The sequence below is a fragment of the Mytilus trossulus genome, unplaced genomic scaffold, assembly GCF_036588685.1.
Source record: "Mytilus trossulus isolate FHL-02 unplaced genomic scaffold, PNRI_Mtr1.1.1.hap1 h1tg000085l___fragment_1__unscaffolded, whole genome shotgun sequence".
In the NCBI taxonomy this organism is placed as follows: Eukaryota; Metazoa; Mollusca; class Bivalvia; order Mytilida; family Mytilidae; genus Mytilus; species Mytilus trossulus.
The window spans coordinates 805084-949262 of record NW_026963295.1 but is presented as its reverse complement, the minus strand read 5'-3'; the positions used below and the strand labels follow the sequence as shown (position 1 = coordinate 949262).

At 32.1% G+C, this 144179-nt stretch overlaps 7 protein-coding genes and 3 long non-coding RNA genes across 10 annotated transcripts; 7 read left to right on the top strand and 3 right to left on the bottom strand.

The window, feature by feature from the left end:
* Positions 1-11880: 11880 nt before the first annotated feature.
* LOC134699829 (uncharacterized) lies at positions 11881-31414 on the top strand. The gene is made up of 8 exons (XM_063561239.1): positions 11881-12071; positions 13419-13573; positions 14347-14495; positions 16120-16308; positions 28347-28398; positions 28944-29131; positions 30127-30291; positions 31301-31414. The coding sequence occupies exons 1-8, from the start codon at positions 11881-11883 to the stop codon at positions 31376-31378; spliced, it is 1167 nt and encodes a 388-aa protein (XP_063417309.1). The 3' UTR covers positions 31379-31414.
* Positions 31415-32092: 678 nt separating this feature from the next.
* LOC134699783 (prolyl 4-hydroxylase subunit alpha-1-like) lies at positions 32093-36215 on the top strand. The gene is made up of 5 exons (XM_063561198.1): positions 32093-32162; positions 33388-33462; positions 34100-34168; positions 34941-35037; positions 35947-36215. Exons 1-5 carry the CDS (start codon positions 32136-32138, stop codon positions 36039-36041), a joined length of 363 nt encoding a protein of 120 aa, XP_063417268.1. The 5' UTR covers positions 32093-32135; the 3' UTR covers positions 36042-36215.
* Positions 36216-50358: 14143 nt separating this feature from the next.
* Positions 50359-57946, top strand: LOC134699826 (fibrinogen C domain-containing protein 1-like). The gene is made up of 4 exons (XM_063561238.1): positions 50359-50502; positions 52253-52349; positions 53988-54152; positions 57684-57946. Exons 1-4 carry the CDS (start codon positions 50359-50361, stop codon positions 57944-57946), a joined length of 669 nt encoding a protein of 222 aa, XP_063417308.1.
* Positions 57947-60358: 2412 nt separating this feature from the next.
* LOC134699776 (uncharacterized) lies at positions 60359-63347 on the bottom strand. The gene is made up of 2 exons (XR_010103668.1): positions 63250-63347; positions 60359-60574 (listed from the first exon to the last, which is right to left on the bottom strand). It is a non-coding gene; the product is annotated as an uncharacterized LOC134699776 (long non-coding RNA).
* Positions 63348-72001: 8654 nt separating this feature from the next.
* On the top strand, positions 72002-80128 carry LOC134699825 (fibrinogen-like protein 1). The gene is made up of 5 exons (XM_063561237.1): positions 72002-72126; positions 73987-74017; positions 75823-75919; positions 77834-77986; positions 79860-80128. The coding sequence occupies exons 1-5, from the start codon at positions 72002-72004 to the stop codon at positions 80126-80128; spliced, it is 675 nt and encodes a 224-aa protein (XP_063417307.1).
* A 2024-nt stretch (positions 80129-82152) lies between these two features.
* LOC134699824 (prolyl 4-hydroxylase subunit alpha-1-like) lies at positions 82153-101558 on the bottom strand. The gene is made up of 14 exons (XM_063561236.1): positions 101289-101558; positions 99124-99275; positions 98304-98452; positions 97379-97567; positions 95978-96029; positions 95251-95405; positions 92864-93028; positions 91536-91600; positions 90508-90625; positions 89177-89227; positions 87939-88010; positions 86592-86693; positions 83969-84065; positions 82153-82368 (listed from the first exon to the last, which is right to left on the bottom strand). The coding sequence occupies exons 1-14, from the start codon at positions 101477-101479 to the stop codon at positions 82283-82285; spliced, it is 1644 nt and encodes a 547-aa protein (XP_063417306.1). The 5' UTR covers positions 101480-101558; the 3' UTR covers positions 82153-82282.
* Positions 101559-105081: 3523 nt separating this feature from the next.
* Positions 105082-111582, top strand: LOC134699734 (cytochrome b-c1 complex subunit 7-like). Its single transcript, XM_063561163.1, has 4 exons — positions 105082-105243; positions 107571-107633; positions 109337-109503; positions 111299-111582. The coding sequence occupies exons 1-4, from the start codon at positions 105147-105149 to the stop codon at positions 111449-111451; spliced, it is 480 nt and encodes a 159-aa protein (XP_063417233.1). The 5' UTR covers positions 105082-105146; the 3' UTR covers positions 111452-111582.
* Positions 111583-116687: 5105 nt separating this feature from the next.
* LOC134699803 (uncharacterized) lies at positions 116688-118014 on the top strand. Its single transcript, XR_010103677.1, has 2 exons — positions 116688-116922; positions 117740-118014. It is a non-coding gene; the product is annotated as an uncharacterized LOC134699803 (long non-coding RNA).
* A 2742-nt stretch (positions 118015-120756) lies between these two features.
* Positions 120757-122501, top strand: LOC134699885 (uncharacterized). Its single transcript, XM_063561286.1, has 2 exons — positions 120757-121008; positions 122155-122501. The coding sequence occupies exons 1-2, from the start codon at positions 120865-120867 to the stop codon at positions 122299-122301; spliced, it is 291 nt and encodes a 96-aa protein (XP_063417356.1). The 5' UTR covers positions 120757-120864; the 3' UTR covers positions 122302-122501.
* Positions 122502-132141: 9640 nt separating this feature from the next.
* LOC134699769 (uncharacterized) lies at positions 132142-134988 on the bottom strand. Its single transcript, XR_010103663.1, has 2 exons — positions 134175-134988; positions 132142-132443 (listed from the first exon to the last, which is right to left on the bottom strand). It is a non-coding gene; the product is annotated as an uncharacterized LOC134699769 (long non-coding RNA).
* Between the last annotated feature and the right edge of the window lie 9191 nt (positions 134989-144179).

Genomic DNA, 144179 nt, shown 5'->3' with positions numbered 1-144179 from the left:
TGAAAATGAAGCATCTTAATTGGATGTTCGCTATTCTGTTTCGAAATAACAAGCTCTTCAAAAGACTGTTATTAATTGACATTATACAAATAGAGGAAATAAAATGGCAGAAAACAAGAATGTATCCATAGTAGACATATCGCACTAACATGCATTTCCTATGTTCAGTGGACCGTGAAATTAGAAAGATCATATCATAGGGAACAGTCTCTTTGATTTTTGTTTTTTCCGTACGTAATAACTAAAGGTTTAAAAGTTCTCAAACATGCAGTCGGTGTTGATTAGTTTTGAAAATAATAACATCTCTCAGTAACTGCTATGACTATATAGTACTGTCATCTTGAAATTTTGTAAATTGTACTTTTTTTAATAGGATTATTTTAAGTTGTTATAAAAGAGGGACGAAAGATATCAGAGGGACAGCCAAACTCATAAATCGAAAATAAACTGACAACGCCTTGCTAAAAATGAAAGAATACATACAGACAAACAATAGAACACATGACACCAGATAGAAAACTAAAGAATAAGCAACACGAACCCCACTAAAAACTAGGGGTGATCTTAGGTGCTCCGAAAGGGTTAGCAGATCTTGCGCCACATGAAGCACCCGTCGTGTTGCTTATGTTATAAAAAATCCGCTAAATAGTCTAATTCGGTAGGTCATATTCATGAAAGGGAAGGGGATTGTAGTTACGACGTAACTAAGAAACATATATCCGATATCATTTGTGTAACAGTTATTCCATAACGGTCAACCAACTCGTGATGGCGTCCGTAAAATTTACGAAAAGATGATTTCAACTTCACCATTTGGAACTCTTGATTTAATACCTTCCTTGTGAGCAACCCTCTATCAAGAAAATCATGATAGGAAATACAAGCATGGGAATATCGTATAAATTGGGAGATATAGATATATCTATATCATTAACGGCTTCCTTGTGAGCAGCAACATATTATATACTTGTATCCACTCATATTGTATATTCAGACAATAAAATATGTTTAAACTTAATTTATATTCTTGGCACTAAACACATATTTGTGATAAACACAGATTTTTGTTAGTCATTTCATTCCTGTTCAGAATTTATTACAACCTGTTAATCGATCTTAATCTGTGATCCTATTGTATAAAAAAACTAATATAATTATTCGTACCTTCCCAATCAATGTACATGTAAATAGTTAACATCAAATCTTTTGAAAAAAGTGTCAATATTAACACATCTACCGATAAGTTGTCACAAATCAAACAAGTCTCAGGTTGAAGCTAGGGTTAATTTACGGCCAATTAAGAAGTCAGAAGCAAGCTGTGATTTATTCCCCTAAAAACAGTTATTCATTTTTTCAACACTATCAATTCATGCAATTGACGGTTGGTGATACATTTTTTTTTGTAATTAGCTAGACGATCCATTTAGCTTAAATGTGTTGTCATTTGAATCGATGGATATGATTGGACGAAATTATTTAGCATGGTCGATTACGCATTGTGATTGGGTACCTATGCATTGTAATGGAAAACAGGGCGAAAATGCATATAATTATCGAATTCCCCGTCAATCTGTTCTATCCAATAATGTGGTTCCCGCGCTCATTTAAAAAAAATTAGATTATCGACCATTAATTCATTTATCATAGATAATATTAGATTGTTGACGATAATTTCGCAATTTACAACTGCTAATTATAATTTACGGCGTACATCTATAATGGTCGTCCGATAATCTATCATTATCCCCGATAAACTGTGATTATCATTTATGTGGTGTCCGCGTGCCATAACAACCAGTCAATGTTGTTTTCAAAGTAACATTTTTGTCCTGGGTTTGTAATGGAATATATTTTTTTTTCATATATCAAAATACAACCGCTGAATTACAGGCTCATGACTTGAGACAGGCACATACATACAGAATGTGGCGGGGTTAAACATGCTAGCAGGGTTCCCAACCATCCCCATAACCTGGGACAGTGATATAACAGTACAGCATCAGAACGAACTATACAAAAATCAGTTAAAAAGGCCTACAATGTAACTCAGATGGACAAAAATACAAGTGTGCGTGACCGGGTTTTTCTACATCCTCAACAACAACAAAAAAGACACAAGGAACAGATCTGAGAGTATTCGTAGTTAACTGACAGCTAGTTCAAAGCCACTAACAACTAATTAAAAAAAACATGCATCTAACTAAAGACTAAATTATCAATTCGTATACACATCAAACATCCAAAGGATTTAGTGTAAAGACGTTATTTTATATAAGTATCATTTACCAACACCTTAAGAAGCACAACCATCCTTTTAGATATTTAGCAGTTCAACCTTTAGAAGTAGTAAATAAGCAGCCTGGTGAATCGCATTCAAAGTTTGTACGATCACGGAAAATAATTGAATTAAATTGGATTAAAAAATTACAGACAGTTTATCCTCTCGGTCTAAATGATAATATCATGGGAATTGGTAATATATCTAGAACCAATTCCGTTATCATTTTGGACATAGTTTCTAAAACTGTTCGTAAAAACCGTTCTCACGGTCGTAGAACAAATCGCAATCAAAGAAAATTTCGGACCAATCATACCAATATTTCGTACCTAATTTCTATTTCAAAAAACAACGGCAGACATTATCTGTTAACAAAACTCTGTTCGTTACCGGTTAATAAGTTAAATAAAATTTTGGAGGATTGCAACACAATTTCATATAGCAGTTCTTAGTATGAAATTGTTCAAATTATTATGGCATATTGTTATTCTAAATTATTTCCCAAAACTGATCGCCCTGAAGATCATAAAAAACATTTTATTAAAATTAAGTATGTCAATAAATGCTTTGATTTTGTAAATATTGCCGGTATATTTAACGACCATTCTGTTAAAGAACAAATTCCTGGATATATTGACAATACTGAACTACCTCTAATTTGTTATATTTACAAGAAATCTACCCGGAAATTTGTGTTTAATTATTATAGTCAATTGTGTAAAGATGTTAATATCAGTGAAAAAACACCTACTTCATGTAATTGCAGTAATTCCGAATATATTTATGGATCATTTCCCATGTTGTAACAGGAGATCTTAACATCGTTCAAGACCGAGAGTTAAAATCATTCCTCAGTAAAGGACCTAAATATCGTCCCCCGTCAATTATTAATTGGAATGAGTGTCGTAATATCATCCACGACTCACTCCATACTTACTGTATGAAATGGATAAAACGGGAAAAAGACTAAAAATCTTTGGACTCTTTTTTTAATTCAGTAATGAAGATAGTTGATATACGTATTCAACATTTTAAAGAACATTTTACTATTAACAATAACCACAATAAACCTATTTCTCGTATCAAACATAAACTAAAAGAACTAGCCAAATAATTTGTTTTTGTCCCGGCCGATAAAGCTGCTAATAATATTATTATTGTTTGACGTAAATTTTACATTGAGGTTCTGAAAAAGGAAATCACCAATTCACCAACATTCCAACTGACTCCATTTTCAGAGAACGAAATCTGTAACAAACATAAACTTTTAGCAACCGCTTTACAAGCAGAGCCAAATACAATGAAAGTCCCAACTATGTATTGGCTTCCGAAGCTACACAAAAACCCTTACAAATATAGATTTATTTCGTCTTCAAGCCATTGTTCAACTACTAAATTGTCTGTTCTTCTTACCAGCACACTTGGTACAATAAAAAACCTTATAATAAATTGTTCAAATAAGGCTTTCGAAAATAGTGGAATAAATTACTTTTGGAGTGTCAAGAACTCGTTGGAAGTACTTGATAAATTGCATGCTTATATTGGTGATTTTGAATCTGTTCAAAGTTTTGATTTTTCTACCCTGTATACCACATTGCCTCACATTCCCATTAAGAAAAAATTCACACACCTCATTAAATGGGCATTCAAAAAGTCAGAATGTGAATATATATGTTCAAACTCTTTTAGGTCATTTTTTAGTAGCAATAAACAAAAAAACTATGTTAATTGGACATGCTTTGATACTATATGTGCCCTTGAATTTTAACTAGATAACATTTTTGTTCGCTTTGGGGATTCCGTATATCGTCAGATTATCGGAATTCCAATGGGGACTAACTGTGCACCACTTATTGTGGACCTCTTTTTGTATTGTTATGAGTTTCAATTTATGACAAAAATAAGCAAAGACCCATCAAAACAACATCTGATAAACAAATTTAATAATACTTTTAGATATTTGGATGATATTTTGGCTCTCAATAATGACGACTTCAGTATGTATATTAATGAAATTTATCCTGCTTAACTTACTTTAAATAAAGCAAATACTAACAATGACCACTGCCCTTTCCTCGATCTTGATATCTATATCACTAACGGAAAGCTGAATACTAAAATTTATGATAACAGGGATGATTTTTTATTTCCTATCGTTAATTACCCGTTGTTAGATGGTGACGTTCCCTTGTCACCATCTTACGGTGTTTATATATCTCAACTTGTACGATTCGCTCGTGTATGTAACAATGTTTTAGATTTTAACGAGAGAAATCTATCATAATGTATTACTGAAAAATTATTACACCAGGGTTTTCGATATCACAAACTAGTCAAAACATTTACTAAATTTTATCATCGGTATAAAGACATCATTCGTAAATATAGCTCAACATGCAGACTTCTTATACGTTCAGGTATTTCACATCCATTTTTTTATGGAAATATTCTTTATAAAGCACAAAGGTGTAAGTATTCACCTCAGAAACTTACAAAACCCTTGAATAGACTTATTAAGAAGGGATATAATTACGATACTGTTGTCAAGTAATTAAAGATTGCATATTTTGGCGTTAATATTGAGTCACTGATAAGGTCTTTGCGTCGGAACTAAACACATTTATTCTAAAAACAGTTGTTGGCATGACACGGGTTATGTTCTTCTCATATATTTTATGATGGTACGATACTAAACCCCTAACGGGAAGGATTGTGCCTGATGTCATATGATGAAATCATAATCTTTCAGTCAGTTTAATTGAAGTCTGGAGCTGGCATGTCAGTTAACTGTTAGTAGTCTGTTGTTATTTATGTATTATTGTCATTTTGTTTATTTTTTTTAGATACATCTTCTGACATTAGACTCGGACTTCTCTTGAACTGAATTTTAATGTGCGTATTGTTATTCGTTTACTTTTCTACATCGGTTAGAGGTATAGGGGAAGGGTTGAGATCTCACAAACATGTTTAACCCCGCCGCATTTTTAGCGCCTGTCCCAAGTCAGGAGCCTCTGGCCTTTGTTATTCTTGTATTAATTTTATTTAAGTTTCTTGTGTACAATTTGGAAATTAGTCTGGCGTTCATTATCACTGAACTAGTATATATATTTGTTTAGGGGCCAGCTGAAGGACGCCTCCGGGTGCGGGAATTTCTCGCTACATTGAAGACCTGTTGGTGACCTTTTGCTGTTGTTTTTTTATTTGGTCGGGTTGTTGTCTCTTTGACACATTCCCCATTTCCATTCTCAATTTTATATACCTCTCGACACGTTTATAAGGTATCTAAAAGTACATGTACAATATATGCGTTCTTTGGTTTCGACATTTTTAGTATGAGCACCAGGATCGGGTTTACAGAATTGAAAATTATGAGCCAAATGTATTGACTAAGGGAGCTACCATTTGATTTTTAGGGGGGGGGCTAGGATGAAAAATGTTGTCCTGCATTTTTTTTAGCTGTAATCTCTGTCCTGCCTTTTTATTTTTCACTCTGTTCGGTCCTGTTTTTTTATTTTTTAGTTTATCTTGCTGTGTTGATGACTAATTGGTTTCCTTTTGATGTTTTCTGCTCTTTGGTCGAGTTGTTGTTTCTTTTACACATTCCCTGTTTCCATTCTCATTCTATTAGAAAAATAAACAAAACTTGAAAATAGAATAATACTTAAAACAGCCCTTTTCAAATTCGGACCACATATTGACATTCAAGGTTGTTATTGAAAAAATTGTTAAAACTGCAGAATTATTCTGTAAACAAAATTGTAGTATATTAATTTGTAATTCGCGTCCAATAGTACTTAACTTATTCTTTTTTGCAAAATAATTTTACAACACATTAGATCGCATGACATATTTCTTTGAACATATCTCGAAGCAAACTAATTTTATCTCATTTTCGTCATCAGTGCATTGTCAACAAAATGTCGTTAGTGCTCAAGCTTTACAATAAAGTCTTCCTACATGCAGTGAAACATATTAAGCAATCAACGCTAGACAGTTATTAGTATTAATGTCAGTATCAATTTTCTTCAGTTTGTCTTCAATAAAACTACTTTGAGTAGATCAATTTAAAAAGATATCTTTAATATGAATGCACTTGTTACAATTAAAAATGATTTCCCGGTAGAATTTCAAAAACGAAAAAAATATTGAGGTTTATTGCATTTGCATATATGCAAGATTCACAAAAAAAATATGCGCATTACATTTTTCTTAATCGCAAACGACTGCGTCATTGAATTTCTATTTTCTATATATAAGATGACTTAATGTCCAGAAATATAAAAGTTATGAGAGTCGTGATGGGGTTCCAAAAAGAGGAGAAAATCGGCAAAAAGGTGCAGAATAAAATTAATGAAGAAAAAAGAAAAGAAAATACACAAAACAATGAAAGAATAAAAGGGTGCTGAAATTCTAAGATTAGAAAACATAATGGACAAAAACAATAGGAATACAGAAAATTACAAAAAAAACATTGATGATTACAGAAATGAGGGGGGGGGGGGGGCGCCGCCAAATCAAGAGTGACATTGCCACTTGTACCAGTACAGTACAAGTTCTTGCATATTTGTTTCATAGTAAAAGTATATCAACAAAAACATCAAATTATCTTTAATCAGAATCTAAAATATATAGATGCATAGTTTACTATTAAAAACATAGTTTATCCATCAGAGACCAATTTTATGTCATAGAATATAGCAACTGAAGGTCGCCTTCACCAATGAGCAAAACTCATACAACATTAAATAGTTATCATAAGTACCAGGATTATAATTTTATACGCCAGACGCGCGTTTGTCTACATAAGACTCATCAGTGACGCTCAGATCAAAATAGTTAAAAAGCCAAACAAATACTAAAACGCCTCCCTTATGACAAAAGTAAAACAAATCAAACGATAAATATAACGGCCTGAAAGAAACCAAAAGCAAATATGATACATTGTACACAGCAACAAACAACAACCACAGAATTAAAGGCTCTTGACTCAGGTATTGGTTTTAGTTATCGAACATACGTAAATGGCATAACATTAGAACTAGATCAATCCTGCCATAAGTTGTATGAAAACAAGAACTATCTTTAAACTATCTTTTACTATGTCTGTTTACATGTTTATATTAAAGCAATAATATACAATAATATTGTGATGACACCAAAAACTTTTATTTGTAAAAAAAAATCCAGTACAAATAACAAGAAGCAAATATATATTTACTACTGTTTACATTAAACTTAATTCATAGCTTACAAAGCTAGAAATTATTGGTAGTATAAGTACAATGTAGTATCTTTCTGTTTACGTTCACCAAAACCCCGGGGAAATCGCACATGTGTAGGTGCGTTCTAAAAGTCATGCACGTTCGTGCAACAAATTTTACATTAAAAATTATATGATTTTCCCGAATAAACAGCTGTCATTGATACAAAGACCTATTGGAGAAACAATTATTTAATAAAATATAAATCTTGTGTAACATCTAGTTCAAATATTAACAGTTTTTACTTGCTTTCCATCACGATATAATTTTCGAGACGTTTTTTCAAACACAACCAAATCACCCACCTTGACAGCTTTTTGTCCAATCACAGAAAGGATTTTTTAGCATGCGTATTCTGTTGCCATAGTTAAGCGTCCTTACGTTCAAAGTGCACAAACCGAAACTATACCGACTACGTCGGAAAAAGTAAAATCACGGAACATGTCTTAAAGTTATCAAAATTAATTGCAAAATCAAAGGCTTAAAGACATCAAGCAAATGGACAACAACTGTCATATCCCTACATTGGTACATGTATTTTCGTATGTAGACAATGGTGGATCAAACCTGGTTTTAAAGCTAGCTAATTTAAAACCTCTCATTTTATTACAGTCGAATCGAATTCCATTATATTGACTGCTCTATTTAGACCCTTCCAATGTTATGACATTGACCTTTTTTTAAACTATCCTGCTTTTCAAACAAATTGGCAATAGCGTTTATTAGTATCTGATAAAAGTATTCCAAAATTACGTTTTCTTTGAAAGGAAATCGTATCATGTTCTACCTTAAGTAAAGTCAAGGTTTGTTGTTTTATGCAAAACAATATCATACGTATGAGAAATTTCATAACTCCCATCCACACCCATGTAATTTAATTTTGGATGTAACGCGTCTTCTGATTGGCTGACGTTGTTTTGTTACCAGCATTATCCAGTGTGCACTACATTTTTTATGTTATTTCTTCAAAGACAGAAAAAATATTACAGTCATTCCTTAAATAATAACGAGCAAAGATTTCTTATTGTATGTAGTCGTCTCCTCAAAGTAAAACATATATCTATGTAGTTATGTGTAATTATACAGAATAGTGTATTGAAAAAAAAGTGTTGCATGACAGCAGATTGTTAGGGACAATCGTTTTCAACTTTGCAAATTCAGATCAAATAATTAGAGTGTCGGAATTACCCAATGAATGCCGATTCTAATAATAAGACGGAGACTTGACATCTGATTAATGATACTGTCCATCTCTTTTTGTGTTTATTGTTGACAAAAATAAATGCTCTGTCCGTGTTTGTCATTGTCTTTATTCTAAAACAATACGGCTAGTTGTTTGTTGTTCAGATCTTAGTATTACCTTCGTACTTTAATTAAGCTTTATGTTAAACTGGTCTTTTTGATATAAATCCCAGTTTCACTATTGTTGAGAAAAAGTGGTTCTCAGTCTGGTTACCAATTAGGATACAATTTATTATCTTTCGTTTTAAATTAACTCGAAGATGAATGATATAAATTATAACCGCGGAGTACACGTTGGCTCTTAAAATTGCGGTAGAATTTGTTTTATTATCGCATCGTGGCTGTCTGATATATAAAAAGATAGATATAGTTCTCTATAAAATATTGACTAATTGACGTCAGGTAAACAATTATTTGTCTTTGAATGGCGTTTTACATGATATATTTTCTTAATTCATATATCTATTTTTCTTTTTAATACAGTATTAAATCATTAATGTGTCTTTTGAAACGCATTTTTACAAGATAAATGTTCTTCTATATCTATTTTTTTCTTTTTAATTCAATCTATAAATCAGAATTTTTTTTGTCAATTAGTCGATGAATTGTTATGTAATATTAATTATCTTTCCCAAGGTAACACGTGGCGCAATAAAGAATTAGAGATCATTGAAAGATACCAAACCTGTCATGTAAAAGGATTGAGCGAAAATATTGATTTTCTCCCTTTGAAATTTTAATAATTTTTATAGCATCTTTGTAAGACATCAAAATTATATTACGAACAATTGCAGATAGGTGTAATGATTGACAATGAGACAACTCTCCACTAGAGACTAAATAACGAACAGGCGGGATCCAGACATTTAAAAAGGAGGTCCCGATTTAAATGCATTGATCGGCAAAAAAGGAAAGTTCAAAAACCTAGACCCCAACAACATTTCCTATGTATCCTCACTGTGGTGTAAAAGTTTACAACTATATGTCACCGTACGGCCTTTGACAATATTAATGAGCATAACTCATTCCGAACAGTCAGCTATAAAAGGTCTCACAATGACAAATGTCAAATAATTAGAACGAGAAAACTTACGGGCTTATTTATGCACAAACTTAAAGAAGAAAGGAAAATAAAATATGATATACAGCAACAAATGACAACCACTGAATAAAAACGTGGGACAGCAACACAAAAATAGTGTTGCGAGGTAATTTATAAAAATTTCTTTTTTTTTTCGCCCATTTGCCAATTAGAAGGATTTTTTGCGCTTCTCTCAAATCTGGAACATTTGGCATTTGTCTTGTGTGTATGTTTTTTTTTATATTTTGGCTCATTTGTTTGCTTCAAAGTTTATTGTGTTGTCCATATCGTTGAACTCGTATACATGTATATGATTATTTAAGGGCGAGCAATAGCCCGTCTCTGGGGCTGGAAAATGTTCGTGGGGTTCAAGACCCATTGATGACCATCTTCTGGCTGCTTTCTGCTCTTTTGGTCGGGTTGTCGGGATTTTGCCAAATTCCTTCCCCGTTTCCCATATTCTCTACTCACAATGCTACATGTATATACAAATATATATACCGAATGTTTGTGGCACAACATCCTGTCCACAAGTTAACAATTTTTTTTCTTTCTCTGACGTATTAAATTTATAATAAGATCCATTTTGTTACAACCTGTGATCAATTTTATTTGGCAATCGCCAATGGCAGTCAGCAGGGTTAAATAACATCAGTTGTTCGACCTGTTAGTCAAATGCGTTTTGTTTAAATATACTTTTTCACTCTTTTGCACAGGCACTTGTTTCTGTCAATGTGGGGTTTACTATCCATACCAGTACAAAAAAAACACAAGGTAGCTAACGGAAATTTTCAATCTGTTCACTTCAACCAATATTTTTTTAATTTCCCTTGACTTGTTCACGAATAAAAGTACACCAGTCGTTCGGTAATTGACTTATCTTTACAATGAAACAACTTTCACGTACCTTGAGAATACCCCTCAAACAGAATAACACACTTGAGATGAGAATTATTGACCTTTTTCCAGACCATTGAATTTGTAAGGACTAAACTTCCGGTTAACTTAGGAAATGAATATAACTGTGCAATCTCATTGGTTTAATTCATCTGGTTACCTGTTTATTTATACTAGTTACCAGCAACCAGAAAAATGTGACCAATGGGATTGCACAGTTATATTCACTTCCTAAGTTAACCGGAAGTTTAGTTCTTACAATTTCAATGGTCTGGAAAAAGGTCAATATTTCTCATCTCAAATGTGTTATTCTGTTTGAGGGGTATTCTCAAGGTACGTGAAAGTTGTTTCATTGTAAAGATAAGTCAATTACCGAACGACTGGTGTACTTTTATTCGTGAACAAGTCAAGGGAAATTAAAAAAATATTGGTTGAAGTGAACAGATTGAAAATTTCCGTTAGCTACCTTGTGTTTTTTTTGTACTGGTATGGATAGTAAACCCCACATTGACAGAAACAAGTGCCTGTGCTCTTTTGGTCTTTTGGAAAATGTTGTTTGTGCTGTTTTTAGACCCTTCTACAACGAAATTTGTTTGACATGCACACGTATAAAAATTGCGGTTTTTATCCAACGCAGTCATAGGTTTGAACGTAGTTTTCAATTTAGACTCGCAAATATATATATATATATATATTATTTGATATACTAGTACTACTATATTGATTTGAATTGCCAGTTTTATTTGATGACCCCCAGATTGATAAGTTATGTTTTCTGATGTCATCCTCTTTAAATAAAGATTATTTATTTAGTTATTTGTCAAACTAATTGATATAACAGAGGTAATATACTGTAGATTATTTTTATAACTCTGGTCACATATGTTGCATATGAACACAGGCATCATAAATATAATATTGAATAGACGTACACACAAGTACGATCAATTTTTGACAATTATGATTATATTTTCAGTTTCGATTTGAACTGCACAGTAGTACGTTTACAATATCACAGCTGATTTTACATTTCTAGTATATGCATATAGTAGTGTACTAACAATATCATATCTCGTTTTTACTTTCTAGTATTTTTAATTAATCTTTAAATACAGTTTACGATGCGTATTGACGCAATTTTATTCGTCATAGTGTTTACCATAAAATTACAATTTGTGTTGACGGACTTTTATTCCTCTATATTTACATTGACGAAACTTTCTGAAAACGAATCAAGACTTGTTACAGCCCTTCGGAGATTTATAGCAGCACAGGAGACTGAGGGCCAAAGTGTAGACGGATTTCTTATAGAGTGAGGCACATATACTTCGTTTATTGTGGTGGTTCAGGGATCATAAATTTGTAGTAATCGTCACTGTAGATAATCAACAAGTTGGCGCACTGTAACAGTTAAGTTGTCAGTAAAAACATTTTCTAGCTTCTTGCAAATAAAAATACTTTAGCGTAAAAATATATATAAAAATTTATTGCAAGATTATAAATGTAAAAATATATGCATGTAATTATACCTTTATACCTTTATACCTGGTTGATCCTTTATTTTGTTTTTCCTTTCTTAAGTTAAGTTCTGTATGAAAAATAACGCTAACTATTGTTTCAAAAATCAAATTATTGTAGTTTATACAGCAATTGTAAGGCTTCGAACACAAAACATTATAAAACACTTTCAAACTTCCTTAACTTCTCAGCCTGGATAGAATCATGGTCTACATGTATGAGCTGTTAATAATAAGCTTTTGAATTATTAATGGAAGTTAAAATATAATGCAAAGTTTTTGGTTGGAACCTAACAGAAGACGAACTTATAAAGATGTACTACATGTACAAGTCTATCATGGCAACTTGTCCAAACTTCCTTTTCGTGTACAATGAGCCTGAATCTCAGACTAAATAAAACAAGACAAACAGATTGGACTAATCAAACGAATCAAATTAAACAAGTTTTAAAACGAATCAAATTAAATCCAGAATACTATCCTCCTATAAATATTCACACAGCTATTGTTTTTAAAGAAACAGAAGATATAAGACAATAGAAAGAGAAGCAAATTCCAATGGTGAAATGTTGATTTCCGTCTTATAAAAATACAAATGTGTATTGTGCTTCCAATTTAATCAATTTAATTTTTCTCATTGTTGAAGGACTTACGGTTGTCTTCATTTGAACTTTTGTGGATAGTTTTCTCACTGGCAATCTACGTATTTTTGTATTGCGAATGAGACAAATTTAGGGAAATACCATTTGATTTTTTTTTGGGGGGGGGGGGGGGGGGGGGGGGGGGGGGCTAGGATGAAAAATGTTGTTCTGCTTTTTTTTTAGTTGTAATCTCTAACCTGCCTTTTTATTTTTTACTCTATTCGGTCCTGCCTTTTTTTTTTACTAGTTTATCCTGACTTTTTTTTACACAAATTGTCATCCTGCCTTTTTTTAACCAAGTTGCTCATCCTGACTTTTTTTAACTCAAAACTCCTGTCCTGTCTATTTTTTTCAAATTTCATCCTAGCCCCCCCCCCCCCCTAAAAATTAAATGGTAGCTCCCTTAGACAGTGGTCGAACAAATGGCGTAAAAGTTATAACTTAATGATAATTAATCTTCAGCAATGATAATTAAAATGTGCCATATTTGTATTTTTAAAGGTTTCTAAAAACAACGGAAAAGACTGTTGAAGATGCTAAACCCATACATAGCCCGATAGATGCCTTCCATTTACTGAAAAGATGGGTTGACGACTGGGAGAAATGTTTCGACATTGCATTGTGTTCAGAATGCGAAATTGATGAACCAGAAATAGGTTAGGAGATTTAGTACTCCTTTAGGTTAGGAGAATTTAGTACTCCTTTAGGTTAGGAGAATTTAGTACTCCTTTAGGTTAGGAGAAATTAGTACTCCTTTAGGTTAGGAGAATTTAGTACTCCTTTTCATCCTGTGTTAAATCAACTTCAAATGTTCATCCATATTTTTGCCATGGCGGTGTCATTTAACCTTCGACTAAATTGAATATATTGTGTAAACTTATAATGTATCATAATTTAGATAAACTATTGTTGTCTGCTGCTCTCAGAATGTTGACAGCTTCAAATGTTGCTATGTTTTAGCCAAATTGACTGCTGTTATGTATTTGAAAGGTCTATTTCCCTGTGATAAACAAAAACAAAAACGTTTCTTGGAGTTATAAGTTATAAAACAGATGTATATGGATTACATACACATCTATTAAAAAGTATGGTGATCCTCTGGAGTTTCAAATTACATTTGGCACAAAAAACTATTTAAATCTATGCATAAATTGAAGAAAAATTATGATTACCTTCTTATGAGTGGACAAATATACTATCATGACAGTATGATTTTTATAATACTACAGAACTGGCTGAATTTGTACTAGTCCAACTAATATACTTAGTTTACCCTCTTTGCCTTCTAATTTTTATTTATATTACTAATGTTTAAAATCAATAAATTTAAGGGCAAATATTGTGGAACCCACTCCATTATAAATAGTTAACATCAAGGTTTTACACAATATTTGTAAAAGGCACATTGATAACTACAATTATTTTCTAGAATTTAATACAAGTCGGAGTATGGTTGAGAGTCGTCTTGGCGGATGGCCACAGCAGAGTGATTTGGATGCTACGGTTGACGCCATATTCCGTCTTTGGGATGTGTATGAATTCGATTTGCGTGATTTTTTACGCGGGAAGATATTCAAGGTAGTCTATTTCATTTTTGCATGCAGTCGGTTTATTATATTTTAGACAAAGAGAGTGTTAAAATATTTATAAAATAAATATTTAATTGTTCAACTGTTCAAAAACACAAATACATGTAAGAATTAATAGCATAATATGACAGGGAAATTTCTATATCTATCAATATAATTTTTTTTTAAACTTGAAAAAAGGAAAACCACTTTATTAATGCCCGTATATAAAAATAAACTGAATGTCAATGCATAAAAATTATACTATTTTTTAGTATATCTATTTTAATATTTATTTTTTTTAAAGTTTTCTTGTATAGTCTTCTTGACGCTTCTTGTCGCGTCTTGTCTCTAATTAGTGAGACCAATTTCATTAGATATAAGCCACGTTGTTGTTCATAGCCAACCGATTATGTGTATTTTTATCAACAAAACGATCACTAAAAAATCCCATCTGTTGTTTATTGACTGCATTGAAATCATTTGTAATGTTCAATAAACTAGTTTTATTAGTAAATTAATATTTCTAAAGAAAAGATGATTATCACAACAAATGTATATCAAATAGTAATGTTTCCATTTATCGATTTTCCTTCCATTTCCATTTCAAATGATCTACTTATTAATAACTTCGTAAAACCCATTTCAAGAAATTAAAATGTTATATTTACGTCGTAAGATCTTTTACTAATACATGTTAAAAAAAAAGGATATGATTTTGCCTGGCATTTAATTCAATTCGATTCAAAGCTTCATTTATAGTCGGCATGTCACATAACAAAACAATAAGCTCTTTGAGCTGTTATAACCGACAAATACATACATTTACATAATAATCATTCACATTAAAACATGAAAGACATGAACACAAATTTCATGCACATCTAGGCTGAACTTATTTAAATACTTTATATTTTAAACATGCATGCACTAATATGGAGAAATCAGCCGGGCCTAAACGTCATAAAACTTACGAGTCAGTTTCATATTATACTCATACTTCAAAATCAACCAATCAAAAGGCTGGATTTCACGTTTCGAGCTCGATTTTTGACTGAGCCAAGTTTTATGACTTCAAACCCTGGTTTGTGACAGTTTGTGCTATAGATTGGACAAAATACTAAGAAGAAAACGTAAAGCTGGTGATGATACAGCTCAAAGTCCTTCCAAAATTATCCGTTCTGTGTTGCATTACATGGATGAAGCATACCTAAATCTGAAGACATTAATATCGTTTCAAATGATATTGATTTAAAGAGGAAACGCACGAAGATGAATATTAAGACAAATAGATTTGAAATTTTAAACAGTTTAATGATGAACATACAAACGGAGGAGGTACACCTTCATCATTCGTAAGTTTCTTTCGATCAAAAGTCATACACTTATTTTTATTTTCACTCAAATGTCCTACACTTGGCGCTCAAACCTCCTTTTGATCGCTCAAATGTTCTGCAATTTCGCTTAAATGTCTAATGCAGCGCGGAAAAACAGTGTCACACGCCTCTTTTAAGTGGAAGCATATGGCATGTCAATAAAATACCCGATATGTTTTACACAGCGCCCAATACTGGTGAAATTAACGCTATCACCTTCGTAATATTATCTTTCAAAACGGGTTTTCTTCTTTACAGTATCAAACTGAACCGTTGACCCCGTTGGAGGTCATTTCCATTGCTAACAAAGCAGAAGATGCAAAGAACAGTTATAATTCAATAAAATTCCTAGAAGCTTTGTTGCATGACATTGAAGACGGAGCCTTGCCTGATAGCCCCGTGGGTACAACACAATTGGCTAGAATGATCGCCTCTGCCTATAACAGGGTAAATTATTCAGAACAAAATTATGTATATCTGGTCAATTACGCTTAGGTTTGACATATTCATTAAAGATTTTATTTGGTCTTGTTATCTCACGTTTTTGAAGATATTACATGTGTTATACTAGAAGTTTAACCGTCAAATTGGATATTCTATTGTACACACCGAAAATCTCATAACAATGGTATGCCAAACGTTAATATGTAGTCATTTGAACATATTCAGCTAATGTATCATAGATATAGGAAGATGTGGTGTGAGTGTTAACGAGACAACTCTCCATCCAAATAACAATTTAAAAAAGTAAACCATTATAGGTCAATGTACGGCCTTCAACACGGGGCCTTCAAGTTGGCTCACACCGAACAACATGTGTTTTTTTGCAAAGGTATAATGTTTAGCGTTAAGGTTTATTTTTTTCACTTTAAGAAAACCATGGTACTTAATCAAAAACTGTCCATTTTTTTTTTTTTTTTTTTTATTTAAAAGAGAAGCAAAAGCTACCAACGAGACATTCGAACTCACAAGTCGAAAACAAACCGAAAGGCCATGTCAAAAAAAAGAAAAGACAAAACAGACAAACAACAGAACGCACAAAAATAACATAGACAATTATAGACAGAGCAACATGAACCCAATCCAAATCTGGGTTTTATCTCAGGTGCTTTGGAAGGGTAAGCATATCCTCCTGCTCAACATATGTTACACGTCATGTACATCTTATGAAATATGTCTTATGAAAGATGTTGATAAGGTACATCAAGTGATAAGGCATTACTCTATAAAAAAAAATATGTGGTATGATTGCCAATGAAACAACTCTCCACAAGAGACGAAAATGGCATAGAAGTTAACGCTTCTTAATTATTAATTTCTATGTCATTTTGGTCTCTTGTGGAGAGTTGTCGCATTGGTAATCATACCACATCTTCTTTTATACAGTCAGCAGGGTTAAAGAACATCAGTTGTTCGACCTGTTAGTCAAATGCGTTTTGTTTAAATATACTTTTTGACTTTGTTGGTCTTTTGGAAAATGTTGTTTGTGCTGTTTTTAGACCCTTCTACAACGAAATTTGTTTGACATGCACACGTATAAAAATTGCGGTTTTTATCCAACGCAATCATAGGTATGAACGTAGTTTTTAATTTAGACTCGTTTATATATATTTTTTGGTTGGGCATGTATCATATTTTCCCTCCGGTTTATATGATCCGTTCATCCTATATTGACTCTTAAATTCAAGAGTCAATCTTAAATTGAGAGTAAATTATATGGCCTTCCAAATACCGTTTCGATCTCTAACATCACTGAAAAGACATATATTGTCGAAATCTAGATCTGGTGTACTAAAGAAATATTGACACCGAATGTTTGTGGCGCAACATCGTGGCCACAATTTAACATTTTTTTTTTCTGTGACGTATTAAATTTATATTAAGATCCAGTTTGTTACAACTTGTGATCAATTTTATTTGGCAGTCGCCAATGGCAGTCAGCAGGGTTAAAGAACATCAGTTGTTCGACCTGTTAGTCAAATGCGTTTTGTTTAAATATACTTTTTCACTTTGTTGGTCTTTTGGAAAATGTTGTTTGTGCTGTTTTTAGACCCTTCTACAACGAAATTTGCTTGACATGCACACGTATAAAAATTGCGGTTTTTATCCAACGCAATCATAGGTATGAACGTAGTTTTCAATTAAGACTCGTTTATATATATATGTATAGAGCCCAGGTGGTCGTGTGGTCTAGCGGGCCGGCTGCAGTGAAGGCGATTTGGTGTCACGATATCACAGTAGCATGGGTTCGAATCCCGGCGAGGGAAGAACCAAAAATTTGCGAAAGCAAATTTACAGATCTAACATTGTTGGGTTGATGTTTAGACGAATTGTTTATATATATACGAGTCTAAATTGAAAACTACGTTCAAACCTATGACTGCGTTGGATAAAAACCGCAATTTTTATACGTGTGCATGTCAAACAAATTTCGTTGTAGAAGGGTCTAAAAACAGCACAAACAACATTTTCCAAAAGACCAAAAGAGTGAAAAAGTATATTTAAACAAAACGCATTTGACTAACAGGTCGAACAACTGATGTTCTTTAACCCTGCTGACTGCCATTGGCGATTGGCAAATAAAAGTTATCACAAGATGTAACAAAATGGATCTTAATATAAATTTAATACGTCACAGAAAAAAAAAAATTGTTAACTTGTGGACAGGATGTTATGCCACAAACATTCGGTGTCAATATTTCTTTAGTACACCATATCCGGATTTCGACAGTAAATGTCTCTTCAGTGATGTTAGGGATCAAAACGGTATTTGGAAGGCCATATAAAAAGTACCCTCATTTTTAGAGAAAGTACCCTCATTTTTAGATTAACTCTTGAATTTTAAGAGTCAATATATAGGATGAACGGATCATATAAACCGGAGGGAAAATATGATACATGCCCAAACAAAAAAATATAAACGAGTCTAAATTGAAAACTACGTTCAAACCTATGACTGCGTTGGATAAAAACCGCAATTTTTATACGTGTGCATGTCAAACAAATTTCGTTGCAGAAGGGTCTAAAAACAGCACAAACAACATTTTCCAAAAGACCAAAAGAGTGAAAAAGTATATTTAAACAAAACGCATTTGACTAACAGGTCGAACAACTGATGTTTATATATATATATTCATAAAATAAAATAGTAAAATAAGTTAAAAAGTTAACAGTTCCATTCAATCGATTTCATCCTTCCATTGGGACTCTTCAGGATAACTCATATGGCGTCGTTATGGGCGACGTCGTTAAGGAGGTTTGTGACGTTCCGTCATTGTTCGTTATTAAAAGTTTTCGGGATTTAATTTTGATCGGAACGTTGTGATGAAATAACGTTCCATATCCTTTCGATAGGCTTCATCCCGTCTACATTTAAAAATGGGTATTATTTGGAAACGTTTTTTACCACAAGTGTCAAGATGGGCACTTATTGGCGAGTTTCTGTATTGTGGGTGTTTTGTTTGTTCTTTATGAACTCGCACCCGTTTACAGAGGCTATTCCCGGTCTGTTCAATATAATTTTCATGACAACCAGGACATGTGACGCAGTAAATAAGATTTGTTGTCTTACACATCATATAAGCGTTCACATGAAATTTTCTGCCATCTTTAAATGTTTTCATTTTTCCCGTTTCCAAATATTTTATATCTTGACCGCAAACACCGCATCTTGAATCTCCGCAAGATTTTATTTCAAACTCACTAACCTTCGGTTCGAATCGAGCTCTGGTTAAGTGTTTCTTTAAATTTTTAGGTTGTCTGCGGCTGTAGATCAAGTTTCCTTCCGGTATCAATTTTTTTTTAATTTCATGTAGAATCGGAAGGTTTGATTTTATTGTATTAAACACGTTCGAAAGATACGGGTCATGTGTACTGACGAACGGTATTTTCTTTAAGTTTTCATCTGTGTCTTTTACTTTCGGAGTTCGTAATTCTTGAAGTGTGAGAAATTTTAATTTTTGTATTCCACTTTCAATTAGTCCCTCTGGGTACAACTGTTGTGTTAAATACCATTTTAATTCCTTCAAACGTACTTTTCGAATATTTTTGTCCGATACTATTGCACAAATTCGCCTGGCCATACAGTAAGGTATATTTCGCTTTGTATGGGACGGATGACACGAATGAAAATTTAAGTATTGATGGGTGTCTGTGGATTTATAATAAATGTCCGTTGTTATTTGTATGCCTGATTTTAAAATGAGGATATCCAAAAATGGTAGTTGTGTACCACTGGTTTCCATGGTGAATTTAATTGACGGTTGATCAGATCTTTAAATTTGTATAAATCTTCTTCTGATCTACTCCAAAATATTATGCAGTCATCTAAATATCTTTTCCAAAATTGAATGATATAATTACTAAACTTTTGATGGAGTTTGACTGATATTTGTTGATACATTTGTTGCTCCAAATATCCCATCACTAAATTGGCGTAGGTGGGGGCAACTTTAGCTCCCATGGTTGTACCTTATATTTGTCTCTATTTGTTCCCATCGAAATAAAATTTATTTTCTTCTAGCACTATTTTGATAGCCTCTAGTATGAAGTTTGTTTCAAATCTACTGTCAATTTCATCCCGTTTTTCTTCGATCCAGTATTTTACGGCTGTAAGACCTAGATCATGGGTAATATTTGTGTAAAGACTTGTAACATCAAAATTTGTTAATAGTGTTTCTTCCGGGACTATGGCAGGCATGTGATTTAATAATTCCATATCATCTTTGATATAACTCGGAATTAACGGACATATATGTTTGATGATAAGATCGATAAAATGACTAAATCTTTGAGTTAATGATTCCGGTCCGGCTATAATTGGTCTTAATTTCAGATCGGCAGGACGGAATGTTACAACGTAAACATTGTTTTGGTCGCGAACAGTATTTTGTATTTTTGCACTTTTATGTACTTTTGGAAGTCCATAAAAAATACTTTCTTTCGGATCAAAGTCACACAAGTACGCTATTTCCTTCTCAGTTAGACATTTATCGTAGTCTTTTATCAGTTTCTTTAATCTCTTTTTCGTTGCTTTATCAGGGTTATTTGTTATTTGTTTGTAGTATTCCTCATCATTAAGCTGTTCCATTACTTTTTCTTTATAAAAGTCGATATCCATAATAATGATGGCTCCTCCTTTATCTGCTTCTTTAATGATTATGGAGTCGTCATCTTTTAGACTTTTTAACGCATCCTGTTCATTTCGGGTTAAATTCTGTTTACATTTTTGTGTACGGACGGGAAATTTTGTTATTGTCTCAATGTAAGTATCTAAATAATCATATCTGCCCGGCCTTGGGGTGTAAGTTGATTTGTTTCTTACAAGAGATTTATCATCGTCCTTTTTATTCCCGAATTCTTCTTTTTAAACGGAGGCGTCTAGAAAAATTGTTGATATCAGCTTTTAATTCCGGAACATTTGAATATGGAGCGGGAGCAAATTTAAAACCTTTTGATAACAAATAAATTTCATTTTGGTTTAATGTTATTTGTGAGAGGTTTATAATTTTGGGGTCTATTTCCGGTTCTGACCGTGGGTTGTAGTTGGAATCGGGTCGGGTGGTTGTAAGTTTTGGCCTCTCTCTGTCGTGCACCTCTTCCTCGACCTCTGTTGTTTCCACCATGTTTGGTGATGCTCCCACCTCTACCACCGCGATCAGAGTTATCTATTCTTCCACGACCTCTTCCACGTCTTCCTCTGTGTCCTCTGCCTCTATTATTTACAACTTTTCATTCATCATTACTTTGTTGTAAATGTTCTGGGGATGGATTGCGGCTTTGAGTGGTCGGTCTATTTGATGATTTATTCCTTAATGAGGTGTTGTCTATTTTCTTAAGAGTTGATTTAGAAGCAACAGCGGCATAAGTTCCAGTATTTGTATTCTAAAGCAACGAAAAAGAGATTAAAGAAACTGATAAAAGACTACGATAAATGTCTAACTGAGAAGGAAATAGCGTACTTGTGTGACTTTGCTCCGAAAGAAAGTAATTTTTATGGACTTCCAAAAGTACATAAAAGTGCACACTGTCAAATACAAAATACTGTTCGCGACCAAAACAATGTTTACGTTGAAACATTCCGTCCTGCCGATCTGAAATTAAGACCAATTATAGCAGGACCGGAATCATTAACTTAAAGACTTGGTCATTTTATCGATCTTATCATCAAACGTATATGTCCGTTAATTCCGAGTTATATCAAAGATGATATGGAATTTTTAAATCACATTCCTGCCATAGTCCCGGAAGAAACACTATTAACAAGTTTTGATGCTACAAGTCTTTACACAAATATTCCCCATGATCTAGGTCTCACAACCGTAAAATACTGGATCGAAGAAAAACGGGATGAAATTGACAGTAGATTTGAAACAAACATCATACTAGAGGCTATCAAAATAGTGCTAGAAGAAAATACATTTTATTTCGATGGGAACAAATACAGACAAATTAAAGGTACAGCCATGGGAACTAAAGTTGCCCCCACCTACGCCAATTTAGTGATGGGATATTTAGAGCAACAAATGGGACAAGACCCCTAATGCGCCTTGAAATGAGGAACACAAAAGTCACGTGTAAACAAAAAATCTCTGTGTAGTGATATTTAACACATTTCTATGATAAACAAATAACTGAGCTGAACCATTAGTGTTAATTTAGAAAATAAGGGAACACAGAATAAATGTGTAAAAACCATGGAGCTATGAAATGTGTTCAAAGTATTAAAATTTCAAAGAACTTATTGTGTTAAAATTGGATTTTTTTACCATGAGGAGCGACATCGCAAAAGGATACTCGGGGTTTGCTAAATTACGGAAAAATGAATCACACTTCGTACCCCGAAAATTTAACCACATATGTAAAAATGTCTCAGCTTCGAAACAAGCCATCATACATATACAAGTTTACGATATGGGCTGAGCAACAGAAGAAAACGTTACCATTACGGCCAATGGAATAACAATTGCGCATATTGCCCCATCTTGTGAGAAAGGATCCAGAGATGTCTTAAGCTTATTTCACCTTGTACACCACAGAAAATTGTTAAAATGATGGTTAGTAGTTTTTTATTTATACCTAGTTATCATAAATGATTTCAGATAAATATTATTGATAAAGAACAGCAAAAATTCAATAAAATTTTCACTTTTAAATGCATTACTGGCACGGGGCTGAACACTTTTTTTAGGCACAGTCATAACTTTGTTTACCCCCGAGAGATCCGAAATGAATTGTTTATTCAATTGAAAAAGGCAAGAAAAAACTTACATGTAATATAAATAAATTGTAAGTACACATGACACAATATAGTCTTTGTTATGCAATTATCACTGTGGTCTACAGGAATAGCTTATAATCAAGGGAGATAACACACTTCACACGAGTAAAGTGAGATACATCATACATGTGCTTTTATCCAATGATTTGACCCTGGTCAGTAGATATCATATACAAATAAACAGAAAAAAAACATGTACATGTATTAAGAAAATCAGGAATTACTTTTGTTAATGCACACGAGCAAAACACAAGATATTGTCATTTCTCAGTGAAAAAGGGGGATGGCCAAACCTTCTTGAACACAATATTGCTATTCAACTACATGTATTAAGCTAGTTAGCTACTACTCATTGCTTCTAATATAAACAGTTTAAATGAAGGTGGCTCAGCCACAAGGGAGAAGCATTTTGCTTTCTTTGTGATAAAATTTTCAAGAATTAGATTGTTCTCTCTCAATAATCATGATAAAACTTATGTATTTAAATTAAATGATAACACAGTTTGAGTTAATTTTTTTTGTCTTATTTCAGTTCCAGACATATCATTACTTTTAAATATGAGATGACAAACTAAAGGTTTTAAAAAGTCCTGAACAACTGGTAAGCATTTTGATTTATCAGGTAAGCTCTAAATTATTTATTTATGGTATTAGTGCAAATGAAATTACAGTCGGTATTTTAAAAATATGCTTATATGAAAACTGTTGCTATGGTCTTGCTATTAAATGAAAAGGCTTGGTTACTGGTCTTTTCGACTCAACATTTCGAGTTAAATCTTGCGTCAACTGATTCTCATGTAACACTGCAAACTCTATTTAGCACTATTTTGATCTGTCATTATTTAATGACGCCATAATACGTGTGATGTCACAATGTTTCCTTTAATACCTCATGTGGATTTCTCACTGATAAAGGGTTTTCACTGAAATACATGTAACAAGCCTTTTTTTCTCAAATAGAATTATGTGAATGGACAAGTTTTGAAAATTTGCACTTCATTGCACTCTAATTACATGATAAGAATGACTTTCCCAGTAGTTTTGAGGGGTTTCCACAGTATTATATACCTGATGTCCACTAGTAAGAATATTTATTTTGCTGGTTTTTTTTTTATGAAATCTACATTTTTGCATAATTTCTCTGTCAAAATGCACTTTAAGACACAAGAAAATGTTATAGAATGCTTTAATAGGGTCTGTGTATTGTTATTTAAGGTTATCATCAGAAGTTTTGTCCTTGTTTTGACTAGTAAAGGTATACTGGAAGAAATTAATTATACATGCACGTTGTATTAAAAATAAATGAATATAGCGATAAAAGTGTCATTGCCATAAAGTCCTGAAATGACTTTATTTTTTTTCAGAAATGGACAAAAATACACAGATTTATTCAGAATGTCATACCGATGAAGATCACCTAAAAATATTTCGAAAAATCAGAACTATGGATTTCAATATGGGACAATACCCCTAATGCGCCTTGAAATGAGGAACACAAAAGTCACGTGTAAACAAAAAAACTCTGTGTAGTGATATTTAACACATTTCTATGATAAACAAATAACTGAGCTGAACCATTAGTGTTAATTTAGAAAATAAGGGAACACAGAATAAATGTGTAAAAACCATGGAGCTATGAAATGTGTTCAAAGTATTAAAATTTCAAAGAATTTATTGTATTAAAATTGGGATTTTTTACCATGAGGAGCGACATCGCAAAAGGATACTAGGGGTTTGCTAAATTACGGAAAAATGAATCACACTTCGTACCCCGAAAATTTAACCACATATGTAAAAATGTCTCAGCTTCGAAACAAGCCATCATACATATACAAGTTTACGATATGGGCTGAGCAACAGAAGAAAACGTTACCATTACGGCCTATGGAATAACAATTGCGCATATTGCCCCAAATGTATCAACAAATATCAGTCCAATTCGATCAAAATTTTAGTGATGATATCATTCAAATTTGGAAAAGATATTTAGATGACTGCATAATATTTTGGAGCAGATCAGAAGAAGATTTATACAAATTTAAAGATCTGATCAACTCCTTACATCCGCTAATTAAATTCACCATGGAAACCAGTGGTACACAACTACCATTTTTGGATATCCTCATTTTAAAATCAGGCATACAAATAACAACGGACATTTATTATAAATCCACAGACACCCATCAATACTTAAATTTTCATTCGTGTCATCCGTCCCATACAAAGCGAAATATACCTTACTGTATGGCCAGGCGAATTTGTGCAATAGTATCGGACAAAAATATTCGAGAAGTACGTTTGAAGGAATTAAAAGGTTATTTAACACAACAGTTGTACCCAGAGGGACTAATTGAAAGTGGAATACAAAAATCAAAACTTCTCGCACTTCAAGAATTACGAACTCCGAAAGTAAAAGACACAGATGAAAACTTAAAGAAAATACCGTTCGTCAGTACACATGGCCCGTATCTTCCGAACGTGTTTAATACAATAAAATCAAACCTTCCGATTCTACATGAAAGTAAAACTATGAAAAAATTGATACCGGAAGGAAACTTGATCTACAGCCGCAGACAACCTAAAAATGTAAAGAAACACTTAACCAGAGCTCGATTCGAACCGAAGGTTAGTGAGTTTGAAATAAAATCTTGCGGAGATTCAAGATGCGGTGTTTGCGGTCAAGATATAAAATATTTGGAAACGGGGAAAATGAAAATATTTAAAGATAGCACAAAATTTCATGTGAACGCTAAGATGACGTGTAAGACAACAAACCTTATTTACTGCGTCACATGTCCTGGTTGTCATGAAAATTATATTGGACAGACCGGGAATAGCCTTTGTGAACGGGTGCGAGTTCATAAAGAACAAATAAAACACCCACAATACAGAAACTCGCCAATTAGTGCCCATCTTGACACTTGTGGTAAAGAACGTTTCCAAATAATACCCATTTTTAAATGTAGACGGGATGAAGCCTATCGAAAGGAGATGGAACGTTATTTCATCACAACGTTCCGATCAAAATTAAATCCCGAAAACTTTTAATAACGAACAATGACGGAACGTCACAAACCTCCATAACGACGTCGCCCATAACGACGCCATATCAGTTATCATGAAGAGTCCCAATGGAAGGATGAAATCGATTGAATGGAACTGTTAACTTTTTAACTTATTTTACTATTTTATTTTATGAATATATACATCTGCACATGTGAAATTTATTTTTTACGCCTATATATATATATAAGTACGTCCGAGTCAGTGACAACCCTACCACAGATGTATCCATCGGATCGCCATCATTGATGGTGATACATGGCTGTGTACATAATGTATATACAACTCGTCTAAACATCAACCCAACAATGTTAGATCTGTAAATTTGCTTTCGCAAATTTTTGGTTCTTCCCTCGCCGGGATTCGAACCCATGCTACTGTGATATCGTGACACCAAATCGCCTGCACTTGCAGCCCTCCCGCTAGACCACACGAACACCTGGGCTCTCAAAAAAAGAGCTTTCGGTGGGCATGTGTTACCTTTCCACGTCAGTTTAAATCTAGCGGCGTACTACAGTTCATGATATATAAGGCATGAAGATGTTATTGTTACAGATCAGCTAAATTATCTATAGTAAAGGATCCTACAAATTAATGTAAGATACAGTCACAGAAAATAATTATATTCATAAGTACGTCTGAGTCAGTGACAACCCTACCACAGATGTATCCATCGGATCGCCATCAATGTATCTTAAATTAATTTGTAGGATCTTTTACTATAGATAATTTAGCTGATCTGTACCTTTAACATCTTCATGCCTTATATATCATGTACTGTAGTACGCCGCTAGATTAAAACTGACGTGGAAAGGTAACACATGGCCAGCGAAAGTTCTTTTTTTGGGAGCCCAGGTGGTCTTGTGGTCTAGCGGGACGGCTGCAGTGCAGGCGATTTGGTGTCACGATATCACAGTAGCATGGGATCGAATCCCGGCGAGGGAAGAACCAAAAATTTGCGAAAGCAAATTCACAGATCTAACATTGTTGGGTTGATGTTTAGACGAGTTGTATATACATTATGTACACAGCCATGTATCACCATCATTGATGGCGATTCGATGGATACATCTGTTGTAGGGTTGTCACTGACTCAGACGTACTTATGAATATAATTATTTTCTGTGACTGTATCTTACATTAATTTGTAGGATCCTTTACTATAGATAATTTAGCTGATCTGTAACTTTAACATCTTTATGCCTTATATATCATGTACTGTAGTACGCCGCTAGATTAAAACTGACGTGGAAAGGTAACACATGGCCAGCGAAAGTTCTTTTTTTGAGAGCCCAGGTGGTCGTGTGGTCTAGCGGGACGGCTGCAGTGCAGGCGATTTGGTGTCACGATATCACAGTAGCATGGGTTCGAATCCCGGCGAGGGAAGAACCAAAAATTTGCGAAAGCAAATTTACAGATCTAACATTGTTGGGTTGATGTTTAGACGAGTTGTATATGTATATATATATAGCGATCCGATGGATACATCTGTTGTAGGGTTGTCACTGACTCAGACGTACTTATGAATATAATTATTTTCTGTGACTGTATCTTACATTAATTTGTAGGATCCTTTACTATAGATAATTTAGCTGATCTGTAACAATAACATCTTCATGCCTTATATATCATGTACTGTAGTACGCCGCTAGATTAAAACTGACGTGGAAAGGTAACATATGGCCACCGAAAGCTCTTTTTTTGAGAGCCCAGGTGGTCGTGTGGTCTAGCGGGACGGCTGCAGTGCAGGCGATTTGGTGTCACGATATCACAGTAGCATGGGTTCGAATCCCGGCGAGGGAAGAACCAAAAATTTGCGAAAGCAAATTTACAGATCTAACATTGTTGGGTTGATGTTTAGACGAGTTGTATATATATATATATATATATAGGTCACCGTTCGGCCTTCACTAGTGGGTTGGTAATAGACTCTGAACTAACCCCGAGACATTACCAAATTCAAAACTACCGGTCATTTAAAATTGTCTTATCTTGAATCTTGTCCGAGTGTGAAATTGTGAAGTTGAGATGTTTTTCAATACAAGGGAACCAATGAGAATAAAGTAGTGTTATCTCTTTTTGCATGTATATTCATACCTTTCGTATAAAACCTTAATTACCGGAAAAAAAATCTATTTTTCAGAACAACATGCCATGGAAGTCGGTAGATCTTTTGAAGGAACGTGCAAAAGAAGGTATCAGATCTTTGTAAATTTTTATGCTATTAATTGTATTTTCTAAGCTTTGAACATTGAAATTCGGTTGATAATATGGAGGTTTGTATTCAGTGGCGGATCCAGAATTTTCATAAGTGGGGGACCACTGACTGCCTTCAGAGGACCAACTCCAGTCATGATTCAGTGATTCCCCAATTTTTGTTTTGTTATACATTTACATTAAAATAATTAGGCGAACGATACATACATGACAGGTGCCACGTATGGAACAGGGTCTGCCTACGTTTCCGGAGCACCTGAGATCACCCCCAGTTTTTCGTGGGCTCGTGTTGCGTAGTCTTTTGTTATCTATGGTGTGTCTTCTGTACTAGTAGTGTATGTTTGTCTGTCTATTTTTAGCCATGACGTTGTCAGTTTGTTTTCTATCTATGAGTTTGACTGTCCCTCTGGTATCTTTCGCCCCTCTTTGAGAAAACTGTATGTATAAAGCTTCCTTTGGGGACTATTGATTATTTAATTATGTTTTACATTATATGTATTGTCATATGTATCCTTTTTTTCAGAACCAGAAAATAAAAGACTCCAGAATGATTTTAAGTACTTTGAATCTCGAGCAAATAGCATAGTCGAAAATGTGACGGTGTTAGAAAAACCCAATACAAATATTATTTTGCTGATGGCATTCACGAGGATCTTTTACGAGGAGGAAATGATTAGGAAATATAAAGCTTTATGTAGAAAGAATTTGAAGGTAATGCTGTACAGTAACATCTGGCTAGACCGAATCCTGAATAAACTGAAAATCCGTATAAACCAAACATGTTTGTATGTGGCCGATGTTCTATTTTATCAGGTTCACAACGCATACAATTTGATATGCTGGTGCGGACGAACATGTTTTGTTTATACACTTTTAAGTCCCGTTCGGTTTAAACAGTTTTCACTGTATCTGTTTACTGATTATTGGTACATGTACCAATGATCCATTATAACGCCAATTTCATTAATTCGTCTGGATTTTAAAGGTAATTCTCCTCAACTTCGTACTTTATTTGGTTATTTAACTTTTCTGGATTAGAGCGTCACTGATGGGTCTTTTGTAGACGAAACGCGCGTCTGGCGTACATACTAAATTTAGTTCTGGTATCTATGATGAGTTTATATGATTTCAAGTTTTTGTCATGATGTTGCCTTGCAATCAAAATAGAATGTCTTTTTAATCATTGTAAATATATATACAAATTTTTCTTTTGTGTATTTTTGGTGCCACATTATTACAGCTATATCCAAAGGTAATGATACAATCATGAGTTAGAGTTACATCTGAGACGTCCTACTTCGAATTGAAAATCTTTTTCCTGATATTTAAAGGTCCATCAATTAGGGAGCTACCATTTGATTTTTATGGGGTGGTTAGGATGAACAATTTTGTCCTGCATTTTGTTTTAGCTGTAATCTCTGTCCTGCCTTTTTTTTTCACTCTGTTCGGTCCTGCCTTTTTTTTTTAATTTATCCTGACTTTTTATTTTTGCGAGTGTCTCATCTTGCCTTTTTTTTACTCATAACTCCTGTCCTGCCTATTTTTTTTTTAAATTTCATCCTAGCCCCACCCCCCCCCCCCACCCCCCCCCCCCCCCCCCACTCCCCCCACTCCCCCCATAAAAATCAAATGGTAGCTCCCTTAGAAAAAGTTAAGTTATATTTCATAACCAAACTCTAAAATTTGATAATATTTTTTGTTTTCAGAGTCAAAAAGCTTTATCCAAGCTGTTTTGCTTCTACAAGACGACTGCTATTCCAATATTCCTCGTAAAAGCTGAGTTGGCGAATATAAAACCAAATATATATTTATTTCATGACGTAATATCTGACAACGAAATCACCTTTTTACAGAATACTAGCAGCGAAATGGTAAGTATAAGTCAATAATCGTGCTTATATTTTGTGACTTTTATATTAGTCAATACACAATACACAACTTCTTTAAATATATATTTTAGATTAATTTGTATTCGTGTAGATAGGAACACAGACTTGAAAAATAGCTAGATTCTAACGGGAAAACTTACACTAAAATTTATGAAAAAAATGAGGATTTTTCGTTCCCTATTGCTAATTTTCCTTTTTTGGATTATGATGTTCTGCTAACACCATTTTACGTTGTTCAAAATTTTCAACCGCTATGCCCGTATCTGTCGTGACGTTTTTTAAAGTAATATATGCATTACTGGTGAATTTATCAAGCCAGGAGTGTTGTTACCACAAATAACGTTAAACCTTTATCAATTCATACATAGGTATAAATATTTGGTTTCTAACCTTGGTTGTTCCTGGAGAAAACATTATTTCAAACGACAGAGCACATCCTCATTTTAACAGAGTTGTTGCAAACCGTGCCAGAAATTTGGAAATTATCTTTGTAAACTAAGCTATAATTACTGTTCTATTTAAATGATGTTTTCCCTTATTTAAAAACAAATCAAAATATGTCCCTATTCAACATGTCTGCTCTAACCTTGAAAAGGCCTAGATAGACAGCGATATATTAATAGATATTAGAAGATATGATATGAGTGCAAATGGGACAAAAGAGGGACGAAAGATACCAAAGGGACAGTCAAACTCATATATCAAACTGACAACGCCATGACAACTCTCCAACCAAGTCACAATTTATAAAAGTAAACCATTATAGGTCAAAGTACGGTCTTCAACACGGAGCCTTGGCTCACATCGAACAGCAAGTTACAAAGGGCCACACAAATAACTAGTGTAAAAACTATTCAAGTTAAACAGGAAAACCAACAAGCTAATCTATATAGAAACGAGGAACCCTTACGAACCACATCAACATACGACGACTACTGAACAGCGATCAATTAACTGCACCAGATTATTGTGTTTTTCCTCTTTCATTTAGTTGACAAGGTCTACAGTTCTTCAAGACAACCATAAAGGAACCATGACCGAAGCTGAAAACAGAATAAGTAGGACGTGAGTTTAGCTGCTAACATATAAAGCTTTGAATGAATATAAAACAACTCAGGAAAATTATCTCAAATATTTTTCAAATTCAAAAAACACCTTATTTATTATCATTTAAGCCGAATGATACTACTGCATCACTAGCCTGTCAACACCAAGGTTGCGAATTCGAAATCCGCATTAGTTTTTGATCCAATCTGTGAATGGATTGTCAGTTTACCTACCGATGACCGTTGCTTCTATCCGGCCAGTCCGGCTTCTTTCACCTACAAAAAATGACAACCACGAAATAATTTTGGTCTTTTGTGGATAGTTGTCTCATTGGCAATAATACCACATCCAAAAGTGTAGAGAAATCCCTTTCCCGCAAATTTTCAATGTCTTATATCTGAAACACAAGAACACGGACCCTTTTTTCCCCATTTTTAGTTCCTTTATTTATATACCATTATTTGTAACAGAGTTTAAAAGCTCTTTTTTAAAACGGCGTAGCGAACATCATTTAATAAAAAGCTAACGTGTATGTTCTGTGATTGTAAGCAGCTCCTGCTTAACCGATATTCTGTAACGTGGAGTAACACTCACGTAATGTTGTCACAATTGGCGTAACATAGAGAAAAAGAATTACTTCAATTTCCCAATAAATCATTCGCGCACACTAATTGCTATGTTTTTTTTATCAAGTATGACCGGTTTATCTTTCAAACCCAATATATTATTAATTGGTGTAATTATATGATTAAAAGGTACTCAACTATGGAGTTGGTGGAATGTACAGACCCCACCTTGATGCAATGGTAGGGAATGTGTTGTATTTATAGGGAATCAACCAACTTCAAGGGGGGATATTTTTTTGTCTGAGCCAGAATATCTTTTTTAGTTTTCTTAATTTTCTTCGCTGTCAATCAAATTCTATTCTTCAATATTTAACACTGTAAGGTATGGGGAAGATCTAGATTCAAATTGTTTTTAATGTTGTCCGCTTGAGCACATTCTACTTTCTGCTGTCATACAATAATCATCATTAGATTAACATTTACTTAATATTTTCCACTTATAGTTGACGTGTTTCTTTCAGTCTTCTCGCCGCGATATATAGATATAGGAATATGTGGTGTGAGTTCCAATGAGACAACTCTCCATCAAAATATAGCCTTTTTGTGCTAATGCGGCGTAAAGCAACCAACAATCAATCTTTCAGTCTTGGTTTGTGACCCGGACTTGTTTCAGTTAAACTCATTTATGACTATTGAACAGCAGTATACTACTTTTGCCTATATTAACCTACTGTATACTTGATTAACGTCTTTGATGTTATTGATATACAGCTGAACTTTGTAGTTTTAAAACTTTACTTGGAAATGTTATGATTTGTGTTAACCTTCAGGAATGACAGGGCTAAGGTGGTACAGGGAGATTACTATTAAAATAGCTAAACGTTTTAATCACGTTCTATTGAATAGGAATATTAAGCTTCTCAATGATCAAAATTAGTGTTTGTCAAACTGCCATATATCCAATATTTTTTTTCTCCGTTAAAGTGATTGGTTCATTTTTTTGAAATTTTTATAAGCTTACTGTACAATATTAGACTTACTAAATGCAGAATCCGGTATATGGTCACGTATTGTCCTTTGGTATTTATAAGTTATAATTTTCCCATTGACAATCATATCATATTACGTCTCATTATTGTAACATTTATTTATTACAATATTTAATCATCATAAAAAAAAACTGTTTATCATCCTGGTAAACTATTGACCGAGTGTCTATAAGGTTATATCTAAGGTTTCATCAAGATTCCCATTGTTCACTGCTGTGTTCTCTATGGAATGGTTTTAGGTCATTATTTGTCCTTCCATCAAGTTTCTGTTGGGCACAGTGCGGACATTTTCCCTTGGTTTCTTATTTATAATTTGTTTGCATTTTGTTAGAATTATCATTTGCCATGTATGTAGTATTCTTACCTTATTTGTGAGTTTTTCATCACTGTACATTAAATACTTTATTCTTATTCAGTATGAAGCTGCTGGCAAATCATCAGGACCTGATACAATTGAATCTGGGGACAGAATAGCAACGGTTATGTTTTATGTGAGTATGGAAGTATTAAAACTAGCCTTATGTTTCAGGCTACAATTTTGAAACGCTATCAGTGGAATTCGAACTGTTTGAAGGTCAAATCAGAACAATATAAAAACTTTTGTACTTTATATACACAAAGTAAACGTTTGGACCAATAATCAATCAACGCCACAAAATCATTTACCTACTTGTCATATATTGAATATTATATTTCCTTTCTAAAATATCAATTTGAAAACAATACTTAAGTAATGTCTGTAATTCTTTTTCTGTCTATGAAGAAATAACTTTAAAAATGTGGTGCACACTGAATAACGCGCGTTGCGGTTTATTTAACATTGTGCACCACATTTTTTATGTTATTTCGAATAGACAGAAAAAATATTACAGTCAATTCTTATAATTTAATTCTAAATTCCATTTTAAAGCGTAGAAAACCATGAAAAAACGTTGACGACGTCACGGTCACATGCCTAAATGATGTCTTTAAGCTCATAACAAAATAACTTCAGCCAATCAGAATACGCGTTACGTCCAGAAATAAATTATATCAATATAGCAGCCAACAGAAAACTATTTCACACAACATAACATTTTGATCTAAATGGCACAACTACAATAGACTGTTTTATTTTGTTCTCCATAGCTTTCTGATGTAATGTATGGCGGGGCAACTGCGTTTCCTAAAGTTAATGCCAGGGTAGAGGTTAAAAAGGTAATATTGATTTGATTAAAACTCAGACCTTTTGTCCTTATCTTTTGTCCTTATAACTTACAGGGTTTCACAACGTTTTGGGCTTCTTTTTTTATTAAAAGTTTTCGAGATCCCTTGGTCTTGTCGATATGACACACCTTCAAAAATCTGCAAGCAGGATTTACAATGCCCAATGAAATAATTTCAGAACATAAAGTTAGATAAATAGTTGTTATATCCTTGTAAAAGAAGAATATACAAATAAAAAAGCATCCGTTTAAATTTGAAATTATAAAAACGTTACTGTAACAGTATATTGTCAATGCACAATGCTTATTTTTTTGTTTTTTTTAAATTTGTGTCTTGATTTTCTTATTCCTTTTTTCATATAATCATGAACTCGTCATTCACCTTTGTTAGTAAAACGTTTGTATATAATGAACAATCCTTTTGATGATAAGTACCACTAAATTGGCATAGCGGAATATGATACTTTTTTAATTGTAAACAGTTGACTTTCCGCAACCAAAAGAAGAGTCAACATTACACTGTAGGGATCCCACTGCTCAAATATCTTCTCGACAAACATTTTTTTTTATGATTATCATTACTAGTATTTTAATCCTCTCAAATACTGTTTGTTTCGTTATTTGGACTACAAGAATAGGAATATCGAACTAGCGATCGATTGGATAGTTCATATATGATAACGAATAACAACCAAGTCACGAATTTAACGTTTATATATTTTCTTCAGCTTTAGTCTACTGTTGAACAATTATGATTCTTTCAGGGATCCGCTGCTTTTTGGTATAATATGCACCCTAATGGTGATGTAGACAATAGAATGTGGCATGCAGGATGTCCTGTACTTGTCGGATCAAAATGGGGTTAGTTTCTTATTTCAGAAATGACTGTAATACTTTTTCTGTCTATGAAAAAATAGCATAAGAAATGTGGTGCATACTGAATATCCCCGGTAGAGGATTATTTTAAAGTGTGCACCCCAATTTTAATGTTATTTCGAAAAGACAGAAAACATATTATAATTATTTCTTATAATTTAATTCTAAATTCCATTTTTTAAGCGGAGTAAACCAGGGAAAATCGATGACGTCACGGTCAAATGACAAAACTATGTCTATGAGCTGATAAACAAAACAACGTCAGCCAATCAGAAGACACGTTAATTCAAAATTAAATTATAACAACAGAAAAAATCAGAATATTCCATATCGTGGGAAATACAATTAGAAAACATTGACATTAATACTGATGATATTTCAAGTATGAAGATATAGTAATAATTGCATTCGGATTCAATAAAAGGCTCTACATTTTTGACAAAGACCAGATTTTAACACGCGTACATTGAAAGTTAAGGATTTGTAAATAAAGGCAATAGAATAATACCGCTATTCAAAAGTCATTAATCAATCGAGAGAAAACAGAACAGGTAACAAACTAGTACCGAGGGAAACACATTAACTATAAGAGGAAACAACGAAGAACAGAAACACCGAAGGGCAACACACACAAATACAAGTATCATAGAAACGAACTATTCGATATCAACTGCCATATGTATTATTTGTGATGTTGATACAGAAAATTTATCAACAAGGTCTTGGTGTTTCCCGATGATTTGTTTTCTACTATTAAACAGGGTCTAATAACAAAAGTCAAATTCAAAATCATTTTGTCTTACAAATCAGTATCTGTAATACTTTGTATGTATGTTTGTTGGTTTTGATATATGAATGAACATTGAACAGTATTTATTCTATTTTTTCCTACAGTGAGCAATAAGTGGATTCGAGAAAATGGACAACTCTTTAAAAAACCTTGTGAACTAATCCAGCATTTTCAACATGAACAAAATACACAGTTATAGCATAATCTTTACAAATCTTATAATATGTAGCTGATAATCAAAACATGAATACACAGATACTTTGAAAATGTTGGTTTTAAAAGCATATGCTAAATTTATGTTTTTATGTGTGCATTATTAATTCAACGTCTGTTCCTTCACTTGTTAAATCGTTTAATATAGATATAAAAAGTTTTTTTTTTGGTTTGGTCATGTTTTATTGTGTATACTCTTAACCTATTGAGATCTCATAAAAATACATATATCAGAACGAGGTGATGGTGCATGGTTTTCCTTGCAACATAGCTGATAAGCAAGACAGTAAGGGAACATAGAACTAAACGGCCATTGTATCCGTTAAATCCATATTACTGCATCTAATAATCCAGAATAAAAAGAATTCGTCAGAGCCTTGGAACGAATGAAGTGTTCAATGGGTTATACGTACAAAACATGTACTTTAATAAGAAGTTATTTTAATTGCTATTTTTCAGTTTAGCACTTTTTGGTTTGTCCGAGCAACGTATTGCCATTCATCCCTTAAATTATCTGTATGTTTAAATTGTTTTCATGAAGTTACCGTCTCAATAACGTATATCTCATACGTAATATCCTGATTAATGAATTATTGTATAATAACTGCAAATACCACTCTATTAAAACTGTTTGATTACATGGCGGTAAGTTTCTTTTTACTGTTAGAGGAGGCCTGAGTAGCCAAAAAGAGCCACCAACAGTAATAAAACTGACAATTCTATTAAACTAAAATTGCAGTTCGATGCACCTCAGACGTGCCTAATTTTAAATCATTACCTCATGTTGACAGGACAACAAATGGAAGTTTTTAACGACCTTGACTGGCTATACAGCCCTTGCACGGTCGGCCATGTTGACAGGATAGTGACAAAGAGGTTTAGATACTCAGATCACTCAGCCAAAGCCACTCTTGAATCAAAAAGGCTAATTTAAAGTCGTAATATAATTTGTTTATTTCTTTGTCGATGAAATAGGTATTTTAATTGCAGGTCAATAGTTAAACCAATGATTTGTATAGTAATAATTATACATACTAGTATACCAGAGGAGTAGGTCCGGTAAGGGTACATTTCGGCCTCAAATTTCAGGTCATTATCAACCTTTATATATATTAGGTATTATCATCAAATACAACTTACATTTCAATACTAAGAATGAACACAAATGCGGTAACTTTTATTTAGACAGATGCGTCAATGCGTCAATTCCATGCCTCATAGTAAACTATAAAGGTACCGAAATGACAAATGTAAAACAATTTAAACGAGAACGACCTGTTTTATCTACAAAAAAGGAACATAACACAAATATATAACACATCATCCAACGACAACCACTTATTTCATGTTTCAACTTGTGACAGGCACATACATACAGAATGTGGCTTTGTTAAACATGCATTCGGACCCCCCCTAAACTGGGATGGTGATGTAACAGTAGATTATAAGAACGAACTTTTAAAAAATCAGTTGAAAAAGGCTCATCATACCTCATATACATTAAAACTAGGGATGTCAAAATATCTGAAATTTACTACTCGGATACTCGGTACTTGAGTACTCGCAAGTACTCGGATGATTCTTAAACGTCTAATAAAAGATTAGATTTAAGGTGGGATGCAGTGTTTTTGTTATTACCTTTCATAAACATAAGTCAAACGATTTACAATATAGCTTGCTGTTCTGTTTTTTGTTTGTGTCAATTTATCAATGAATTACCGACCGCCGTTTCTACAAATATAATATCTATCATAATACCAATCTTTGTTTGTGTGCGTGTTTATGAACGAAATTTCAATAAAATAAAAAAAAAAATAATATAAAGTTCGACACAGTAGACAATATATGTACAATATGTTCCTGGGAAGTTGGTATTTTTTATGATACGACTTGTCCATTGATTTGTCATCGATAATATTGGTCTTCAAATTACTTGTGCTTTTTCGCGCCTCTCAGTCTCACTTGTTGTGTGTTGTTTTGGTTTTATTTGGCACCATTCGTTTGTCTGATTTTCTTTTTTTTAGCCACAACGTTGTCAGCAGTTTTTCGAATTTTTAGTTTGAATTTTACTTAGTAAAATAAACAATTATAGTTAAATTTCAAATACTGTGTAATCTAAATAATTTAAATGTAAATCCCATACCAATCACGTTTACATAGAAGTCTTGATTAAAAAACAAAGATAAGTTTTACGGCTTGTGTGATGAGTTAATTAGTAATCCATCAAAATATTGATCTGTGTACAATCACCGTTAAAATGTCTCCAATCAGTGACGTATGGTTAACCGTAGGTCACTCTGATTTTGTTCTTGCTTACTTAATAATATGATATGGTCAACAATTTCAGACGAAAGACTGGTTGGCTTTCCATTTTTTGTTTGTTAAAAGTAGTGCACACGAAAACATTCCCTTGGAAGAAAAGAACTTCGCTGGTACTACTATAACAAAAAGAAGCCCTCATGATAAACATGTGTATGCTCTTAATTGTTTTATTTAGTTTTACGAATGTGATATTTCAACGGAACTAATGGAAGTGGAAATGTGAAGAGAACATAACATCTCAAGATGTATAACAAGCAAACGAGTATCCGAGTACTAAAACTGTACTCGAGCACTCGTTGCCATCCCTAATTAAAACCCAAAATTATAGTCTGCTTCAAGAGTATTCAAATTAATCAGGTTATGGTTGCCTATTTATAAGGACATGAGTGATTGACAAGTGTTAATTTATGTCACCTTAAAATATTGTTATGACGTCATTCTAAATTGTTACACCCGTTCTTTATTTCAGTGATTGGACTATCATTTACCTGTAAGAAACCAATATGCTATCTTTAACTGTCCAATAATTTTAAAAATAGCCTACCTCTTTCTAAAACATATAAGACACCTAGAAGTAGCATAACTGATGAATCTTACAGGTAAATGCCAGTTCAATCACTAAAATAAACAAAAACCTATTAACTACATTTTTGTACCCCACCTGTTTCATCATGTGAAAAACCATACAACCAAAGAACAAATGACAATTAAAAAAATAGTTTCACTTAAATAAAAAGTAGTCTTCTTATTCAACAATTTTGTTCCTCATCATACGGTTTCTTGAGAAAGAAATCACTATCAATTTGATTTTAACACTACCAATACTTATATCACAGCCATTGTTCCCATGTTCTTGGGATGTCTCTTTTAGCAGAAATTAAATTGGTTGATATTTATTGTTACTGTTGCTTTTCTGAATTCTTTTTTTCAAAAGATCTAGATGCATCCTCGTCCGTCTTTGGTTATCAAAATTGACTTCTGGTGTTGCTATTATTCTTCCTAAAAAAAATTTCATCTACAATGAAAAAAAAGCAATAAAATAATGAGTTACGTTTGATAGATAATGCCGCAATGCAAGGGCCATAAACAATCTAAATCTTACCCTGTGTACAAAGTGAAAATATAGAACTTCCTTCATGAATTAGGGGACTATAATAGTTTTTTTTTTTATAATTTTCAAGTTTTGGCATTGATTTACAAGTAGTTTTTTTTAGACTGATATTGTTGCTTAAATATGAATATAATGCATTACTTCTCTTATGAACGACAATGAAAATAAGAAGCAAAATAAAGGAAGACATTACCGCATTTTATCTGCCAAACAAACCAAATATGTTTATGTGTCCGATTCGCACTTTGTTCGCAGTGATCGTTTATTAAAAGGTTTATTTCGAAAGAAACTCGATACAAAATTGCGTATCGGTAACATTTAAAAAACGCAAGAGACTCAATACAAAAACAAACGAAAAAAGAGCGACAAGACCTTGCAGAAAGAAAAAAAGGCAGAAAAGTGAAAAAGATGGGTGATATTCAAGTGGTATCTTTTGGGTAAACAATAACAATCCATTGAAAATTGCAACAAAAGAATGTAACTGATTGCATGCTGTTGTCTTTTTGTGTTGTTCATATTAATTATATATTTGAAATAAGAACCTGTCTTCATATGCTATTTTTTTTCTCATACACCTAGTAAAAAATAGAACCCGAGAAGAAACAAGAAACTAATAGGAGAGGATTAAATTGAAAAAATTATATGTATAAAACTTACCATTATTAGCTGCTTTGACTATATCCTCTTTGTAATCCACACTGAAATAATATATCTGAATAGATTCCAAGTACACATTTGATTTTAATCCAAAGTTTTAAACAACACAATCACTACAATCTTATTACGACATCTCTTTCTTCGTTTATGCATTTAAGTGTTTTTTTCATCACTTTATACTTTTTTAAACACAAAAAGCATGTAAAAGTATTCACGGAAACTATGTGCGTAATGATGAGAAGTCCCTTCGTACGCAACAATTATTATACTCATACCCTGTGTCTTATTCTTCATGTAGCAATACATGTTTGTTACCTTCAACTGTACTTTCTTTTTGTCTATTTATCTAAGTAGAACTACTGTTTAAAGGGACCAACATTTAGGATACGTTTAAATGTAAAGATTTTTTTTCACAAACACAATTTTCCTACTTAATGAAAATGCATCTTTGCTTGCTTTTTCTTTTGTTTCACCTTTTTCGACGTGTTAACAATGTTTTAAGTAAGATATTAGCCTCTAACAGTCTATTTTGTAAAATATTGAACAGATAATGTCCAATATCTTACAGAATGGACTGTTATCGGCTTATTTCCCCTTTGGAAAAGGATGTACCTATATGTTTCAATAACGTATTTTGATAAAATTGGATGAATTTAAATGATACGTGTCTTATATGTATAAAACAGTGGCTTGTAACACATTTTAGCATCGTTTGTTGTGCACAACATTTTTTATGTTATTTATTCATTATTATTCATTTATTAAAATGAGAACTCGATATCCACAACCGCATATTTATATTATGTTGCGAAAACAGATTTAATTATTCAGTTCTTAGACAAATAAATTTTCAGTTTATAACGCTTCATTGGATATTGTATTGTGTGTCATTGATTTATATTAAAGATGCAATCAATTATCTATGTTCAAAACATTACCTTTTTAATTGGGAATATCGTAAAAAAACGGAAGGGTAAGTTAATTTTATATGGGGTTCATGACGTCACATCTATTGTTAATAGTGACGTTATCTATACATGCTTTTGTGTTTCGTTGTTAATTTTTATACAGAACGCAAGATAAAAAGTCCAGCATCAGAAGACTACGGCCTTACCCCTTTCGGATTTTATTAACCCTCTATTGATCCGTAGGGGGTCAGTAGCGCCCCATATTACTTATAACATTATTTCTGTTCGAGAAATGTTGGATGAGTATGTTTCAATTATTATTATGCGACTAATCATTAAAGATTTGTATATTTCTATTTAAACACAAAATTTAAAGGGACAACTTTAACTAATTAAGGCAATTCCTAAACTAATGGATTCGTAGTTCAAGAAAGAAACAGAAATTGTACTCCCCTAAAAACTCATCTACTTGACCAAAAGTACTTCTCCCAAATTCCCAATATATACTCCTGGTCAAGTGGCGCAACCAGTTACTTATATTTGATTTTGCTACTGAAAAAGTGAACTAATATATATTTTGCATATTAAATCAAATCCATGAAATATTGTCCTTTGGATTATGTATAATCAATTGGTTGTGCATGACGATAAACAAACATTAAATGGTGTAGATAAATAACACACCTTTCTAAGCATGCATTTGTAAATTTGATATGTTAATGACTATTCATACTAAAATTTCAAATGGCAAAGAAATTGGTTATTAAGCTCTTAAAAGTAAAAAAAAAATCGGTTAAAAGACCTATTGCTTTTGTTCTGATTATTACGTCTTCCTTATTAAATTTTGTTCTTCCGCCAATTTTTTTTCCTTCGCTTTTTTTGTTTTTGTTTCCCAAGTAGTCGCTCAGATAAATGAAATATGATATCGAACAGTTTATGCCCTTTTGAAAAGAGGGACGAAAGATACCAAAGGGACAGTCAAACTCATAAATCTAAAACAAACTGACAACGCCATGGCTAAAAATGAAAAAGACAACATAAAAACAATAGTACACATGACACAACATAGAAAACTAAAGAATAAACAACACGAACCCCGTCAAAAACTAGGGGTGATCTCAGGTGCACCGGAAGGGTAAGCAGATCCTGCTCTACATGTGGCACCCGTCATGCTGCTTATGTGATTACAAATCCGGCAAATAGTCTAATTCGGTTGGTCACATTCATGAAAGGGAAGGGGATTGTAGTTAGGACGTAAGGAACATGTCCGATATCATTTGTGAAACGGTTAGTCCATAACGGTCAACCAACTCGTGATGGCGTCCGTAAAATTTACGAAGGGATGATTTTAACTTTACCATTTGGAACTTTTGGTTTAATAGATTCCTTGTGAGCAGCAACTCTCTATCAAGAAAATCATGATAGGAAATGCAAGCACGGGAATATCGTATCAATTGGGATATATATAACCCGTATGCAGGTGCTGCTGGAATGTTGCTACTTAGAAATGGAAAGTTCACAATTGGACAGCTGAAATCATCTCTTTTGTCGTAAAGTTTTGTTTTCAACCGACCCTCATTGTCAATTTCTAGATATGAAGCCGACTTAACTCTATTTGTAGTATCCTTTATCTCTAGTCCCATGGATAGATGCGTTCCACATAGTCACCAAATTTTGAATTGTTTAGTGAAAGAACATCATCTATATAGCGGAAAGTAGAGTTAAATGATATTGCTAACTTCTTATCTTTCTTCCTGAGAAGTTCCTGCATGAAGTCAGCCTCATAATAATAAAAAAACAAGTCGGCAAGTAAAGGGGCACAGTTTGGAATGCCAACAGTTTGTTGAAAAACACGTCCTCCGAGCGTAAAAAATATGTTGTCAATCAAGAAATCAAGCATCTTGATAATATCAGTTTCAGAGAACTTTTTGTTTGAATCAGAGTGATTCTTTACAAAGTAGGATTTATCCCGCCCTAAGACGAGATACTTGTATCTACGTTGGCCATTCTTTTTTATGAAACAAAGTAATACCAACTCTTAGTTTGGAATGTGGAATACTTGTGGAAAGAGCAGAAATGTCAAATGTTTTAATACTGTTACAAGTTGAAAAAGATTTAGATTGTATGTACTCTAAAAGATCTTTGGAATTTTTAAGTATCCACATCTGATTCACGCCACCTCTAGAATATGCAGTTTCACAAAAACTTTGAAGCCCAACTTTGATTGCTGATAAAATCGATGTTTATAGTTTAGAAAGAGGTTTCGTGGAGCACTTGGAAAACCCAGCAATATACTGTTGTTTGTAAGGACACTTATGTAGTGAATATATAGATATGTATCCAGTACAGTGATAGAAGATCCAGTTCTTCATCTTTGGTTGAAATTTCAAAGGAACAAAGAACAGACCTATGATTATCCAGGATTTCCTCTTTTGTAAATGTCGTTAGTGTATATGTTGAGTTTCCAAGTGAATTGTCAATACCTAATTCGTTTATCAAGCAGTTAATGTAATGACTTTTACATATAAAAACGATGTTATTTGGGGCTTTGTCTGCGGGGACAAAAACATATTTATCATGGAGGTCGGATAGGTGTTTAGCAAGATTTGGGTCTTTAAAGATTGACGTAGCATGGGCATTGATGGACCCATTCAGTTTCTTGATTCTGATTTGTATCAACGACCTCACTGCCGAAATCCATTCGGAAAGAGTGTCAACGTCTTCCTTCTCGCGCTTAGTCCATTGCCTGGCATAATCCTCGACTGAATCTATCACAATTTTAAAGTTGATTTTCCAATTGATTGATTTAGGCTCACGATATTTCGGACCTTCCGATAACACATTTCGTAGAGAAGTGTTATTAACAATCTTGAGGTCACTGGTAATAACGTGGCCAGCAGGATTATATGTGAATTGGGAACTAACACAAGTGCAATCAGGAGGTTTAGACTTGAAGTCGTCAATATCGGGATCCTGCAAAACGCGTTTGTAATTGAAAATTTTAGTTTTTAGGTTTGGTATAGGTATAAGAAATTATTGGTACAGACTGGTCTTTGAAATAAGGAGGTATTTTCGATTGAACTAATTTATCATGAAGGATATTGCCTAGGTTGACGCCATTGAGACCTTTGTTGGCAAAGGAAAGATTTAGAAAAGATGAAAGTGACACTGCAAAACCGAAAACTTTCCCAGACAAGAGTTATCTGCCCGAACACTGTTTTTCTTGTTATCGCTTAATCTTCAAAACCTTATAAGAAACCGACAAATTTATTTTTCCAAATTGCTCGTTATATCCTCAGGATGTTCTGTTTTATCTTGACGAAAGCCGTGTAGAGATTACACATGAGAATTTTTTTCCCTTTTGTATTTGAAATTTTGAAATGTATTTCAAACCGGAAAACCATAAGTGATAGAGAAATAGGGTCTTTTGATTTGAGATCCTTGGTCCAAAAAAATTAAAATTAGGTCAAGGTCGTATTTTAGATTTTTATTTGTCTATAATTTCCCTATAACGTTGGAATGTTACAGATACAGAAAATTAACATATTGAAAAATGCTTGGTACTTCAAGGGGCAACTTTGTTACATTCTGACTGTATTGCTCTTACCATTGTGTAAGGGACATTATCCCCATTGATGGTTTATATAAATCCATTATTAGGCAAATCTCTTAAACAAAATTTCCTTGACCCATACGGTCTTTTGCAATGACATTGTGGAGCATTGACCATGACAATGGTGACAAGGTCAAAGGACAACGTCATGTACAAAGGGACACATCGGCTCTACTTGAAGAGTTTTATGAGAGTTTGAATGTCAACCAACCAACCAATCAATCAATTAATCAATCAATTAGTGCATGCATGTTTCCGTCTCATGTGTTTGATAAAGGGTCCAAGATCTTCTTTGTTTCTTTTTCGTTGTTTAAATTGATCCTATCCAACATATTTAACCAACCAACCAACTTATCAATCAATCAATCCACCAACCAACCAATCAATCATTCAATTAATCAATCAATCAACCAATCATTAAATCAATCAACCAACCAACTAATCAATCATGTTGCCGTCTCGTGTGTTTAAGACGGGGTCCAAGGTCTTATTTGTTTTTTTCGATTGTTCCAAGAGACCCTATCCTAAGTGTTTTATCAACCAATCATCCAACAAATGAACCAACCAATCAATCAATCAATCAATATGTGTGACAGTTTATTTAAAACAATATGGACGGAATAAATTCTCAATTATTCAGGAGGAATTAAATTTTAATATTTTTTAACATCTCTTCTGCAAAAAAATTCACATGCTTGTTATCAGATATACTCTGAAACTACGATCGACCTAAAAATTTGCAGTCAAGAGGGTATACATGTACTTAAAGTTCATAAAAGAACGTGGTTGAGATATCTCTTAAAAAATTTCTAACAGAAAAGAAATGACAAAATGCCGTAAAAATCGCTTGCCAGGTACGTAAATCTCAGTGAAATCCTACAATAAAATGTCCGCTCCTAGGTTGAAATATTTATATGTGTTACAAATTGGTGCTGAACAATGACATTATAAGAAAAAAATATCCTTAAACGTGTTTTAAAATTACACCGGGTCAATTAAATCCACATCATGCACTGCTGGTGAACTGTGATCAAAATGTCAATGTCCTGCAATGACAAAGGAATTACATTCTGTGCATTCCGTCTCTATACATGTTGTCTGTTCAACGTCCTCACCTAAAAAGAAATAAAACGTTTTCGTTATTATAAACCTGCGTCATGTGATGTCTCCTGTCTTATACCCCTAAAAACTCCTCTCTTTGACTAAAAGTACTTCCTCCCAATTCCCATTATATACTCCTGGTCATGTGGTGCAATCAGTTACTTATATTTAATTGTGCTTTAGAAAAAATGAACATATTACATTAAATGCATGAAATATTGTCATTTCAATTATTTATAATCAAGTGGTTGTGTATGACGATAAACAAACTTTAAATGGTATAGATAATTAGCAAATGTTTCAAAGTATGTTATTAACTATTCATACTAAAGTTTACTTAACATCAGAAAAAAACATTTCTTGGCTAAACATGCATGGGATGGAAGGTTTGATGAAAGGCTTAGCTTTCATAATTTTCGTAACTTTGTACCATCAATATAGATGTTTATTAGAAGAATTTTGCGAACAAGATGACATTGGATGCCTCTATCCCAACAAAATAGATGGTATTAGCCATCTAACGCATGATAGAAGTCAGCTCTCTAATATTCTCCGTCGATTACAACAGCTTAGTTTGATAGAGTGTATTCAGGAATGTTTTTTGACATCTTGGTGCGACGCTGTAAATTATAGGAAGAATTGGAAAATATGTGATATACTTGGTCAGCCTACTGCTGGGGAAACTCTACAGATCGAGGCAGGGAGTATCTATACTCAACGATTATCATGGTCTAAGGTGAGGTTTCATATTCTTTACAACTGACCATGCTTTGATATTGTATATCCTTTTTGATTCAGTTATGCTAAGATAAAACAATTACGAATTTATTTGAATGATAATTCGTTGTCATCTCTATAAAATTAGCAAACTATGTATGTTAGCTTTATCGATTACTTAATTCAAGACTCAATACAATCAAAATTGCTTGTATAATACATATATCCTAAACAAAACAAAAAGTCCTAGGGTCCAGTTTCAGGAAGTTATCCTAAGACCCGTCATACATTGTAATAGTTATATATCTTAGGAAATGTCTTGTTATCCATGTTATCTTCGCATGACTATCCTAGAACACCTCGACTCAAAGCTGCCTTATGATGATCTTAGTTAAGGTGTCCTAAAACTGTCGCAATTTTTAAAATTTTCAAATATTTACAATTGATTTATGGCAAACAAATCATGTAAATGTAGCAGGTATGGTCCATAGTTTTCTAAACGCATTGGTTAATATTCTATAATTAGATAATATAGAAAAAAAATATTAGTGTAATTTGTATGAATAATTTATCAATATCATATCAGTATACACATTTAAAAAATTTTAAAAAAAATTTGAGAAAAAAAAAAAATTATCTAATGATTTTTTTTTTTGTACAAGTGAGTTGACATCAGGTTGGCACTGTATCGGTTAAAATAAGGTTGAAGAGTACAATCAAGCATTCTTAATATAGAATAAATACATCGAATGTTCATTGTTGATAATTCGTCAACCTATAAAGATTTAGTTATGGAAAGGAAAAGGAGATTAGATTTTTAAATAATAATTACATAACTTGCAAAATGATTAGAAAAATAAGTGTAATTTATATAAATACACGTATTACTAGCCTAAGACCTTCATACAATCTTCAGACAAAAAATCAAATGTACTATGTTAAATATAACTCTTTTTATAATTATTGTATTTGTACATTTATTTATTTTTGTACAGTCTCTAGCCGGATCCTGTGCAGACCATACTTGTTTTGCCGGAGAAAAATGTTCAAAACTAACATCTGGTGGAAATAATTGTACACCTGCTTGTAAGTGCAAATAGCAACAACATATTAGTACACGTCTATTGTTTATACGAATTTTGATCTCCATTTTCCTTGAAAGTTTTAGTTCGAATATTGATCTAAAGGAGGGGCGAATGAAACCAGAAGGACAGTCAAACTCATACATCGGAAATAAACTGACAACGTCATGGTTAAAAATGAAAAAGACAAACAGACAAATAGTAAATTAGACACAGCAAATAAAGAAAAATACTAAACAACACAAAAATAAGCAAACAATGGGGTGATCTTATGTGTTCCGGAAGTGTGAGCTGATCCTGCTTTAAAAGAGAGGATGTTCATGTTGCATAACACTGCTCTATAGGGAAAACGGTACTATTCATTCTGCCATTGGCGACAATACTTACATTTTCAAAATTTACCAATTTTTATAATAAAATCCTGGATAAAACAGTTATATGTGGTGTTAGTACTTTATTATACTATTTTAAAAACTTAAGCCAAATAGTATGATGACCAATTTCCAACGGAGCTGGTTTATGTTATCCATGCCCACCGTCATTTTACACCAAATTTATGAAATTTTGGAAGCCTTTTCGAATAATTCGCTAGAAAATATTTCAATAGGTTTTAAAATTCATATTGTAAATATACACACTGTAGTTATTAATAGATAAATAAAAAAATATATTGTACCCTTACATCCAATCACAGCGCTCTTAAGTTGACTCCCTACGTCCTGTCATGGGTACACAAAAGGCCAACCTAATGCTAGGAAAATGTAATACTACCGTTTTTCCTATACAGCTGATCTAAAAAAAAATGTATGCTCGTTGATTCGAAAGAAATATGGGGATACTGCTGACTAAATGTTAAATAGATGTACCGTATAGCGAGTTATTCATGCTGGGTGTTTACTTTTGCTTATTTTGTCGGGTCAGGGTAACTCGCTATTATAAACACCGCAAAAATGTATGTACACGTTCAATACTTTTTCTAGCTAAAGCGTTTGATAAACTATCTATTTTATGTTTGCTCCACGAATAAATAATGGTTTACGATAATTTACACATTATTCACTGTCAAGTGTTAATTAGTTTATTGGTTACATTATAAAATAAATAATAATATAAGAGTGTCAGATACAGTCTGTCAGTTATTTTGTTCATATGAATAAGTGTCAAATTATAAGTCATTTATAATAAGTTTATAATAATTTTATAATCTAATAAGTACATCCAAGGCCCGGTAAATTTCATAACTAATAAACCATAACATTTACATGAAGTTTTTTTTACCTTAGACAAATAACTACGTATACCGGTATTCTATTGATTAACTGTATCAACATATAATCAATTAATAAGATGGCATGTAAATGCAACCACTTCAGTATCCTCCAAAAAAAACGCCAAAATATTTTGTATACTTTGTTGCCCCTATATGGCACAATCTTACACCCGCGAAAATAATCTGCTATACGGTATTTGAATATTATAAAAATACTCCAACTTTTTCATGTCTATTTTTAGATTGTAAAGATCCTGTCCCGATAACAGATAACTCTGTTTGTATTGAAAAGTTTGGCTTATATAGAAACCTGAAAGCTGGAAATCAATTTAAATGTAATGCAGGATATTACATGAAAGGACGTCCCTTTATAGTATGCAATGAGAAGGGGAAATGGAATAAGATGTTCACATGTTCTGATAACGGTAGGTTCTCTATATGCCTTTGTATGTCTCTTCTTATCATAATCGCCTCTGTGCTTATATCACCCGGCATTGTGTTATTTTACTATGACAAATGTATGCCATATTGTGTTTCTTTGTTACATATTTGAGTTTATTTCAGATATTTTAAAAGATCATATAACAATGTTGATTGCTGTATATGTGACATTTTTACCTTTTATGTCTGTTTGTTTAGTTCACACATCGTTTTTAATTTAATGATACGACTGTCATACTTGTAAGTGAGAGGTTAAGCTGGCTATAATTCACCATTTTCTACATGAGAAAATGCCTGTACCAGGTCAGGAGTATGAACGTTTTTATCTATTCGTTTGATGTGTATTATTATTTAATTTTTATATGAGATTAGAGAATTTCCGTTTTGATTTTCCTCGGAGTTCAGTATTTTTGTGGTTTTACTTTTTTCCACCACTTTTTTCTAATTTGTTAAAAACTTTGCAAAAATCAGATAAACAAATTTCTCTAATTCTATGGAAATTTATCCATTTTCGAACCCATTGTATATAAAAATTTAATCAACGTGTGGTTGCTGGTAATCTCAAAAGATTATTGGATGATTTTTAGGGTCATGACCTTTTCAGCTAACTGGATGAATCAAAATATGATAACAGATGTTAAGGAAATTGACAACTTCGTGCAATGTGAAAGGCACTCGAAGGGGATTTTCGGTAAACAAAAAAAGAAAATTTCTTTTTAATCATTAGAGAAACAGATTCTTACATAGTTATTCGTTGATTATCGGCTTAATCCAATCTCGATAGTTAAATTATAAATTTTAAAGTCCGAGCCGCCTCGGCGAGGACTTTAAAATTGATAATTTAACTATCTCGATTGGATAAATCCGATAATCCACTGGTATCAATGTAAGAATCTCTATGTCTCGCACATGTTGTAACTAGTAGTTACAAAATGCTTGTCATTTTTTTTTTCAAAAACCAGATTTATAACGTTATCTATTAAAATGCTATGACAAAAAGCAACGCAGCAGTTTATCATAAATTTCTTGTTTTTCAAAATAAAAATATAGCATTTCTGAAATCAACAAAAGATACACAGAAATGAATATATGTTTTACAGAATTTGTACCACGTGATTGTAACGACTTTCCAGAAGGAAGTTTATCAGGGGTTTACACAATTTATCCAAAAGATACGAAATTCGATGTTTACTGCGACATGGAAACAGCAGGATTTGGATGGTCGGTAAGTAAAGTAAAGGTGTAACAATATAATATACTAGTCCAGTCAATCTAGCATAAATTTAACCCTAACCCAATAGTTATTGCAACAGAAGATTTTTAAGTTTTAATTTTTAGCATCATACCCCAAATATACATAGAAAAAAAGTCCCATAAAATCTAACTTGAGGAAGACTTAAAAAATCACCATTTAAAATTCCTATTGAGATTTACATTGAAAACGTAGAATTTTTTTGCAAAAAAGGCAGAAATATCAATAAAAATTGATACAAAATTATAACTTTACCGCTTCTATTCATCAGAATATTTTGATTCTTGATTTTTTTAGCGGTCTTTACAGTATAACAAACAACTGTAAAGGTGTTTTTATATATTTTATCAAGCTATAATCTAGATTTCGTAATTTACTAATTGACCATTTATTGAATTTTTCCACATGTCAATGCAAGGTAAAGAATCTCAAATGTAATACAAATTATAAAGCATGTATTATTCTTTTTGTGATTTAAAGTTTCTTTTGATAAAAAAAGTTGCTAAAAAATAATAAACATATATAACCAATACCAAATTTTCACATATTTTTTTCACAATGGTTACAAATCTTCTAGCTTGCAATTTCATTAAATAAAAAATGCACGCAATAAAACTACTCATAACACTTCGGGTTTGAACATTTCATGAGCAGGAGATTATATCATTTAGTCAATTACAAACTTATTATCCCATCAAAGTATCATACTTTACATACATTTCAAGAAAAACAACCACAATCTGACCAAAAAAGACTAATTTTTGCAAGAGTTATCTCCCCTTCCAATGTTAATTTCCATAAGAAATTAAAAATGCTGATTTTGAGTTTGTCTCAAGTAAAATGTTATCGAGCTTTTTTCTGTGTATATAAAGGGCATAATGCTTTAGTTAAGAACTAAAACATTTTATGTTGCAATAAGTTTGAGGTTAAATCTTATTTTGACTGGACTATACTATCATTATTATCATTATCGCCATTATTTTCATTATTATCATCATTATTATTATCATTATCAATATTATTATTATTATTATTATTATTATTATTATTATTATTATATGATTATTATGATTATTAATATTAATATTATTTTAATTTAAAACAATCACTTTTGTTTCGACATATATTTTAAACGTCGGTCTCAGTGAATATGTTTTTCATAACGCAGCGTAGTGTCTGAAATCGAGAGTACACTTGAAATATATTCTTATATACACTTATTGATATATATTCTTCTACAATATTTTTTCAATAACAGTAGTACAATTGAAATGACAATATATTTCGCTTTCCCCAGAGGATCAATATTTCTGATTATAACTCAAAAATGTTATCACACACCTTAATATCATTTACAACACAAGAAGTTTGCATAATGCATTATTTATTCATTCCAAAATATTATAGAATCATCATATAGTGTCTTGTAATTATCAATTCTATAACAAAAGTTTCTTTTGTTTTAAGTTATCCACCTTTTACTACCACTTCCTTGTGCATCTAAAGTTTCACTCGGATTATTTCCGCTAATCCTCGAGTTATCTTTCTGCGATCATCCGAAAGTCCGAAAGTCCGATCATTCATCTACTTTCGAGTTATCTGTTTTGATTTGTTAAAAATTCAGTTTCAAATTAAATTCACATTACTCAATATACGGATTGAAGATTTGAAAAAAGTCATTGATTCATGTAATTGATTGGGTTTGTTTTATTTCTGCTTATAGGTTTTCCAAAGGAGAATAAACGGCACTGTCGATTTTTTCAGAGGATGGTCCGATTACGAGGATGGATTCGGAAATTTGAAATCAGAATTTTGGCTAGGTATTACTTTTTTTTTCTTTTTCCATATTTTCCACAAAAAAATCGAATAAAGGACAAATATGGAACGTCATTGTCCGTCTGCCTTTCATCTGTAGATAAATTTGTCATTCATACTTCGTTGAAATACTCAAATTTGCTGATGGATTTTTACCACAACATAGAAATTGATAGAGAAAGCTTCATTTCGTTTTTAAATTTTGTCTTTGTTAAATTAAGATTTTCTTTTACCAATGGGCTAATATGCTTGAATTAAATATACACACATCCTGTTATAGTTTTTTTTTCGTTTTTTAAGGTAAAAATGTGACAATTTTAGCTGTTTGAAACGTTGGAAGAAAATCAATTGACGGCAAACTCTGAATGGCTTATATCTCGAAAACAAATACTTAAGGATGTTCACCTGTCATATTTTGGACATTTTTTGTCTGATTTTCGAAAATCTCATATTTTATCCACTTGAAGATTCAGATTCAATATTTTATCAGAGTCTCAACACTTTCAATAATCTAATATAATCATCATAATATATACATTGAATAAAACAATAATTTTATGAATTAAAACACAAGTGCCAATCTATAAAGAATTAACGCCTGAAAACTTTTTGCCCATAGGCCCTAATTTTTCTTTTTATAAATTGTTTACATGTTTAATTATAAATCATCTTTTTAAAGTCTAATAAAATCCTAGTTGTTTTTTTAAGAACTTAAACTCGGCAATGTGTTGCCATGAAAAATCAAGAGAGAACATTCTCCCGCTAAATTTTCAATGGCTAATATCTCAAAAACTAGCACATTGACTTATCTTTTGCTCTTCTATATCCTTTATTTATTCCCTGTATATATACTAGTGTTTGAAAAACCTGTTATTTTGAAGCTGAAAAGTGATCTTTCTTAAACAGTTATTGTTTTCTGCTATTAAGTTCCTTAATCTATATACATTCTTTTGATACATGTAACTGAGACAGTTGTATAAAAAGCTTGTTCATTTGAAACCGAGTAGCAAAATCCTTATCAATAAGCTTCACTGCTAGTGGATATATTTGTGTTCTGTTAAATTGTTCCTTTTAACATTGTTATACGATGATTACTGATGTACCCATATTTTGACTATTTTATTTATTGTGGTTGTTCATTTAACGCATCAATGTAAATATAACGAAATTTGATGAGACTGTCATTAAAGTGAGAGGGTTAGCGCTATAGAACCAGGTTTTATCCCCCATTTTTTATATTTTGTAAATGCCTGTACCAAGTCAGGTATATGACAGTTCTTGTCCATTCGTTTTTACTGCGTTTTGTAATTTTATTTTGCCATGTGCTTATGGATTTTCAGAATTGATTTTTCTCTAAGTTCAGTATTTTTGTGATTTTACTTTTTCCTAACTTGAACAAAAATCTTTTGGTTTCATAAGCTAGGTTTGGAATATACCTTGTATGTCATGAAATAAATAAAATTGCATAGCAAAATAATGATTAAGCCGACAAAACATCTCAGCTACATTTTATCTCGATGCTATTCCGCTATGGTGACAAAATAGCCGGGAATCTTTATATTGTGCAGTCTTGCATTCTCATAGCATTATTTTCAATCTATATCTTTTAGGATTGGAATAATTGAGTTTTTCATTTTGAACAGGAAATAAGTTTATCCACCTCCTTACATCTACTGCAAGATACAAGCTTCACGTTCACCTTGAAGATTTTGATGGAAATTCGCGATATGCAGAGTACAGCAAATTTAGTATCGGAGATGCTGCCAGCAATTACATTTTGAATATTGAAGGTTATAGTGGAGATGCAGGTGGGAATTTTAACCTAATCTTTTTCTGGAATGATACAAATACGCATTATTGACGGTAGTTAGTATAAATAATAATATGCAATTTTCCATATTAGCCCTGGTATCCTCCCCGAGGCTTAAGCATGCCCAATATGGAAAAGGCATGTTAAAATCTTTTTATCACATATTTAAGTTCTTTAGAAAAGAGAAGCAAAGTTCAATTATAACAATTAAAATGAAACATAACAGGTAAAATCTTAAACATTTCATCTCTAAAGTGTTATCAATTGTCGTAAAGGACGCAATGACGTCATGTGACGTTATTTGGAATCGAGGTATGATAACCAATATACTCTTTTATGTCCCGGGCTATTTTGAGGATATTTCATATGCAGAGATGCTGTCAATAATTATATTTTTTATGTCGAAGGATATAGCGGAAATGCAGGTAAAAATTACCACCTAATCTTTTCTGGAATGATACTAATCCGCATTAATGAGAGTAGTTATGCCCTTTATCATCAGTCGTCAAACTGTCATTTTCAGTTGCCGTTGTAGTTTTACCGTAATTCGTCAAAATATCCATGTCGGTATTCTTCAGATGTCTCAAATAATTATCGTTACCGTAATTTTTGGGAACAAAATAACATAATTCGTCAAAATCAATCGAAGTTAACGTTAACGTTAACTTGCAAGGTTATTCCCCTATTACAGACCTCCTTTATGCTATGTTATCATTGCAACTAGCGGTGGGACAATTATTAAACAAATAAGAATGTGTCCATCATGTCCATAATACACCAGAGTTGGGGTAATTGTAATTGTAATCGTTAATCAGCTGTAATTGATTACAATTCTTCAAGTAATCATTAATCAGCCAAAAATCTGATTACATGTAATTTAATTTAATCAATTACTTTTCAAAATACCCTGTAATCCTAATTACTTTATGATTACATTCTGATTACAATGAAAACAAATCTTAAAACTGTGTTTATGGTCAATAAAGGAAAGTTTTTGTTATTCTTATTCAATTTATATTGAACATGTTAAGATAGTTTGGTTTACTTTATTTTTTATAAAACATGACAATTGGTTTGTATACTTCAGTAAAAAATAAACTGTTACAGTATTGAAAAGTCATCAATAGCCTAAGAAGAGACATATAATACAATTATATGTTTCTGGCCTAAGTAAAAGATATTGTACATATTTTCACAATTTAAAGATGTACATATATATATTTGATAATAACTGTTATATTCAAGTAATACTTTTCATTAACCCTTAATTATAATCTTTTGTTAATGTTGTGATTTTTGTCATCTTTGAATTGACAGGTAGGAAACCAATTAAGGTTTGTTTTTATTACAATTACCAACTGAGTATAGATGTAGGACAATATATATGGTAAAAGATAAATCAGACATGTGATCATTTATCCAATTAGCACAAAATTAATTAAAAGTTGGACAAATATCTTTTTTTAAAATATGCAAATCTTTGTATGTATTTGGACTGGACATGCAATGATTTTTAGCACTTTTATTTTGTTTACAATTTGATTAAACTGGTACAATTTCATCTATATTTAAACTCCCATCAACTGTACCTGGAAACAAATATAAATTAAAGTTTAGAATATGTCAGAAGACAAACAGTAAATGCTTTTTATAAAGCTATATTCAATTGAAGTCAAAATAATTCAGAGATTAATGATGATAAAGTGCAATGGGTCGTAACCAGTGACACAATGTTTATGTATGTATATAGTGAACTTTTGAGGTTTATTAAATAGACGAAGTTTGAAGTTATCATTTTATAATATAGCAAACACAATACTTTCTAAAAAAAGCTATAGTTAATATATATTAAACGTTTATTCATTCACATCATGCAAAATATTTTTTTTTCATTCATTGTAATCAGATGTAATCATGATTACTTTGCCAATGTAATCATTAATTTAATCAGACACTTGCAGAAATGATGTAATCATTAATTTAATTTAATCGTACAAATGACAAAGTAATTGTAATTTAATCAATTACATTGAAAGTAATCGGACACATCTCTGTAATACACAGATGCCCTATTCGCACTATCATTTTATATGTTCAGTGGACCGTAAAATTATGGTTAAAAGCTTTTGATTTAGTCTTTTAGTGCGGACTTCCGTTTTGATTGGTAGTATTCTTTTGTTATATAACTTTAATTTAGCAAGTCATATATTTTGAGCTAACTTTAGGTAACTTCAAACAATTATTTTAGTGTTTGGTATTAATTCATTGTTTCAAAGTATAACTGACCATAAATAAACTCATCAATCGTAACTTAAAATTAACACTACATCGCTTCATTGGTTTTGACGTTGTCAGCCAATCGACGATTTTTGAAAATATTTCTCATAACGCATTTCATTAAAAACGGAAAATTCGTTTTGTATACTTGAACTTCCGTTTAATAATCACATTGATAAATGAAAGTGATGCACTTTTGAGAAGTCACGAATTTGTACATGTATATAAACGAAAAAGACTTTCGGAGGGATAAAGTTGAAAAAAACGAATTCCAAGGTAAATAAACAATGATTTCAACTTCTTACTAGCACCTTTATATAAAACTCATTTAGAATAATAATCTTTAAAAAATAAGGATATTTTAGAATTCATATTACTTTTCTTTGATTAGCATTTTTTTTAAATTGTTCAGCAAAAGGGATAGAACACGTCAAGGGTTACAATCTTTCAAAAAATGTTTAAACCTGCTGCTTTTTTTTGGCGACTGTTTCAGGTAAGGAACTTCTTGCCTTTGTTATTTATGTATTATTTCTTTTTTATCAAACTTTACTTCATTTATATATTTTGGAGTTTAATTTGACGTCCATTTTTACTAAACTAGAGCAAAATCCGAAACAGCAGTTACGTCCTCTTTACTACGCTACGTTGACTTTAACTGATAGTTTAGCGAAGCAACGTCACCATTGTTTCAGAGTTTGAAACTAGTATCTAGGGAGTAGCGGAGGACCAGCACCATAAAAGATATGTTCTTGCTGCGTTGAAGACCAATTGGAGGCATTTAGATGTTTTGTGCACATTGAACGTCTTGTTGTCTCCATGTGACATGTTCCCAATCTTTATTCTTATTTTTATTCAGAAAATATAACTTGTACCAGGAGGAACTGAAATCTCGTAATGATCGTTATAGTCTTATCAACTTTTGGAATTTCAAAAGCGAATGACTGCACCAATGTCGTAATATTCTCCATGTTTCTCCTACACCAAACGACTGGTGCCACATGTGGAGCAGGATCTGCTTACCCTTCCGGAGAACTTGAGATCTCCCCTAGTTTTTGATGGGGTTCGTGTTGCTTAATCTATATTTTTCCATGTTGTGTCTTCTGAACTATTATTTGTTTGTTTGTCTTTTTATTTTTAGCAGTGGCGTTGTCACTTTGTTTTCGATCTATGAGTTTGACTGTCCCTCTGATATATTTCGTCCTTCTTTTTAGCATTTCACATGTTAATTTTAGTAATCGTTTCGTCTTTATAGGAGATAGCCTGATGGACCCTAGCAACCAAAACCATAGCGGCATGATGTTTACCACCACAGACAGAGATAACGACAGATATATAGACAACTGTGCATCTATGTATAAGGGAGCGTGGTGGTACAACGCATGTCATAGGGCTAATTTGAATGGAGAATATTTAAGAGGACAGCACTCCACTACAGCCAATGGGATCGTATGGTGGACATGGAAAGGATATAGATATTCGCTGAAGTCAACTAAACTTATGATTAAACGAAATTAAGAGATGTTAAGAGATGTTTTATGAGTTAAAATTTATATATTCGACAAAAAAGTACGCTTTCTTAAAGTGGGCAATGCCCATATTTTAAGAATGATACGGAAACCGTTAAACAAATTTATTAAGTGGCTCGAGGGTATAAATCCATTTTTTTTAAATATAGAATTTTGCTATTTTTTATTTCTATAAAGGATCTTAATCATATACTTCATAGAAATTTTTTTTAAAAAATGGGTCATTGTACATTTAAACGCACAATCTCCTTTCGAAAGAATAATGCATTTTCGTGTATGTACTTTTTTCTTTTGAACTAATAGGAGAAAAAGAGGTAATAACAATTAAACAAAAAGAACTACAGTAGTTGTCGTTTGTTTATGTAATATATACGTGTTTCTCGTTTCTCGTTTTGTTTATATAGATTAGACCGTTGGTTTTCCCGTTTGAATGGTTTTACACTAGTTATTTTGGGGGCCTTTATAGCTTGTTGTTCGGTGTGAGCCAAGGCTCCGTGTTGAAGGCCGTACTTTAACCTATAATGGTTTAATTTTTGAATTGTTGTTTGGATGGAGAGTTGTCTCATTGGCACTCACACCACATCTTCCTATATCTATAAACTACAGCAATCGCTTAAATTTTATAAATGATTAGTTAAATTAGTTTTTTTAAGAAAAAAAATGTAGGTCGCTGGTGAGTTGGAAAAGAAATATATTTCAATTTAAATGCAAAAAATAACATTTTTGCACCAAAGGGAAATAATTTGAAGCTTTTTTAATGATATAAACATTATAAAAGTCATCTGGGTCCAACACAAGCCGATGTTTTATTTGTACCATATCATAAAGTAACTAAATAATAGTGTAATAAATAAAATTTGTAATGAAAAAAACGTGTAAAGTCTTGCTGAAAATAATGTACCCTCGAGTCTCTTTAAGACGATTTCACATTTTAAAATAATACGCCTAAGATTAGTCATAAGCAGGGTTTCCGCTGGCGGCCATTTTCGCAATTTGCGAAAAAAATAATATTTGTGGCGATAAAAATTCGTCATTTGCGAAAGAATTTGGCGAAAGAAATATATAGAACGATTTATTTTCCTCAATCTCGTTTATTTACTTTTTTCGAGTTTTTCGGACTTTACCCGATCAAACAATACTCGCAATTCACCTTGACCTCATTAAGGTTTGGACAGAAAATCAATAATCAGCTGATTGTATTGTATAGCTATCGACAACAAAGGACTATATTAATAAAGGTATTGATTGAATTGTTTGACAAAATGATATGGTTAAATGGCTTCTGCTAAATGTCACATACAGAATTTATTTACCACTTTGCGACGCACGAGTTTGAAGCAAACTTGTGACGAAAAATGTCCAAAAGCAAGAAAAATCTCGGATTAAAAACTTTAATTATCCTTTGACTTAAATATCGGTAACTGATTAGGAAGACGTTCTTAAAGTCGTTTGAGTGACACACGTGTTTCAAGCCTAGTTTTACGTCTCAACTTTTTCATTTACGATGGTCAAGAAAAAAAACCTGTCGTTATGAAGAAATCTATCCAAAAGGTTGGCTCGAATGAGAGTAGCCCTTCAATGTTATGACTACAAATGAAACGAGGGATCAATTGCATGTGATAAAAGCTTCTGTTTTGTTGTAAAAAAAACCTTCTTAGTACAAAAGGGAACATCAGTATTTTTCTTTTAAAGAAACTTTCCCTACGAACTATACTGGTATTATATAATCAAAGCATGTCCATTAATTTTGTTATATTCCAGGATGTATATCTTCTTTATTATTAAAAGTATAGTGGCCCAATCAATTAGAAAAGTTGTTTAAAATACAATGAATAGTTTTCCCTTTTAAATTAAAAAAAATCTGTTCTTTTAAAGTAAATGTTTAGTGTTTATTCATTAACATGTAAACTCTAAAATAAGTTTGAGAGCATAATCATAGACAAAATCATCTTATTTAAGGGAAAGGGGAGGGGAGGGGGGTGGAAAAAAATGTAAATTTTAAACGAAAAATATAGTTATGTTATTTGGCGAAAAAAATAATAAAGTGTCGAAAAATAAATTGTTTTGGCGAAAGAGGTGGCGAACAAAATAATTCACCCAGGGGAAACCCTGGTCATAAGTCAATAAAATTCACAGTATTTACGATCAATTGTTTTATGAGTTTTGAACATATTTCATAAATTAAATCAATATTTCATGAATAAAGGAATTCAAAAGAGATATGAGCAGTTTCATTATGATTCGACAGATGAAGATTTTTTAATCTTATGGTTTGTGCAAAATAAGGTGTCTCCAACACAAATAGACCCAACTAGAAATGTTTATGGTCTACACGTTCTAGTTACTCGCATACAAATATCATCATAGTAACTGTTATAGACATCTATAACATAATACATAATCAATGTTATATTTGTTTAATGATAATTTTACATATTTCAGTAGCAAATAGGTGTGAATAATGAAAACTGATACTTTTTTTTTAATAAATCATATAAAGCATAAACAAGTAGACTCTTTTAATACAAATTCCATAGTCTTCTTTCTTTTGATTTCTTTTTCAATCCGCATGGTCTTTTAAACATCTGTCCACGTTCTCTAATCCACTTGTTACTCACTAAACTGTATAGAAAAAAGTAAAAACACGAAAATACTGAACTCCGAGGAAAAATCAAAAAGGAAAGTCCAAATTCAAAAGGCAAAAATCAAAATCCCAAACACATCAAACGAATGGATAACAACTGTCACATTCCTGACTTGGTACAGGCATTTCTAATGTAGAAAATGGTGGATTGAACCTGGTTTTAAAGCTAGCTGAACCTTTCAATTGTATGACAGTAGCATCAAATGCCATTACATTGTCAACGGTGCATGAACAAAAGAAACATACTCAAAGAGTCAAAAAATAGGGGTACAGCAGTCAATATTGTGTTATCATCTTTATCACTGTAAAAACAACAAATGTAACGAAGAATGTAGATTTGTAATAAGAAATTAAATCACAGTTTAAACCTCACTGAATGGCATTGACAAAAAAAATATCAAAAATTTGTTTGCATTATCAAAATTACATTACTGGGTCAACTGTTAATGGTAGACTTTAGAAGTAGTTGATGGTGGGCAATAGTTGATGGTGGATAATAGTTGATGGTAGATAATTGTTGATGGTTGACAATAGTTAATGGTTGACAATTCTTGATGGTGGATAATAGTTGATGGTAGATAATTGTTGATGGTTGACAATAGTTAATGGTTGACAATTTTTGATGGTCGATAATAGTTGATGGTAGACAATAGTTGATGGTGGACAATAGTTAATTGTTGACAATGGTTGATGATGGATATAAGTTGATGGTAAACAATAGTTGATGGTGGACAATTGTTGATGGTGGACAATTGTTGATGGTGGACAATAGTTAATAGTGGATAATTGTTGATGGTGGACAATATTTGATGGTGGACAATTGTTGATGTTTGATAATTGTTGATGGTGGATAATAGTTGATAGTGGACAATATTTGATGGTGGACAATAGTTGATAGTTGACAATTGTTGATGGTGGACAATTGTTGATGGTGAACAATTGTTGATGGTGGACAATAGTTGATGGTGGACAATAGTTGATAGTGGACAATTGTTGATGGTGGATAATTGTTGATGGTGGACAATTGTTTAGGATGGACAATAGTTGATGGTTAACAATAGTTGATGGTGGACAATTGTTGATGGTTGACAATAGTTGATGGTGGACAATAGTTGATGGTGGACAATAGTTGATGGTAAACAATAGTCTATGAAGGACAATAGTTGATGGTGGACAATAGTTGATGGTGGACAATTGTTGATAGTGAACAATAGTTGATGGTAGACAATTGTTGATGGTGGACAATTGTTGATAGTGAACAATAGTTGATGGTAGACAATTGTTGATTGTGGACAATTGTTGATAGTGAACAATTGTTGATGATAGACAACTGTTGAGGATGGACAATTGTTTATGGTGGACAATAGTTGATGGTGAACAATAGTTGATGGTGAACAATAGTTGATGGTTGACAAAATTCGATTAAGGACAATAGTTGATGGTGGATAATTATTGATAGTGGACAAAAGTTGATGGTTGATAAAAGTTGATGGTGGACAACAGTTGATTGTGGGTGATAGTTGATGGCGGACAATAGTTGATGGTTGGCATTTCGTTCCGTACACATATTGGGTATCGTCACTCAGTGACATTGCTTATGACACAAAGATGAATACTACAGTATATTTCAATTTATCTTTTGTTTTCAAAATACTGTGAGGGTTAAATTAACAAGAAATTATTAAATAAAGCGTTCTAACTCCTGCAGGCAAAAATTACATTAGATGAATTTGGTTGCAGTTGGTCACCTAGAACGTACTGTTGTTATCACATCAATTTCAGTGAATATATAGCACTAATATGAATACTATCGTATAAAAATATTTCTATTTCTTAATTTTGCGCTGTTGACTTAGGGTGGAGTAGAAAATTTAGGTCCAACAACCTCAGGCAAATAATACCTTAGATGCATTTATCTATGCTATCAAGTTGCAGTAAGTCATATAGTTCTTCACGTTTTCATTAGCTCAGTGTCAGTGCTTATAAAACTGTCATGAATACTCGAGTATATAACATATTTCGTTTTGTTAAATTAAGAAACGTTGATGATATTTAGGTCAAGCTTCCGCATGTAATCTTTACCTCATATGGACTGGCTATACTATTTATGTGCAGCTGGTCATTAAGTACTAGTACTTCACGTTTTCATTTATAAAACATTTGTTTAAAATGTATAAGTTTATGTTTTCGTGATTGTTTTTTTTTCCGAAATTAGTTTCTGAAAAAAATACTTTAAAAAGACATTTCCATTTTGTATCTCTTTCCTGGTCTGATTTAATTTTGATGTTGATTTATTATACAAGTGAATACCATTAATCATGTCTGAGAGAAACGCTTGCGGGCATACGATTCAGGGGAGTAATAACATTGACATATTGCGCTCAAGATGCACTTTTCGACTGAATTTTACAAGTAGCTAGAAAAAAAATAAACGTAACCTTCTTTTCGAAATTGCTATTTGCTTGCAATTGATTATGTGGGCAAATTATTTGAACCTTTCTTTATAATAAAAAAAATTGAAAAATCCACATGATATTTTCAAATTAGACTTATATCTAACCAAAAAATGCTAGTTTTTTTTAATCATGACAATTTTACAAATAAAAAACTATTTTAAACAATCATCCCATAATATTTTACATACTTACCCCATTTATAACCAACAAGAACAGGACATCCAGCATGCAACATGCGTTGGTCTATATCCCATTTAATTCCAAGTTATACCAAAAAGCTGCACTACCCTGAGGAGATTAAAATTATTTCATTAGATAAAATAGAGATACCGAGGACACATTCAAACTCATAAATTTAAGAAAAAGAACAAAGCCATATAAAAATCGGAAAACGACGAAAATCAAGACTGAGCAATACCAAATTCTTTAATAGCGCTGGCAATCATATGTGCTTTAAAAAGGGATAAAAGAACTTGTTTTACATGTTTTATATGCCGTGTCCTTCTATTTTATAAGGCATATTAAGTCAGTATTTCTTACTAAATAGCGATTGGTACTGGACTCTTATCTTAGGACATGACCAAATACGCATACAACTAGAAAATATGTCATGTAATTGTTCCAATTCAGTAACATAACTGAATATGAACAGAAACTTTTAGAGGGACAACTCTAACTATTTAAGGTGGTATGGGTGTCTTTCGCCATCTTGGATTGTAAAAAACAGAGAATCTAAGGTCCATATTTTCTATCAAATTAGCAAAACTTGATGCAAGAATGCAGATATTTCATGTGTTTTTACATTTAAAAGATCCAATTTATAACATCCTGACCTCCATGATGAATATGTTTTTGTCCCCGCAGACAAAGCCCAAAATAACATCGTTTTTATCTGTAAAAGTCATTACATTAATTGCTTGATAAACGAATTAGGTATAGACAATTCACTTGGAAACCCAACATATACCCTCACGACACTTACCAAAGAGGAAATCCTGGATAATCATAGGTCTGTTCTTTGTTCCTTTGGTATTTCAACCAAAGATGAAGAACTGGATCTTCCATCACTGTATTGGATACCTAAACTACATAAGTGTCCTTACAAACAACGGTATATTGCTGGGTCTTCCAAGTGCTCCACGAAACCCCTTTCTAAATTATTAACATCCATTTTATCAGCAATCAAAGACGGGCTTTAAAGTTATTGTGAAACTGCCTATTCTAGAGGTGGCGTGAATCAGATGTGGATACTTAAAAATTCCAAAGATCTTTTAGAGTATATACAATCTAACTCTCTTTCATCTTGTAACAGTATTAAAACATTTGACTTTTCTACTCTTTACACTAGTATTCCACATTCCAAACTAAAAGACAAATTAAAAGAGTTGGTATTACTTTGCTTCATAAAAAAGAATGACCAACGTAGATACAAGTATCTTGTCTTAGGGAGGGATAAATCATACTTTGTAAAGAACCATTCTGATTCAAACAAAAAATTCTCTGAAACCGATATTATCAAGATGCTTGATTTCTTGATTGACAACATATTTGTTACGTTCGGAGGACGTGTTTTTCAACAGACTGTCGGCATCCCAATGGGAACAAACTGTGCCCCTCTACTTGCTGACTTATTTCTTTATAATTATGAGGCTGACTTCATGCAGGAACTTCTTAGGAAGAAAGATAAGAAGTCAGCAATATCCTTTAACTCTACTTTCCGCTATATAGATGACTTTCTTTCACTAAACAATTCAAAATTTGGTGACTATGTGGATCGCATCTATCCCATCGAATTGGAGATAAAGGATACTACAGATACAGTTAAGTCGGCTTCATATCTTGACTTACATCTAGAAATTGACAATGAGGGTCGGTTGAAGACAAAACTTTACGACAAAAGAGATGATTTCAGCTTTCCAATTGTGAACTTTCCATTTCTAAGTAGCAACATTCCAGCAGCACCTGCATACGGAGTATATATCTCCCAATTGATACGATATTCCCGTGCTTGCATTTCCTATCATGATTTTCTTGATAGAGGGTTACTGCTCACAAGGAAGCTATTAAACCAAGAGTTCCAAATGGTGAAGTTGAAATCATCCCTTCGTAAATTTTACGGACGCCATCACGAGTTGGTTGACCGTTATGGAATTACCGTTTCACAAATGATATCGGATATGTTCCTTACGTCGTAACTACAATCCCCTTCCCTTTCATGAATTTGACCTACCGAATTAGACTATTTACCGGATTTGTAATCACATAAACAACACGACGGGTGTCGCATGTGGAGCAGGATCTGCTTACCCTTCCGGAGCACCTGAGATCACCCCTAGTTTTTGGTGGGGTTCGTGTTGTTTATTCTTTAGTTTTCTATGTTGTGTCATGTGTACTATTGTTTTTCTGTTTGTCTTTTTCATTTTTAGCCATGGCGTTGTCAGTTTGTTTTAGATTTATGAGTTTGACTGTCCCTTTGGTGTCTTTCCTCCCTCCTTTATAAGAATATAACTTATAAATATAAATATATGTACAAGTGTAGATTACTTTTGGTTGTTTTTAGATATTTTGAAATTGTCATTTTAAGGGGAGGTAACTCTAAAACAGTGCATTTTCTGTTGGATTGTTCATGGAATTTTCCTACTTTGTATTTTAGCCGGAAAAAAACGCACGGTGACCCTATCTTTTCTTTTGATATTATCAAAGCATTGTTTGAAAGCTATATTTTCCTAATTTATTTTACAATTCTATCGTTTCGTTTAGTTTCTATTCACAAAATGGTGTTTTTTCATGTATAATCCATACAAAATGTCTCATTTTGTCACGATCCGTAGCTTGAAAAAATGCACGGTGACCTATCATTTTTATAATATTTTTTAACATGTATCAATAGATACTACATTTTGGCAAAGTATGAACAAATTCTATCATTTTTATTTTAGACTCCCATACCACCTTAACACAATTTCTAAACTGATGAATTCGTAATTCAAGGAACAAAAAGAAATCTAACACCCCTAAAAACTCATCTCCTTGACCAAAAGTACTTCTACCAAAGTCCCAATATATATTCCTGGTCAAGTGGCTCAACCAGTTACTTATACTTGATTGTGCTTCTGAAAAAGTGAATTAATAGAATTTGCATATTAAAATTTGAACATGAACTTTTGTCCTTTCAATTATGTATAATCAAGTGGTTGTGCATGACGATACACAAACATTTGAATGGTATAGATAATTGATATACGTTTCTATGCATGCATTTGTAAATTTCATTTACTATTCGTGCAAAAGTTTACTTATTATCGGAAAAAAACATTTCATGGACGAATTGCCTGTCATAAAACATGTGATGTACATTTGGAAGAAAGGCTTGACTTTCATAATTTTCGAAACTTTTTATTGGAGGAATTTTGTAAACAAGTTGACATCGAATAACTCTATCGTAACATCTCAGATGGTATTAACTTTTAAAGGACAATTTTTTTTAAATAACTATTCAAGGTATTTCCTAAACAGATAGATTCGGAATTTAAGAAAGAAAAAAGAAATCTTATGCCTCTAAAACTTCCACTCCTCGAGTTAAAGGGAAACTTCGCAAAAAAATCAAAAATTGATATTATGTTCATTCTGTATAAAAATGCTCAAATTAATAGATATTAAAGTTTTATTCCGCTAGATAAGCGATCACCATCGATTTTAAATTTAGAGTATCAATTCTTTTCGATCCGCCATCTTGTCTTCTTTCCCGATTAATAAAAAAGATATGTCTATAAACCACAAAGAAACAAAACTACAGTAACCGATGTAGTCGTAATTGCGTGTCGATATCTTGTCAATCGTACGGTTGTTTTATCCTGAGACTACTATAACACATAGTATAGTTATAGTAGTCTCAGTTTTATCCGACTAACTAACTTGATACGGAAAATATTCTTACTTTAAATTAATTTAAATTACCATGGTCTGTTGTTTTTAAACTGTTGATATTGGAATTAGGTGAAAAGTCAAAGTTGAAATCATAAATAAGTGTTCCGTGAAAATTCTTTTCGAAAATCTAATTTGTTCATAATTCTTTAAAGTAATAAACTTTTTTCAAATATATATTGATCTTCCCTCATCTGATCACCAGCATGGCTAAAGGTAATTACTTCCAAAGGTATTGTGAGGGGTGTGAGGTGACACGTCCAGGTATTCAAACGATTTCCTGTCGGGCTTGCAAGCTCATGCATCGTTTCACTTCTGCAGGTATTGATCAGTGTACACGGCTGATAACTTATAACTTTCCATTTTGAACTATCAGATGTATAATATACAACTATGTCTTACTTGTCATTACTAAACTCATACGCTTGTTTATAAATAACATTTCTGGTGTAAAGAATATAATTCATAAAAATATAAATAATACCCAAAAAATAAGATTTGATGAAGTTAAAATCTATTTAAATATTTTTTCCAAGGGTGAATTTGGGAAAATGTAATATATAGTCATTGTCAATAGTGAAGGACAGATTGGAACAGACCAGAAATATTGATTTAAAAAAATGTACGCACTTGCCGACGATTCGTTTATACGACTGGATAGAAAGTTACGAAACTATAGCGCAATTTAAAATATATACATGTATACATTGAACATAAGAAAAAAAACCTATATTTTGAATAAATAGGGGTAAAAGTGTTGTAAATAGACTAGTCCACGTATGCCAACAGTATGTAATCATCGAATGTCGATAGACTATTGTATACCAAAAGAAAGAGAACCAATTTGATTTAAATACAGGTCGATGTATAACTTTTGCTTTGGTTCATTGAAGCTGTGGACCTAGGAAAATCACAGATTTATATTTCAATAAGATTGTTCTCGAACACAGGAAGGAATTCGTCATCACAATTGTTATATATGCCACTGGACGAACACTAATTATCCCCAGGGGATGTGAATATTTTGCTGGGAAACTTTTTGAGTATCAAAGTTTCAAATTAATTTCGGGATTTATTTTCTTTCTTTGTATTCAATAACAGAAAAAAGAATAAATTACGTGTTCGCTAAATAGGGGTATTCTTGTCAGACAAAAGACTTTTAGTTATATTTAAAAAATAGGGAAATATGACATTAAATTGGTTCTGTCTTTTTTTAAACATCGTTAAAACGATGTGTGTCTAAGGTGAACGCCACAAGAACCCTGTAATACTAGTACGAGAGTATAGCATGTAAACATTCCTTCTCAATAATATGGTTGTATTGGAAATCTTTTCATACAGATTGACAACTCATTGTCCGATATGCATGTAATATTTGCCACATGACGCCCATAGTTCTTTCTACCACCATCACCTTATTCTTTGATATGGCTGTAAACATCGATGGTTCACACCCAAACAAAATGGGATTAATGGACCTTCAGAGCTTCTCCGTGTTATACACTTGTGAAATATATAGACGAAATTTCTGTATTGAAATGAATCTACATCTCACAAACAGGATTTTCAAATAACGATTTTGAGTAATCACCTTACAAACCAATATAAACGTATGGCAAGATATAACCATGAAGGAATTTAGTTTTGTCAGACGCAAGAACTCATCACTATATCATAATTTCAAATATCAAGAACAAGCGGTCGATGTCGATAGTCTGTTTTCTAACTGTTCAGAGTTAGACATGTCACTTGTTCATTCTTGGAAGCCTTCATATTCCCCGTCTAACGATGGGAACTCTTTCTGATTGTGTTGACTATAAATGCTTGTATGGTAATTCTGTCGTTTATCTGTACAAGAGGTTGCATTTCCTCTCCTTTCCCAACAAACAAACGAACGAAACGCCACTAGTCTGATTTCTCTGGAGCTCATCCTCAATGGCTCTTATACGTCAGGAAACTTACATGTATACTAATAATGATTGTTTCATGAACAACGATGTATGGACGAACTATTATAAATTCGTCAATATCAGTTATGTATGACTAAAATATAACAACTACTGTATTACTTATTTGGATTAATGACGGCTATCATGTTCAACATTGCACAAATATTATCATAGAATTTTAAAAAAAAATCCTCAAAAATCCTCAAAAGAAATAATACCTTAGCTTAGATAATTGGTATTCTTTTCACAAAAAAATCGTGTAAATGATTGTCAAATGAATTTAATTATGTAAGAATAAAATGTTAAAAAGAAACTAAAAAAAAAATCATGCATGTTGTATGTTGTATTTTTTTGTCAATTAAAAACTTTAAAATTGCAATAGTTTTATTAGCATTTAAACACAGCCAGATTTGAATACAAGTTAAGAAATTCCGGTAAAGTCAATGATATCAAACAGATGTACAATGGTATATCAAATTGGGTAATATTGCATTTAGTTTTTATTAAAGATTAAAACTACTATTTTTTGCTTCATATTTGAATCTTTACGCCAATTGCCGCTAAGAAAGTAATCAAAAATTGTTTCCTTTTATTTTTATACACTTTCGGAATTACGAATTTGAATTTTATTTTCAATTAATTTACACAATTTAATTATTGTATCTTTATTCTCATCGTGTATTAAATCTTAGTGTATTAACATCGTGACAGCATATACTCTTTCTAACCTTTCTGTTTATCCTTTCCAAATAACAACATTTATACCTGTGTACGCTTGAACTCACACCTGCGGCTACATAGCTACAAGGTAAACGAATTGACCTCGTGCCGAGAAATATACAGTGACCTTTACAAAATAATATACACACTCTGCTCACACATTAGTTGCATTGAAATGATTATCAAAACAATAACGGTAAATAGAACTGAAATATTTTCAGTTCAATATCAGTAAAAATGTTCAATAAATATTTTATGAAAAAAATCTCAACAATAATTAATTAAAATTTCAAAAACATTTACTAGAGATAATTTTATAGGAGTTTAATTCAATCAATACAAAACGGTATATATATGCATATTCATTTTCGTTTATTCTTATATTGTGGTTAATAACTTCGACCATTCGTCAGCTGTGCGCTTTTAATTACGTATATTGTCGATAAGCTATAAGAGTTAAACAGATTTTATTTTTTCACAGAATTCAATAAATCGGGCTAATACGTCACGACCCACTCGAGAATTCAACCAAAAAAGTTACAAATACTTGATTTTCTCCGTTATTAGAAGGAATATAAATTTAAAACTTTGCAAATGTGATTTTTATGTTAAGATGAACATAATTAGATGATAAGTAAAAAATCGCGGAATTTCCCTTTAAAGTAATTCTCCCAAATTCTCAATATATACTCCTGGTCAAGTGGCTCAACCAGTTACTTATATTTGATTGTGCTTCTGGTAAAGTGAACTTATATATCTCGCATACTAGTTCAAATCCATGAACTGTTGTCCTTTCAATTATGTATAATCAAGTGGTGGTTGTGCATGACGATTAACAACCCTTTGAATGGTATAGATAATTAACATATGTTTCTAAGCATGCATTTGTAAATTTCATATGTTATTGAATATTCATACTTAAGTTTACTTATCATCGGGAAAAAACATTAATAGACGAAACATGTGATGGAAGTTTTGATGAAAGGCTTATCTATTATAATTTTTGTAACTTTGTACCATCAATATCGATGTTTATTGGAGGAATTTTGTGAACAAGATGACATCGAATGCCTCTATCCCAACAACATAGATGGTATTAGTCATATACAGCATGACAGAAGTCAGCTATCTAATATTCTTCGTCGATTACAACAGCTTAGTTTGTTGGAATGTGTTACGGAATGTTTTTTTACATCAGGGTGCGTCGCTGTAAATTATAGAAATAATTGGAAAATATGTGATATTCTTGGTCAACCTACTGCTGGGGAAACTCTGCAGACCGAAGCTGGAAGTATCTATACTAAACGATCATCATGGTCTAAGGTAAGGTTTCATATTCTTTGAAATTGACAATGCTTTTATATTGTATATACTCTTTGATTCAATTACTGTGGATTCATTATTATTCGTTTGTTACCAACTTTCGTGGATTTCGTGAATTAAACAAAAATTAAATGTTCAATAAATGACAGATTTTCTGTAGGTAGGCTTGTATGCAGACTTTGGCAAAACCATAGAATTAAATATCCACGAAAATACAAGTTTTCATTTATCCATAAAATTAGTACCCACGATAATAAAAAACGAATCCCAAGTAATCAAAGATATCATAAAAAAAAGAAATCATTAAAATGATCATTCGTTGTCATTTCCATAAAATTAGCAAGCTATTAATGCACGCTGTATCAATTACTTCATTCAAGACTCACTTTTTAAAACAGAAAACTATCAAGATTGCTAAAATAGTAAATATATCCGAAAAGAACAAATAAGGTTGTGCCTATTTCATGAAGCTATCCTAAGACCTGTCATAAGATATATTAAGGACATGTCTTTTGAAATATATACATCGAATGTTTATTGTTGATAATCCGCCAACCTATGAAGATTTAGTAAGAATGTGGAAAAGGAGATTTAGATAATTAACTAATAATTAGAAAACCTGAAGAATGAATAGAAAAAAATAAGTGTTATTTATAGAAATACACGTATGACTAACATAAGACCTTCATACGACCTTCAGAAAACTATCAAATTAGCTAAGTTAAATATAACTTGTCTTGTAATTTTTGTGTCTGTACATTTATTTATTTTCGTTCAGTCTCTAGCCGGATCATGTGCAGACCATACTTGTTTTGCCGGAGAAAAATGTTCAAAACAAAGAACTGGTGGAAATAATTGTACAATTGCTTGTAAGTGAAAATAACAACAAAATATTCGTACACGTCCATTGTTTTTTAGAATTTTGTCCTCCATTTTCCTTGAAAGTTTTAATTCGAATATTTTCTAAAGGAGGGGCGAAAGATACCAGGACAGTCAAACTCATAGATTGAAAATAAACTGACAACGCAATGGCTATAAATGAAAAAGACACACAGACAAAAGAAATACTACACAAGAAACAACATAAAAAACTAATGACTAAGCAACACGAACATCATCAAATACTGGGGGTTATCTCAGGTGGTCCAGAAGGGTAAGCAGGCCCTGCTCTAAAGGACGTTCATGATGTATAACACTGCTATTTACATCTGATCTATAAAAAAAAATTAATTAGAAAGAAATATTTTGAAACTGATGAGAAAATTTTAAAGATTTTAAATATTTTAAAATGTACCGTATAGCTTGTTAATTTCTAGAGGAGTTTATTTTTGCTTATTTGGGCGGGTCAAGGAAAATTGCAAATATATTCCATGAAAATGTATGCAAACTATCTATTTACTTCGTTTGACAAATAAATTTAGCTGGTTTATGTTAATTAAAATAACATCAAAGATAAAGGTCAGGTATTATTTAATTTATTGGTTACATTATAAAATGAATACTATACGAGTGTAAGATACTCTGTCAGGTATTTTATTAGTTAGTGTCAAATTATAAAAGAGTTGCAAGTCACTCATCATAATTTTTTAATCTAATTAGTACATCAGAGCTCCGGTCAATTGTCATAACTAATAAACCGTTACATTTCCAAGAAGCTTTTACACCTGTAACAAATAACTATGTACCGGCATTCTATTGATTAACTATATCAAAATATAATCAATAATTAAGACGTCATACAACTGCAACCATTTCAGTATACACCAAAATATCTAATAGGGATGAAAGAATCCGCCAAAAAAAATCAAAACAACGCTAAAATATTTCGTTTACATTTTTGCCCCTAAATCCTGAAATTTTAAACCCGCGAAATAATCCGCTATAGATCAATTGAACGTTCTATAATTCTCAACCTTTTTGTATCAATTTTCAGATTGTAGAGAGCCTGTCCCGATAATAGATAACTCTGTTTGTATTGAAACGTTTGGCTTATATAGAAATCTAAAAGCTGGAAATCAATTCAAATGTAATGCAGGATATTTCATGATAGGACGTCCCTTCATAGTATGTAATGAAAAGGGGGAATGGAATGAGATGTTCACATGTTCTGATAACGGTAGGTTGTCTACATGCCCTTTTATGTTTCGTCTTTACATATATAACGTGGCCATATACTTGTAGATTCCGTCTTTGTGTTATTGTCCCATGGCAAATTTATGCCATTTTGTGCTTCTTTGTTATATATGTGTTTGTTTTTTTGTGTGATTAAGTTCATAAGACAATGTTGACTGTTGTATATATGACATTTTAACCTTGTTTGTTTAGTTCACACATCGTCGTCAATATAATGGAATTTAATGCGACTGTCAAACAAGTGAGAGGTTTAGCTAGCTATATAACCAGATTGAATCCTCAATTTTCTACATTAAAAAATGCCTGTACCAAGTCAGGAGTATGACGTTTGTTATCTATTCGTTTGATGTGTATTATCATTTAATTGTGCCATTTCATGAGGGACTTTCCGTTTTTAATTTTCCTTGGATATCAGTATTTTTGTGATTCTACTTTTACTACCGCTTTTTTGTGATGTGTAAAAAAAATATTCTAAAATCGGATAAAGAAATGTCTCACACATGTTGTAACTAGTTTACTAGTATTTACAAAACGCTTGTTAAGTTTTCAAAACCAGAAATATAACGTTTTCTATTGGAATCCCATGACACAAGCACCGCAGCAGTTTATCGTAATGGTCTAGATTTTCAAAATAAAAAAATATATTCTACAAATCAACAATAAACATCATATATTAAAATATCATGACAAAAGCAGCGCAACAGATTATCATAATGTTCTTCTTTTTCTAAAAATAAATCATTCTTAAGGTAAACTTAAACTAAATAAAAATATATAAATGTTTTACAGAATATCCACGTGATTGTAGCGACTTTCCACGAGGTAGTAAATCAGGGGTATAGACAATATATCCTTTAAATACAAAATTCGATGTTTACAGTGACATGGAAACAGCAGGATTTGGATGGACGGTATGTAAAGTAAAGATGTAACAAAATAACTTACTGTTATTGTTGGTGCGCATAATAAATATAATATGATCTTCAAACTCTTCAAACTCGTAATTGACTTGCCCTTTTTATCTTTTTTATTCGAGCGTCGAAGATGACAAACGCGCGTCAGATATAAAGAATTAAAGTACAGGCATCCCGGAATATTGAGTTATTGATACAATATTTTATGTTTAATCTGTCGTTAGTAAAGCAGGATTTAATTGTTACGTATATGTTAACTCTAAGTTTTTGCTTGACGCAAACAAACAATAAATTTTATATGAAAAATACGTGAAATAGGGATTACTTTCATCGGATGTATTTTTGACCTGAGAATGTTCACCAAGTTTGTTGAAATACCCGTATTAGATGATAGCACATAATTGTAAATGTACTTATTTATATTTGTACTGAATTAAGACTTTAGATATCAACATCAGATTTTACAATAAGATCCAAATACCACTTATCAATATTCTTATTTTTATAATAGTCATTATTATTATTATCATTATCATTATTAGTATTATGGTACAAATATTATTCTCATTATCATTATTAGTATTATGATACAAATATTATTCTCATTATCATTAATTATGATCATTATTATTATTATTATCATAATTCTTATTGTTATTATCATTATTATTATTATTTATTTACTCGTATAACTTAAAAAAGAACAGGACTCTTATTTAAGATTTGATTGAATCGGATTTTTTTCCCCGTCCCATCTTTTATTTTACATTTCATCATACAAAAAAGTGGAAAGAAAAATTTAAGTTGCTTTTGAATAAAAAAAAAGCTCATTTACCTAAAGACAATTTATGTTCAACGCACTTGTAACTGTACCGTTATAGTAAATGATTGATTTATAATTGGTTAAGGTGGCTCGTGGGTAAATAAAAATTTCAGCAAAAAAAATAACCTTTATTTTTTCATTGCAAATTTTATTTATCACACTATGAGTTATTACTTTATGATATGGTACAAAAATCAACCCAAAAAATCGATTCGTTTTAGCCCCGACTTTTAAAATGTTTATATCATTGAAAAAGCACCCAAATTATCTGCCTTTGGTGCAAAATTGCCATTTATTTTTTTGGGCATTGAATATGAAGTTTCTTTTTTAACTGATCGGGGACCTATATTTTTTATTATTGTTCTCAAATAAGCTGTACATAAACTAAATAATTGTAAAATTTTAGCAATTTTTGTAGTTAAGTTATTTTTTTATTTCGATATTACCACTATTTCTTCTATTAGCTTAAATGAACGGCGATCATATTTTTCATTTCATTTTTCTTTTAAGTATATGATAAAGTCCATTTATAAAAAAAGTTATAACGAAGTACTATATTAGAAAAAAAATGATTTATACCAAGGAGCCCCCTTAAGGTAAATAATTGATACCAAAATCATTATTTCTCTCGGAAAAATGTAAAACATTCAGTTCTGTCTCAATGAATATTTGGTTTCATCATCTGCCTCAGTGAATATTAGTTATTTCATGTCTCTAAAACTGTATTTTTACCTCATTAATAGACAGTAGTTGTATAGATTTTTTAAGATTTACATCAAAACAACAGTGTGAAGGTTCAGTAAAGCGCAGCGTTATGTCTGAAATCGATAGTGCATTTTAAATATAAAGATTTTCAATTGGTTTTTATACAAGTTTGTTATCAGCTATGATTTATAAATACTTCAGATTTCAAATTGAAAACACTTTTCACAATTGCATTGAAAAATTAAAAAAAAAATGTCATTTTTTTTGCTTATAGGTTTTCCAAAGGAGACTTAACGGCACTGTAAATTTTCTTAGAGGATGGTCTGATTACGAGAATGGATTTGGGAATTTAAAATCAGTTTTTTGGCTAGGTATTTTTCTTTCTGTTTCTATATTTTCTGTTTTCATATTTTCAAAAATAAATATGGTACTTCATTGTCCTTCTGCCTTTAATAAAGGAGTAGGTCCGGTAAGGCCTCAAATTTCAAGTTCATCGAACGAAAGATTTTAGACACTTTTTAAACACTTAAGTGTCTATTTCAATTGATTCGATTAGTTTATGTGAAAGATTTGAACTGATTTAGTCATTAAAAACGCTCCGATTTAAGCTTTAATATGAAAAATCTATCAAATATGCCTAAAAACGTCACTTTTCAGATTGTTTTTGTCACAAATGAAAGTGGCCACATCCGTGTTTTTCTTCAACCTTTATACATGTTTATATATATTATGTATCATCATCAAGTACAACTTACTCTTCAATATTATGAATGAACACGAATGCGGCCACTTTCATTTAAGACGGAAACCGTCTAAAATTTAACGAAAATGCTAAAATTGTGAAGATTTCAGTAATTTAGTATGACTAAATGATGCTAGTACCGATATATGTGCTTTGTATGGTCAAAAACATCCCATAGTCATGTAGCAGAACTTTTCAATAGATAGCTTAGGGGTCTTACAGAACCAACTCCTTTATCATCAATTTGCTTTTTTAAATTCAACACAAAATTGGCATTGATGGAGAAAGCTCCATTTCGATTTAAATGTCCGTTTTCGCTAAATTAAGGAATCATGATATAATTGCTCTAATATACTTAAATAAATCGAATTAAAAGGCTTTCACATATCCCATTTTAATTCTCAACTATTGTATAACAAGAGACCTTACAAAGTACTTTTTTTTCCGTTTTTTAAAGTAAAAAGGCGGAAATGTTAAATGTATTTAAAATTAGAAGAAAATCATTTCCCGCCCAATTCATAATGGCTTTTATCTCGAAGACATGTGTTGTTTTTTTCTGCTTGTTAAGTTCCTTTGTTTAACGTAACGGTACCCAATTTGCACCTATTTTGACATTTTTTTCACCTACGTTTTTTTATGATAAAAAAAAATGTCCATACTGTGTTTATTTTGTAGTCTTATCCTTCTTCATTGTATAGGTACACCAGTTTGATTTTTAAACCATGTTGAGTCATAAAAAATGGGTTTGAATCAACCTCCATCATATCTATGATTCTGTAATGAGGAGTACCCAAATTGCATCCATGCTTAAATTCACATCGTCAAAAGTCGAATAACCGAGCTTCTCTTTTATTTCTTCAAATGTTTTGAACAATTGGATATAAGTCCATGCTTACCCTTAATATTTTACGAAATGGATACTTATAATATATTGTATTTGCTAATTTTAAAAAGATGACGTTTTGATGACGTCGCATGGTGACGTTTTCGTACATTTTTCTTTTTCAGTAAACAGTCATCTGTTGATAAATACTGTGAACGTTTTTGGTGTATATCTGAATATGTGTACCTATGTTGAAAGACGTGCATAGTTATCAAATTATTTAAATACAAATTGTTTATTCTCTAGAAAATCTTGTAAGATTTCCGTTGCTATTTTTTCTGAATAGGTGCAATTTGGGTACCCTTACGTTATATACATTCCACTTATAACAGTAGTTTTAAAACCTTGTTCATTTGAAACCAAGTAGTAAAATCATCATCATTACTGCTATTTGCCTTTAACACTTATGTTTTGTTTGATAATTATCCCTTATAAGCTATGCTGGGCATATACTCTGTATGTCATAAAGCCCCTGAAAATGCATAGAAAAATATTGATGAAGCCGACGAAACATCTCAGCTATATCTAATTTCAAATTTAGTCCTCTATGATGAAATAGTACCCGGGAATCTTCATCTGGAGCAACCTTGCATTCTCACAGCAATATGAACAATCTATATCTTTTAGAATTTGAATAATTGGGGTCTATCTTTTGAACAGGAAATGAGTTTATCCATCTTCTTACTTCTACTGCAAGATACAAGCTTTACGATTTTGATGGGAATTCACGATACGCAGAGTACAGCGAATTCAGTATCGGAGATGCTGTCAACAATTATGTTTTGAATATCGAAGGTTATAGCGGAAATGCAGGTAAGAATTCGCCGTTTTAGAACCTAATGCATTCTGGGAAATATTTTCAGAAGCGTACATCACATCACTAATTTTTCTAAACATTTTAAATTCAACCAATGACGTGACGTTATTTTCATTTTGGTGTATAAACAATGAGATTACCCATAGTCTTTTAGATTCTGAAAAGGCTAATTTCCACCTATTCTTTTCTGGAATGATACTTATACGCATAAATCGTCAGTCGTCAAACTGTCATTTTTTGCTACCGTTAGCAATGGTTAGCGTCAAATTGGTTATAATCTTACCGTGATTCGTCAAAATATTCACGAGGTCTCAAATAATTATTGTTACCGTATTTTTTTGGAAAACAATGACGTGATTCGTCAAAATCAATCGATTTTTATATCATTTGAAAGAAACTGTTCATTTGATAATTATTCACCAAAAGTTACCGTTAACATCATTTTTCAAAAAAAATAAAGTTATTCGTCATGAAGGTATTCCCATTACAACACTCTTTAATGCTACGTTATCACTGCAACTAACGGGGGACAATTTATACAAACAAGAATGTGTCCATAGTACACAGATGCCCCACTCGCAATATGTTCTATATTCAGTGGACCGTAAAATTGGGGTAAAAAGCTTTTGATTTTGTCTTTTAATTATGGACTTCCGTTTTGAATTTTCCTCGGAGCTCAGTACTTTTGTTATTTGACTTCATTTTAGCAGGTCAGATATTTTGAGCTAACTTTGGGTAACTTCAAGCAATTATTGTTAACATATGTTATTAATTCACTGTTTCAAAATCTAACTGACTAATCCAACTACCTCGCGTCATTGTTACTTTGATTTGTTTTTGACGTTGTCAGCAAATCGACGATTTTTGGTGTACGTTTTTAATAATATTTCCCAGAATGCATTATATTCCAAACGGCAAATTCGTGTTTTGTACTTGTGCTTTCGTTTAATAATCATATTGTTAAATTGAAGTGATGCATTTTTTAGAAGTCGTGTTTTTTGTTTAAAAAAAAAGACTTTCGGAGCGATATAGTTGAAAAAAAAAATTAAAAAAAATACCGAATTCCAAGTAAGTTAACAATGATTCTAACTTCCTACTAGCACCTGAATATATAAAACTCATTTAGGATTAAACATACAAAAGTCGATATTCGATTAATATTGATTAACTTTTCATATTTTAACAAGATAAAAAAGAAAACAAATTATTCGACTTGCATAGAATTTTCAATAGTCAAAAGAAAAATTATGATTCGTAAGTTGCAGTGTTGAACATAATTATTTTTTTGCATTGCAAAGTGATCAGTGTTAGTACATTTAAAATATAATACATTCGAACTGACTGATGGTATTTTATTCTTTTTGTAAAAGATAGCCATTTTAAAGAAAAGAACAAAAAAATATAAGATGGAACAGAAATATCGCATTCAGCTACATAATTCTTGCTACTCTTTTTTTTTTGAATGTTTTATGAACTTGGAATGTCATGGCGATTTTTATTTTATCTCTAATTTACAAATAGAACATAGCTAGAACAGCAAAATAGGTATTGAATCTCCAATGGTAACAAATTAGTTCATCAAAATGACTAGTTTAATCAATCACTAGTCCATGACCCCGTTTACATTGGCAACTAAATTGAATCGATCTTTATTTGATTCGATCTTAAAAAGACCAGTTCGCATTTACATTGCATCAGCGAGATTTATCGAGATCGCTCTTATTTAATCCAGTGCGTTTCTACATATTAGACCCCGTTTACACTGACAAAAAAGAAACAATGTCGCAATATTCTTCATGTCTCTCCTTCACCTTGGTACACCATTAAGCCCTTCACATGTTAATCATAGCAATTGTTTCTTCTTTGTAGGAAATAGCCTTTCCGATCTTGGAGACTACAACCATAACGGTATGATGTTTTCCACCATTGACAGAGATAACGACAGAATTCTAGGCAACTGTGCATATAAGTATAAGGGAGCATGGTGGTACAACTCATGTCATAGGGCTAATTTGAATGGAGAATATTTAGGAGGATATTACTCCATTGCATTCGTAGGCGACGGGATCAACTGGTGGACATGGAAAGGATATCAATATTCGCTGAAGTCAACTAAACTAATGATTAAACGACATTAAGGGCATACGATACAGTTACAGGGGAGGTAATGACGTTGCTAACGTAAAATGTTATTTTCGCGACGTCAAACTGTGACATATCGGGTAAAGATGCATTTTTCGACTGATTTTTATTATTCAAACTGATTTAATTTGAAAACGAGTTCATGGACCCCTATTTTTCAAAACAGCTATTTATTTCATTTTGCAGGAGGATTATGTGACCCTAATTTTATAAAACTGTAAATAGAGGATTTTTTTTTATTTTGATAAACATGCAGCAAAAAATGACGTATTTTCCTCAATTCATGAACATTTGATAAATATACCATATTTCTGAATAAAAAATGCATATTTTTTTAGGATACTCATTAAATACAGAAATTACCGATTATTTAACAAAAAAACAATTTATGTTTGTCTTTTATAACAAAAAAGTTAAGTCTTTCTTTCGAAAAAGAAATTTTAGCCACAAATCTGAATTTTGAGCAAATATACAAAATTTCGACCTCATTTTACTCAAAAAGTAGCACATGAAGGTATATTTTTAATTACATATTTAATTTAATCAGGTAAAAAATAGCCTATATGCAAATTTTCACAAACTTGTAAATACAGGATCAAAACTGTATCGTATGCCCTTAAAGTTTTCAATGCACGTATTTTTAAAAGAGCGGTTGATTGAACATATCAAAGAAATATTGAAGAAATCAACGCCACTTTTCTTATTTGAATATTATACTATTGAAATCGAATACGGGTCACGGAAATTATATTGAAATGATAGGGAATTTTGAAAAAAATGTCTATTTTAACTTTAATTTAAGTGATAGACAGGTTGCCGGGGCAGAAAATAAATATTCACAGCAATATACACCATTTAAACGAACCATAATGACTGTTGTTGCAAAAATCAAAGGTTCCTGAGCTATTTTAAATTTGAAGCGAGAGGCGTTTAACATTGCAGTAGAAGATACTGGCTAAAATGGCTGAAACGCCAAATTAGCAAATTTCGTGTTGAAAATTGGTTAACTAGTTCATTAGTAAAACAGGTTGCCGGTGTGAAATTTGAAACGTGTATGTCCAAAGAATAAGCAAGTCAAAACCTTGTATGTGTAGTCGTTGAACTCTAGGTTCCCACGTCAAGTGAAAATGCCCCTATTTCAAGAAGAATTAACTCACGAAAATGAGAAAAAATCACTAAATTCGCGTTCATATTTTTGATTTTGACCGCCTGACAACTTTACGGAAATATCAAAGTGATTATAAACAAGGACTCTGTGACGGGCAACTTATAATATCCGTGTTTTAAAGATTTTAATAATATCAAGCCAGTCCAGTTTAAACTATTATCACGTGGTACAATTCTCATTTACATAATATGAATATTAATAAACAAAAACACTACTTATTTCTGGCTATGAAAACTATAATACTATATTGCACAATTTATTTGGCAAATTGCATTCTCATAATTGTCAATCAGCACTGCTGTCATTAGGGAATTGTGGTTAAGTACATACAGAACAAACATCATTTCTAGTTTATCCTGCACAATGACGATCACTAAGACGCTTGATGAACGTTAATAGTGCAGGGATACAGGCAATCCCCTCTATCTGGTAAATGACGTCACAAAAGCACGCATAATTGACAAGTTTATTTCGGTGAAGGACAAACTCGAAAGAAGTCTATTCACTTTACCTACGATCAATCATAGTATTAAGGGTTTTTTTTTAAAACGACTCCCTTTGTAGATATTTATTTCAAATTCCTGTGCCAATCATTCAACCAGAATTGGCAGATTTCAACAAGTTTTATGAGTTTAAACCTATTTCATAAATTGAATTAATATTTCACGAATAAAGGAATCAAAAAAGATATATTGACAGTTTCGCTGTGAATCGACCTATGAAGATTTTTTTGTGCAAAATAAGGTGTCTCAACACGAGTATACCTAACTAGAAATTTGTATTGTCTACACGCAATAGGTACTCACCTACAAAAAGCATAATGCTTATAAGCATCTATAACATAACACATAATCAATGTTATATTTGTTTAATGATAATGTTACATGTTTCCGTAGCAAATAGTTGAGAATAATGAAAACTGATATTTCTTTTTTAATAAATCATATAAAGCATAGACAAGTAGACTCTTTTAATACAAATTTCATAGTCTTCTTTCTTTTGATTTCTTTTTCAATCCGCATGGTCTTTTAAAAATCTGTCCACGTTCTCGTATCCACTTGTTACACACTGCAATGTATAGATTTGTTATTAGAAATTACATCACAGTTTAAACCACACTGAATGACATAGAAAAAAATATAATTGAAAAAATGTTTGCATTATCAAAATTATATCTCTGGGTCAAATGTTAATGGTGGACTTTACTAGTAGTTGATGGTGTGCAATAGTTGATGGTGGACAATTGTTGATGGTGGACAATAGTTGATGGTGGACAATTGTTGATTGTGGACAATAGTTGATGGTGGACAGTTGTTGATGGTAGACAATAGTTGATAGTGGATAATTATTGATAGTGGACAATTGTTTTTGGTGCACAATAGTTGATGGTGAACAATAGTTGATGGTGGACACTGTTGATGGTGGACAATAGTTGATGGTGGACAATAGTTGATGGTGGACAATTGTTGATGGTGGACAATAGTTGATAGTGGGCAATTGTTGATGGTGGACAATTGTTGATGGTTGACAATTGTTGATGGTGGACAATAGTTAAAGCTAGCCAATAGTTGATGGTAGACAATAGTAGATGGTGTATAATTGGTGATAGTGGACAATAGTTGATGATTGATAATTATTGATTGTGGTCATTTCGTTCCGTACTCATATAGGGTATCATCACTCAGTGCCATTGCGTATGACACAAAGATGAATACTTTCATGTTTCTTTTTGTTTTCTTAATACTGTGCGGGTTAAATTAAGAAATCATGAAAGAAAGGGTTCTAACTCCGGCAGGCAAACATTTCATTCGATGAATTTGGTAACAGTTGGTGACCTAGAACGTACTGCTGTTGTCATGTCAATGTCAGTGAATACTATCGTAGAAATATATTTCTATTTCTTAATTTTGCGCTGTTGAATTAGGAAATGAGTAGGAAAACAACCTTAGGCAAATTATACCTTAGATGCATTTATCGATACTATCAAGTTGCAGTAAGTCATATAGTTCATATTCTTCACCTTTTCATTAATTGTTAAATTAAGAATCGTTTATGATATTTAGGTCCAGCTTCCTCATGTAATCTTAACCTCCGATGGACTGTCTATACTATTTATATGCAGCTGGTCATTAAGTACTAGTTCTTCACGTTTTCATTTATAAAACATTGGTTTAAAATGTATAAGTTTGGGTTTTTTCCCGAAATAAGTTTCTAAAAAATACATATAAAAAGACATTTTCCATCTTGTATCTCTTTCCTGATTCAGATTTATTTTTGATGTTGATTTGTTAAACAAGTGAATACCATTATTCATGTCCGAGGAAAACGCTAACGGGCATACGATTCAGGGGAGGTAATAACGTTGGTTATGTAAAAGTTATTTTTCCTGACGTTAAACTTTGACATATTGCGCTCAAGATTCACTTTTCAACTGAATTTTCCAAGTAGCTAGAAAACAAGTACACGTAACCTTCTTTTCGAAGTTGCTTTTTGCTTGCAATTGATTATATGTGCAAATTATTTGACCCTTTTTTATAATAATAAAAAGATGGAAAATCCTCATGATATTTTCAAATAAGACAAATATCCAAGAAACAAAAGCTAGTTTTTTTTTAATCATGAAAATTTACAATAATTAAATTATTTCAAACAATCATCACATATTTACCCCATTTAGAACCAACAAGAACAGGACATCCAGCATGCAACATGCGTTGGTCTATCTCTCCATTTAATTCCAAGTTATACCAAAAAGCTGCACTACCCTGAGGAGATTAAAATTATTTGATTAGATAAAATAGAGATACCGATGGCATATTCAAACTCATAAATTTAAGAAAAACTAACAAAGCTATATAAAAATCGGAAAACGACAAAAATCAAGACTGAGCAATACCAACCTCTCTCTGGTGGCAATCATATGTGCTTTAAAAAGCGATAAAAGAACATGTTTTACATGTTTAATATACCGTGTCCTTCTATTTTATAATGCATATTAAGTCAGTATTTCTTACTCAATAGCGATTGGTACTGGACTATTATCTTAGGACAATCATGACCAAATACGTATACGACTAGAAAATATGTCATGTAAATGTTCCAACTCAGAAACGTAACCGAATATGACATTTTGAATTTTGAGCATGTTTTCATGACAAACAATACTATTACCTGTATGAACAACAATAAAAAAAAAAACACTTACGCCTTAAATATAATATAAAAGCAACTCGATTCCCTTTTCAACAGACCTGAACAAAAATAAACAATGCGTGCTATACACTAATGTCATGTATACATTATGTATTTCAGTTTTGCATTATATTAACAAACAACAACGTCTCATGCTGTTTTTACTGCACATAACACGTATTTGGACTATAACCTGAATGAGATATATACTATTTCGTTGACTGAAACTGATTGGTACATTGCATTATTTACTCTGAAATGCAAACAACAACATGGACAGAATTGTCATCTAATTGACTAGTCCCATATAAATATTGTTGGTCAACTTTTGACATGCTAGTCAACAGCATGCGTTCAATTTGATAAAAAAAAAACTGCTTAAACTTGCAGACAAACGAAAGTTTGATATTTGCTACATGCTTCAATGTGATTTTGAGATGATGAACAGCATTAAAGCCGATTTGTTTTGTTTTTAGTGTGCCATGTCCTTTGTATGCACTGGTTTGTGTGTCATGAACAGGTATCTCTTTTGGATTGTTTTCTTCTTTTTCTGTTATCCGAAAAGCAAATCAAAATATTTATGTTTTGTATTCGCTATTTCTGATCGATTTTAAGATGTTTAATTCAGTGGATGTAGTTGAGTCAATATCTATTCATACCACTCATACACTGCAGGTTATATACGATTCACGAATGGCAAGACTAAGAGTGTAAACAAAATATAATCATGATCCAATTGGTGATCATGAATTACAAAATTTTTCTCCAGCTAAAGGTATGATATCTGCTTAAATTGGAAACATAATGATAAGTGAAAGATTCTTTAATAGTAAAACCTAAGCAACAATGAATGATAATATATTTAGAAGATTCACTTGTATTTGACTGTACTGTTAGTATGATAGTTTCATTTTGTTTTCCAACTACGCAGAATTATAGCATACTAGTCGCTATCTTTGTATGGTGTGTTATGTGCTGTTGTTTGCTTTCTGGTCGTTTTAACATATGTTATTGACAATGTCAATTCGTTTTCGTCTATCAAGTTGGAATATCACTTTGATGAGTTTTGTCTCACTTTAATGCATATCAAGAGATGTATTATACTTTTACTTAAAGTATTCATTCCTTATTTTATTGATTTTGTATTTACATTGTATCATAGATCAAAATTATTTTGTTCAGTGTATGTTCACTTGTGTTACCAAGTCTTTTCATTGAGTCAAACCATTTCAATTGTTATTTTATATTGTGGTGTTTTTTTTGTGATGTTACACTATTATTTCATAAAGGGGTGATGGTTAGGTACCATTAAAACTTTTAAAACCCGCTGCAATTGTTTGCACCTGTCCTAAGTCAGAAATGAGATGTGCATTATTTGTCTTTTGTTGATGTAGTCCATAAGTGTTTTTCTTTTCTCGTTTTTTTTCCATAGATTTCACGTTTGAATAATTTTACACTAGTAATTGTTGGGCCATTTATAGCTTTATTTTTTGTTCGGTGTGAGTCAGTCACTGTGTGAGCCAAGGCTCTGTGTTGAAGACCGTACTTTGACCTATAATGGACTACTTTATAAATTGTGACTTGGATGGAGAGTTGTCTCATTGGCACTCATACCACATCTTTTTATATCTATGTTTACCTATTTATCAAATTGAAATGTTAAGATTTTACTTTATCTGAGCTTTTTTTGATTTGTCGTATATCTAATGTGTAAAACTATACAAGACTGAACAACACGATCCCAATTAAAAAAAACAAGGGTCGATCTCAAGTTATAGAAATTATCTCTTTTAAACTTAAAATGTAAATGAAAGTCTGCAGATGTAATTTTGATGCCTTCAATGAAGAGGTAAAATCACAAATATACTGAGGAAAATTGAAACCGAAGTTCCTAATCAAATGGCAAAATCAAATGATAAAACATATCAAACGAATGAACAACTGTCATATTCCTGACTGGGTACAGGTCTTTTGAAATGTATAAAATGGTAGATTGGACCTGGTTATATAGAGCTAAACCTCTCATTTGTATGACAGTCGTATAAAATTCTATTATAATTACATGCGTGATCAAAACAGACATTTTGACAAAAAATTACCTTCTGAACCGGAATTCTTGTCTTTATGTTCGGAAACACTGTCGCTCCACCATGCATCACATGCGATAGCTGTTGAATACAAAAGTAAACAATGCATATATACTTGTTCATGAAACATTCAGTAAATGAAACATTGAATACTTATTTGTTTGTGTTTTTTCTTATGCAGGATTTTTATTGTTGTATTTTTATACTGAAATTTCTGTAAAAGGATAGCACAATTAATAAAATAAAATATTAAGGGTGCATTTTCGGCAGTTACAGCAATTTACCATCATTTTTCATATTAAAATTATCAACGAATTTCATTTAAAAAAGAAGATGTTGTATAATTGCCAATGAGACAACTCTCTACAAGAACCAACATGACACAGAATTAACAACTATAGGTCACCGTTCGGCCTTCAACAATAAGGAAAGCCCAAACAATTTCAGGTTACCAGAATAATGAAAACTACATGTTATAAATTCCATGCGTCCGACGCGCTTTTCCACAGTGAACCTTAAAATTATCGTGTTAATTTTGAAGTAAAATCATGTATGAATCAGGCGAAATTGTATGCGCGACCCTTTTTTGTCCACTGATATATGATATCTGTATACAAGTATTTGTTTGCTCCGATTAGCTGAGGTTACGTAAATAGACAGAGCACCTCAGATATTTGACTAAATAATGAATGCAAACCAATATAGTACGTTTTACATAAACATAGGCATTATGAATTAATCAAAAAGATTAAGAGAAACGAAAGATTAACTGTCAGACTGGTATCGTACCCTGAGCATTCCAATTATTTGTAACTATTAAACACTCAAACAGGCTATCAATTTGAAACTAGTTTTCAATTTGAATCAAACGTGTTTTATAGGAAATATATGTTTTGCACATCCACATTTGATAGGCAAATGTATTGTAAACCAATACGGTCATTTTTAAATTGAATCTTATCATCTGAAATGTCAGATTTAAACATTTTTAAGTCATTTATCTCCAAACCTCGACTCGTTATTTTTTTTTCGGGAAATCTAGAATAGATCAGCCTGTTTATTGTTATCAGTGAAGAACTGATTAGTCATGGTTTGGAAAGAATAGTGATGTGTACTTGATATATCAAAGTAAATGTTGCAGGCATTGATTATTATTGACTAATTATATATTGAAAATAGAAAATTGTAATAAATTTAATGCAAGTACTGGACATTACTGAATATACCGCAGTTGGAGTATCTGCAAATAGACTGAACAGTAAACATATATTTTGTATTTTGGGATCCATCCATATCAAGCTAACAGTTTTTAAATCAATTATATGCCTGGATTAGTGTTTATATCATTTTATTACTCACATAAAACATAATTGTGGCAATTCTATCTCCGGATCCTCGGCATTCTCCTGGGAACATGGAACGGTCCTCCGACTATAACAAAAATCAGAATGTCCATATGTAGCCATATATGTTACTCTTGGTTATGGTGGAGTTCATATTGCTCATTTTCTATATCGTGTTTTGTGTAATACTGTTGTTTACCCTTAGACTTGTTTGCAGGGATTTTTTTTTTGAAACGCGATATAAAGTATCCGCGAAAATAAGTTGGTTTACAGTATGTCGCCTATCTTTTTGATATATATTTTTAATTTACAAAAAAAGTAAATCTGAAGTGCAACAGATTGTTACTGCTGTTGAAATTTCTGTTGTTACATTTAATTTCTGTCAGCATAAAGAAGCGGAAGACAACATCACAGTAAAATTCAAAAAAAATCAGGACAAACAAAATTACACAAAACAAAACATAGAAAACTAAAGTAGTTCAATATGAACACAAAATAAACAATGGCGTGGCTCAGGTGCTCTTGATACTTTACAACAATAAAAAAGATAAATAAGTGTTTTGTTCTACTTCATTTGTTACTTTATTTCATGTGTGATGTTTTTGTTATCAGGTTTGATTATCATTGGATACCAGGCACAAAGTATGTTAGATGTTTCCAATATACAATTGTAAGACGAACATTAAACCTGATTTGAAACAAACCTGCACACATATAAGACATGTTGGTCCTCCTAAAATATAAAGGCGGATTCAACTGTTGTTGAATGCAGTGTTTCGTCCATTAACACGATTTGAACACTCACAGCCACGACATTAAAGTTAACATGCTTCGTTATCTTGAGAAATGGCTAATCGACGTTTAGTATTGTGATTTGTTCAATAACAAGGTGTATAACAACAGTCACGACGGTTTGAATTATTGATAATATGACAAATGTATTATGCTATTATAAAATCTTTAACCTTTTTTAATGTATACATTTTGGCAATAAACCACCCTGGTTAATAAATGCTTATCGATCAAGCAAATATGTGAACGTCTTGTTTTTTCAACCAGTAAGGCCAGTGAGCATTTACCTTCTTGGTAAAGAATTAAAAAGGTATTATCAAGGTCAATTTCAAATGATTTATATTGAGTTTTTATTCTGTGTAAATCCTAAACTCACCAGCGGGTTTATACATTCCTCCGACGCCATAATTAAGAATCTAGAAATAAAACAATTCCTAATAGTAGCTGTTACACTAAACTCACCAGCGGGTCAACGTGTGGTTTATACATTCCTCCGACGCCATAATTAAGAATCTAGAAATAAAATAATTCCTAATAGTAGCTGTTACACTCACGTTTTAAAACATTTCATATATAGTGCAGAATAGATCTTTAACAAGTGTTTAATGCAGAAGTTGCGAAAGTGTGAACACTTTCTTGTTTTGACAATCTATATTATAAAACCAAGTTACCAATGGTGTAGAGTCTTTGTGTTTTGCTTAATTCTCTTATATAAAAAAAAAAAGTAATCATGCTTCGTTATCTTGGAGAAATATCTAATATGCGTTTATTCTTGTGATTTTATCAATAACAAGGTGTATAACAACAGGCATGACTGTTAGAACTATTGATAATATGACATATGGTTTATGTGATCAAAAGTGTAAGGGAACAAGGGGGAAGCCAAAGACCATCATTTGATACTAAATAGGGGACGACGTAAAGACAAACAAGAGTCGACAAACCAAAGCTGAAACTATAAAATTGATCGTAAGGTTAATGTTTTAGGTATTCCTATATATAAATAAAACAATTTAGATATAAAACAATTCAACAGCAGAAACATATTACACGCACTAGAGGGCCTGTGTCGCTCACCTGGGTCTAAATAGGGTACATTGTACACTCTCCAACATTGTAACCTAACTTAATACCCTATGTACATTGTACACTCTCCAACATTATAGACTAGAATAGAATGCATGATTGAAATCTCTTTTTTGTTGATATTTTCCTTATTCCTTTTATCTTCTTTACTTTGTCACCAAAACACAACAGACAGTTCGCATTTAAGGGCATGGATCCTTGAAGCATTAAATGTCGTATATGTCAATACTTGATTTATTTTACTTGACTGGGCAGGGTTTAACCAGTTCGGTCATCATAGACAAGTCCATCTATAGACAGGTATTTTTGGATAAACTCATCAATGAAGTGTCCAGTTATTCGTCCAATATCATACACTCAGTTCATTTGTATATCCATTTGTTGACACTGATAGGTGATCGGAAATCAATAATAGTTATAACGGAATGCATCCTTATCACACACATAGACTGTCAATATGCAAATTAAAACGTAAGATCCGTCCGATCAGTTGAATTAACATTAGTAATCATTTGCTTGCAGATGTATGGCATCTTCTACAGAACACGGACACCAATGTGATTGGAAAGATCACACTGGCCCTGGCAGAGAATTTTAAAGTGAACAAGCAGGAGAAAAATATATGGAATAAATATACATTTTTCTAGAAATAATTTGATGTTCAATTCAGCAGTCCGATTTTACTTTTTTTTAAATAAAATATATACCTGATATTGTTCAGTATTACTATAACGTGTCCTGAACTCTGTCTCCAGTCCTGTTATAAGTTTTATTCGTAAAGTCAATTTCTTTAATTCCAAAAAGTCTAGATCGCTCAGCCAGGCACTGTTTGAATAAAAAATAGAGCTAAATGAAATCAATATATCTATAACTGGATTCAATCTCTTTGACCTTATGTTAAAACCAACACGGTCGGGATCATCCGATTTAAAAAAAAAATTGACACCACTGAAGCTAAATGTAGGCTCATAAAATCATGAGGACATTTCATGTCTGAAGTGCTTTAATACTAGTAAAGTTAATGAAATGTTGAGTAGCTTACATGTTCTGTATCCATTTTTCATGTTACCAAAAGTTAATGCTCTCTATTTCATGATTTTGTGAAAATATTCTGTCCACCATTTTTTCCGGAGGTGAAGTGGGGGTAAAAAAGAACAAAAACAAGTAGACAAACAAGTAGACAAACAAACAACATTGTTCGAAAATGAAAACGAAAACGTCAAAAAGACAAACAACAGTACAAAATTGAAAACACTCAACTGATCAATTCCTAGATGTAAAATAAAAATGTGATAATTTTTTTCAAATTTAGTACATCCGAAGCGATTTCCTCTTTTAACCTTCAGGAACGCTCCAATCCAAAACTTTTAATCAACAATCAAATACGTAAGAAGTTAAATGTCTAAAACGACATAAGAACATTATGGTCTGCTGAAGCCCATCTTTCGGTGTCGAAATTTGAAACCACGTGGTTGCCTTGTTGCGTTTTCTTATCTTTGGTTGCGTTGTTGTCTCTGCACTGTGTGTATATTCTATTCTAAGAAGAATAGCCATCTACTGTTTACAATTAAGATTAAACGTAAACGTAAACGTTTTATACAAGAACCAAAAACGACATAACCGAAATAACAAAAACACCCACATCTTGTTACGAAGAAAAGATTGATTTAAGAACAATCACTGAAGATTTAGCCAAACATGGTCACGTGTAAATATGTATTTCTATATTACTTACGTATGACTTATTCTGTCCTCTGAACCGATCATCCCCTGCTTTGTCGTTGTTGTAGATCGTGCTAACTAAAATGATATAAATACAGCGTAAGTGGACACTTACTCTGAGATCAAATGTAACCCTTATACGAGTATACTTTAAGAGATTCTGAATGAGGTGTATAGTGCACGAAAAGAGAATAATTTGGCCGATACTACTGAAAACAAAAACAGAATGAAAAAAGTCCAAAAAGTGAAGAATAGAGAATAGTATAGCTGAATAGATGCTAATATATAACGAAAATTGATATAGGAAATTGTATAAAAAGTTGAAAAATGAAGAAACTGTATACCCCTTATGAAGACACTCATACATTTGTATTGTATGACTGGTTTTTTTTTATGATTGTTCATTACATAAGCCTGACTTCCACCATAACAAAACATTACAAAATTAACAAAATCTCTTGGATAAAAATAGCCTAAAAAATAATGTGTGATCCGTTGTCACAAAATCTCAGTTCAATATAACAATAAATGTTTAATCAGATATAAGAAGATGTGGTATGCGTGTCAATAAGACAGATTTCCTTCCAATTCTGAATTATTAAAAATATTTAACCATTATAGGTCAAAATAATGCCTTCAACACGAAGCCTTGACTCACACCGAACAGCAAGCTATATAATGCCCCAAAATGACTAACGTAAAACTATTCAAACATTAAAACCAACGGTCTAATCTAAAAAAAAAAAAAAACGAGAAACAAGAAACATTCATGACCAATATCAACCATCAACAACCGCTGAACAACAGGTTTCTGACTTTTGACATGTGCAAACAAATACATCGAGTTTAAACGTTTAAAAAGGCACCAACCATCACCCTAATCTGAAGTCAACCCTTAGATAACTGGAATATAAGCTTAAAACAAGTAAAGACACAAACAAACACACACCAAAATCTAAATAAAAATTCAAAATGGTAACTGCATGAATATTAATTATTGAGATCACTGTGGTGCAATTGCATATGAGACAATCAAATATTACCGAAGAGGGTCATGCAGAATGTGGAGTAGTTTAATGTGTCTATGGGCTAATATAAAAAAAAAAAGAAGATGTGGTATGATTGTCAATGAGACAACTGTCTACAAAAGACCAAAATGACACAGACATTAACAACTATATAGGTCACCGTACATTTCAACATTTAGCAAAGTCCATACCGCATAGTCAGCTTTAAAAGGACTCGATAAGACAATGTAAAACAACTCAAGCGAGAAAACTAAAATTACTTGAAGTTACTGAAAATTTGTTCTGACATGTTCTGATCTGTACATGTACTTACTTTTTTCTCACTTATGTTTCGGAAAAATCCTATTTCATCGTCAGATATTATATCATGAAAAAGAAATATTCGTGGCTGTAAATTTGCTAGCTCTGTTTTTACGAAATAAAATGGATCATCAGTTGCTTTATAATAACAAAAGAGTCTTGACAGCTCTTTGGGACTCTGAAATAAAATAAGATCAAATAAGATAGAGTTACAATTAATATATGAGTCAAACTGAAAACTTATTTCGTGAAATGGCGGAAATGTCAAGCATGGTAGGTACAAGCATTCGCTGCCAGGTGAGCTAAATATACGGGCCAAAAATCTATACTCAATTGGTACATACTAAGTTGATAAACTTAAATGTCATGTTCATGTCGACACAATTAATATCAAAATGGGCATCAGGTCCATTTGAATAATAGAAGTATGGTAATTCATATTTATACCATCAATTACAGAGTACTAGTATATATATGTTGTGTACAAGTTATCATTTTGTACAAATTATAATTTGTACAAAAATATTGTACAAATTATAATTTGTATTTTGACTTTGTACAAATTATAATTTGTACAAAACGTGCTTGTTCAAATTGTAATTTGTACAACATTTGACCAAAATTCACTTATAACTTGTACAACAGTTTCAAATATGAATTTTGGTGAAAAAATGCACTGATTCACACAATATAATTGTAGTTAACTGACTACACACCAAACCTTATTAACAAAATACACCGTTTTTACACAAATATAAAAGGCAGTTAGATCTTCGAAATTTTTGAGAGAAAAAAAAGTAAACAAAAAGGATTTTTTTCAAATTGTTAATACCTACTACTTTATCCTTAAAATAATATCATTTGAAAGTAGTGCTTGAATAGTACGTATCGTTATTTTTGAGTTTTTTTTTTTTATTCAAAACTACATATATAATAATAATAGTAAGTAAGTTCATAGTACATCAGCAAAATCGAGACAAGCACATAAAGTTGATATTTTAAATCCTTCATAAACGTATAATATAAAAAATAACAATTTTAAAAAAGAGCAGAAAATCTCAATCTGAGGTGCATGGATTGGGTAGTTATTTTAAATCATTACGTGAAAGTTAACTTATAAAATCAGTCTATTATTTGGAGCCAGGGGTTCCAGCAGGTGAACGCTCTTTGCAATGGTTTATTTTCATAAAATATTATTTTTTCAATAAACAAATACACATGTTCATTCACAGCAACGGTTCCTGAGCTTCAACGTTTGCTCTATATATGTGAAGCAGCTAAAGAGAAAACAGGTCGTCATCGAATTGAGAGTGAAATGATGGTTTGCAAAATAAGATTCCATAAATCACTAGATCACCTGCTCAAACAAATGATAAAATACTGACTTTTGAATTTTTAAACCTAGGTGTAATGTGTTGTCATTTGATAGCAATTCAATAATGTGTATCAATGCTGTTTCTCCAAAATCCATATGATAAATTATTGTACAAGTTATAAGTGATTTTTTTGTCCAATTTTGTACAAATTGTAATTTGTACAAGCACTTTTTGTACAAATTACAATTTGTACAAAGTCAAAATACAAATTATAATTTGTACAATATTTGTGTACAAATTATAATTTGTACAAAATGATAACTTGTACACAACATATATAAAGTATTCAATTAGAGTCAATCTATGGACTCTGACATTTCTTGTATCTTTCAGGCGACGTAGGAGTTTTTTAAATAGGTACTGTAATCTAAACTCAAAATAATGATAATATAAATAATTCCTCATTATTCCTTGCGATAAGTACACAGACTTCGTCTTCAAAAATCGATCAACACTGGCAACATTGCGCTGAGGAATAAACTAAACTGTTGTCATTCCATCGAAATCTCCGCACCGATAGTGTACTGTAGCGACAAGAGAACACAAATTTTAAGGAATTAATTTTCGGTACTAGTACTAAAGCGCAAAGTTTGATGAAAAAATGCTGATGATACATACCGATCAATTCGAGCATTCCACATTGCTTTTCATTTTCGGTGATCATATTTATTTACAGTGGATTATATAGGTTACAAGTTTTGCAACTTATATAAATCCCTTTACACTTTGCGGGTGCGAGTGCTACCTTGTAGCGGCATTAGCCTGCTCTTTTTCGAAATCTACAAGGGTGTCTTTAACGTGCAAGAGATATCATGGCTCTATCTCTTAACACGGGTCAGCCATTTATCGTTCCCTTTCGACGGACTATCGTCGTTTACTCAAGACCATACTCGCAAATGATGTCAAGGGAGAGTCGAAAAATAAGTCCCTGAAATTTTCATCCCAGAATGGAATCGAACCAGACACCTTTGTGATAGTAGTCCCATGTACTAACCATAGTGATCATATGTCTGTGTGTCCTCACCTTTAAACTACCTCTGCACAAATTCTCGTAATCTTTTGTCATATTGTCCTCTGCATCTACTTTATCAAATGCCGTCACATTCTCTAGTTTGGATATACTTGCTGCCCTCGTTTTGAAATAGTCAAAGTCATTGTGTAGTCTTTTATTCCCAGGTTCTGTGTTAGGAACAAATAATTAAAACAAAATAGATATGATACTGTCTGATTCATTTTCTGAGGGTTTAGGTTGGGGTCCTTTATTTCTTTATTTTTTAACTTTTATTCCATATTTTTTGTGTATTCGTTTTACATTGTCCATGATTCTCTATTCTTTGTATCATTTTTTTTAATCCGTTTTTCTCTTTTCTGTAAATCCCTAACGGTCCTCAATTTCAATAAACTACAACTTTCTCGCTTTCCAATATGAGGGTAACCTTTTGCAAAATATGAAAATATAATTTAATTAAAGTGTGTGGTCAAATTTCATAATAGTAAAGAATTGTATTAATGCACTACAAATTGTGTGCTGGCTACTCGGTTTTATTGTAATAACAATTAAATGCCTAGTACTTCTACATTGATCCGAATAGAATAGGAAACAACATTTCGCTAATATATACTTTGGGAACCAATTCTTGTCACTTATCTGTGCTTGATCAATAATATCAATGATATTTTTAACAGCTTGTATGTATTTGTATTGTTAAGGACTTTATATCACAACGCTTATTCATCTTTTTGTCGCTTACCTGCTTTTGTACACTCTTTTAAGATTTCTACTGATTTCCCAGGCATATCATACTACAAAACAACATTGTATATTAAGCAATAATAGTAATACTATAAATCAGTGATCGTTAAATGTTATTTAAGGATGATGTTACTTCCTTGGAGAATTTAAAACACAGAGCCCTTTACCAGTTTAAGGATTATTTAAGAATTGAATGCTTCTTTTTGTAAATTTATTGTGGTGTAAAAGCGTTGACAGAAGTACATTTTGTATGAAGCGCGGAGCGCTTCATTCTAAAAATGTACACACGGTCAACGCTTTTACAACCCTATAAAGTTGCAAAAAGAAGCATTCAATACTGCTAGGATCATGAAAACACGATGTTTATACAGTTTTATTTAATTCACCTGTGCACTTTATTGTGGGACCTCGTGTCAGCATGAATGATGAATTTTATTGTCTAATGCAATTGCTTACGGAATAACATGCGATGTGCAGTTAGCCAATCAGAATAACGTATTATAATGAAACATACATCTAATGTAATTATAATTCAATGGCAATTCAATTGTTGGCTGTTTTCAAAACTACCTCTACCCTTTTTTTGGGGGGGTGGGGGGGGGGGGCGGGAATATGCGTAATTTTTATCAAATTGGGAAATTTAGAATAGACTATGAATTTGACTGAAACTTCAATTTACAGACCCGCTTTCAAGAGTCAAACCCTGCTTTGAAAGAAGACCACTTTTTGTCAGTGATAATACATAAATAGACCCTCAAATCTGCACATATATCAATTCTAGGCATGAAAAATGTATAAATGAGCGTCTTCAGTTTGTATTCATGCACAATTACTACCGAGTCTGCACAGTTTGGGAAAAAATTTTATTTTTGGAAATAATTTTATTCCAATTTTTTTCAAATTGGGATCCTTCCCCAGAGGAAAAAAGCCTTTATTCTCCATAAATTTAAGGCAAAAAATATCACTGTATGGAAAGACTATTTGTCAATTTTTGCATGCAAATGTAACTGGGGATCGTTACTGTGGACTCTTTTGGCCTTGTGGATATATTCAGACCAAATCGTGTCATTGGCGGATCTAGGTGGGTCTAGGGGCTGGAACCCCCCTTTTTTTGGCCGATAAATGCATTTGAATGGCTGGAACCCCCTTTAACCTGGGTTGGGACCCCCCTTTTTTAAATGACTGGATACGCCACTGCGAGCATGTATCCTATAACACTTACAGTACATATATATAGGAAGATGTGGTGTGAGTGCCAATGAGACAACTCTCCATCCAAGTAACAATTTAAAAAGTAAACCATTATAGGTTAAAGTACGGCCTTCAACACGGAGCCTTGGCTCCATATATATATACATACAATTTATATAAGATAAAAAAAATTGTATTCAATGCTTACTCTGTTATAAGCTGCAGCGATTATCCTCGATAACGTCGTTGGAGTCACGTGACTTTTCGGAAACTTTCCTTTTTTTAATTCATCTAATAAGGTCTCTAAGAATTGGATAGAGTTATACATATCATTGGATTCTTCTGCTTTGTTTGCAATGTAAATAACATCGGCTGGAGTAAATGGAGCGGTCTCAAACTGAAAATGAAACAAAGAAATAGTTTTATCGGTATATGGTATCTGTCTTCATTCAACACATGTAGACCTACTGTTTAAAATAAGTGGGATATAATTTAATTTCACTAACTCTTAGCCTTAAAAGTTTGTTTTCTTCCTTGACGGTTATTTTTTTTAGTCAACATATGGTTTTCCTATGCTTTGTTTTTTCTTCATTGCTCGAAATTCCAGCATGATGACAAATATTTAAAGAAAGGATACAATTTTTTAACAGATCATTGAAAAAGCCAGAAAGATAAAGTTTGCCTACATATCATCTAAATCTCATTTGTGAAACGGATAATTAAACCAATTTTCGTGCAATAGTTTACTGTCATTTCTCAACTCTCGATAGTTCTACTTAAATTTAAAACTCTCGGCAAGCCTCTCGTTTTAAGTTTGAAAATAGAAATGCCTTGATCAAGAGAAGAAATATCATGAACATTTTGATGTCATATTTAAAACAATCAATTATTCATACTTGTTGCATGCCTCCTGGCAGGAAAATATAAAGAAAAGGGTAGGTATATGTTAAGCGATTTTAAGAATATTTTAGAAAGACTTTAAAGAGATGTGTGTTCGGGCGTTAACGCTGCATTAGTTATTTAATCATTCAGTTAGTCAATCAACGCGTTATGGTAAGAAGGGAGGTAGTAAAAACAACAACGAGTGACCCATCCACCAGGGGTCATTGTTATTTCTTTTTTTTTTCTTTTACCTTAAATATCTTCCCATGGAGAAACTCGTGTAAATCAAATTGGTAAAAATTCCAAAGACGGAATATGGCAGAGACAGCTGCATCTAAGTCGGTTTTCTGTGGCCATCCACCAATACGCTTCTCGACTATGCTTCGGGTTAAATTAAAATCTGTAAGAAACAACACATGAATTGAAACTGATCACACAAAGTAACAGAGAAAATTATTTTAAAAGAAATAACAACATTAAAACAAATAGAAAATAAGTTAAATAAAAAAAAAATCTTTATTTTTTCTTATAAGACGTTCATTCGATCTGATTTGTCGATGTTTTTTATACTGATCCTATGAATGAGACAAATACCCAAGAGATAGGTCACATCCAGGTGTAGACGTATATACATACAGAAAGTGGTTTGAATTCTATCTTCAAGAAGATCCAATGGGATGGAATAGTCATAAACTTTCTATCATCAGAATATCAAAACAAAGAAATAAGTCACATCTATATGTAGGTCCAGAACTATACTTCATGAAAGAAAACTATATATTTTAAGACTGTCCATGAAAATCTTCTTTTTCAAATTCTATTCAAATTAATTTTGAAATTTTTGGTATTACTGTATTGTTTCAAACTTCCGATAGTTTATATCAACTTGTACGCCTGATCGAGCTAAGTCATTGAAAAATGTCCAAGATAAGGAAAAGTTTACAATACAATTTAGTTATTATTGTTTTAATTTTTTGTTTCGTTTTGTAAAATCTTTACAAAAACGATATCTAACTACTGTATACGTGTTGCTTAAATATATTGGTTGTTAATAACTTAATTAACATTTACCTATGTGTGGTCCATTCATATCACAATCTGGGCAAATCACAATATCAAAACATTTCTGCCAGTCCTCGACCCATCTCCTCAGTAGATGGAAAGCATCTATGGGATTATCTATGACTTTTTCACTCACAGTATCTTCTGTAGTTTTTAGAAATCTTCAAAAAAAAATCAAAGATTAACGTATTTTTGGATTCTAGTTACTATACACAGCTCATTTTGCATAGGTACTATTTCTGTACTAAAAATCTGTGGTACTGGAAATTTACTTTTGATATTCAGTACTATTTTGTTACTTTAAAATTATTGTAATATTTATTTACCTGTTTTTTACAGTACTTTATTTGAACTTGAAATTTAGGTACTACAGATTTTTGGTTACCACCGTTACATTTTCAGCATTTTGAAAGTTTTTCCATTTCAAATCTCTTACAATTATAATTTTCAAACATGGAATATTGTATTATTTCTGTACCATAATATTTAGTACAAATCAAGTAATGTAAAAAACAGGTACGTAAATATTACAATAATTTTAAAATAACATAAATAGTACTGAATATTAAAAGTAAATTTCCAGTACTACATATTTTTAGTACAGAAATAGTGTCAATGCAAAAGTAACTGTGTATATAGTATGTATACAATACTAAAAGACCCCTTGTCTATAAAGGGACCCTAGTCGAAATGTAGACATCATGAAAGTAATTGCCATTAGGTTGAATAGCTGCCGCTGTATTGATTAAATCATTTCAAGACATCTTCAAAAAAATCAAAGCTTAACATATTTTTGGATTCTAGTTACTAGTATGTATACAATACTAAAAGACCCCTTGTCTACGGGACCATAGTCGGAATATAGAAATAAAAGTAATTGCCATCAGGTTGAATAGCTGCCGCTGTATTGATTAAAGCATTTCAATACTAGCTGGAATCAAATTGAGGTTTGAACTTAAAATCATAACAAACAGACGAACGTACAGTCATCTGCTGTATGTTTCAATAACTGGAAAGTCTAGAAAAAATGGTTTGTAGGGGAATTATGTATCTAAATAGATAAAAACAGCTTGGTGTCGCTATAACTCAATTGTCCCATAAATATAGAAGTAAGATATTATATACAATCCGTGAAGTGTGATTCTTAGGATGACTAGACCATACACTGTAGCATAATGATTGTGGTTTAGTTATAAGTTCTCGTTTGAATACATAAAGTTAACAACGATTTTTAAGCGAAAGTCAATCCAGGGTGACGAAAGGAAGAGATTGTTTGTTTACTATAATAGTATTGATTGATTGACTGCTGGTTGCTGAAAATCCAGTGGCAAATATTTCATGCATGTTCAGGAGTTACAGCACAATATAAGAAAAAAATATAACAAAACAGTTGAAAAGGGCTTAACTCAAACGATAGATAGAGAGAGAGAAATTTCTACAGAGCGCACTTATCCAAATCGGTCGTCTCTGGATATTTCCTTTTCATTTATTTTAACCAAATAAACACCCTAATCAAGCATCATGATGCAAGACAGTTAAGACAGCATTGTATACTCTTGCCTACATAGATTGTCAATCGAAAAAACATCAATAGGGCCATGTACACAGACAAGTACCTCGACATTGGTATCATTTATTTAGGTTTGGATTTTTTCAAAGACAGTGGAGGCAAATGATAGAAGTATAATTACATAATCGTGCGTGTCACAATTTTGCATCTGGGTCCCATGTCACTGTATCATATGTTTCCAAAAACAAACACAAATTGTGTGACTGTGGTGTCTTATTTTAGATGCAGTAAATTGATTTATAGAACATATATAATGTAGTACATTTCAAAAGCAATAAAATACGCTATCTTGTAAAGGAGATGCGAAAAATACCAAAGAGGAACATTCAAACTCATAAGTAATCAAGCAAGCATACATTTGGCTTTACTCGTAAAAATTAGATATGTTAAATATTTGTTTGTTCATAGTTAAACTTATTGATTTGTGGTATATACCTTATTTAGTTAAATATGCACCGTATACAGTTGCGGATCCAGAAATTTTCATAAGAGAGGGGGTGGGGGCACTGACTGTCCGCTTCAGTCCTGCTTCATTAATTCCCCCTACCCCCCCCCCCCTCTTTTCAATCCACCTCTGTTATAAAAAAAAAAAAAAAGAACTTACTGTTTCAGAAATTTGTCGACATCCTCTTCCTGTTTTTCTTGTGCTACTATAAATCTCCGTAAGGCTGACACTAATTTCAGTTCGTTCTGAGAAAGTTGTGTCAATGTTGCTATTGAAGAGTAAAAATCCGTAAAAACGTGTCTTATTTCCAAGTTAAACAAAAATAAAAAGAAAAGTAAGTTCGCCTTCATTTTATAATATTTTAAAATTACGATTTTTGTCACTTTTTGTAAAATTAGATTTATTAATCTACTGACTTTTTCACCATGCAGCGGAAATAGAAAGGGGCGCGAAGTGTAATGGTTGATTAGATATTAATTAATCCAATCAAAATATCAAAAAAAAACAAATGAAAAAAAATAAGCGTTTAGCAAAATGAGATAAATGGCATGCAACAAAATATTAATTATTTTTCATATAATAAATAAATAAAATGAAAAAAAAACATCCTCTTTTGTACCCCTTTATTGACTTGGAGAATTGAACGTGTACGATGGGTGTAACATGTGTTGCCAAACGAGATTCTATTGTCATGTCCGTCAGTCGATATTTAAATTATCTGAGATATCATTTATTGCATTAGATGATCGATTGTGTCTTCCTTTAACACATCGATAAGTGTGTATAATTTTCAATCTATTCAGATGCGTTCGCGTGAACAAGGAAAAAGTTGTAGTTTTCATTGCTTTGCGCTCCGGCTTGATTGCAGTTTTTTTTACTTTGCGCTCGCCCGATTGCAGTTATTTGAGGGTTGTTAGTTTTTTTTGCGCCCGCTAGATGACAGGTTTGTGAGAGTTACTCAGAGCGTCAAAAACAGTATAAACAAGAAAAACATTATCTAAAAAAAATCAAATAACGACAATAATGGTTTTAAGGGTCATTTGAACAGTATATGTTTGTTTGCATGTGAACTAAACATGCTAAAGGGATATAAAAAAAATAATGAAACATTATGTGTCTCAACCGTTAATGAAAGTGAAATAGTGAATGATAATTCTTTTTTACTATCCAGTTTACTTCGATTTTGTCAAAATAAGCTAAGAAACCTGGATGTTGAATTATTCACTTACAAGTCAAGGCTTCTGTATTCATGTCACTTTTAATTTAACCAATTTGCTAGACATTGGTTACGCCCATATATTAAATATATATATACTTAAAAAAATGACTGGCTAGATAATCATGACTATTTATGTTTATGTTTATATTGGGTTATGTGACCGTCGTGGAAGTCTTAGGAGGTCATCTCGATAATGCATAATTACATGTGCTTTTTAATGATACACAAAATGAACCTATGAAATTGTCAGTTTGAAAAAAAATGAACCTATGAAATTGTCAGTTTGAAAAAAAATGTACATAAACAATGTGTAAAGTATTGTATCTAACTATACAAATCCTTGACTATGACTATTCTAAACGGGAAATGATTTTAACAAAAATTCATGTTTATTTTTGTTTATTCTTCTCTTTTGTATTTTCCACCTTTCTCACATTCCTAGGTTGTTTTTTTTTCTAAAAATGGTACAAAAAAAATCCAATTCTTTCCTGTTACCAAAGTAAATCAATTTTAAAAAGTTTCTAATGGGAATAAGGAATAAGTTTAAGACACTATTTGTGGTTTACTAGTATATCCTGCAATAGTTCATCAAATGCCAATTATTGAGTTTAGCATTTGCAATACAAAAGGTTTAGAAATATACTTAAATATAGTCAGATATTTTGGTAACATGAAAGAATCTTGAGTTACAGGACAACAGTAACAGGACAGAGTTGGTAACATAAAGGATTTTTCGGCTTTAATTTAAAATTTAAGAAAAATTCATCATTTTAGATTGGTCACAATTTGAAGATAACAGCAAACAATGTCATTAATCCTTTGAAACTGTATTTGCAAGATGAAAAATCTGCCTAGGTAATGAAAAATTCTAAAATAAATTCCTTTCTGGTACTATCTACTATACTAGAATTGCATAAATGTTCTCTGCTGTTATCAAAAGCAAAAAACCTATTTTTTTATTCAATATACTGTATATTATTTTGAAATTTATTTGGTATGGTGGTGATAACTTGTATCAAATGAAATGGTTGGCATATAGTAGATTAACTTTTGGATTCTTCAGTGAAATTGTCTTGAACATCCTTCCTGTTACTGGTGATGGTTATGCTGTTACTTTTTTTTATCAGGTAACATGACAGAACGAAACAGAAAGGAATTACGCGATAGTTTTTTTTTTTATCACATTAAATGTAAGTGTATTTCCTGTGACATATAACTTTTAAAAAGATGATATAAAAACACTCTTAATGTTGTGGTGCACATTTAAAAATATTCTCAGAAAAGGCCATAATAGGATAGAACACCAATTAGTATTTTTCTAAAATTCTTACCTTGGATGGGCTTGAATTTATAAACCTGGCTGCCTTTCCAACTATTTCTTTGTACTAATGTGACAATATGATAGGCGAAAAATATATATATAAATATATATAAAATATATTTATATTTATATTGATGATTATATATTCTTAAAATGTTTATTAAATTGAATAAAATAAATACAGGGGAATATCTATTAAGAAAATCATGACCTTGTAAAAGGTTGTTCAATTGACCGCTACTGCATATGAAATATTTACATGCAGATCATGAGGTGACATGTAACAATTAGTTAAACACTGGACATACGTGTATTGCATACCATGTGGAGACATGTAGCAATAACAATTAGTTAAAACACTGGACATGCGTGTATTCTTTGATCATTAATTTCCAGGTTGGCCAAAACATGTCAATTAGAGTCAACTTAATAGATATTCATCCCTGTATCTTTTAATTTAAGACTATGATGGTCAAATTAATAGAAACCTTGACACTGTTTATATTCTGTATATATACTTGTGTATTTTACTGTATAGAGAGACCGTCCGTTATGGACACTGGTCCAGACGGGCTTGAATAAACTACTATTCCAAATAACCATGTGTTGTGTTACACTAATGCATTCAGAAAATGATGCTCTTCACAATACATAATGGGAAAATAACTCTTGGTCTTGTAAACGTTTCCACAGGTTAAAAAAACCCAGTGGTAACAGGAGGGAAATCACCCCTGGGGACAATTTTTTTTCCTCTTAAAATTTGCAAAATGTTATACATGCTTTAGTTATAATATAAAAAGACAAATAAGGGGCAAGTTTATTATATAATATATCGATCATATATGTGAGAATCAGACGCCTGTTTAATTAATTTGGATATTATTTGAATGATTTAGTTTTCAAAAAAACACAGGGGACAACATAATTTTAAGGGGGGTTGAACATTTAAATTACAATATTTTATGGGAAGAAATATAAGAATGAGTGTTTCATTGGCAGGGGTTGGTGCATTATATAATTTAGTTTACACTGAAACTTAAAATTTTCAAAAAAGATGGTTGATTTAAAAAAATAATTGCTGGGGAAGTGGGGGACATGGAAATTATACTTTTTCAGATATTGTCTCATATACATTAGTGTATTGTTCAATTTGTGTATTTGAGTAAAATGAGACAGAGCTGTAACACCAAATTTGCTGGTTTCTGAATCCTTAATATTTATTTCATTTGTATCATATTGTTTAGTAAATGTGTAAATTCATCTGAATAAATAACCAAGGATTTGTGACTCTTTCTCTAGATGCCGAATTGACCATGCAGGTGCCGATTTGACTTGTTTATTTTGGTACGTTGTGCTATTTTTAAATTTACGTAATATTAAACATGGTATTTAGATATACCTTCAAGACGAATGCTGGTTTCCTGTTGACTTTTCCTATTCCTCCTTTACACATAGACGGCTTCCAGTAGACACAGCAATGGCGTTAAGAAAGCTCTGCCAGGTTGGGATTGGGTCTTCCCGTAACTATTGTACAGCGGCTAAGATCGAAGCCAGAAAGGAAGCCTTAGCAACAAGTAGGTACAATGTACTAGTACTTGGAAGTCATAACAAATGAATAACATGGAAACTGGTGATCAAACTGAGTGATAAATACTAGAACAAACCAAGGTCAAATGGCCTGTCCGCATCTTACATATATATGTTTTATAACTTTTGTTTGAATTAGAAGTTAGCTAAATTAAAGATAACGTTGAGCCATAACAAAATTCACAGAGAAGAATGACCTGTCCAAAGTTTTTTTGCCTTTCGATTTAAAAGTCTGTTACGGTATGATCTGATTTATGACCAAAGACAAAGTAAACAAATATTCAAAGAGCAAAATTTCCCTTATTTTTATAGAAAACCGCGTCATACAAGTGTTACCAAGGATTTACAGGCATGAAAGGATAATATTCTTATTAAATATAGCTTAAACAGTTAAACTGTTAAAGGTATTGGGTTTCCTTGCACCGTAAACTTACACATCTCACATTTTTAAGTTTAGCAGGACAAATGATGTTTGATTGTCAATGGCCTTCCCTATCCATAATGGTTGCTTTCCTATATAAAATATCAATACACTCTATTTGTCCACCCTTGATACTGGAACAACAAACTAAAGGATCCAGTAAAAAGTTGACATTGCAATTCAAAAAAAAATCTGAAGTCACAATTTACACAAAGGACAAAGTGATTGATGTACATTGTACATGTACAAAAAATGTAGTATCGCAATAAGGTATACAGGATAGAGACCAACATTGACAGAAGAACCTTATCTGACCCACTAAGCACGCAAAGAGTAGAGCCAGCAATTACCCCCCCCCCCCAAAAAAAAACCACCAAACAATGTGCTATTTAAAGATGTAATTTAGTAAAAATTAGTGGTATATAGTGGTAAAAGAATATGGAGAAAAAAGTAAGACTACTTATACAATCTAGACTGCAATACAAATGTTCATTTTTTTTTTGTAAGTTATATAAATAAGTCTTTTCAGAATATTCCTCAAAAATAATTTAAGGGCGAAGGGTTATGTTGCTGTTAATGGGGAAAATTATCATTAGTTTTTCCAAATTATCCCAAACATCCTGTTTTAATTAAACATGTTAGACAATGTTAGATTTGTCCTTCTTTTGTGTATTTCATGTTTTTAAAATGTACATGATGTCACTAATGACCATGATGACACAATTGGTGAAATTTTATTTAACTGAAACATTCATGACAAATAAATTGATTATTATTAAAGAGGACCAATGCAACAATTTATTATTATTAAAGAGGACTAACAATTTATTAAAATGGTCTTTTATGAATGTCTGCAACCCCTACATGTTTATATGTACATGTACATGTCCCATGCATATATGCTCAAAGGTTTGTAAACATATTTAAAGTCTAATTTCTAAAAAAGTATTTGTTTCTAAACTGTCACGGCAGTCAGGATTTTACATGGATGTACCACCATTCGTCATGTCTATTCTCGTCATTTAAAATGGGGTAATAGGCTTGAATTATATCTCCAATTTAATTTATAAAAACATTATATATTCTTGCATAACAGACAGAAAATCAGCCAGAGCTTTATTGTTTATAATACACATGATACATGTACATGTGTAAGACATAAATTAAACACTACAAAATGTCAGAAAATGTTTTACACTGGAGTTACCCCTCTTTAGCCATTAACATTTGACAAACTGGTCAGTGCAATCAAGTCTTAGATCATTATTTAATAAATAAATTTGATGTTTTAACTGTCTTCTGATTGGTTAAAATTATTAGTTTTATTTTCAATGTTGTCAATTTTGATGGTGACACGCCCACTCTGACGTAGTGTATTCACTCGCCAACATGTGTGTACGTTGTTATGGTTAACATAAATAATATGAAAAGGTCTTTGAGCCTTATTTTTGATAGAAATTTATTTATAATGAATGGCAATAATTTATTTTGATTTTATTGAACCATAAAACTAATTTTTGACTCTTCACATTTTACATAATCCGCTTAGTTTTATGGTTCAATAAATTCAAAATAAATAATAGCCATTCATTAATTAAAGTAACATTTTACATGTAAAAAAACAAAATACTCTGTAATAACCATAAGAGTTGAATATTGTCCAGAAGCCAACAATGGTCATGCTGCACACCAATTTTGATTTATAACAAATTCAAATTTCCAGACAGCAAACAAAATTGTTAATTTTGGTCAGGTTAAATTTTTAAGTTGCCTTTATACAACATGTCAGGCACAGAATTCAATGTTTCAAGAAGACTGATGAAACAAGTATGTGTGTATACTATATATTATATTTATTTAGATGTAAATTTCATTACATGTTTATATTTTTAGGTCCACAATGGTTGGTCGGACTCAGTAGATGGGCTTACTACAAATCTTATTTTCCAACACTAGGTAATTTGAACATGTACATGTACATGTTGTAATGTACATGTACATGATGCATATATAAATTTATAAGATGTTTATATTTAAAAATATTGTGAAAGCCATGATATCTTAGCTGGACCTCAGATTAAATTAGTTGTATGTACATGTTTATTGTTATAATAATCATGATAAAATAAAACAAAAAAGATAAAACATAAACAAAAATGAAATTTGCTAAAAGTATCAAGACAAAGACTCATCAAAATTTCTATTTGCAACTGCTGCATGTGCTGCACACATGGCACAGCTGCAGCGCTAAACCCATGAAAATTGTAAGCAATGTGTCTGGGTGGAGTGATCATGCAAAAGTGCGGGCAAGCTCATTCAAAATTATATAACATGTACATGTACACATCATATAGTATACCATTTGTATCTGGTGCTGATGTCATGAATTTTGTTTAATTTCAAACTCAATGAATAAAAAACTTGTCTAGACAAAATAGCCATTTAAGAAACTCTGTTATAATGATACATGTAGTAGAAGATGTGATATGATTGCAAATGAAACAACTCTTCACAAATAACCAAATGATACAGAAATTCACAAACAATAGGTCGCTGTATGGCTTAAAGTTACCGTGAAATGAGCAAAGTATAATCGGCTATATAAGAGTGCATACATAAATAAGGCCTTTAGTTTTCTCTTATGAATTGTTCTACATTGTCATTTCGGGGTCTTATAGCTGACTATGTGGTATGGGCTTTGCTCATTATAGAAAGCCGTACGGTGACCTATAGTTGTTAATTCTGTGTCATATTGGTTTCTTTTTTAGAGGTGTCGCATTGGCAATCATACTACATCTTCCTTTCTATGCCCAATTTATGGGCATTATGTTTTCTGGTCTGGATGTCTGTTAGTTTGTCTTTCCGTTCATCCGTCTGTTTGTTGGTCTGTCTGTCCCGCTTCAGGTTAAATTTGAAACGTAGTACACATGTTCTTTAAGATATAATATCTCTGATTTTAATGCCAAAATAGAGATTTTACTTCATTTTCACGGTTCATTGAACATAGAAAATGAAAGTGCGGATGTGGCATCTGTGTACTGTGGACACATTCTTGTTTTATATACAAATTTATATACATTGTACATTTATGCATGTACTTACTAGGAATGTAATGATACACCTACCTAATCATTAGATTGTACCATTAGGCTAATGGCACAATCTATAACATGATACACTGGTGAATGATAAATTTTTATATAGTTCATAATCAGTACATAATTTTGAATCCTTATCTTTCTTGTCTTCACTATGAAATGATCTTGATTGAAACAGAACCAAATAGGGATGAAACAAAAATCAACCCTAGCAAAAATAACGCATTTCATTTTCACAACTGGTTCTTAAATATGTGCAATATCAACTTGTTCATGTGTACATGGTGTAGAGATACTGTTTAAGGATTATCTTTTGGATGTTCATCATTGTACTTGATCAAGTCATAAGCGTTATGAGGGGGATAGGACCTTTATCTTGACTCTGGGATTAGGTGTATTTAAGCTCAGGATTTCGGGATCTGGGAATTTTTTTTTCAAATGTCTGGACCACGGGATTTCGTGTTTTTAAGCCCAAGATTTTGGAATCAGGACCCCTCTTACCCTCCCTCCATAATGATATAAAGATACCTGTTTATATATGGATCTATTTTTTTGTTACAGGTCTGATGAGAGATGACTGTTTATATGTGGATAAGTATGTGAAAGAAGCTGTAGAAAGACTCCCCAATGATGTTAAAGTAGCCAGGGAATTCAGAATGAGCAGAGCCCTTATTCTAAGTCATAGCAAGGAAATATTACCCAAGGAAGAATGGACAAACTATGACGAGGTATGACAGTGATATTGTTTGCCTTAAATTAGTGGAGAATAAAGGCTTTGTCCCCTGAAGAAGAATCCCAATGTGAGAAAAAAATGGCTTAAAATTATTCCCAAAAAGACAACTTTTTTCCCAAACGGTGCAGTCTCAGTAGTAATTGTGCATGAATACAAACTGGAAAACTCATTTAAACATTGTTCATGCCTAAAATGACTATAAGTGCACATTTGAGGGTCTTTTTATGTATCATCACTAACAAAATAGGGTCTTATTTTAAAGCAGGGTTTAACTCTTGAAAATGGGTCTGTAAATTGAAGTTTCAGTCAAATTCATTGTTTATTTTAAATTTCCCAATTTGATGAAAATGATGCATATTTTCCAAATAAAAAAGGGTTGAGGTAGTTTTTGAAAAAAAGCCAACAATATCACTGTTATGAAACAATGTAAAATAAACACAAGTTCATTAAGTAACAAAACTCAATTTTCACATTTATCTAGCAAGAGAACATCAATTTATTTCAAGGGTGGGGTTACGTTTTTTCCAAGATAAGTATTCCGATCCCCAGTTTATTTGGGAAAAGTATTGTTGTCAAGCAGATGACAAAAAATCTGAATCCAGATTCTCCTCATAACTTACATTGTTAATATTGAGAGAAAAAATGATTGATAGGGTCTAAAATTGAAAAAAAACAAAAAATCTGACTGATAAACCATAACTCACTCATCATGCTCATAACCTTGATGTTAATATAAATGGTGCTCTCATAATTTTTCATAATTCTTAAATAATTCTTATGTATTTGGGAAAGAATTCTATAATGCACTAAAAAGTTTGGCATTGATAATTGGAGGAAAGAAGTTAACTTTTTCATTTTGTAGAACCCTTTACTGCTCTTTTCTTCTAGACAGATAAATAATAAAGAATAGAAAAAAAGATAAAAAATAAATAAATAGTGAATTCGGAATACTTATCCTCTTTCATTCATATATTTATCTGTAACACTAATGTCAAGTTTATTTTTTTTATAAGTTTTTTATTGAAATAAAAGAGCGATCTATAAACTAAAAAAGCTTTATTTTTATAAGTGTACAGATTTTCGTTATTTACTGGTTCAAGTTAATATTTAAGTGTAGATCTAGAGTTATCTCTCTTCATAGTACATGTAGTATTCAGATATTATTTACTTTCATCTGAATATTAAATTTTTCCTTCTTTTTGAATTTCTCTTGGCTACATTGCTCTTATTGTGCATTGCATTGTTTAACTTTTTTACTTTTCTCAAATAAAAGGTAGAAGATTAAACAAATTAAAAAATTTCAGTTGTCAAGTGCTAATAGAAAAGTACTGTCTATTTAAATCCTCCTGAAAGCAATTTTATACTGTTACACTGTAAGTTCTAGCTCTAGATACATTTGTAAATGGTTGAACGAAAGAAATACATTTATTTGTATTTTAAATGAAAATTCATCTTTGATTTTTGTCCACACCTTTTAAATTCTTAGAATTCAGGATAGATTCACCAACAGTAGCACAACTCCTGAATTTCTAACTAAGAATGAACGAATGTGAAACTGATATTTTGATATATAATTTAAACTTATTCAGAATATCAATAGTATTTGTTCACTGAAGAGCAGCATAAAGGTCTAAAAAAAAAAATACAACCATGCACCATAAGACACAAGCAAAATACTACACCTTGAAATATGACATAAATTAGCTTTATAACTCAGGGTAGAAAATTATTGCTGATCAACTTTTTTCCTTGTTCAATAAATTGTACTTGAATTGTATTTTAAATTTAAGGATGTGGATTATTTATCACCAATAGTTGAAAAAGTAAAGGATGAGCACAGACTTAGGAAGATCTTAGATGAGAAAAACGGAACAAGGAAGACCCAGGGAATTTTCGGTACCATTGGACAACTTTTGGGATTGCAGAAAACTATTGATAAATGAAAGAAAACTGTTATTACATGAAACAATATTTAGTTAAATGTTTTTTTATCTTGTGAGAACATTTTTAATTTATGAAAAATCCATCTAGATTTTTGAGTTCAGGAAGTTGTAAATAAAATAAAAAAATATTGCTTTTGTTGATTACTTGTAAGTAGCTATTGAAGGTACCAGGCATATTTAATCTTAATTAGATTACGTCATTTTTGGGAGTTACCCATCCAAACAACCACTTAGCTATTTTTACTTAATCTGCTTCTTCTAGTACTTATAAAATGATCTTGAATTCATCCAGACTTGTACAGATTCTCTGACATGACATTGAACTTGTTCACCAATTATTTAAATTTTTAGTCTGTGAATTTTTGCCACGGGTGGTAACTGTTATTTCAGTGAAAGTCAGCAGGCATGGTCACCTTTTATTTTCTGATATCACAACAGCCAAATCAGATTAAGGCCAAAAATATTTACATTGAAATATGATCAATGGGAACTGTAATTGTTGGTGCTGTATCATTCCTTTTAGCAAAAATAATTAATAATGGACATTCTAGTTCTGGTACAAAACTGTTTAAATGGATATTTTAGCTTGACAAATAATGTACATGGTACTGATAGATCTAGAATTGTTTTCAAAACAGTGTGGACAAGACCAATTCTTGGCATGCTCAGGTTATTTATTGCCTGGACCAGATTAAGAGAATTTTACTGTGTAAATGTGTATTTTTGCATAAACATAATACTTCTTATAGACATTTACACTGTTGAGTCACCAAAGGTTTTTAATGCATACAAAAAAATATGAATAACTAGCAGAGGACTAAACCTTGTGTGTTGATTTTAATGTTAAATACTTAATATAAAAAGAAGATGTGGTATGATTGCCAATGAGACAACTATCCACAAAAGACCAAAATGACACAGACATTAACAACTATAGGTCACCGTACGGCCTTCAACAATGAGCAAAGCTCATACTGATAGTCAGCTATAAAAGGCCCCGATAAGACAATGTAAAACAATTCAAACGAGAAAACTTATGGCCTTATATATGTAAAAAACATTTTTTTCTCCTCATGCACATGTATGAACTTTACTCTTTTATTTCTTTTGAAATCCCCACTGAAAGGCCTCTCAAAGACTGAGTGAGCATACATTCATTGTTAAGATTCAGAACAATTACCAACATAAGTATTGGGTTGTCCACCCTGTTACAGGAATACCTCTATTAATTGAATCGGTTTCAATATGACACAATTTTGTTTGGAGTTATTTCCCTTGGCCTTCTTTGAATAGACAAATGAGTTGCTGTCTAATTTTATCAACAAAATTAATACATGTAGTATAGCAAGTTTGAACAGAGATAAATCCTTACTTCATCAAAATCATGAATTAAGCTGGACTTTAAAAAAAACGCAAAAAAAACAACCTCATATACCTAGCTAGTCAAGCAGTACATAATAAAACAAGTAAAAAATGACTGATTTATGATTATAAAAAGAATAGATGCTGTATAATTGCCAATTAGACAACTCTTCACAAGAGACAAAATGACAGATAAATTAACAACTAATGGTCACCGTACAGCTTTGAACAATATAGCAATTTTACACACAGAACTGCATCATTACTACAACAGGGAAAAACTTTTCCTCAAATTAACTATCTTTTTGCTAAAGACTTCATTTTTCATTAAATGTATATTTTTGTTATATCATGGTAACGTTACATAGAATTGTCTTTATTATAATTTTGCTATTTAGAGTATATAAAGTTTCAAAGAAATTCCCTCTTTGTCTGGAAAGAAGTAGGTTTGGTACGGATGATTTTGGCCTCAAACTTCAGATTCATCTCTGTTGAAAGATTTTAACCACTTTTTAAACACTTCAGTGTCTATTTCATTTAATTCAATTAATTTATGTGAAATATTTTAACTAATTTAGTCATTAAAACGTCCTAATTCAAGCTTAAATATGAAAAATCTTCCAAATGTGTAAAAAAAATGTCACTTCAGATGGTGTTTGTCAAAAATGAAAGTGGCCGCGGAAACCGTCTAAAATTTAACTAAAATGCCAGAATTATGAAGATTTCAGTAATTTATTGGTGCTAGTACCCGATATATGTGCATTGTATTGTAAAAAAAACAGCCCATATTTATGTACCAGAAGCATTCTACTGTCCATTAAATAACAAAAAGTTTACATTTTAACAATTTTGTAAACTGCTATAGTTCGGGGCCAAAAGGGGTCTTACTAGACCTACTCCTTTCATTGACCACTTTGTTGGAACATAATCATTATAACAACTTCAGCAGTATTAGCGTCTGCAGACAGAAGATACAATTAGTTAAGAGTTAAAAAATATCTTAGATAAACTGCAGGGATGGAATGTTTAATATTCATTTAGTCAGAACTGCTGAAAATAAACAGTATATTAACCCCCAAAAAATAACACCAAAAACCGGCTAAGATGTGTCAAAAAGAAGATGTATATATATATATGTCTCATTTGTTCGTACATGTACTTTGTTTGTTTATAAACTGATACTAATAATGGGATGTTGAAATCCAAAAGTTAGACACATTCTTAAATTATTTTATAGTCTGTCAGCTTTTTATATGACCCAAACAAAAATGTGTTCGTCGTCGAGTTATCAACCTTACAAAATATAACGTCCGCCAAGTAACTTGACCATAGAAATCGATTTTCTGAAGATTGCGTATACTTTTATTAATTATGAACGCCATAAACCTTAATCATTGTATGCTGTTACACTAATTTAAGCAAAAAAAAACCACCTATAACACCATTACAAATCTTTTTCTCGGGATATATCATCTTGTTTTGGGGATATTACGTTTTTCTCGTATTTCTCGGGAAATCGTCGTACCCTCGTCCGTAGACATATTCAAAACAAAAACTTGTTTATGCCCCACCTACGATAGTAGAGGGGCATTATGTTTTCTGGTCTGTGCGTTCGTTCGTCCGTCTGTCCCGGCCGCTTCAGGTTAAAGTTTTTGGTCAAGGTAGTTTTTGATGAAGTTGAAGCCCAATCAACTTGAAACTTAGTATACATGTGCCCTATGATATGATATTTCTAATTTTAATGCCAATTAAAATTAGAGTTTTGATCCCAACTTTACGGTTACTGAATATAGAAAATGATAGGGCAAATTTCAGGTTAAAGTTTTTGGTCAAGGTAGTTTTTGATAAAGTAGACATCCAATCAACTTGAAACTTAGTATACATACTTTAACCTATAATGGTTTACTTTTTAAATTGTTACTTGGATGGAGAGTTGTCTCATTGGCACTCACACCACATCTTCCTATATCTATGTTCCCTTTGATAAGATCATTATAATTTTAATGCCAAATTAGAGAATTTATTCCAATTTCACGGTCCACTAAGCATAGAAAATGATAGTGCGAGTGGGGCATCCGTGTACTGTGGACACATTCTTGTTTACAAGTTTAAAACAATGAATACATATCAATTTACGTAAGAGGTGAAAATCATGGATTTCTGTTTAGCAGCCAGAAGCAATTATTACATGTATGCATTTCTTCGATGCCAGTCTATGAAAAGTGCGAATCGAGAATTTCGTTTTTTTTTTGTGGCGTAGCGATATTCCCTGTTGTAAACGAGCCGATGATTCATTTTGACGAATGATGACATTTCTTGGAATACAACAACATTTATCGGAAAGAACAAACAGAGCAAACGTATCTACACCTTGTCATGTATATTTTTAACCGGATTTTTGTGACAAAAATGTCGGTTATTGATTTGGAGATGTACGGCGGTCGGGCGGCTGGGCGGGCGTCCACCAAATGTTGTCCGTGCATTAACTCATGAACCGTTCAACCAAAGCTTTTAAAATTTTAATATGTTGTTACTGACAACTAAATGAAGGTCAAGTTCAATAATGGCGATTTTGACTTTTACCGTTCAGGAGTTATGGTTCTTGAAAGATTAAAAAATGGTGTTTCCAGTCGTGTCCGTGCATTTTCTCATGAACCATTCAACCAAAGCTTTTCAAATTTTAATATGTTGTTACTGATGAAAAAAATAGAGGTCAATTTCAATAATGGTGATTTTGACTTTTACCGTTCAGGAGTTATGGTTCTTGAAAGATTGTAAAATGGCGTTTCCAGTCGTGTCCGTGCATTTACGTATGAACTGTTCTACCAGAGCTTCCCAAATTTTAATATGTTATTAATGATAACAAAATGGAGGTCAAGTTTAATAATGACGATTTTGACTTTTACCGTTCAGGAGTTATGGTTCTTGAAAGATTGAAAAATGGTGTTTCAAGTCGTGTCCGTGCATTTTCTCATGAACCATTCATCCAAAGCTTTTCAAATTTTAATATGTTGTTACTGATGACAAAATAGAGGTCAAGTTCAATAATGACGATTTTGACTTTTATCGTTCAGGAGTTACGGTTCTTGAAAGATCGTAAAATGGCGTTTCCATTCACGTTGTTGCATTTACTCATGAACCATTCAATCTAAGCTTTTCAAATTTTAATATGTTGTTACTGATGACAGAATAGAGGTCAAGTTCAATAATGATTTTGACTTTTACTGTTCAGGAGTTATGGTTCTTAAAAGATCGTAAAATGGCGTTTCCATTCACGTTGTTGCATTTACTCATGAACAATTCAATCTAAGCTTTTCAAATTTTAATATGTTGATACTGATGACAAAATGGAGGTCAAATTTGATATTGACGATTTTCACTTTCACCAATCATCAGTTACGGTTCTTGTGATATTGTCAGGACACAACTAAATGTTAATAAATCCGGTTTGCTGTCGTTGTGACAGCCTCTTGTTTAATATTTCAGTTGTCATAATTATTCGAGTATGCATTTCCATTAAATACAATCTAATTAAAATATTGATCTCTGATTACGTTATACTACATAATACATATATGTAGTATAACGTAATCAGAGATCAATATTTTAATTAGATTGTTATTTTCCCAAAAGCTTACAGAAAACAAGACATTCTTATTTGAAACTGAAACAAATTATTTTTATCAAGAAATTTAGGATAATTTTTAAATGCCAAACAACAACACATGGCTATAATCGGTGCCTTATTTAGTCTAACTGTACACATTTTACAATACATATTTGATATACATTGTATTTCCAACAACTTAATACGGACAGTAAGATAAGAAAACCTCCGTAAACTTGACCCATATGTATATTCCCACACCTTATCAGTTCCTGTCATAGGATTTGTCTGCCATTTTAAAAGATTTTGAATTATTATCATCGTTAATATTCAAAAAAATAGTTAGGCGTTGTTTGTAAAAAAAATGATAAAACAAATAGTTATAATTTTGGTGACATTTTGTTCTATAGTTTATTGTTCAGAAAAGGTTCCAATGAAAGAAATCACAAGTGCGTTTAAAGAAATGGACGCTAATGCCGATGGAAAGGTGGTACTACAAGAGGTGAGTGTTATACTAATACCGTATATGGGGTTATTTTCTTGGGATGTAAAATGTTCGCTCATTTTCGCGGATAGAACAAAATCGCCAAAACAAATTCCGCCAATTAAGAAGAGCACAAGTTATGCAAAGGTATTGATAAAAGTTTTGAATCCGCCAAATTAATAAACGCCAACATTTTTCGTATACCTTATTCAATAAAAATCGCGACATTTTACACCCACTGTACTATAACTTATCGGTATATTACGAAATTGTCCTTTGATCTTACTGACCGATTTTTCAAGCGAGAGAATCAATCTCGTTGAGATGACCAACGCTAATCTAAAAGTACATGTGTGTAGTTGTAATGCGTTTTCGAGCGCCAGTTCTATTCAAAACAATGTTTGACTCTTATACATCCGGGTTTTTTTCTGCCGTTCAGTGCAACACATTAGATTTTGCACGCATACATGACAGATTTTGATCTGTTTTATGTAATAAATGTATTTGCAGAAACGATAGCCAGCGTTGGTAAGAAAGTAGTTGACGAATGACGCATCATTGTTGGAGACCTGTTGTCATGCCAGTCGTTGTCAATTAGTCTTTTTACTAGTTGTCTCATGTGCAATCATACTGCATCTACTATTTTTATAATGTCCACTTTGTAAGCGCCTTTATTGAATATGCTCCGTCAGGTTCTCTCATTCAGTTATGACTTATAATTCGGAACTCACACACATTTTTATGCTCAGTCTTTCAATTTACATGAAATGTTTTTGGGGTCTGTTGTTTGACATATTATTTGTATGAAATACAACAGAACTGTCTTTAATTTCAGACTATATCTTACATGGAGAAGAAGAAACAAATACCAGAGTCGGATCACAAAAACATGGCAGAATCTATTTTTACTTTTTACGACAAAAACAAAGATGGTCATATAGTTTTGTCAGAATTTTTACCTCATGATGAATTGTAATACAGACACGTACTAAATCTGGAAGCGCATCAGTACTAGTGTGCGTATTTGAAAAAAAGAACTCGAAAGACATCCGCACTATGTAATATTATACCCGCCATTGCGAGCTTGACATTAAAATGATACTATTTTCATTTGGTTTTTTTTCTTCATAATTATATGATCTTATATCACTGGCGTTTGAATAAGATCAGAAGTCCATTACTAGACTAGACATCTGATATGATCCCATTCACGTTATTGCACTTGCGTGTAATGCTGTTACTTTATTTTGGTTGTTTTACCAGCAATATAAAGAATGGAGGCATTCTGCACTACTTAGATTGCAAGTTAATCCATCGAATTGGAAATTTGAAAAAAGGTGTTAATCACTTCATGTGCATGTGTATGTCCCAATTCTGGAGCCTAGTCTGTGTTTCCATTCTATCAATATCATCAAACTTAAGACTGGGTTCTAGTATTTGAAATGTGTGTGTGTGGTGGGGGAATTGGGGGGGGGGGTGGGGGGGGGGGGGTGTCAACTGTGGTTTTGAGTTAAATTTTTTCAATCTCAGAAACAGCGGCGTCGCATACACAGGCCATTGTTCCATTTTCATGTCTGATTTATAAATTTCATTGATAAGTTTTGACCTTTTGAAGAATAGGCGTATTACGTTATCGACATCAAGTATGATAAGAATGATTTGAATTGTAATTCTTCCACGTGTATATAGATTGGTTCCGATTTGCATTGAGGATTTTTTTAAAGACAATTAATTTTGTCTAGGTTATTTACTTTTAATTCTTTGATTTGTTGACTTGATTTTTTTTAGTATTTTAAATGGCATTGCTATTGACTGTCTTAGTTTTAACAATACTATGCACTGTGGTGACCGGTGAGGAAAAGGTCAAAATATCAGAAATTAGAAATGGTTTTATGGAAATTGATGCCGATGGTGATGGAAAGGCGACTTTAGAAGAAGTAAGTAAAAAGCTTTTGCATCGCTTTATTAAATTCTTAGAAATGCGCCCGAGCTTGTATTTAAGAATTGAATGCTTCTTTTTGTAAATTTATTGGGGTGTAAAAGCGTTGACCGAAGTACATTTTGTATGAAGCGCGGAAGCGCTTCATACTAAAAATGTGCGCACGGTCAACGCCTTTACAACCCTATAAAGTTACAAAAAGAAGCATTCAATACTTATAATTACATTTTTTAGCTATGAACATGAAAACACGAATTTAATAATTTTTGTATTTTATTTACCTGTGCACTATATTGTGGGTCCACGTGTTATCATGAATGAAAAGTTACTTTATTAGTTTGTTCCTAATTTGTAGTTAACCATATTATATTGATACCGACAAAAATGATATTCAAAGATCTTATAACAGTGTTGAATTGGTAACCTTTAAGAATACATGTAATTAAAGGACAGTAAGTTTAACGGTATCTTAATGTACGAGCTAGGTAAAGAAGATCACCGTATACATTAGGGATCATTATGATGTGCTTTATGTTTAAACTTGATGGACCAATCATTGTATAACAATTTTGATGCCAATGGTCTATATTTCAGATTGTGAAACATATTGAAACCAAGAAAGAGTTACCGGAAGCTGACCACGAAGGAATGGCGCAGTCTATATTTGAATATTATGATAAGAATAAAGATGGATTTGTAACACTACAAGAATTTCTACCCCATGATGAATTGTAATTTCAAAAGTGTCAAATGTTTAGTAATCTGGACTATAAAGTATTTGAATAGTTAAAACATTTGTTTATATGCACCATTCTGTAAAAGGTGACAAGTGAATTATAGGCAATTGGTAATATATAAAACAATTGGTACAATGCTGTACAGTATATTCTTTAATATGTATAAATAGTTAATATATAATGCATAACAAATCTGAGATTCATGTATCAGAAAATAATCTCAACGTTAATTATCAACTATCATGACTATCTATCAAAATGTTATTTCTGTTGTTGATTCCGTGTAATTTAATTTGCACTTTGTATTTGATAGTAACTGTTACACTGTACACATAGCTACTACAAAAAAAGAATAAATCCCAGTGTCTTTTAGTTTTATTTATGTAGTCTATTTTAGGATATGACAATTGAATCCCGCTTGCATGATGAATATATAATGAGTATACTGCTCATAACTTTATCTCGTGTCAATACGAGGGAGTTTTGTACCTAACACTATCCCAGACGTGGTTAGACCTGTTGGTGACCTTCTGCTGTTGTTTTTACTATGGTCGGGTTGTTGTCTCTTTGACACATTCCCCATTTCCATTCTGATTTTTATTGTGAGCTCTTAACTATCCCATAACATTAAACAGTGATATTACAGTTGTAAAAGATAGTCAGAAATGAGCACACAGCTGCTTTTGCATTGGTACTATTTCTGTACTATAAACATGTAGAACTGAAAATTTACTTTTAATACTAAGTTCTATATCTTTACTTTGAAAATATTGTAATATTTAGGTACTTGTATTTTACAGTACTTGATTTGTACTTAATATTTTGATATAGAAAATCTTTCAAAATGCTGAAAACGTAACGGTAGCAACCAAAAATATGCAGTACCTAAATTTCAATTACAAATTAATTACTGTAAAATACAGGTATCTAAATATTACAATGATTTTAAAGTAACAAAATAGTACTGAATATTAAAAGTAAATTTCCACTACTACAGATTTTTAGTACAGAAATAGTACCTATGCAAAAGTAGTTGTGTAGATTCGTTAGCTTGTTTTGGAACAGATTTGGAATATAGATTAATCCATGCTATCTCAGTTTATCAAGTACATACTACAAACTAATGTCCATTTCTGGAACGATATATCTTATCTTTAGACAATTTCAAAAGTAGGCTTACAAGACGAGTGTATTTGTTTTATCTCGTCTGTATGCAATATTTCAGTACAACTTTAAAATATTTGAATATTCCATTAATAATCAAGTACACAATTTTTACTTGTAATGACCCCATATTTGGTTTTGGTGTTAGCGCTAGGTTGTATTGGATGTGTCAATTCGGAAGACGGGTATCCCAATAAGAAGGAACTTGGTGATATCTTTAAGAAGATGGATGCTGATGGGGACGAAATGGTCAGCTTTGATGAGGTATGTTTTCAAGAAAAAATATTTGTATAAATTAACAGATCAAGCCTTCATTCTGTACACCCCATCCATACCCACATACAAGCTAGGCTGAATAATGTCATTTAATCTAATTTGTTGTGTTAATATCTGGGTCAAAATTTTAATTAAGTTTGACAGTCATTGAACTGAAAATTTGATTGGCATCTATCATCCATTATTCCAATGGCCGATCTTCCTGAATATGCATGAAATATTTGCCACTGAACATTTAACAGCCAACAAACAACAATGATTCGTTTGGTCGAGTTTGGTTGACAGTAAAGTAAATTCATTGAGTCATATGTTACATTTTTTTTAATTTTTTTTTTAAAGTGCTGTTTCAGTTCTTGGCACACTGCCTTAATTCTAAGTACTGCTTCAATTCTAAGTTTTGCTTTAAATTCCATTACTGCTTCAAGATTAAGTACTGCTTCAATTCTAAGTTTTGCTTTAAATGTCATTACTGCTTCAATTCTAAGTTTTGCTTTAAATCTCATTACTGCTTCAATTCTAAGTACTGCTTCGATTCGTAGTATTGCTTTGATACGAACTACTGCTTTAGTTCCTAATTATGTTTTCATACTAAGTATGGGTTTTAGTTTTAAGTGCTGTTTTTATTTTAAGTGTTGTCTTCATTCTAAACGTTGTTTTTATTCCAAGTACTGTTTCATTCCAAGTACTGCTTCACCTTTAGTACTGCTTTACTTCCTAGTACTGCTATAGTTCTTAGTATTAACTTCAATTCTGAGTACGGATACCGTTTTAATTCTATGAATATTGTTTTCATTTTAAGTGCTGTTTTCATTCTAAGTGCTGTTTTCATTCTAAGTGCTGATTCATTCTTAGTGCTGTTTTCATTCTAAATAGTGTCTGCATTATAAGTGCTATTTTAATTCTTAGTTCTGTTTTCATTCTAATTAAGAGTTTTAGTTCTAAGTGTTTTCTTCATTCTTAGCGTTTATTATTCCAACTACTGTTTTAATATTAAGAACTGCTCTAATGTTTAGTACTGCTTTAATTCCTAGTACTGCTTTGATACAAAGTACTGCTTTATTCCTAGTACTGTTTTAATTCCAAGGACTGCTTCAATTCTAATTCAAGTACAACTGCTTGTAATTGTTTTTTCAGCTAGTGACTCACCTCGTAAAACAAGCAACTAAACCAGGATCTGCGAATCTGGAAATTGCCAAACAAATATTTCCGAATTATGACAAAAATAAAGACGATTTTATAACATTTGAGGAGTTTATGCAACCAGAACACGACGAATTATGAGATATCCATTCATTTTGTTTCCTGCATTTCTCATTTTTGGATATAATCTGAGATGCAAGTATGTGCGTGAACCTCAACATAAACGAAAAAGACTGCGGATTTTATAATTGCAATTTTACAAATACGTTCCAGTCGCCTGATTTTACCAAACAGAGGAACTACAGCGACTCGAGGACGAGGGTGTAATATTGAAGATTCTGCCTGATCAATAATTATATTCTATTATAATAATTATTATAAAAATACTGATAATCTAAAAGAAATAATTATCAAACTACTCTTTTTTATTGTTTTGTTGTAAAATTTAAAAAAAAAATACTAGTATTACAATATTTTTAAAAAGGGACCGTCAAACCCCCAGATTTACGACGGCAAACTCATTGAATTGTTTCTTTTTTTTACACCATTTTGTTTGCCTTTTTTACATAGTTGGTATAAGATTATCAAATGTACAATGATAAAAATATCGAACACCAAGAAAAACTTAAAACTGAAAGTCCCAACCAAGTGGTAAAATACATTTCCAGCTCAAACAAATCAAACGAATTGATAACAACTGCCAAGTACTAGTAACTAAGTTGGTACAGACATATTTTTATGTAGTAAATAGTGAATTGAACCCAATGTTATAAATAGCGAAACCTCTCACTTGTTTGACAGTTTATCCTGTTACAGTACCATTGTTATAGTATTTTTCGTTCTCACTGTGTGTGTAAAATTTTAACGTTGCGTCGTTTGTTTTCTCTAATTTTTGAGTGTAAATTCACATTGCGATAAGACGTGTCACGGTACTTGTCTATCCCCAATTCATGTATTTGGTTTTGATGTTATATTTGTTATTCTCGTGGGATTTTGTCTGATGCTTGTTCCGTTTCTGTGTGTGTAACGTTTTAGTGTTGTGTCGTTGTTCTCCTCTTATATTTAATGCGTTTCCCTCGGTTTTAGTTTGTTACCCCGATTTTGTTTTTTGTCCATGGATTTATGAGTTTTGAACAGCGGTATACTACTGTTGCCTTTATTTATAACACAGTGTTGACTGATATTGCCCTGCTATTGACTTTTGTACCTCTTATGTCTGTATTTTTTGCTCAAACATTATTACCAATATAAAAGAATTATATGCGACTGACAGACAAGTGAGAAGTTTAGCTAGATATAAAAAAAGGTTGAGACCACTATTTTCTATATGCATTTTACTAAATCAAGAAAAGACATTTGTTTTCCATTATTTTTAGTGCGTTTGAGCTTTTGATTTTTGCCATTGATAAGGGACTTTTGAAAATTCTTAAGCTTTCGATATTTGGGTCATTTTACTTTTTACTATTATTTGATAAATCTGGTATGTTACCTTTCACGCTTCTACATTTAGTTTATGAGAACAAAACGTATATTAGAATAAAAATGTATTATTCAACTTCTGGATAGAGGTTTACTGAAGGTTGTACTCAAGGATATAAAATAAAATCACAAAAAATACCGAACTCAGAGGGTAATTCAAAACGGAAAATCAAATGACAAAATCCGAAGCTCAAACACATCAAACGAATGGATAACAACTGCCATATTCATGACTTTACAGGCATATTCCTATTTCGAAAATGGTGGATTAAGCTAGCTAAACCTCTGACGTGGATACGTCCGACTTCAATAAACGACTGACAATTGATATCAAAAGTCTGCATATGGAGTTTTATTCGGAAGCTACGATAAAAGTCGCATGACTCCGTGTCCTTAAAAAAATACTAAGTCAAACCCAGAATATGTATGTTGCTTACAGCATTATTTGTAACGTTCCGGACACTCATTCCCCTTGCATATTTACCCTAATGCAAGATAACTCCCGATGCTTTCCCACGGTGCTTTACAGCATCATATTAGGTTGCCTTTCATGTAGCCCAGCTGACTTAGTGACGTTCTAAGATTATCATCTTTGGTGAGTTTTATTCATACTGATCATTTGACTATAAGCACAAACACTTCAACAGTAGAATTTATAACAAACCATTTAAGTAGCAATTGTCTGTTCATAAAAAAATCAATTAAGAAGAAACACAGGAAAAAGTAAATTATGAAAATAAATTACATTACTCCGAGAAAAATTATCTTATGTAGAAAATAGTGGATAAAACCTGGTTTTATAGCAGAGTTCAATTTCGATGGAATTAACTTCTAAGTGTTCCTGTTTTAAAATTACATTTGCATTCAAATATTCAGCTTTGAGCGTTCCTGGTGAAGGTAAATATTAAGCGTTGTTTTCAAGTTTGATGCCCCACTTAGAGGTATTTTCTTTTGGCCAGTGCGCGTCCTTTAGTTCGTCCGTCTGTCCCGATTCAAGTTTTTGTTTAGAGTGTTTCGTCAACATAATGAGAGAACTATGGAAACATTCTTGTTAAATTTTATTACGGCTGACACCGAACTACATACCATAGGGTTTATGGAGATCACTTATTGTTCACTAAAATCTTTCTAATTTTAATGTCAACTTAGAGTTTAAACCGCAATTGCACGTTACATTGCACACAGAAAATGAGAAAGCGACTGGGGCACCCGTGTACTATATCTAGAGACATATTCTTGTCTTATTTTATTTTATTACGGTTGACACTGAACTACATACCAGAGGGTTTATGGAGGTCACTTATTGTTTAACATATCAAAAGGCTGCATAACACGAATAACCCAAAATATATGTATTGCTTACAGTATTCTTTTGTAAAGTTTGGGATTACATTCCCTAGGTAAATTTATCCTAGCTTGTGCGTGATAACCGTGTATTATGATTACCTTAGCCGTATTTGGCACAACTTTTTGGAATTTTGGTCCTCAATGCTCTGCAACTTTGTACTTGTTTGGCTTTTTAACTATTTTGATATGAGCGTCACTGATGAGTCTTATGTAGACGAAACGCGCGCGTCTGGCGTATTAAATTATAATCCTGGTACCTTTGAAAACTATTATAGACACATTTTTTATTTACTTTACTACGGCTGACACTGAACTACATTCCAGAGGGTTTATGGAGGTCACTTATTGTTTACTATAATGATATACTACAGGAAATGTCCGGAAGAAGATAGGTATATCTGTTTATCTTCTAAGTGGCCACCGGATCAGTCATTTCCGTGTTTACATTCTATTATTATATATCTTAGATCACATACTAAGTAGTTAAGAGGTGTGTCGTTGTCTTTAGTTCTTTTAACACATTAACCTATATCTTGATACTACGTTTCATCATTTCTGATTGAAAAATTTCAATTCCGATTATTTCTATGCTTGACCATCACGATTAGCTTGGTGTTAGTACTGGCCCGAGAACACAGTTATTTCGTAGTGCATTTCTTTTAGACAATAAATTCAAATTAAACAAATCGCACCTGCTCTTTCTCAAAAAGATTTTTACAGTGTAGTGTAGTACAAGTGAGACAAATAATATCAAAATTATAGGAAATTCTACCAGCTCTAACTCAAAATATTGACAATTCTTTGTTAAGGGGGTGTGTAAAATTCAGTTTGAAGAGCTTCAGACGTGATAAAACTTGACCTTTTTGAACTGGACCAAATCACTACTTAACATAAAGATTCAGCACCCATTTTTTTTAACATGTAATTACATCCGCCTACTTAATATTTTATGCATTTGATATCAAGAAATAAATTGGGAAAGTGTATCAAATAAAACATGCAAGTTATACACTGTTTACACTAGGGACTATATTCGTGATAACTGTGTCCTTGGACCTACTGCTAAAATGTATTAAAATGTCAACAGTTTTTTTACAGCTTGAGTTCGTTAGGCTTTTGTCGTTGGGCTTTGTACTTTCTTTTCATGGTCCTTGTTCGTTATGATTGTTTTTTTTGTTTTCATAGCCTGTATTCGTTTGGTGTGTCGATGTCTTTAGTTCTTTTAACATAATAACCTACATCCAAATAGATCTACTATACGTTTTCTGATTTGATGGGTAAAAAAATACTTAATCTTCTACAAAATATATTGCTACATGTGGTAATTAAGCTACTTAATTTATAGTCAGTACATCGATGTGGATACAGGAATACCAATTGTTTGGTAATTCTATAAATGAACTATTTGCTAAAGTATGAATTATTTGAACCACTGACGAAGTTTTTATGTTAGGGATACTTTACATGTACTTAAGTCGTATTTGACACAACTTTTTGGAAATTTTGGGTTCTCGATGTTTTCCACTCTATACTTGTTTGGCTTTCTAACTAACTTGCTCTGAGCGTCACTATTGAATCTTATTTAGACGAAACGCGCGTCTGGCATATCAAATTTGGTACATTTGATAACTAATTATACGTATTTATACATGATTACTGACTTCCAAATGCTCAGTTTTAGCGTGATTATGTTTAATTCAGAAAAGAGCATCAAACTCACGAAAATAAGATTATTTTTCACTTTTTTGTATTCTATTCAATACACTACATCTATTCTGTCTATCATTTCTGAGTGAAAAGTTTCAATTACGATTATTTCAACTCTAGTATTCTTATAATATATTCTTATAAAATACTGACGATGTTCGATTAGCGGTTAATTGAAACTGCTATAATGTATGAGGATGTCTGCAGAAAAAAAACATCAGTCGTTTTTCCTTGCCTGAATTCGTCACGCTATTGTCGTTTGTATTTGTTTTCCCTTTTCATAGCAAAAAAAATGAATAATAAAAATGTCATTGTCCACCTAACCATACCCTCGCCCATGAAATTCTAATTACGATTTAAGTGGTATCATTGTAGTAAAGCTGCACTACAATTATATACACGGAAACTAACAATAGGGTAACTGCATTTTCCACGATCATACTACGTGATAAGCAGTAATTATATAACATATGAAAGTACATGTAACACCTTATTAAGTATATTTGCTACTCTGTTTAAAAATAGACAGTTTCTTTCATTCGTTTTTAAATTGATAGTACAGTAAACAAACAAAAAAAAACCATTGGATTTTTTTGCGGGAAATGAATTTTTCTTGTTTGTTTATTCATTTAACATGTGATGTGGTACGCCCTAGAACACATACGTTATCCCTAGTTTTTGGTGGGGTTTGTGTTGCTCGGTCTTTAGGTTGTGTTTTTGTTGCTCAGTCTTAAGGTTGTATTTGTGTACTATTGTTTGTCTGTCTATCTGTTTCTTTCTTAGACTTGGCGTTGTCCTTTCATTTCAATGACCCTTTGGTATCTTTTGACTGCCATGTTCCTTCTTACCCAAAAACGTATAAAGTGCCGAAAACACACCGATTTTACAATTGTTTTTACCTCGCTTACGACGAATATCGTCGAAAAATCTTCAGCGACGTATTCAATACCACAATTGATTTTTCACAATTAGTCTTTGTACATTTGTTCTTTTAATTTCAAAAAATGATGCAGAATTCCTTTTTGTTTCAAATACTAGTAGATAAATACTTGGCATGAGTAAAGTTCTATCCTGTCCAGCAAACAGTCAAAATGTCATTGCATAAAAATAATAACTATCACTTCAAGTTAAACAATCAAATTTTCACCCCTTTTTTCCTGTGTACAAGCTTGCAACCGTGTAACTTCAAGTTTCCAAAATGTTTTACAAAAGCACCAAACAAAAAACGATTGCGCTTTGATACACTTTATATATATTCACGTTACGAATAAGAAATGATTTCTGCATTGAAATGCGGGATTTACCCCCTACAACTGTTAAATTAAAGGGAACATTTGTTTCAACCATTTTTCAGATCCAACCGGATGTGACATACAATGATTTTGTGGTATTACACCTCAAATGTTTGTTATCCATTGCCTTTCGTTCACATACATTGTAATAACATACTAATGGTATTGACTATTCACAGTCATGCTTCAAAGACTATTTCACTTTTATATTTTGTGAAATTGATTAACCGTTGTTCGTATGAAGAAGTACCCATACTATACCATTTTACTATTTATATGTTGTGCTTTGTATTATTGAATCCAATGCTTTTGATTTTCAAGCACGAAACGACAACAGACATTTATCGGTGACTTGGGTCTATTAAGATAAGTCGTGTTAACACGCGTACGACGGGTGCCACGTGTTGAGCAGGATCTGCTTACCCTTCCTTAATACATGAAATCACCCCTAGTTCGGTGAGATTCGTGTTACTAAGTCTTTATTTCTATGTTGTGTCTTGTGTACTATTAAAAGTTAAAATAGAGGATTTCTCATTTCCTATCAATAATTTTAAATTTCTAGATGGTGACGTTCCCTTGTCACCATCTTACGTGTTTGTATATCTCAACTTGTACGATTCGCTCGTGTATGTAACAATGTTTTAGATTTTAACGAACTAGTCAAAACATTTACTAAATTTTATCATCGGTATAATATAAAAAAGAAGATGTGGTATGATTGCCAATGATACAACTATCCACAAAAGACCAAAATGACACAAACATTAACAATTGTAGGTCACCGTACGGCCTTCAACAATGAGCAAAGCCAATACCGCATATAGTCAGCTATAAAAAGCCCCGATAGGACAATGTAACACAATTCAAACGAGAAAACTAACGGCCTTATTTATGTAAAAAAATGAACGAAAAACAAATATGTAACACATAAATAAACGACAACCACTGAATTACAGGCTCCTGACTTGGGACAGGCACATTCATAAATAATGCGGCAGAGTTAAACATGTAAGCGGGATTCCAACCCTTCCCCTAACCAGCTGGGACAGTGGTATAACAGTACAACATAAGAACGAACTATAAAAATCAGTTGAAAAAGGCTTAACTCATCAGATAGACAAAAAATAAAAGTGGACGTGGCCGGGTACTTATACATCCCGACACAAAAAGACACAATGCACAGATTTGAGAGTACTCGCAGTTATCTGACAGCTAGTTCAAAGCCATTAACAACTAATAAAAAATCATGCCTCTAAGACTAAGCAATCAATCCGTACACATCCAACATACAATGGAATTAGTGTAAAGACGTCATAAACAGCCAGAGAAAAACATGACCTTGCGCAATGCCAAGTTAAAGGTATCGACAGATTGTAGATCCATGAAAATGTATAGGATATAACATACTAGTAATATTTAGCTTTTAATCTACTGATAATAGAGTCAATATTTATATCAATAAAAACAATATTCAATGATCTTATCACAGTGTTGAATAGGTAACCTTTAAGAATAAGTTTATTTAAAGGAGCAACAAGTTTACATGGATCATTTCTAAATTTCCGGGCACGGTTAACAACATTTCTGTAAAAATGAGGATGTGCTATCCCGTTTGAAATAAGTTTTTTACAGGTACAACCAAACTTCAAAACCAAATATTTATATCTAGGGAAAAATTTAGTAAAGGTTTTAAGTAATTAATGGTAACGATATCCCTGATTTAATAATTTACCAGTAATACATAGGTTGCGTTCGCTAAAATAAAAAAACGTCACAACAGACACGGGCATAGCGAACTAGTTGTGAAATATAAACACCGTAAGATGGTGCCAAAGGAACATCATCATCTAAAAATGGAAAATTTACAATAGGGAACGAAAAATCGTCTCTTTTGTCGTAAATTTTAGCGTGTAGTTTCCCGTTTAAAACCGAAGTTCCTTGGGGTAAATTTCAGCAGTATATTGAGAAAATTCTTGATTATTTAACGAAAAAATATCATCAAGATAACGGTAAGTGTTGTTGAATTTATCAATTAAATGCAATTTCGACGGGTCTTTACTGAGTTTAGTCATAAACTGTGATTCGTAACTGTACAAAAAAAAAGTCTGCTATTAAAGGGGCACAATTAGTGCTCATGGGGATACCTACAACCTGTCTATAAACTTTGGTGCCGAAACGTATGTAAATATTATCAAGGAGAAAATTAACAGCCTCAATCATCTCATCACACCTCCAGTAAGTATATCTAACTTATTTACCTTTCTCATTAGAGAAGAAGGCTTTACAGTTGCAGCAAATATATCAACATTCAACTTTACCATCATTCGTAAATATAGCTCAACTTGTTTTACGTTCAGATATTTCAGATACTGTTGTCAGGTCACTAAAGATTGCATATTTTGGCGTTAATATTAATTAACTTATAGGGTCTTTGCATCGGAACTAGACACATTAATTTAAAAACCAGTTATGTTCTTCTCATACATGATATGATGGTATGATACTGGACCCATCACTGGAAGGATTGTGTCTGATATTCCTATGATGAAGACATACTATTTCAATCAGTTTAATTGAAGTCTGGAGCTGGCATGTAAGTTAACTGCTAGTAGTCTGATATTATTTATGTATTATTGCCATTTTGTTTATTTTCTTTGGTTATATCTTCTGACATCAGACTCGAACTTCTCTCGAACTGAATTTTAATGTGCGTATTGTTATGCGTTTACTTTTCTGTATTGGCTAGAGGTATAGGGGGAGGGTTGAGATCTCATAAACATTTTTAGCCCCGCCGCATTTTTGTGCATGTCCCAAGTCAGGATTCTCTGGACATTGTTAGTCTTGTATTATTTTTAATTTTAGTTTCTTGTGTACAATTTGGAGTTTAGTATGGCGTTCATTATCACTGAACTAGTATACATATATTTGTTTAGGGACCAGCTTACGGACGCCTCCGGGTGCGGGAATTTCTCGCTGCATTTAAGACCTTTTGTTGACTTTCTGCTGTTGTCTTTTCTATGGTCGGATTGTTGTCTCTTTGACTCTTTCCCCATTTACATTCTCATTTTTATCTGTTTGACTTTTCTTTTTAGCCATGGCGTTGTCAGTTTATTTTCGATTTATGAGTTTGACTGTCCCTTTTGGTATCTTTTGCCCCTTCTATTCCAGAGTTTCAACTAATCATAGACCTTTTTTTTTAAAAGGCAACAGTAGTATACCGCTGTTCGAAACTTATAAATCGGTTGAAAAAAGAATCTGGGTTACAAACTAAAACTGAGGGAAACGCTTCAAATATAACAATGACACAACAGAAACACAACATTAAAATGTAACACACACAGAAACGAACTATTATAAGCAATGGCCATTTTCCTGCCTTGGTACAGTACATTTTAAGAAAACATGGTGGGTTGAACCTAGTTTTGTGACATTCCAAACATCACGCTTTTATGCCAATGTTAAATGTAACACTAAAATGACAACGTTACATGACAGGAATACAATACAAATAAATGGGAGAACATATAGGACAGAGAAACGCACGTATAATAGCTAAAAAAGGTACCAGGTTTAAAATTTAATACGCCAGGATTTAAAACCCACAGGAAACATGAATTGTGATGTTTGTCACTGACATTAAATGACATTTCAATCTTTTGAGTAATAAGATGGAAGATACACTTGCCAATGCATTACACACATTAAATCGACGAGTGAAATTTATATAATATATTCGTTGTTTATTAAATATTATGCACAAAATATACATCACTTATATAAAATGCAAATGTTTTAATAATTCTTGCACTTTAACGTTCATTCAACCAATAGAATATATATAAACGTTTAAAATAATGGCAATTAGGAAGATTGTTTTCATGTTGTAAAAGAAATGTTGTTCTAGGTATTGGTAACGATAGTTGAATGAAATGACAACTGAATGATTTCACACATTTCCTCAAAATTTTTTTATCATATACGGATATACACATGTAGCAATAACGTTAACACATATAATGAAACAGTATGAAACTAAAATGTGAGTTGTCAAATATTAACAATTCACATCACAGTGGCTAAAATATTCAATGGTTCCACAAAACAAAATGAAAATAAAATGTCATTTGTCCAATGTTTACAATGTACATGACAGTAGTTCGACACTATTGTGCCTTCAGTGATGCAAAACAACAGTTTGGACACGAGATATTATTTTGTCCAACGTTTACAATGCACATCACACTGGCTCCATCGACTTGCGCAGTCTGTGACACAGATCGCTCTGAAGATGGAAGACCGGTCATTGAAAGATGCGTATGGACACGGTCGATTGATACAGTTCCTATTAAAGCGCATATTGCACGAGTCACATTCCCTACGGTGTCGAATTGCGATCGTTCTTCCTGATACCATCATAGAAAGGCATATAACAGCTACTGAGATTATGGTTATATTCTTCTAAAATAAAAATAAAATCGATTATTAGATCGATAAATTGTCATAGGACATACAGTTACCAAATCAAATTCAGGTGAAAATGGACATTTAAATTTGTAAGTTAAAAAAGCTGAGAACGGGAGTGGCAATTAAAAGAAAAGGCGAAATCACAAACATCAATATGTAGATCACAACGTAGAAGACTAAACCATAAACTGTGCAACTAGACCCCAACAAAATCTGGGGTGATCTCATGTGATCCTGACGGTCCAAGAGGTCCAGGAGATCCTGCTCCACATATGACAACCTTTGTTTTGCTCATGTAAGGTGATATGCGGTATGATACATTCGCGGAAAAAAAGACAGGGTTGTTACTTATATAGGAATACATTCATAGTCATCTTCTTCACCAATTGGAACGTTTGGTTAAACAGCAATCATGTTTGAAGGTACACTCTGTTAAGGAAATCATGAAGCGAAACTGAACCCCGAGAATATCATATCAACTGGAAGATATATACTCTATAGACTGTCATTAAAGAGAGAGGGTTAGCGCTAAAGAACCAGGTTTAATGCACCATTTTCTACATTTGAAAATGCCTGTACCAAGTCAGGAATATGACAGTTCTTGTCCATTCGTTTTTGATGCGTTTTGTTACTTGATTTTGCCATGTGATTATGGACTGGCCGAATTGATTTTCCGCTAAGTTCAGTATTTTTGTGATTTTACTTTTTTTAGACTCTGCTTGAATGTTGTTACGTATAAATGGAGAAATAATTCACAATTGGTGAAACAACAATCATTTCTTGTCGTCAAATTTAGTTCCTAAAATACCCTCATTGTCAATTTTAGATTTAAGTTAACGAGGCAGCTTCAGTTGTAGCTAATGAATCATTTATATAATTTTAATGGGATAGATGCGATTGATTATTTAGTGATAGGACATCTTCAATATAGCGGAAAATTAAATCTAAGGATACTGAATGTTTTGTTTTTCATTCCTCTTCAGAAGCTTCTGCATGAAGTAAGCCCCGAATGAATAAAGAAACTGCTCTAAAAGAAAGAAGCACTGTTGGTTCTCATGGCAATGCCAATTGGTTGTTGAAAAAACACGCTTTAAAACGCAACAAATTATGTGTTTAGTTTATGTAATAAGTATGTATTATTATCTTTTGTGTATTCGTTAAGTTTTATTTTTATTTATTTTTTTATCTTAAAGGAAGATCGAGTTAAATTGCGTTTCATCTTCCATTTTGGAAAAAAACAAATACTATTTAAACCCTATCAACTCTCCATGAAAATCAACAAAAAACAAATGGAAGATGAAATGCACTTTATCTGAATATATGCAAATAATTATAACTGATAGTAAAAATATTTGAAGATGTACTGTTGATGATGTTTTGATTATTACTTAATTTAGAAATAATTAAGTTTTAATCAATAAATGCTACTAGAAAGCATTTTCCGAACATACCATTCAAAGATGAACACTAGGATTTTTTCGGGATAAAAGTTTGTCACATAACCTGGCAAACTTGTGCTGATAAAAAAGTTAATCTTCAAGCTTCAAGATCAAAAAAAAAAATATCGAACTCGAGGAAAACTCAAAACGGAAAGTCCCTAATCATATGACAAAATCAAAAACTTAAACACATCAAACAAATGGATACCAACTGCAAGACTCCTAACTTTTATAAAACGTGTGCTAAATAATTTTGATCTGACATATATAGTACAATTGTACTTACCATTTTTGCATACCTATCGATCTTCAGTTCAGTTCAAAAATAAATTGATGACTGATTTTTACATCAAATGTTGTATAATTTCAACCACAGTATTTGTCAGGTTCGGTGTCATATCCGTCTAGAACATATCTTAAACCACTAATTGTAATATAAAGCGACTGAGCAATATGTGGTAGATTCTTGTTTCATCCAAATATATTTGACCTAATATGTTGTAAAGTGAGAGGGTTAGCGCTATAAAACCAGGTTTAACCCACCATTTTCTACATTTGAAAATGCCTTTACCAAGTCAGGAATATGACAGCTCTTGTCCATTCGTTTTTGATGCGTTTTGTTATTTGATTTTGCCATGTGATTATGGACTTTCCGAATCGATTTTCCTCTAAGTTCAGTATTTTTGTGATTTTACTTTTTGATACACTGAATTCTAACATTTTGCAACCTAGAATATTATAAGCACAATAGCAAATGCTCTACGTTGACACAATAACATTTCATTGCCAAAACTCATTCCAGATACCAGACTCGAACCAAAGCAACTATTTATTTGAAATATCTACCATTCTAAGCAACAAATGATTTAATGAAACAATAATCATTTCAAACCAAATGATAAAAACAATGATAAAAAGAAGCAATTTATGATCGTTATGCGGAAGGTATTTGAAAGATTGAGCATTATTTTTTTAAAGGAGATTTTGTATTAGTTGTATACTATTGCCGGTAACCGGTTTGGCGGTCAGTATAAAAGTAAATTGCACGGGTTTTTAGTTATCGAGGACTTGGTAGTGACCACATACGCGCACGTCATATATATATATATACATTGTATATATATAGGAAGAAGTTTATTTTTATCTATTTTTTTGTATACAAAATATTTGTATTCAAAATTGTATATAGAACAGTATTTAAATGTGTTGTATTTATTTTGTAGATTATTTTGTTGCAAAATATTTTGTCCAAGATTCTGACATCTTGTGTTTGACATGGACTTTATTATTTCAGTTTGATGGACTAAACATGCAGATCAGATACATTTTTTGTAGGGAATAAAACTTAAGAGGTGGTCACTGCGCCATTTGTATTGATTTTAGAAAGTAAAGGCTAATGTTGACGTGTAAATAATTGGATGTGCTCAGTTATTTACACATATGTTCAAAATAGGTGGAGCATTTTAGCGTATGAATACTTTATGTTTGGTTAGACAACGTGCGTTATCACATAAGTAGAAATAACAGTTATGCACTTAATAATCATATTCCATACTATACAAATGAACAATTATGTTGCGGTTGTAAAGGTTATAAGGGTTACGTGTGTTAATGTTAAATGAAGGCAACAGTAATGGATCGTTGTTCAATAGTCATACGACGCGTACGATTACTGGTAAGCAAACACGAATGCAGGATACAAACTTGAACTGTTGGAAACACATCAATTATAAGGTGACAACAACGGAACTACAACAAAAAATCAAACGCCAACATATATAAAAACGAACTACAAGAAAACAACTGCCATATTCCTGACTTGGTACAGGACTTTTTAAAATAAAATGACAACCTTATGGCACAGGAATAAAGTACACACACAAAAAAAAAAGCAAACACGGTTAGCACAGAGAAAATGTACATACATGAATAATATAATATTCGTTATATTAAAATGAGAGAAAGTTTGCCAAGTACCAGGAATTGGTAGAAGACATCCAAGAGAATAATTGGAGAACATGGTATTTTCCAAAGGAGGTAGGCTGTAGAGGCTTTGTTTCGCAAACTTTGAGGAGAGGCTTGGGGTCTCTTGTACTAAAGATTGGAAACAGGCAGAGGAAGGTTGGATATGGAGAAAGGGCTAGAGAAGAGCCGTGGAAGAGCTAGCTGGTTCCTGGCTGAGTCAAATCAACTCAGTCTGCGCAACCCTGGAGATTGTCGTGGAGATGGTCGTGGACAGCGCCGAAAAAGTCGAGGAGAGGGGATCCACCTAATGATGGAGCCAGCTGAGAGGTGGAAACACTATATTTAGGGTAGTTAAATTATCAAATTGTTCATTGTTTACTAGCAGATTGTGAATGAACATTTGAATTTTAAAATACAAGATGCCTTAAATCTTAAAAATCTAAATGTAATCTGTCTCTCTATGTATAATGTTCATATAGTATATTTACTGCCAAGGCATTTTAACTTAGTAGTTTCGTTAAAGTCAAATCAAACCAATGTTGATGTAGACATTTTAATTCTAACGTCCGATTATAGATATACTTACGCTAGCTCTAAAACATAAGTTTTTAAATTCATTGAAAAAAGGGGCAACAGATACAAGAGGGACATTCAATCTCATAGATCGACATTAAACTGACAACGCCATAGCATAAAAAGAAAAAGACATTCAGACATATAATAAATCGAAAGACTCAAAATAGAACACTAAAGACTAAGCAGCACGAACAACTGGGATTGATCTCAGTAGCTTGTTATATTCAGTTCACTATCAAAATAATATGATATTGTGTTGACACTAAAGTATTTTTCAATAGTAGATCAAGTTAATCGGTATTAATACTTCTACTAACAATAATAAAGATTTGAGTATATGCTAATGCAATCATTAAGTGCTTTTTATTTTTTAATCTTAAAGGAAGTTTGCAGTTCAAGTGCATTTGTTCTTCAGTTTGTTTTTAGTTGCCTTTGGGGAGGGGGAATTGGTACCAATTAATCCCTGTCCTACTTCGTACATATTTATATATTCCTAGTATATTATTATACCTCCACTTGCTTTTATGATCTGTCCTGCTTTTGTACAAATTCCAAGAGTGAATTATTATTCGTCGAAGTTGAATTGTTGAATATTTAATATCTGTCCTGATTTCAAATGAATTTTAAAATGTCACAAGATCTTCTTTTATTCTTTGTCCTGTGAATGCTCATACTCCAAGAGTTTTTTGTTATACATCAACGATACTAGTTTTTTTAAATTCTCCCCTACCTATTTATAAATTCCAAGAATTTGTTTTATATTATGCGTGAGTCGTTACAGCACAGTGAATTTCACACTCGTCCCAGATCTCAGCACAACGATGGGTCCATGCCGACTTAATTATAATATTCGTAGATGGACAAGGCTGTTCAGTACACTGTCTATTATACATAGCGTTACAAGATGCACAATCTCGAATTGGAACCTTTCTGCTTGCAACAGTTAAACAGCAAACCAATACAGTAAACCAGCAGAATGTATGTCGTATCTGCAAGTAGGAATAAAGACGAAATTAAGTATGCATGTTTCCAACATGGGGTTAGTTGCTTATGCTTTAGTTTTCTAAATTGTGTCATGTGTTCTATTGTTTTTCTGTTTGTCTTCTTTTCATTGTTAGCCAGGCATTGTCAGTTTATTTTCGATTTATGAGTTTGACTGTCCCTCTTGTATCTTTCGTCCCTCTTTTTCAAATGATGTAATTAATGGAAATACATTAAATGAAAAGACTTAAATTGCAATAAAGTTGAAACACATGCAAAAAAAATATCTAAATAAATATGCCAAAACCTAATTACATGATAAAATCAAAGGAAAATAGATTTTAAGAGATCGTTTCATTTTTTTTTTTCAGTTCTTTTCCATGATTCAATGAAAAACATCTGAAAAAATTATTGTTGAGAAAAAGTATATACCTATAAAAAAAAAAATGGAATAATTTTTAACTGAAAATAATACAAATTCAGTTCAAGGTATAGATTTAAAAGAAAGTGTTAGTCTGTAGTATTCATAGTGAGAGAAATAAAAGTACTTACCATATTGACATAGCTTTCTTTATGGTTACTTGGAAAAATAGAAGACTTATTATACACCTAATTCGCAGTAATTTGAATCATATTTTACATTGTTCATTGTATATAAAAGCGATGTCACTTCCGACAAGAGATATATTTTTATCCGCTTACTTAAAATTATTGCGTCATAAAATAATTGTGGTTTCGTATTTTATACTTATCATCTATTTTGAAGGAAAAGTAGTAAAAAACTATTTCTACATTTTGGAGATAAAAATCGTAATAGAAATATATTCAAATGGATTTCTTGTACTAAATCAGGAATATGACAGTCACTGTCCATTCGTTTGATGTGTTCGAGCTTTTAATTTTGCCATTTGAATATGGACTTTCCGTTTCGAGTTTTCCTCGGAGTTTGTGTGATTTTGCTTTTAACTAATACAATCCGAATTGTTCATATATACTTTCACGTAGAGATGGAACATTATTTGACGCACTGCAGAAGAGATATAAAATACTGCCTCACAAACAAGGCCAAGTTTTATGTAAAAACAACTAAAATTTAAAGAAATAATTAGCATGATTATAAACTTTGCCAATTTGAAATGGTACATTGATATTGAACGATTGAACTAGTTGTGTCCTTCATGTACATTGGATCTATACCAGGCTTTAAACTTGTAAGGATGTGCAGATTCTCCAAATGGTATTGGATATGTTCCTTACGTCGTAACTACAACCCCCTTCCCTTTCTTGAATGTGACCTAACGAATTATAATATTTACCGGTTTTGTTATCAAATAATCAACACGACGGGTGCCACATGTGGAGCAGGATCTGCTTACCCTTCCGGAGCACCTAAGATCACCCCAAATTTTTGATGTGGTTCGTGTTGTTTATTCTTTAGTTTTCTATGTTGCGTCATGTGTACTATTGTTTGTCTGTTTGTCTTTTAATTTTTAGCCATGGTGTTGTCAGTTTATTTTCGATTTATGAGTTTGACTGTTCCTCTAGTATCTCTCGTCCCTTTTTTTTCTTCAAAATGTAAGTGGTACTCTCATATCAAGATGTCTTGGAATCTTCATGAGATCACTCCAGAATTTTGATGGGTTCTTCATCATCAGTCTTTGTTTTTTATGTTGTTTTGTGTATTGTTGTTTGTCTGGTCGTCTTTTCCCTTTGTTAGCCGTGGCGTTGTCAGTTTATTTTCGACAAAAGTGTTCGAATGTCCCTTTGGTTATCTTTGCCTCTATTACTTTAACAAATGTTTTAAAGTTTGATGGTTAGTTTTACCTATTTCAAATAAAATCTCAGTAATTGCATGTTTGTAATAGTATTGAATTTGAAATTAAAACAAAAAGGCGAAAAATAATAAACAAAAATCAAAAATCAAAAAGACAGAGAAAATCTGCCAACGCCAGCGCCAAATGACGTAAGGACGAACGAGTCCACAAAACCTCAAATCGAGCTATGACCGTTGAATAAAACTGGCGAAATGTTTCATTCCATAAATTTATTGCATATTTTCGGAGCAAAAGGTTATTTTAAATTTAGAAGCTACTCGTTTTGGATAATACCACGGCTACGGAATAGAATATACTATCCACGTAAAGGAAACTGGTCTTGTTATACAAGTTTTAGATTTACTGATAGGATACACTTAGCTAGTTGGTGTGAACTCTTGCCTGATTAGTGTATTTTTTGATAAATTTAACCCCATCCCCTTTGGAGTTGCATCCTCATCCCATCCAACATTATTGGTTTATCAACTTATATGTGCTACTAAAACGTATGCATTGATTATAACTAAACAATGAAATGGAAATGATTATCCTTCTACATCAGCTGACTTAATTCTAGTTTTTTTTGGTTGGGTTTGTATTGCTCAGTCGACTTTTCGTTTTCTATATTGATAAGTGCATTGTTGACTTGCCTGCCTTTTCGTCGTTTTTTGTTTTTTCCATAGTCTTTTTTAGTTTTTCTTCAACTTATGGGGTGTAAATGCTCCTTGATTCAAAATGTATCTTCTACCTATTTTTTACTTGTGACTAAATGACTTAATAAAATTCAACAATAAATATTCATATGACCCAAAACTGATATTTCAGCAACATCTCCAACAAAACTGATTTAACCTTCAATCAGCAAAACCAATGTACAAATAACAGGTACACAAACATTAATTTCCATAGTTTGTAGAAATATAGCCACCCAGTAACCCTGTTTCAATGTTGCGCAAGATGTAATGTAAATACTGTTTGTGTAACAATTCATTTTGCGGTCCTCTTCACGGTCTGCTTTCATGCTAAGTCGATTTTTTACACAAATATATCTAACATATCTGGAGTTGTTTTATTTACTTAATTCTTCTGCATTCAGACAATAATTGTATAACAAACAGGTAAACAAATATAATGTTTTCTTTTTTTTAGTACTTGTACTGAAAAAGTCTCCTGTTCCCCGTTTCAATGTTAAGCAAGCTGTGATATGAATATTTATATTTATCTTGCAATTAGCCAGCTATTGTACAAATAACAGGTATCATACAAATAAATATTTTGCTTTATTTGTACATGTACAAATAAAGTCTCCTGTTACTCCACTTCAATGTTGAGCAAGCGGTAACATGAATATTTCTGTTCCCAAACTAGTTCTTTGTGGTGTTCTCGTCGCTGTCCGCGTTTCAACTATGTCGATTTCTTTAACAAATTAAAGACAATGACTTAGGCTTTTTAAAAATAACTAAATTTTCAAGTGATAGGAGTAATTTCAGGATACACACAATATATGTACATTGTCGGAAAATATAGGATTCATTTGTATGAGCTTTAAAAACAGGACGAAAGGCGAGGCTCAGCCTCTATATATTGTATATATGTGTGAGACCGTTGTTCATGCATTTTTAGGGTCATCTTCGCTCTTCGAGTGTAAACTATGTCGATTTCTTTTATAAATGAGAGACAAGTAATACTAAAAGTATCTGGATATTATCAACCAAATTAGCGTTTACTGCCGGATACAAATTGACGGATAGCAACAATAACAGTCGGTTAATGAGCTCTTAAGAGTGAATGTTCCTTGTTATTATATACATAATGTATATATGCAATCCGACTTTAAATAAAGATTACTTTAATTTACTTTACTTTAATAAACATATTAATTGTTCATAAAGTGTAGTTGTACTCTCTTCAACTGCATTTTGTCCTGTTTCTTTGGTTTTTACGGATAAATTATATTGTTTCCAACAATGTACATTTAGACAATATACGTATAGTGTCTTGAAATATGCAATTTATTTGTATGAGGCTTAGAAACGGGAAAATGCGAGGTTCTACCGAGCATTTTCCCGTTTCGTGCCGAATACAAATAAATTTCATATTTCAAGACACTATACGTATATTGTTTTTATACTGAAATCGAAAAAAAACTTAAAAATGAAAAAAAACATATAACAAAAATTGTTGAAAAAAGTGTTTGGAATTTCCCTCTTGGGGTACCATTTTGGGGTATTCCCCTATGAGCGTAGCCCAGGCGATAAGACATTGACATATTAAGGAATTAGAAAGGGAAAATGAACTTAATTAATAACATTTGATAATCATGGTATATAAATAACCAATTTGAAGACATAAAAGTTTAAATTCATAAAAGTTTGACCATTGTTGATCATTGTTACTTTACGTTGTCATGGTCGTGACGTGTCGTTGTTGATGAAATACAATAAGGAGGCGGGGCTTATAGGTTAGTTTGGGTCATTGACGTATAAAGCTAACGTTTATACGTATAGCTTTATCTGTATAGTAAAATAGCTGATTGCAGTATAAACACATGTATATTGTTCATCAAATAAACTCATCATAGATACCAGGATTAAAATTGTATGTTTACGCTAGACGCGCGTTTCATCTACAAAAGATTCATCAGTGACGTTCAAATCAAAATATGTTTAAAAGGCCAAAAAGAGTACGAAGTTGTACAAAATTATATGCAAGCTGGGAAAAAACCTAATAAATGAAAGGAAAATTCATTGACAGGTCTTTGACATATACATCAGCCCTGCCCACCGACCACCGGTATAATCATTTCAATAACAACTTTAATGTTAGTATCAACATAGAAATCTTAAGTTAGTTTTATCATGTATTTATCAATTTCCTTGTCACTTCCGACTATAAGTTCATTTCACATTATGAGAAAGGAATTCATTACAAATTTATTTATTTCTGTTCATAAATTATGAACTTGTTTTCTTACAGGTCTGCAGGTCAAGTTTAAATAATTATCTTTATGAATCAATCTGGTTTAAATTAAGATCAATCCTAACTAACGTCGCGCATATCAAATTCAGAGATCTATATTTTTATTAGATTGCTTTTTTTCATGTCAAATGTACAAAATGTATGGTATTGGCAATGCATTTACGGCTTGAAAGTATAAATATCACTGTAAGTCAACAGTCAAAAAATTAAAACAACGTGTTATAAATTGCATGCGTTCTAAGCGCTCATCAGGAATTATAGTACAGTAAAACCTGACTAAACCGAATCCTGCATAAACCGAAAACCTGTAGAAACCAAACATTTTCTTAAGCACAGTCATATAAAATTTTATACGTTGTGAACCTGATAAAACCGAACATCGGCCAAAAACCGAACAAAACTTTAAGTCCCGAAGAGGTTCGGTTTTAAACACGTTTCACTGTTTATTAATCAAACGGAACTTTATGAAGTAGCAACACATATTTCGCCAGAAAAAAATCATTGTATTGGAGCTTTGGTAATATGGAGACAATTCTAAATACGTTTGTGATGTTATTTTCTTAAAAATATTTTCTTTCATTTTGAAAAAGAATAAAATTTATTCCGTAAAATGCATTATTTCTTCTTTTAGTTCACGCTTTACAATACTGTTGTTGAATGCAAAATATTATACAAATCAGTGATATAACCGATCTATTGTAAATGAGATAACATTTTACAATTTCGGTGTGTCCGTAGCGGTTTTCTAAATGATATAGGAAGATGTGGTATGAGTGCCATTAAGACATTTCTCCAATCCAAATAACAATTTATAAATGTAAACCATTATAGGTCAATGTACGGCCTTCAACACGAAGCCGTGGCTCACACCGAACAACAAGCTATGAAGGGCCCAAAACTACTAGTGTAAAACCATTCAAACGGGAAAACCAACGGTCTAATCTATAAATAAAAAAAAAACAAGAAACACGTATACATTACATAAACAAATAGTCCAGTCAATCTAGCACAATTTTGACCCTAACCTGAAAGTAATTGCAACAGAAGATTTTTAAGTTTTAACCTTTAGCATTATACCCCAAATATACTCAGCAAAAAGTCCCATAAAATCTACTTGAGGAAGACTAAAAAAATCACCATTTAAAATTCCTATGAAAATTTGTATTAAAAAGGGAGATAACTCTTGCAAAAAAGTCAGAAATATCAATAGAAATTGATCCAAAATTATAACTTTACCGCTTCTATTAATCAAAATGGAATGACTCTTGATTTTGTAGTGGTCTTAACAGTAAAACAAACAACTCTAAAGGTGTTTTCATATATTTTATCAAGCTATAATCTTGATTTCGTAATTCATTAGTTGACCATTTATTGGATTTTTCAACATGTCAAGGTAAAGAATCTCAAATTTAACAAAAATAATTAAGCATGTATTATTCTTTTCGTGGTTTAAAGTTTCTGTAGATAAGTAAGTTGCTGAAATAATATAATATACAGATATAAACCTTACCAAATTTTCACATTATTTTTTCAAAATGGTTACACAGCTTCAAAGGAGTAGGGGCAATAAGGCCCTTATTTGGCCCAAAAATTACTGCAAATTTTAAAGTTATCATACATATTCTTAAATTACTGAAAACTTGTCTTAGGTGTAAGGTACTAAGAAAATAAAACAAATTTGACATAGAACAAGTTACCATGGCAACAAATCTTAACCTCATTTGCATATTTTGTTGTTTAAATTTTGTGATTTTCCTTTTTTTTTCATCAAATTTGAAGTATATTTTAGACTGAAAAAGTATGTGCGCACCCAAGAAACAACTTTATATTTGGTGAGATAATGCCAATAGTTATAATAAAGCTTTTGTTTAATTATTTTGTTGTTTCTCGGCTGCGCAGGATGTTTCCTAAACAGAAATAAAGTCAGAAAACTGCATAAATTTTGTATTTTTCATCGGTTTTGTGAAAATAGTACA

Excerpts from the sequence above, each read along its gene's own strand:
- LOC134699829 (XM_063561239.1), top strand. The coding sequence starts at position 11,881 with ATGCGTATTGACGCAATTTTATTCGTCATAGTGTTTACCATAAAATTA. Across the intron at positions 12,072-13,418 it reads GTAGACGGATTTCTTATAGA|GTTTCTAAAAACAACGGAAA; the intron begins GTGAGGCACATA and ends GTATTTTTAAAG. Across the intron at positions 14,496-16,119 it reads TACGCGGGAAGATATTCAAG|TATCAAACTGAACCGTTGAC; the intron begins GTAGTCTATTTC and ends TCTTCTTTACAG.
- LOC134699783 (XM_063561198.1), top strand. The coding sequence starts at position 32,136 with ATGTACAGACCCCACCTTGATGCAATG. Across the intron at positions 34,169-34,940 it reads CCAGGGTAGAGGTTAAAAAG|GGATCCGCTGCTTTTTGGTA; the intron begins GTAATATTGATT and ends TGATTCTTTCAG. Across the intron at positions 35,038-35,946 it reads ACTTGTCGGATCAAAATGGG|TGAGCAATAAGTGGATTCGA; the intron begins GTTAGTTTCTTA and ends TTTTTCCTACAG.
- LOC134699826 (XM_063561238.1), top strand. The coding sequence starts at position 50,359 with ATGAATATATGTTTTACAGAATTTGTACCACGTGATTGTAACGACTTT. Across the intron at positions 50,503-52,252 it reads CAGCAGGATTTGGATGGTCG|GTTTTCCAAAGGAGAATAAA; the intron begins GTAAGTAAAGTA and ends TTCTGCTTATAG. Across the intron at positions 54,153-57,683 it reads AGGTTATAGTGGAGATGCAG|GAGATAGCCTGATGGACCCT; the intron begins GTGGGAATTTTA and ends TCGTCTTTATAG.
- LOC134699825 (XM_063561237.1), top strand. The coding sequence starts at position 72,002 with ATGGCTATAAATGAAAAAGACACACAGACAAAAGAAATACTACACAAG. Across the intron at positions 74,018-75,822 it reads CAGCAGGATTTGGATGGACG|GTTTTCCAAAGGAGACTTAA; the intron begins GTATGTAAAGTA and ends TTTTGCTTATAG. Across the intron at positions 75,920-77,833 it reads AAAATCAGTTTTTTGGCTAG|GAAATGAGTTTATCCATCTT; the intron begins GTATTTTTCTTT and ends TCTTTTGAACAG.
- LOC134699824 (XM_063561236.1), bottom strand. The coding sequence starts at position 101,479 with ATGAAGGCGAACTTACTTTTCTTTTTATTTTTGTTTAACTTGGAAATA. Across the intron at positions 97,568-98,303 it reads TCCATGGGAAGATATTTAAG|TTTGAGACCGCTCCATTTAC; the intron begins GTAAAAGAAAAA and ends TTTCATTTTCAG. Across the intron at positions 88,011-89,176 it reads AACCACACGTTGACCCGCTG|TCGGAGGACCGTTCCATGTT; the intron begins GTGAGTTTAGTG and ends TTTTTGTTATAG.
- LOC134699734 (XM_063561163.1), top strand. The coding sequence starts at position 105,147 with ATGGCGTTAAGAAAGCTCTGCCAGGTTGGGATTGGGTCTTCCCGTAAC. Across the intron at positions 105,244-107,570 it reads AAAGGAAGCCTTAGCAACAA|GTCCACAATGGTTGGTCGGA; the intron begins GTAGGTACAATG and ends TTATATTTTTAG. Across the intron at positions 107,634-109,336 it reads ATCTTATTTTCCAACACTAG|GTCTGATGAGAGATGACTGT; the intron begins GTAATTTGAACA and ends TTTTTGTTACAG.
- LOC134699885 (XM_063561286.1), top strand. The coding sequence starts at position 120,865 with ATGACCCCATATTTGGTTTTGGTGTTAGCGCTAGGTTGTATTGGATGT. Across the intron at positions 121,009-122,154 it reads AAATGGTCAGCTTTGATGAG|CTAGTGACTCACCTCGTAAA; the intron begins GTATGTTTTCAA and ends TTGTTTTTTCAG.